General features: G+C 41.0%; 10 protein-coding genes across 15 annotated transcripts; 5 read left to right on the top strand and 5 right to left on the bottom strand.

Annotated features, from left to right (window-relative positions):
• The first annotated feature begins 4984 nt into the window (after window positions 1-4984).
• LOC124060927 (guanine nucleotide-binding protein subunit alpha-11-like) lies at window positions 4985-18983 on the top strand. Its single transcript, XM_046392334.1, has 8 exons — window positions 4985-5286; window positions 5609-5793; window positions 8003-8187; window positions 8571-8725; window positions 10810-10938; window positions 11950-12079; window positions 12505-12658; window positions 15787-18983. Exons 2-8 carry the CDS (start codon window positions 5643-5645, stop codon window positions 15990-15992), a joined length of 1110 nt encoding a protein of 369 aa, XP_046248290.1. The 5' UTR covers window positions 4985-5286; window positions 5609-5642; the 3' UTR covers window positions 15993-18983.
• A 35739-nt stretch (window positions 18984-54722) lies between these two features.
• LOC124061077 (C2 calcium-dependent domain-containing protein 4C) lies at window positions 54723-62256 on the bottom strand. Its single transcript, XM_046392608.1, has 2 exons — window positions 62145-62256; window positions 54723-61209 (listed from the first exon to the last, which is right to left on the bottom strand). The coding sequence occupies exon 2, from the start codon at window positions 61151-61153 to the stop codon at window positions 59903-59905; it is 1251 nt and encodes a 416-aa protein (XP_046248564.1). The 5' UTR covers window positions 61154-61209; window positions 62145-62256; the 3' UTR covers window positions 54723-59902.
• Window positions 62257-68340: 6084 nt separating this feature from the next.
• cdc34a (cell division cycle 34 homolog (S. cerevisiae) a) lies at window positions 68341-81093 on the bottom strand. The gene is made up of 5 exons (XM_046392152.1): window positions 80613-81093; window positions 72371-72457; window positions 72091-72188; window positions 71220-71354; window positions 68341-71099 (listed from the first exon to the last, which is right to left on the bottom strand). The coding sequence occupies exons 1-5, from the start codon at window positions 80793-80795 to the stop codon at window positions 70877-70879; spliced, it is 726 nt and encodes a 241-aa protein (XP_046248108.1). The 5' UTR covers window positions 80796-81093; the 3' UTR covers window positions 68341-70876.
• Window positions 81094-81945: 852 nt separating this feature from the next.
• On the bottom strand, window positions 81946-106000 carry ap3d1 (adaptor related protein complex 3 subunit delta 1). Of its 3 annotated transcripts, XM_046390631.1 has the most exons (34): window positions 105664-106000; window positions 102840-102935; window positions 101960-102040; window positions 101379-101459; window positions 101167-101274; window positions 100873-101002; window positions 100221-100360; window positions 99679-99752; window positions 99502-99551; window positions 99242-99291; window positions 98865-98913; window positions 96772-96917; window positions 96316-96464; window positions 95954-96184; window positions 95223-95454; window positions 94967-95112; window positions 94724-94865; window positions 94233-94304; window positions 94008-94083; window positions 93558-93757; window positions 93153-93226; window positions 91245-91407; window positions 90865-91008; window positions 90380-90433; window positions 88378-88491; window positions 87947-88102; window positions 87504-87551; window positions 87096-87116; window positions 86520-86709; window positions 86276-86364; window positions 85902-85987; window positions 85302-85423; window positions 84920-84999; window positions 81946-84783 (listed from the first exon to the last, which is right to left on the bottom strand). In XM_046390631.1, the coding sequence occupies exons 1-34, from the start codon at window positions 105757-105759 to the stop codon at window positions 84688-84690; spliced, it is 3786 nt and encodes a 1261-aa protein (XP_046246587.1). In that variant the 5' UTR covers window positions 105760-106000; the 3' UTR covers window positions 81946-84687. The 3 variants fall into 3 exon arrangements, with proteins under 3 accessions (XP_046246587.1, XP_046246590.1, XP_046246588.1); XM_046390634.1 differs by lacking the exon at window positions 90380-90433; XM_046390632.1 differs by lacking the exon at window positions 87096-87116 and having other exon boundaries at window positions 105664-105999.
• A 386-nt stretch (window positions 106001-106386) lies between these two features.
• hdgfl2 (HDGF like 2) lies at window positions 106387-113425 on the bottom strand. Its single transcript, XM_046390635.1, has 16 exons — window positions 113169-113425; window positions 112580-112656; window positions 111840-111981; window positions 111228-111407; window positions 110651-110770; window positions 110464-110532; window positions 110183-110363; window positions 109970-110054; window positions 109546-109843; window positions 109311-109444; window positions 109139-109206; window positions 108904-108974; window positions 108704-108805; window positions 108012-108165; window positions 107802-107919; window positions 106387-107528 (listed from the first exon to the last, which is right to left on the bottom strand). The coding sequence occupies exons 1-16, from the start codon at window positions 113238-113240 to the stop codon at window positions 107429-107431; spliced, it is 1971 nt and encodes a 656-aa protein (XP_046246591.1). The 5' UTR covers window positions 113241-113425; the 3' UTR covers window positions 106387-107428.
• Window positions 113426-114325: 900 nt separating this feature from the next.
• On the top strand, window positions 114326-116052 carry fh (fumarate hydratase). The gene has a single exon (XM_046390636.1). It carries the CDS (start codon window positions 114385-114387, stop codon window positions 115882-115884), a length of 1500 nt encoding a protein of 499 aa, XP_046246592.1. The 5' UTR covers window positions 114326-114384; the 3' UTR covers window positions 115885-116052.
• Window positions 116053-116607: 555 nt separating this feature from the next.
• fam32a (family with sequence similarity 32 member A) lies at window positions 116608-118935 on the bottom strand. Of its 2 annotated transcripts, none has more exons than XM_046390638.1 (4): window positions 118805-118920; window positions 117910-118060; window positions 117050-117103; window positions 116608-116845 (listed from the first exon to the last, which is right to left on the bottom strand). In XM_046390638.1, exons 1-4 carry the CDS (start codon window positions 118876-118878, stop codon window positions 116777-116779), a joined length of 348 nt encoding a protein of 115 aa, XP_046246594.1. In that variant the 5' UTR covers window positions 118879-118920; the 3' UTR covers window positions 116608-116776. The 2 variants fall into 2 exon arrangements, with proteins under 2 accessions (XP_046246594.1, XP_046246593.1); XM_046390637.1 differs by having other exon boundaries at window positions 116726-116922; window positions 116979-117103; window positions 118805-118935.
• A 138-nt stretch (window positions 118936-119073) lies between these two features.
• On the top strand, window positions 119074-120898 carry mrpl54 (mitochondrial ribosomal protein L54). The gene is made up of 3 exons (XM_046391579.1): window positions 119074-119293; window positions 119637-119793; window positions 120274-120898. The coding sequence occupies exons 1-3, from the start codon at window positions 119167-119169 to the stop codon at window positions 120404-120406; spliced, it is 417 nt and encodes a 138-aa protein (XP_046247535.1). The 5' UTR covers window positions 119074-119166; the 3' UTR covers window positions 120407-120898.
• Window positions 120899-121065: 167 nt separating this feature from the next.
• On the top strand, window positions 121066-128492 carry malt2 (MALT paracaspase 2). Of its 2 annotated transcripts, none has more exons than XM_046391575.1 (17): window positions 121066-121217; window positions 121830-121983; window positions 122222-122388; window positions 122620-122750; window positions 122863-123007; window positions 123095-123282; window positions 123859-123955; window positions 124104-124154; window positions 124532-124624; window positions 124714-124917; window positions 125233-125410; window positions 125558-125632; window positions 125821-125948; window positions 126856-127008; window positions 127142-127299; window positions 127388-127525; window positions 127760-128492. In XM_046391575.1, the coding sequence occupies exons 1-17, from the start codon at window positions 121163-121165 to the stop codon at window positions 128201-128203; spliced, it is 2559 nt and encodes an 852-aa protein (XP_046247531.1). In that variant the 5' UTR covers window positions 121066-121162; the 3' UTR covers window positions 128204-128492. The 2 variants fall into 2 exon arrangements, with proteins under 2 accessions (XP_046247531.1, XP_046247532.1); XM_046391576.1 differs by having other exon boundaries at window positions 121202-121340.
• Window positions 128493-128650: 158 nt separating this feature from the next.
• safb (scaffold attachment factor B) lies at window positions 128651-138261 on the top strand. 2 transcript variants are annotated; one of them, XM_046391577.1, is made up of 21 exons: window positions 128651-128942; window positions 129270-129360; window positions 130385-130449; window positions 130588-130800; window positions 130893-130952; window positions 131059-131098; window positions 131913-132339; window positions 132700-132743; window positions 132831-132940; window positions 133074-133223; window positions 134559-134647; window positions 134949-134998; window positions 135121-135200; window positions 135323-135465; window positions 135778-135883; window positions 136053-136249; window positions 136473-136650; window positions 136968-137050; window positions 137136-137194; window positions 137302-137356; window positions 137455-138261. In XM_046391577.1, exons 1-21 carry the CDS (start codon window positions 128790-128792, stop codon window positions 137570-137572), a joined length of 2511 nt encoding a protein of 836 aa, XP_046247533.1. In that variant the 5' UTR covers window positions 128651-128789; the 3' UTR covers window positions 137573-138261. The 2 variants fall into 2 exon arrangements, with proteins under 2 accessions (XP_046247533.1, XP_046247534.1); XM_046391578.1 differs by having other exon boundaries at window positions 128652-128942; window positions 130609-130800.
• Window positions 138262-141590: the final 3329 nt, after the last annotated feature.

The raw sequence follows: 141590 nt of genomic DNA, 5'->3' as shown, positions 1-141590 counted from the left end.
GCAATAGAGAGCTGGTGATCTTGAATGCAGAGGTTAAAATTCTTTTTAGCAATTGTACTTTCTATTGATAAATCCAGCCAAGCCCAAATGGAAACTCCTCTTTCAGGTTTTTCAGCGTCTGCATCAGTTAACCACTTATTATTCATCGTGGTAATATTTCGCCCTGTCTCTGTTGACTGTGACAGAAGCGCTCACCAATGTTGTCATCCCAGATGTGAAAAATGATTAGAACTACAGCTCTGTCATTCTGTATCACCCAGTGTGAATGAGCTGCCCGGCAATATCGTTGAGCCAAGTGACGCCTTGTGGACATGTGATGTAGTCGCAGGAGAGAGCTTCAGTAAAACTCATTATTTAGAAGAAAGGTTTTAATGCCTCACATAATATTAAGCATTGTCTGTGTTTTACTGCTACTTCTCTTACTTTACTTTATTGTCACTGTCAAAAAATAAAAATAAATAATGAGATACTATTCAAGCATCATCCAAACTGGCATAGCAATACAAATACATGAACAGTTTAAATGAAGGCAACAGGAGGAGGGAGGGAGAGGGACTGGAATTATGGAGGGAAGTGTGGTGTGGGATGAGTGCTGCTGCAATGTAAAGTCCAGTTCACAGTTCTTGTGGTTGTGTGGAAGATGTAGTGTGGGGGAGGGGATGGCTGGGGGGCAGAGACGGGGTAGCGTGCTCGTTAAGTACCCTGGGAGGACAGGCTGTGGCTCAGTCTGCTGGTCCTGGCCCAGATGGACCCGTGTCTTTTCCCTGTGGGTGGCAGGTGTATCACGTGATGTGCAGGGTGTTCTGGGTGCAGCAGGACGTTGTGCACTCTCCTCAGACAGCGGCTGATGTTGACTGAGGTGATCTCCAGGAGGCTTGTCTCAGTGATTCTCCCTGCCGTTTTCACCACTCTCACCACGTTCAGCCGCAGTCCATAACAGTCCACAGGTCAGCACGCTTCCTATTGCACCTTGATAGAAGTTCACCACGAGTGTCTGACGAAGATCAGCTCTACTCACTTTCCTCAGGTAGTAGCGCTGCTGGGCACTTCCTATGGCTGAGGCAGCGTTAGTGCCTCAGGTCAGATCGTCTGTCACAGTTACACCCAGTATCATAACCTCTTCTTTTCATGTTTGCAAGCCAGACATTTCAGACCGAAATGAGGGAGTCCAAATGACTCCAAATGCATCCAAATGAGTGCAAAGAGGCTTTAATCTAATTCAAATGTTTTATGAGGAAATTAAAATAGATGTCGATTAAAATAGGCTGAAGTGGCTGACAGTTTCTTGTGGTTTTAAACTCCTGAAGCTCAAATGGCAAAGCCTCATAACGCAGCTTCAAAGAATGAAGTACATCGCTGCCAACAAACACTTACTTGGTATGCTCGGTATGATCAGGAAAAATCTTCAGTCATGACTCATGAGATTACAGTGACCTGACCTGCTTCCAACTCAGTGGGATTTAACGCAGGCAGGAACTCATGCCACCAGCCCACACAGATGACTTGCAAATTCATTCACTCACGACGAACTGTCTGCCGCGTCATTCAACAAACCACCGTGTACCTTTTTTAGAGACAGCAATCATATCTTTTTGTTTGTTTTAATACATTTGTCTATGTGTTTAACATTGTTGTTGTGTGTGTGTTTTAAAGTCATCTGCATGAAGAAAACCCACATCATGTTTAAGTCTTAGTGTGATGTAGAATTAAAGGCACTAAAGAGTGATAATAAAACTACTGTTCAGCTATGCAATTATATACCAAAAAGTTGGCTAACAATGGGTATAGAGAACAATTAAAGAGGGATTTCTAAAATGAGACTTCAGCGTAGTTTTCTTTGTCTTTTTTGACCGCAGGGCTCCATTGTGTTCAGCTGTCACATTCATTCATCATCCCAAGCCTCCTTTCCTCATGCTCATCCTCCTGCTGGCCTCACTGCAGGCCAGGATGAGACAGGTACTTTCCTGTTCCCATCAGTCCACACCCACTTTCTCTTTCTCTCTTTCTTTTTTCTTTCAGTCTCCCACCAACTTTTGTTTTTTTCCCCTCAACATCAGTTTCATTTAACCACACTGACTTTTAACAAACTTTTGATCTCAGAGCATGAGAAGGATGAAATCCAGTAAAATAAATACTACAATGCAGTAATACTTTGATGTTTTTTCTCATGAAAAAAGTTTCATTTCTAAAACCGTTTTTTAAGGCATGTTTTCTTATTATGACAAGACAATGAACACTTTTATTTACTTTAATCCACATGAATATAATATAATATTTACATAAATATTATATATTATTCATATAAACTGACTTTCTAAAACCATATACAAACATATGCTCTCAACAAAGGTGTAGGGATGTTACCTGTCATTAAACTTATCACACACACAAAACACATTTCAGGTACTTCAACGGGCCTTTGTTTAAAACAGGAACTGCACCTTCTAAAATAAAGTTCATCCTATGTTATATACACGTAATAGGTTTGTATTAAACTTTTATTCGATTGCAATATAACACGAACAGGTTATCTTGCTCTTCCACCTCACCTTGTTCCCATGGCAATGCAGAAATCAGGTGATCTCAATATCTGAGACCACGAAAACCTGGACCAACCGGTTCTGCTGGTCGAGACAAAAGTTTGACATCCAAATAGCAGCCGAGAAGGAGTGACAAAATACCTGCGGTAAACTTTATCTCTGACAAGCCGATCCATAAAAATCACGTAGATAGTCGTGTAAGCACTGACAGATAAACTTCAACGCAGTCCACACACACACACACACACACACTGTATGATGTTCCTGTGTGTGTGTGTTGTCCTCAGAGATGAGTTTCTGCACACTTTGTCGTATTTACTCGTACGTTACTTATTGTCTTACTGTTTCACAGATAATTTAGCAGCTGGTATGTATATTCTTGTGATAAGCTGATGAAAGTTAGAAGTTTTAAAATCAACTACAGGAAGTTTCCAAATATACGCCGCGCTGAGGACAGACTTAAACTTCCGTGTGTCCGTGATTTCATTCGAGCTCAGCTGAAACATGAGGCAGGGCAGCCTCTGCTGCAGCCGCAACAAGCAGCCGAAACTTTATCCACCGCGCAGCGCACGCATTCAAGCTGCTGTCTATCCACACGGGATAAAAGATTACCAACTTCCGGTATTGGCTTTTCAAAATAATACTAACCACTAACCATAAGTAATAATAGACATCAAAGTGACACGCTTCCATAACAACAACAAAAGCAATAGTAACAAACAAACTGTTACTGTTTAATGTCATGAACACTTTTTAAATTTTAAGTTTCCTATTTTGACAGTTTTTATGTCTGTTTGTATTTTATATTCTTGTAATTGTTAACTTTTCGCTATTTGTCTAAAATGATTTTGTGCTTGTGATACTGGAATACCTGAATTTGCTCTGTGGGGATGTTCTTTTTACATTCTTTACTATACTTGCACAAAGACTTACAGAGTACCAAAAAAAGAAAAAATGGGAGAAATGAAAAAGAAAAAACATAACAGTAACAAAAATGAAACATCTGCCATCCACTTTCACTTACTCTTTGTATAATAAACTCTTTATCAAGGAGTCCATCATCTGTGCTGCTACTTAAGTCAGTAATAAAGCCATGACAAGACAAGACAAGACAACTTTATTTGTATAGCCCATTTTTACAAGCAGTTCGTCTCAAAGGGCTTAACATAACATCAGAAACATCCTCTGCCCTTCGATCCTCACATCAACTAAGGAAAAACTCCCAGAAAAACCTTTAACAGGAAAAAAATGGAAGAAACCTCAGGGTGAGCAACAGCCATGTCCCAAAAAACAAAATAAATGTATTGTTGAGAGTTTTACAAATACTGAATACCGCGTCATTGTCGCTGTCATCAAAGACAACATCAACCGGGCTTTAGGTGATACAACATCCTGTAACATTCGGCCACAGACTTGCAGTGAACCGCAGCAGTTTTATCTGCACTTACAGCACTGTGTGTTCTGTCATATCTGTTCATGTTGCGCATGAACTGTAAGACTCGTGACCAGCTTATTTACTTTGGTACAGTGAGCCAGAGGAGTGGTCATTATCAACAATCATTTAAATACTGTGGGGAAGTAACCTCCTGCTGCACTACCCTGTAGGGATTCAGCTACTTAAACAAGTCACACTTTTGGTCAAGAAACAGTCATTCAGATGTTCAGAGCTGAAGGGAAATTTAGCTTTAACTCCATTTGATTTTATCCAAAAGGCTAAACGATAGTTGTGATGCACAACAACAATAATAATAATGTTGTTTTTGTGCTTTAATGGAGAAGAGGAGTTCCACTTTCTTAAATAAATGTAGTAATAACACAATGAAAGAGTCATTTAAATGTTCCTTATCTACAAGTTTTAAGTATCTACAAATACCTGCAAGTACTTTTGCATCAAAATTGTGTGCAAAATTTTGCACTAATTGTGAAAAAAGCCCCCCTGAAATGATTTTATTCATGGCCCAGGCCTCGCTGGAGGGACTATGTCACTCGGCTGGCCTGGGAACGCCTTGGGATCCACCCGGAAGAGCTGGAGGACGTGTCTGGGGAGAGGGAAGTCTGGGCATCCCTTCTCAAGCTGCTGCCCCCGCAACCAGGTCCCAGATGAAGCGGAAGAAGATGGATGGATGTCTATATAAAGCATAGAAAGCATACTTAGATTTATATCTGACAATGATCTGTGCATGTTAAAAAACAGTGGGTGTTTAAACTACAACATATATCATCTAGAATTGTGTCATATTCTACCACCACTACACGACTGTAGCTCTGTCCGGTCCACTTTTCCACTTTTTACAATTAATAAGACCCAGCAGCAGAAATTTAAATGCTTTTTTTCTTTTATGTATGGTAACCCAAGAAATGCGTAAAATAGCAGCAACTTACTCTTATTTTCTAGACACAATGGTCTAACTTCCGGTAGAGCTGCGGTTGTTGTCCGCTGTCTTGCCGCGGCGCATTGGCCTGAGCGCGTTCCTGTTACAGAGTGGTTTCAGCGGACCACAGAGGCTTCACATTCCTCTGTAGGCGCGGTGGACTATCCAGAGACTATCCAGGTTGTTTCGTGTGGGCTGAAAAAAAAAGGCAGTTTTAACTTCATAGCAGTGGGCTCATGTATGTCCGCTTTAGCGACGGTAGCTACTAGAAGTTAGCCGCAGGTGGAGTGGACTGGGCGGAAAAAAATGGACCACGGACAGCAATCAGAGTGTGTACCTGCTCGTTTTCTGGGAGTGTGAGGGACTGATTGGAGGTAAGAGGCTGCACTATTTTCTGTTTATGACTTCTCTTGAACCAACTTGCATTGTCAGACTGACTGAAGAGAAAATTAAACAGGTGAATACTCCAAAGAGGCGTTATGCTGATAAGAGCGCTCCTGCCACAAGATAAAAGCTTTAAAAGCCGTTTAAAAGTTAGCCTCTGACCTATTGTAATGTCAAAGTACAGTTTCCAGGGGGATCAGTGACTCTTTAGTACAAATCCTGACTGGTAGAACGAGAAAAAAACAAAGTAAAGTAAAAACTAATTAGGGAACCTCACAAGGAGTTACATTACAGCTGATTATTCATTAACAGTTTCATTTCAGTGGGGGGTTTTTCTGGGGGGGCCATGGCGGGCTGCTGGCCGTGGTGCCGCCGCACCTGCATGTGCTGCCTGTCCGAGGAGGAGAAGAGGACCATCGCTGTGGACAAGGAGATCAAGAGGATCCTGAAGCAGCAGAAGAAGAAGGAGAGAAGGGAAATTAAAATCCTCCTGCTGGGTCAGTGACTGAGCACCTCACACACGCTTGTTCTTCTTTTACATGCATGATGGCAGCAGTGATGCCAAACATGTCTATCAAGCACAAAAAGTAGATCAAAACCAACAGCGGATAGCATTGAAATCCAAGAAGGCACTCAGTAACACCCTCCTTTAAAAACTGTACAAAACTGCTTGGCCTGTTTAGTAGCCTGCAGCCAAGAGAGAAAACTATGTAAAGCATGTGTCACCGTGTGAGTATGTAAAGAATGGTCCAGATTGGGATTGGCTGTGTACCTGGAAACAAAAGGGACTGGAGACAAACCCACAAGCCTACTTTACAGCTGCTTGATGATTTTAGATCTGATTGCTGTGCTTTGATGCTTCAGTGGAGACGGGCACAGCACAGGCTAACAGGCAGAGGAGGTTTAATAGCAGGGCTGAAACCTTTAAATGTCTTCACTATTGATTTATCTGTTGATTGTTTTTGTTATTAGCTGAAAAGACCAAAAGCCACAAATATATAATTTACAATGAAATAAAACACAGATATGTAACTAATTCTCAAAAATCTGAAACAAAAAAGGTAAATAATAGATTTTTTTATTGATTATTCTAAGTATTGTTGATTTGTTTTCTTTTTGACAGTATTTTGATCCACTTTCTCAATAAAACACTGCAGGTGCGCAACCTTGTTTAAAATAAAGACCGCATTGTACATCGTAAATCTAATGTGCATTCTCAAAGGAAAACATCGGTGAAAAAGAGCTGAGCTACTGTTTCACACGTTCACATTCATCTTTTGTTTAGTCTCTCTTCAGCAAGCTAACTGAATGAGAACAGGATCTTGGAGGTTTACCACTTCTGCTGAACAATTACCTGGGATAATCCCCGCCACGATATGAAGAAACAGTAAACAATAACACGCAGAGTTATTGCCCCTTCTTATTTCCTCTATTGCTGCAGTGTGACAGAAAAGTGAAAAAGGTTTATGTACGGGAACAGGACTGTCAGAAAAACTTCAACGCAGTCCATTTGGAGGATTATATGCCGTCCCTCCAAAGCAGTGTTGAGAAATTACAGGAAAGTTTTGGCAGAATAACAAGCTGAGAGTTTTAATTTCCTCCTGCAGACTTAATGACACTCGCCCAATCATCTAAATCACGTCTTGTCCTGAAATGGAGATAAAATAAATGAAGCTGAAAAATATCAAGTATGGTATTTATTGAAATGAGGCTATCAAAGAAAAGTTTCTTCTCTAATGCAGACATTTCTTCTAAATTTGACTTTAATCTCAGAGTCTGAACGTGAACTCGGAAGAGAAAATGTGCATCTTTAAGAGAAACATACGGTTCAAACTTACATCTGGCAGTCACTGTGTTCTTGTGTTTGCTGGCTTTACTTTAAGGGCTTTTAGCTGCACAACTAGCTTAGAAATGTCTGTAGCTTATGTTGGATTGACATGACAGCGTTTGGTCAGTCACTGACAAAACCCTGTTTCGCGGCATAAATTCAGATCTCATGATGGAGCTAACTAACAGTGCCTTGTTATTGTCATTAACTAACACTTTCCCTGTCATCTCTAAATGTTTCTTGCTAGTAAAAGTAAGCAGCACCAAGCGATTTTATATATACAACGACAGAACTCAGTGCCCTCTGCATCATATTATATTTCTTGTATCAGGAGTTATTTGTCTGCAATAACAAATGGGGGATGGACTGTAAACACAACGTTGTCCTTATAGACGTGTTATAATGAACATATTAAAAAGCAGCTGTTGTTCTTGTACCTTGCTGTTGTAACGCTGCAATTTCTTCTTTGTGGGACAAATAAGGGCCAAAGTCCAATATTCGTTCTCCTTTCAGCTCTGTTTTTGATCTACACTAACTCACACTTTAGCTGCCAGCTGCTGTAAAAATGGGGTAAAATGTTTAGAGCTCCTCTCACCTTTCATCATTCCAGATTTGCCACCAGATTCCACTGCGGAGAAACTTGCTGGTGAAACATCTGGCAAGTTTCACTGACCGTTTTTAAATCTCCTCTTGTAAAACAGTTATCCTCTTGAGGAACAAATACATTCATTAATGGATAAACAAAAGCCCAAACCAACACACAGTGTGGTTCAAACTGACACCCTAACAGTCTTCACCTCTTAGCTGCCCTCTTAATAGAATCTTACTTAATATAGTCATTTTTTGGTTTTTATTATTCCTCCAACTTGTTGCTTCAGGTACTGGAGAGAGTGGGAAAACCACCTTCATCCGACAGATGAGGATCATCCACGGGCGAGGCTTCTCGGAGGAGGAGAGGAAGGCCTTCTCCAAATGCATCTTCCAGAACATCTTCACGGCCATGAAGGCCATGACGGGAGCCATGACGCTTCTTAAAATCCCCTACTCCAACCCAGAGAACGAGGTAGACTCACGTGTTCACGTATGTCTGCCAGCGTGAATACACCCACACACAAACACGCGTTCGCAATCAAACACCGGTGTAGTTACATGTGCGACGTGTGATATGTGAGCATCAGGGCAGGTGCACTAAGTGTATTTGAGGGATTATGTGCACATTAAACAAGAGTCCTCAAACACAGTGGGACTCAAGCACACATACAGCATGTCGTAGTTATAAATAGAAGCTGGCAGCGTCGCCATGAACTCACACTATCCTTGAGTAAGGCTAATCACACAGAAAACCTCTAACAGGATGTCTTGCAAGTGTAAGTTTAAGTTTAAAATTTTGTTAAATGTCACAAACACAAAACCTCCTCATATGCTGAGTGTCTTGCTGTCTTTCAGATCTACGCCAAGTGGCTGCAGGAAGTAAATACAGTGCAGGTCACGCAGCTAGAGCGGGGCTACGTTGACGCAGTCCGCCGCCTCTGGGCAGACTGGGGCATCCGGGTCTGTTACAGCCGTCGCTGCGAGTACCAGCTCCTGGACTCCACAGAGTAGTGAGTATCCGGAGATACTCCCTGACTTATAGCCGGGAATCAAAGGGTATCACATGATAAAACACTGTCACACAGCCTGGACTGGTGGGCAGTCACACTCGCTTGTACACTCCCATCTAGGAACAATGTAGAGTAGCCAGTTAACCTAATGTGCATGAAGCTGGAATACCCAGAGAAAACCCACGCAGGCACAGGGAGAACTTACAAACTCCACAAGTTAAATGCTATATGTCAGGGGTCAATATTAAGGACTGTCCGCTTGCCTAGGCCAAGTTAATCTAGCAACTCACTTTCCCCGATCTCAACACGTTGTTTTTCTGGAACTGATGGTGGAAGTACCTAAAGAGTGAGCCATCTCGCTTTGTTCTCATCTCTGTTGGATGCTGCTTTTATGCAGAACTGATCAGGCACTTGTGAGAAATGAGGTGAGGTGGAAGGCAAATTAACCTTTAAATGATCATGGGAACAAAGGTTTGACTGGGTGCCAAAACTCCAGCTGGGTGTTGCACAGTTTGCTGCAAGTTTGAGAGTTGAACTTCCACTAACAATGATTTTCATTATGGATGAATCAGTTTTCATGATTAATTGTTTAGTCTACAAAATGATAAATAAGTGTCAGAAGAGACCTCAGGCCAAAGTGATGTCTTCAGGTTGCTTTTTTTGTCACACCAACAGTCCAAAAACCTACAGACTCTTCATTTACTATCATGAATGGCAAAGAAAAGCAGCAAATCCTTACTGACGCTGGACCAAGAAAATGTTTGACATTAACTTTCGCTTGAAAAATGACTGAAATGATGAATCCATTATCAAAACAGGTGGCAACAAATTTTCTTTCTTCTCTCTTCAACTAATCCGTTGACCGACTAATCGTGGCAGCTCTAATTGAGATTAAGGGGGACAGGATTCAACCCGACAGGTTACTTCAGTCTTTGTTGCTATTTGATGGCCTCTAATAACAATTTGTAGAGGGACAAGTAAATACTGACTTTGACAAGTAGCTTTCTGACCCTCTGGCTCGACCGTTGAACCCTGTATGTGTAGTAAGGGTAACAGATGGGAACATGTGGCGACATACTGTTGTATTGTTTGTTTATGCCACATCTGACCTTTGTACCAAAATTCAGAAGGAGGGCACAGCAAGAAACGGCCACCGAGACAAGTTGGCTTAAGCTTCTCTTACTGTAGAGTTGTTTTATTTTTTTAAATGAAGTGTGGAGTGGAGGCTGCACATTTGATTGATTGTTTTTGTTTGTTTTTATATTTTCGTTATATGAAAATGCTCAAAAATGATTATTTTACTAAAATAATAGATAGTTTTTTCTCGACATATCGGGTTTACTTACTTATTTTCAAGATACTTTTGGCCTTTGTTTCAGCCTCACGCCCTTTTTCATCATGTAGAATAACTTTTGTGGTTTTATTTAATCCTGAGACCACTGGAGGGGGCTAGTTCTTTACAGCCTCCACTTTATCCAGGTGTTTTTCAGCCGTGTTGAAACCACCCGTTAATCAAAGTGTATTTGAGGAAACAGTCCTGTGAGAAGTCGGGAACCTTTAAAAGCCTTGTCTCAAGCCTCATCATACAGGGCGCCACAGAGATTTTTTAATCACCGTGAAACAATTTAATATACAGTAAGTGTGAGCCTCACTCTCCAAATATGTGATGTGTCACAGAACAAAGCCTCAGCTCAGCCTGTCCCTGTTCTCTATCTTCTATTGCTGCCCTGTTCTCTGTTTGCCCAGCAGCTCAATCATGGCGGTGTGTGCACGATAAGAGACAGGCAGTCAACATTAGCTAACGACAGCTTGTATCAACACGGCCATAAAGCCGTCATCTGTACACAGGCTGATACGGACTCACTCCACTCCCTCTTTGTGTTTTTAATCACTGTATTTTTTTAATCATCACTAGTTCATCATATATCTTGTGTCACTTGAGTTTGTTTTACACGGTCGAGGCTGGGTGTGATGTAAACACAGGCAATATGTTTTTACTGCAGCTCAGAAACAGACTTGTTGTAAAACTGCTTTTTCTTCTTCTTCTTCTTCTTCTTCTTCTTCTTCTTCTCTCTCTCTCTCAGCTACATGAGCAACCTGGACCGCATTGCAGCCCCAGACTACATACCCACAGAACAGGACGTGCTGCGAGTTCGATTCCCCACCACGGGCATCCACGATTACTCCTTCACAATCAAAACCATCACACTCAGGTGACCAGTGTTCAGGTTACCAGCCTGTGAAAGGGATGAACCTAATACCAACACTATTCACTGCACCGTGAAAAAAAAAATCTATTGACTCTTGTTGAAGCTTTGTCTGCTTAAACCTTTGTGTGTGTGTGTGTGCGCACGCGCGCATAGGGTCACATTTCCAATTGCACAAAGCTCTCGCAAGCTGGGAAGTGACGTGTTTCTCTCTGGGGTTATTTTGAACATGTGTTGGTTTATTGTTGTCTGACCGGAGGGGGGCTCTGACAACAGCTTAGCAGACATCACCGTTCTCTTTAAAGGAACACCATGTTCTCAAATTAAATCACACATGTGCTTAAATCATGGGGAATAACTCAGCATGCAAACAGACTAAACTAAATAAAGGATTTATCTCAGTTTTTTGATCACAAAATAAAATACTGGCTATTTCTTGGTAATAGGACCTCCTCCAGATGCATTTATTATGGTTTTAAAGAGGACTTCTTTTTTTTTTATTTCACAGTCAGTGCTGTCGTGAGCATGCTTGCTACAGTTTTTTCAGGATTCACTGTGAGCTGTGAAAAATGAGGAAAAAGAGTTTTCTTCCTGCGTGAAAACCTGTCACATTAAAGAGGGGTGACATGCTGGAAGCGTTTGGGGAAGTCTACTTCACGAACAGGAAGACTCGGCTTATTAGCTGCTGTGTGAGAGCCGCCCGTGGCTGCAAGAGATCAGTCCATAAGCTTTTTGGACGGTTGCAGTTGCTTTGCTGTATTGGCTCTGTAGTCCAGCGCGTTGGATCTGACAAATTAATGCATGGGTTTTTATATTTGTGTTATGCATGCAACTACTCCCAGCCCTCACTGACACGTGATTTTCAGACCCCGATTGTCTACAACAGAATGAACAAATCACTGAAAAAAACATTTTAGTAAATGCTAATGTAAGAATCCATCTTGCTCCATCAGTCAAGACTGATATAAAGATTTGAAAAGTGTTCCCCAGAAGATTTTAACTCTTCCTTCCCGGCAGGATTGTGGACGTGGGCGGACAGAAGTCGGAGCGTCGGAAGTGGATTCACTGTTTCGAAAACGTGACGTCCCTCATCTTCCTGGCCTCCCTCAGCGAGTACGATCAGGTCTTGGAGGAGAGAGAAACCATTGTAAGAGCTCAGTGTGTGTCATTTCAGCCCTCCACCGGCAGGCTTCGCTGTCGCACAAGAAAACGTCTCTGTCTCAGCCTCTCCCCCTCTCTGTTGCCTTCTGTCCCTTCCTCCCTCCGTTCCTGTCGCTAAGCCGTTTATCTCTTTCAGCCACTTTTTAGTCTGCCAGCACTTTCATTAACCTCCACTGTGGCCTGTGGGCTCCAGCCTCCTCGCCCACCCCCCCACACCCCCCCCACCAAACCCCCCCTCTTCTCACTTTGAAGGACTGCTTTATTCACAGCCACCACCATCTTTCTTGCTATCCATGAGGAACTCATGTTTTTCTCTCTTCAAGTCAAAATAATCTCTGGAGAGCTCATGGGGTTAACCACCAGTGTACTGAGCTGCAGCCTGTATGATACTGACTCCATCTCTTTCTTCAGAACCGTATGCATGAGAGTCTGGCTCTGTTCTACACCACCATCCATTCTCCATGGTTCCTCAACACGTCCATCATCCTCTTCCTCAATAAGACTGACATCCTGGCTGACAAAGTCCAGACCTCTGACCTGCAGAAGTACTTTCCCGGCTTCACAGGTGAGCTGTGGATACATGTGTTTGTTTGCCTTAATATATAGTGAGGTTATAGCTGGATACGTGGTCAAATAATTAGTCAATTAAATGAATGAATGGCTTTCGTTGGTTTAGTTGTTTGTCAAGCTCCAGACAGCATTCCTACGGTAACTTTGTAACTTGGTGATTTCATTTTTCTTCTAGCTCAAAAATACTGTGTATATGTGATTTTTTACGTGCAGAACTAATTCCCATCGGCCTCCGCTTTGTTTTGTGTTTAGTGCTAGTTGGCAGATGTTAGCATGCTAACATGCTAAATTAATGCACCTGATAAGCATTAACATGTAGCATTGTGACTGTGAGCATATTGCAATGCTAGCATTAGTATTTAGCCTAAAGCACCATTGTCCCTAAGTACTAGAGACACTACAGACATTTGACATTTCATATGCTGGACAAGTCACCTATTATTCAAATAAGATCAGAGATTAATCCATGAGAAACATGACCAAAAATCTTTCTGCCAATTACTAGCTGAACTACAAACTTCTTGTAAGACTGATCATACAAGTTTGTGCATAGCCATGCTTGTGTTTAAGCATGTGTTTGTGTATGGACGCGTTTGTCTGTGAAGGAACACTGACACAATAAACCAGTCTTGGAATTTCAAACCCAAAGCTTTGTTGCAGACCAAGGTAGGGGTTCAGTCATTTAAAACAAGAAATTACAACAGTACATGAGGGAAAGCCTGGGAGGGCGGAGCTTGGTCAGCAGCCAGTTTGTCTGCAGGTGTGTGTTCTCATCACAGTGTGGTCAGAGTCGTGTACGAGACCAAATGAGAGGGCTGTGATGTTGTTTTCCTCCCCCAAATTTGCTTTGGGCTTGCAGCCATCTCACAGCATCTTACTGCACCAGGTGGAAATAAGGTATCATTTCAAAAAATATTTATTTGCACAGTGATTTCAGCCCTGACTCGGAGTTGGAAAGGTTGCCCCTCCATCGCTTGTCTTGGTGTCAGCAAAGCCAGCATTCATTCCAGCTTTTTCTTTTTTTTAGCTGATTTTCTTTCCTTCTCTCTCTCTCTCTATCTCTCTCTCCCAATCTTTCACTCTCTCCCTACACACACACACACACACTCACACACACACACACACTCACACACATAGAGGTAGAGAGAGAGAGAGTTGCAAATGAGTCACTTCCAGGTACTTGGTGTGCTTAATGATGTGGCTACAGCTTGTAGTTCTGCTGGTGTGAAAGGCTGTAGAGCGCTGCCCTAACAGTCCCCATGACCCTCCACCACCACCACCACCACCACCACCCTCTCTCCCTCTGTTACCCATGGCAACTACAGACAGATGCTGTGCTTCCCACAAGCCCTGCACCCCCTGCAAACCTCTAGGTGTGCATGTATGAGGTGTGTGTGTGTGTGTGTGTGTAGGGCGGGAATTGGTGACGTCGAGCAATGTGTGTGTGTGTGTATCTGCAGTGTGCCCACTGTGTTTTACTATCAGCATTAGTGGAGTAGAATAATGACTCATGCAGGGTCAAACTCCTTGATGTCAATTTAACCTTAACGACAACTCTGAGCTGTTCCCAACGCCAGCTGCTTTTTGCTGCTAATGTTGCCATGTTCCTGTGCGGAGAGTGTGTGGAAAAAAATTCCTACGTGCCAACAGAGTGAGAAACTTGATTGGTCACTTAATTTATGATTCTGTTGACAAAAAACGGAGCTGTTTATCAAGCATAAATTGAAACGAAATCAACCTCCGCAGCTTCTTTCTGTTTAATTTAGGGCTGCTACTAACAGTGGTGTTCATTTGATTAATCAGCCTCTCTGTCTCAGTTAATTGTTTTGTCTATGAAATGTCAGAAAACAGAGAAAAACGCTTTTATCTGACCACCAGTCCAAAATGTTGCTTTGCTAACTTAAATGACAAAGAAAATTGTCTGAAAGACTGAAATTTGAAGAGCTGGAAGCAGCAAATGTTTGCTAGAAATACGACTAAAATGATTCTTTTAATTATGAAAATGTATTAATGAATCATTACAGCTCTCGTTTGATTTCATTGTTATCCTTCGGTCGTGGCCTATTTTAAATTCATCAGTGTGGGCCCTGTGAAGTTTTGATGGCCATTAATTTCAACATTACATACCGTATATTAAACACTCAATTTAAAAAATGATGGGTTTAATTGATAATGGAAATGATTCTGAGTTGTAGTCCTCATAAACTGGACCCACCTATTCTAGTTCCTGTTGTCTTTGTGTAATGGTGTTGAGTTGACAAGTTTTTGTCATGCAAATCATAGTGGTAATTTTTCAGCTTTTTCTTTAACAGCATCACAACATGCTGAAGACATGACAGATGTAGTTATCTAGTAATGACCAGGGCAATAGTCACTGAAATAATAAGCCAGAAACCTTACTAAAATAAAACGACCAGCTGCTATCATCTTTTATCCAACAAAGTTACATCAGCTGGATTTTATAAAGCAGAACTTCTTCTCAAATGACAAGATCAGTGAGAATTACTGTAGAGCGACCAACTGTTTTCCTTCTTCCAGCCTGATACTGTTGCAGGACCAATACTGTGTTTCATGAGACAGTCATGCAGGCTCACTGAAATAAGAGATGCTCAAATATCCTGAATATTGGCTGGAATTTCATTCCTCAGAGCGTATCGCCTTATTGAAAATATGGTAGTTTTATCCTAATCTAATCTGGTCTGCATACATGGTTAAATAAAAAATAATATTTCCTCATGTCTTCATTCTCGTCTCTGTCAGCCTGAACTCGGGGTTTTCAATATTGATTAATCAATTATTGACTCATTTAGTAGTTCAGTCCGTAAAATCTGAACCACACATGCAAGTTCACATCTTCAGACAGCTTATTTTGATTACCAACACTCCAGAAATACCCTGAATTATTTGAATTATTCATTTACTGTCACAAGAAACAAAGTACAGAACACGTGATCATTTGGTATTTTTGTTTGAAAAATTTCTTTTTTAAAACAATCAGTTGCTTTTCAGAATTGTTACAGATTATTTTTGATTAATTGAATATGTTTTTCATCTTTAGTCCCAACCCAAATTCATCTTTTGCCTTTCTGTTGTCCCATTCATCTCCTCCCACCTGTGTGACAGGCAAGAGACGAGACCCCGAAGACGCCAAGAACTACATCTGCAAGTTGTATGAGCAGCAGGCCATCAACCGCAACAAGAGGGAAGAGCGGAAGACTCTCTACCCGCACTTCACCTGCGCCACAGACACCAACAACATCCGCAGAGTCTTCAGCGACGTCAAGGACACGGTGTTGCTCAAGTCTCTCAGGGACTATGGAGTCATCTGAACTTTGGCTCAGCGGTGAAAAACAAGAAGATAGCACTGGCTCTGGTCTCTGTCTGGACTGTTTACTTGTATGAGTGAAGGACCTGATGAAGGCCGAAATGCTGTTTATTTTTCCATGTAAAAAAAAAAAAAAATAAGCCTGGACAATCACGGCCATCCTTTATACTTCTGAGCAGGTGGAGGAAGAATGAAGATCGTCATCGTCACGCACCCGCTCGCTCCTCCTCTCAAGATATTCAGTGGATGTTGGGGGGGTCATGTGACCTCTGATCAGAGAGCAAAGAACCAGTAAGCATCCCAGTTTCTCTCAGCTAACAGCCTCTGGCCAGTTTTATTCTTTTTTTTCTTTTTAAAAGATGAATAAGTGTTTGGGTCATGCAGCTACTGAATTGATCCATAATTGAAGCAGGAGTAGAGATGCTATGAAGTGCTCTACTGCCATTAACCGAGTAATGACTTCTACAAGTGGAGATGGGGGTCCCGCTTGGTTACACCAACCTGGCACATTCACTTTAAACGCTTTATTTGGATCCACCGGGTTTATTCAGGTGTAACAAATGCACACACAGAGACATTGTAAACATACTGAGCTGTTTCCAGTTACAATCCGCTGTGTCTTGTCTCTGTGATTAATGTCCCCACAGAGTCTTTGATTGTTTCACAAACACAGTGTGCCAGAATCCTTATTGATTACAGTTATCATCTCACACTGGCAATATTTCTCACGTTATCTTATTCAGCACATCTGTTCAGCACAGCCTCTATCAGTTATCAAGCAAAGAAGGATTGTCTGTATTGAGTCCTTCACATGGTGCCATTATAGCAGTATGTGCTAGCATCTTTACGTTAATATCTGGTCTGTTTTTCACCGGGCTCCACAGCCAGCAGCCTGCAGTTAGTCATAAAAAACAGAATCACAGGGTGGATGAAAGAAAAGTTTATGCAGTTTAACAATACGGAGACCAAACACTTGAAAAAAAATGGATGCTTCTAGCTTCTGGTCAAGAGTTTTGCAAAAGCTAAAGCACAATTTCTTGCATTTTTTTTTTTTTTTTTTTTACATTTGTTTTTGTCTGTAAATAATGAATTGGTCAGCAGCAGAAGTTGACGTGTACTGTAAGAACTGGGCCCTGTGTGAAGAGGCAGGCATCATGTTGTTTATTCACCCGTTGTTGACACCCGTCTGTTTTACAGAAGCATTTTTATGCAAGACGCTGGATCCTGACCTGCTCCACTTTTATGTTTTACCCCAAGTTTAAAAAAAAATATATGTTGATGGATGAAAAGGACAAGGCAAAGTCCTGTCCTTTGAATCTGTTAATCGTATCCAAGACAATCATCACTGATGCCTTACTGTTTGGAAAAGATAAGCACACAAGGAAGAAGAATCGATGGTTTAGGTCCAAAACTCTGGGGAAAAAAAGTTCTTTAAAGCAGCTATTATCACCATTGTTAGATGAACAATGGATCACATGAAGACTTTATGCAATGTATGCCGAGGGCTTTCTCATTGATATGAATTTCCGTTCTGCAATGTCAGTGTTTTTGTTGACTCTCATAGTGTCATTTCCAGGTGCAACAGGATGCTGATTTTTGCAAAAAAGAAAGAAAAAGTTATTAAAAACCACTGTATGCTACCTGCTCAGCCTGAACAGCAGACAGATAAAATTTGTTTGTAGCTGGTGAACACAGTGCAGCATTTAGCAGCTTAAAGAGCAAGATCCTTTCCCTCAGGAGTTGGTAGAGACCAAAAACAGCCAAAAAAAGAAAGAGTGAATATGTTCATCTTGTCTCCAGAATCACAACTAAATGAATGCTAATGTTGCTCCATAACTGCTGAATGTATTAACTGCTCGCCAACACTCTGCCACATCAGATGGATTAAGAATAAACTTTATTCAGAGATCTCTTATCAAGGAAAGTACTAAGTGCTTCACAGAAAGTACTGTCATGTCTAGAGCTCCTTTCCGCTTCCTGCAAGTGCCTAAAAAACAGTTAAAGCCGTTTTAAGTGCCTACATGTCTTTTTTTTCGGTGTAATCTGCAAAATGTACTCTAATGTTCGATTTCCACAAAAGCAAAGAGCAACTTCCTGATAACTTGAAGTTTTCATATTGCCATGTCTTCCTTGAACCCCTGAGTGGTTTGTAGACGATTCTGAACTGCCGTCGTCTCAGTTCAGTTTTCCTGTCAGCGCAGTTAACACACTTCATTAAAATCAATACCATAAATAGGAGCACAAATCACAGTCGGGGGGGAGGGGCTGACAAGTTTTAAAAGGTCGCGGCTGTAGGAGCTGAGACTTGGTTGACGTTTGAGAAAACAGCTCGATTCAGACTGTTCAAATCAACAATGGTAAAGAATATTAATAGGAGGCGGCCGCGTGCAGTCTCTGAGAGTCCTGCAGCATTTGTATCAGTTTGTTGGGAGGGAAAATCTTAAAATATTAATTAGAAGTGTGAGCCCTACCCCTGTGTGTTTGTCTTGGAGTGTTTGTTAAGTGGAAAATTACATTGAAGTGCATTAAATTAACTGACCTTAATGAGAAGTTAACGTTAGCTCACAATGTGTCTGTTTTGTGATTCTGGCTGCTGTGGTTTTTTTTGTTTGTTTTGTTTGTTTTTTAATTGCACATAAAGTTTTTTGATCTTTACACACTGCTACACTTTGCATTCAGATGTGGGAGCCATATTGATGAATCTTATTGATGCCTTCAAACACAGATGTTTAGTTTTACTGTACATTCACTGATGACGACTACTGTATCTTTGATTGACTTTCAACTGTCGTAATTTTTTTTATTATTATTGTTTACCAACAACACATGAACTGTGACTAGAGAGAGTGTTTGCTAGTGAACTACTTTCCGAGCAGTGGGAGACCTCCTCTCATATGGTGACAGCAAATTATTTTGTGTAGACTTGGGTGGAGGAAGTTGGGCAAATATATCTATTTTTTCTAGTTAATATTAAAAACAAACTATTGAACACACAGCCCTCTGCTGGCTCTCGTTTGTCTTTGCTGGCAGAGAGAGTTTTCTTGTCTGCGTTTGTGATGTGTTTTCTCTTCACTGCACCATGAGGCTCCCTCGCCGAGACTAATATGGTCTTCCAGGATGCTCGCTGTGACTTGCAGTTTGCAGATGAAACACTGCAGGATTTACATAGGATTGACACATGGGAGTATTTTTTCATGCAGCAGTCCTCTCCATAAACAGGCGTGTGTGTGTTCCTTCATACAAACGACTGTCACATCTATTAAGGAGAAAACTTTTGCCACATTCAGAGTCTGAAAACGTAGATTTACCAGTTCGGGCTTTACACAGTCAGATGATAGCTGGTTAAGCTGTCTCATTCTTCCATCCTGCCGGCAGAAACAAAGTAGTTCCACATTAGCAAATGACAAATCGCTTCTTCAGACGAAATTCAGCCACAGTTTCGTCAGAGCGGGAATCGCTGTGACGATTCACCGTACGCTTCACATGACATTCGTTTACATACAGCAATATTATGCAGATAGACGAGAGTAGTTTCACTGTATTACACACATATACATACACACACCCTCACTGTGGCTGCTAGTGGGTGTCAGAGCTGTGCACCATGACAGTGTGAGAGTGTGATCCTGATGACTTTCAGTCTCGGCCAGACGACTTGACATTCTCAAGTGTGAGTGTGTGTGTGCGTGTGTGAGACAGAGAGAGAGAGAGAAAGCAAGAGTGAGTGTGTGTGTGTGTGAGAGACAAAGTGGTTAGGCTGTGTCTGAGTGTACTTGTGTTTGTGCATGCAACAATGTATGTCAGTACGTCTGCAGCTCAGTGCCTCTATGTGTGCGTGTGTGTGTGTGTGTTTGTGAACCTCCCAGACAGTGACAGCAGTGTTGCAGTCTCCTCTGTTTCAGTCTCACGGTTCCGTCTGTCGTGAAGGTGCCTTGTTACTGTGGTACCATCACTCCAACTCCCGAAGCCCCTTCCTCCTTCAGCCAGCATCTCTGCATTCAGTTAACCATGAAATTGCATTAAAATAAACCCTGATGGAAACAAATGACTTCTATTTAAAAGTAAAGTAGGAAGAGACACTGAAAACAATGTTTAAATTCAAGACCCGTCGTCCATCCTGCAGTGGACACTGATGCTGCAGTGTTAGCAGATGACAGGCAATCCTGCAGTTATTCTGGCTTGTGAGTGTTCATGCTTTATTCTAAGTTTGTACCACTTGTCTACACACCTGATAAACGGGCTAAACTCAGTCCTTTTGTTTGGTTGTATCTCATTAGCGGTTTATTAACCACATAAGAGCAGACATTAACCAGAAGTGTGTAGTAAAAATGAAATGAAATTGCGTCTCACATGATGTTACTGTCTGCAAGCGAGTAAATGAAAAGCAGTGAAAGTGGGGGCTTAAAGCAAAGTTTGTTTTGTTGTGTGCAGCCTGCTGTTCTTTATTAATCTTTGAAAAAAGAATGTATTAGTTAATGTTTCTATCTAGAAGAAGCCACCTCACTGACTTGAATCCTTTGCATAAGCTCACAGATTGGGCTCCAACTTGGGACAGACCCAATTTTGCAAGGCTGACATTTAAATTGATTGATTTCTCTGGGACTGCGTGTGTGAGCCTCCCAAAAAATTGGCTGTGCTGGAGAAGACGAAGGGGATTTGACAACAGGTGGGAAGCCGGGCCTCGGTGGCCTTTACTGATAATGAGGGATTTGTTTATGTAAATCTCAAACGATATACCCACATACGGCTGCTCCATCAGATGCTGCTCTGATCAACCCTCCTGCATCTCGGCTGAACACAAGCCTGCCTGTGCTCAGCTCCCCTGGGCGCCGAGCGAGGGGTGAGAAGTCGAGCGGCTCGTGTGATCTTCTGTGCAGAACCAGAGCTGAGCTGTGTAGCACAGGTTAGCCGCTGGGCTTTTTAAAACCTATTTTGCTGCCTGGCCTGTTGCTATGAACTGCCTGTTGCTGATAAGAGACGGTCAAAGCTTTTTTTTTTTTTTGCTTTTTTTTTTTCCCATTTCCACCAGTGTTCCTCAAAGCAGATACACACCCGCTGTGCACTTATCAAACGTACGCTCCACATATACAGATATACACAGCGGCAGCAATCATAACAATGACCTGTCGAGATTAGGGTGTAAAAATAGCTGCAGTAATGTAAACACCAGGAAAACATGGAAAACAAATACAAAGTGGAAGCTAGGCTGTAGGCCTGTCATGTTGAATTGGATTGCATCACTATATGTCGTAAGATGTTGCTGTCGTTGTGTGTCCATCCTGTATCTTTTTACTGTGGCAAGGGAGACATGTTTTTCAATGGGTCTTTCAAAGCCATTGCAGCATATGGGCACAAAGAAAAAAAACGGTGCTTATCAGCCCAAGAAATGAATCAATTTGCCAGCATGAATCACCACTCGGTTTCCCAAAACAGCTCCAGCAATTGCAGTGGCAGCTGGCCCTTTGTAGCTCGAATCTCCCTCGCTGTGTGCTGTCTCACACACATTGCTCAACTCAGAGGGGGCAAGAGTCTGCCCGAATACTGTGCATCGATAAACCCTAGAAGATCTTGACCTGGTTTAATAGGCAACAGTCTCTGAGTGTATTTCAGGACCTTAATCTAACCTATCTAAAAAAACAGATAAAACAAAACAAAACATGACAATAACAAGAGTTTATTCCTGCATAAAAAAAGTAATGTTGCTGTCTGTGTTGTTGTTGGAGATATCATCGCAGTTTATAAATCAGCTGCAGAAATTGATTTCATAGCTGGAAAAAACAAAAGGACAAATGGATGACAAAGAAGAAGATGAAGAGGAAGGAAAGTAACTTTTCAGATGTGTTCTCTGCTCAGCAGCACCTGGCTTGGACTGCATCTTGTGCATTAATGAGTCTTTGAGAAGCTGCTGTAGGGCTTTGGTTTATTAATGTGGAGGAGGGAGCAACACAAAATGTTCCCAATTAAAATGAAGATGAATTGCAGCAGCAGGTCCCCTGTTGTGGTTCTACTTTGGTCTCTAAATCTCTGCCATACAGACAGGTCATTAAGCACTAAAGGCTGTTCTGGTCCCACGGCATCGCAGCCCCGACACATCACATCTTCTGCACCCGAGCCACAAAACCGTGCAGGGTGGAGGAGGAGGAGGAGGCTCAGATGGACTGAACTTATCAGGACAGTCTGATGAAATGAAATTACTGTGAAATTACTCAACATGCATAATTCAAGTTTGAGCCTCTTTAAGATGCGCAGCTCTCTGAAAACAAGTAAAGATTCTACTAAATTAAACTAAATATCTTTTGTGGTAATGTTCCTTAGTTAGCAAATAATTTCCAAGACGTTTCCAGGACAGAGCTATGTCATTTGGTATGAATTAGAAGAAAAACAAAGACATTCTTCAACTGGTACTCTTCTACTTACTGTACTTCTTTCCAAGTAGTTGCCAAGAGAGAATTTTTCAGCACCCAGATGATCTGAGCGTGTAAAAATGTTTACAGGCAAGTGAACAATTCAACGTACACGGAGATAAAATTGTCTGCTAATAAGTTCATAGTAAATACTTAAAGTATTAACTTGGATTTTAACTTGGTTACTATTTCAAGATTTTTCTTTTTTCTTTTTTTAAAAATAGTATCAAATTGCAAAGTTCTTTACAGACTTAAAGTTTGCTATGTGAGGCCTGAGGAACTTTGTGTCTCGCAAAACAAAGTCATTTTGAAGTAAGGAAATTTTATTTAAATAGCACCTTTATGAAAGTGCTTCACAATAAGAGATAAAAGAGAGACACAACAGAAACACAATAAAACTGACTTTATTCAATGTGACAACATAAAAAATAATCATTCAGCTGGCAATAATAACACTGATGTTTATTTGCATTGCATTTTTCACAGCAACATTGCAAAGTGCTTCACAGAGGGAAAAGGGAGCAATATAAATTACAGAAGTAATCCAGACTATCAAAGGAAAAGTGTTTTGATCCATACAAAATATCCCAAATTTATCAAATGAATGAAAAACAGACAAGGCAGAGATAGAAAATCTAATGCACAAAGGTGAGGTCATTTAAAGAATAAATAGGTAGAAATTTAGAGGAAACCACTGAGGCAGTGAGGCGAATTTACACACATAACCTGGTTTTACTTCCATGTCTAGATGCAGAGACATCAAGTTTTCTGAGGCTTTCTGATCTGAGGTCGATTATGGGTCAGCATGGGCACATAAGTGTATGCTGAGGACAGACCATGAACTACTTTACAAGCAAAATCTTGAAATCTATGCAGCTGATGCCAAGAGGATCAAACCCTATGAGCATGAGACAGTGAGTTCTAGTCACCCGTCTGCACCAGGTTACAACCAGGTCAAGCACTGACTTGTTTAATTTGAATATTTTTGGTGGACTGAAGACATTTTATTCCATAATTCTCAAGAATTAAAAAGAAAATAAAACCAGAGGAAAAATAATCTTAAAAACAATTTTGAGCAGTATGAATGTGTTTTTTCTTTTCTCTGAGTCTGTTAATTGTCTTGTGATGCCTCAGATTAGTCTTGTCAGCCACACTGCGGCACTCAATTTAATACTGGAAAGTCTGACATGATAATCTGATTTGTGAAGCGACTTGATCGCCGTCTGTCAGCCGTCAGTTGTTCCTAAAAAGCTCAAACGTGTCCGATGTATTTTAATATAATGGACAGCTAAGTTCTGTTCTGCCGCTGTGAGCCTTTTGTGTCTTCTTCCTCCTCTTTCCTTTGTCACTGCGTGGTGCCACTCTGATCAGTTCATCTAATGGAGCACAAAGCAAAGCCCTTATCTCCCTTGGGGTTGATGTCAGAACATGACACACACAGACACACTGTTATCCATTCTGTACACACAGACGTCTCCCTCACCTCCCCCTCCTCTCACGCAAATACTTAACAGCAAAGTTTCAAGAAAGTTCTTTTTTCCAGTTGGGCAGACACTCAGTGAGCTATACGCTGTTTACCCCATTATCGTCCCTGACCGCTGACACCAAATCAAATGGAAAAGTACACACACATGTTTTTGCAGCCGAGGGAGACGCTGGCGAGATATGAGAGCCACATCAGGTCAGCAGCTTGGCGCTTTCTAACTGGAGAGGTTTTGTCTCTGTGGCCCACTCCTCTCCCTGAGGGAATACATTGTCTGGTCTGGTCTGGTTTTGAGCAGCAGTTCAGTCTGTAAAATTGCTTTAAAAGCTCCTTGTTGTAGTAATCTGCGGGGAGTAACGTGGTTTGGCTGGAATTATAGTTGGGGGAGAGTGTGTGTGTGTGTAGAAACTTTTCTGCTTAACAGCTAAATCAGCTATAATCTCCATATGACACAAAAGATGCTCATCTCAAATATCAAGTCGAGCTGCGGTTATTGATCATTTGGGGATTTTAGTGAAGTATTGTACAGATTATTCCACTGATCAGAATTTTTGCTTTATGAAAGAACAGTGTGAACAGTGAACAGAAAATTAGGCATGCTTTTTTTAAAAAATTAACTACTAATTGGTCTTTGGCAGTGAGTCGGGCACATATGAATCCATTTATTATGTTGAAGGGTTGCTTTTGTGCCCCACCCCTAAACTAAATTGACACCCTCTGTATTAAATCATGTATTTTAGGCTCAAACTCAGACTCAGACTCAAACCTGAAAGTTTACTTTCTGGAAGATTTTACAGATCACTGTAAGGAGAGCAGGTGTTTTTGGGTGCATGTGTGTGTTTTACGCTTGTGTTTTTCATCCAGTTAAGTTGCAGTTGCAGTCATGTATGCAAAGAGGCTACAAAATCTAAAATGTGGATCCTTCACACACATTGTCAACGAGGCAGCACAGAAGATCTAGAAGATCTCTGCTCAGTTTAAAGTTGGACACCCAAGACTGGTGTCACCAATTCAGTATCCGACCAAATGTGAAATATGGTCACAATTTGCCCTTCTGTTCCCGGAGTTATGAAGTTGAATAATAGACAGAAATCATGATGTCACAGTGAAGTTGACCTTTGACCTATTAGATATAAAATGTTACTATGTAACTTCATCATTTTATCCGATTAGACATTTGTGTCAGAAGTGATGCATGAATTCCTGAGTTATGGCCAAAAATGTGTTTTGTAATGTAACAGTGTCCTTTGACTCCAAAAATTCTAATCAGTTCAACCTTGAGTCTTCTAGGTCATCCAAGAAGATGTTTATGCCAATTTAGAAGAAACTGGGGGACAGACAGACAGACAGACAGACAGACAGACAGACAGATGGACACCCCAAAAACAATCCCTCCCACCACGGTTGCCTTCAGCGTGTAGGCAGACTAAAAAGAAACCTCCAGATCTCTTTACTGACCAAGTCTTCCTTCAACTCCATCCACACCCCATCACAGGCCTTGAAATCCAAAGATTTACAGGCGTGCTGTTACGACTGCTAAGCAAGTGGTCAGTAATTTGTCACTGGTGATCAGGAAACTTTCTTTTTGCTCTGCAGCAAGCTTATGCATTACATTTCAGCTGCTGTGCATTACTTGGATTAACAGTGTCAGGCAGCCACTGCTAATTAAGTATCATAGCAAATTGCCATGAAGTGAAACCAGTGGCTGCATGGGATACTTTGGAACATGGTGATGATGATAACATGCAATTACACGAGTTTTGTTGGGAAAAGTAGTCATAGAAAAAGAAACATGCCAGTGAATGGAGTTTACAATCGCACCAGGAATTGTACTCACGTAGTCTTGTAAAGTATGTGTGTATTTTTTGCCTGTGTGACGAGTGTGTGTGATTGACCGGCAAAGCTGTTGAGGAGAAGTGAAACCTCTCCACATGTGAGTGCTTCACATGCTCCTGAAATGTGATAGAAGTAATTATGGCATTCAGCGGTGCATGTAGGAAAATGCAGATAACACCGGATCCCTGAGAGAACCCTTCAACGGTGGCTTTGCCTGTCTTTCCTGCATAATTACGGGTTGAGGAGAACATGACACTTCTTCAGCGAACCACTTTAATGTAAGTAACTACTTCTGGCTTTCCACCGACACGTATTGTAGCTTGGTACTTATCCTTCATTTACATCAAAAGAACAGATGATCAATTCTAAGTGGACACATGCGCAAAGTTCTTGTGCAGCCAGAGACAACATTTTCACATTTTACTTTCACTGTAATATTTTTCCCAGTATTTTCATAATCTAATTACTTCTCAAAGCTTTAAAAGTCTCTAATTACTCATAATTTTGCAGTCACACAGACAATTTGTAGATACGTGGCATCATATTAATTTGCAGTAATTCGTGCAATTAAGCTACTGCCATTGGGCTTTTAGCTGATGTTCTTTTCCAACGGTTCATTAGGCTTACATCCCCTAAAGCACCCAGTACTTTAACTTTATGCTTTTTATGCTTTGGGATTTTGGTCCAATGGTCACAACATTCCTGATTCAGGCGAAACTTGCTGCTCTCTGTATCTGCAGTAGATTTGTGTTGTTCATATGCACCACTTACTATAAGGTATTCTGTATCCACTGTAAAAGTAACTAACACTGCGTGAAGCTAGGCTGATTTATCCCTTATCAAATGCAAGCACAAACCTGGTTTGAGATCTTGGTTGGTCCCAATGCTTGGCCCAGAAAGGTCCCTGAGGTGACCCCTAAAAACATGAAAGAAACATTGTTTGGTTTGTCCATTCTGGGCTACTGTAGAAACATGGTGGGGCAATGTGGCAGACTCCATGAAAGAAGACCTGCACTGATCCGCTATGTAGATCATCTAAGTTAATGAAAACACAAGGATTCTTGGTTTCAGGTGATTGCATACTAATTAAAACATAATTATGAATATCACATCCCAATTCTGCCCCTTACATATACAATTTCTACCCTAAATCCTCTGAGTCCTACACACCCGACCTTTATGATCTCACCCCACAACCTATGCCAACCACGTCTCCACACCCAGACTAATTTAGCCTTGTGCTTCTGTTTTTATGCCTGCGCGACAGCAACCGCAGACGCCGCAGACATCATGTTTTTGAGCTGTCCATTTGATCGCCTCATTCTCGTGAACGTGGATTTCTCAGGAACGCCTCGAGGGAACTTCTTCAAAGTTCACATTTCTCATTTGATCAGAAACTGAATTGCTGATGCTAACCTTGGGCGTGGTGATTGTATGGATCTTCTGTGCAGAAGATGTGTGTGAAGCATCCGCATTTTAAATTTTGTAGCTTCTCATGTTCTGTCAGAATCAGCTTTAGTGAGCAAGCAAGCAAACACATACAATGAATATGACTCTGTTTCTCTCATACAGACATACAGCAGTAGTCAACCACATCTCATTGGTTTTGTTGACTTTGGTCCTCAGGTGATTGTCACTGCACCATAGGATAAGATATGATAAACCTTTATTAGCCCTGAATACTCCTCTGTGAAAACAGTTTCTAAGCGAAGACAATATGCTTCTCAGTGCAAACTGTTCACTGGAATCATGGAAGTGCTTATTTTTTCTCAAAGCTGCAGGGGGGTTGGAAGAGTGTTTTTCTGTTTTTGTCCAGAGGGGAGTAATGAGAATTAAAGAGACAGACGGAGTGTATGTGGTGGCCGATGTTTTTTCCAGCATGTTCTACCATCTGGGAGCCAGAAAGAGTGCAAGCACCACAAACTTTGGATCCCTGGGCAACAATTTTCGTGAGCATCACATTATTGCACTGTGTCAAGGCACAACAATGGGCTCATGTAGCATAAATTTAAGATGATTCAAATCACCAAAATATACACCACATCAATAATATATGCAGAGCTGTGTGGGTTTGTGAGTGTGTAAAATCTTGTTATTACGTTTAGCACTACACTAGAAAGCAGTTGAACCGAAAGACAGATTGTTTTTGCTTTCTGGATTGTTTAAAGGGTTTTAGAAAACCTGATGAGGTGAAAGAGTCCAGTATTTCATGAGAAAAAAGTCAGTGTTTGTGTTTTCTTCTTTATTATTTCTCTAAAAATCTTGGAGTTTTGCTCAGGAAGCACGGAGACTCTTAACTCCTAAAGTTATGAATTAAAATGAACACTCCAGTCATAAAATAATTCCTGACGGACAGAGGAGAGCAGCAACATTAATTTTGATTTTATAACTGACTCCAAAATAATAATAATAATAAAAAAGGAAGAAAACAACTCCTGTCTATTGTGCTTTTTTTGGTTTTAAAAAATATCTGTGATGGGCTGGCAGACACACGCAGTCAATATCCCTCCATGACACATAAAAAAATAAATTAAGGGTTGTATTTTGTGCTACATGATTTTGGCACATAAAGTATGAAGATCAAATTGTCCTCATGACTTACAAAACAAATTACGGTATCAAACCAAAAAGCATAAGTCGTAGAAACTGTAAAGATCTCTGCGTAAAAGAAGTGCAGGAGAGCAACAACAGCTCTGCGTCACCTGGTCTCTCCGGCCCTGAGGGTGGGCTCCTAATCTTATAGCTGCACACCAGCCTTCAGAATAATAAGTTTCACCCACACACAGCCTTTGTTCTTGTCCTTTGTCTGGGTCCACAGCTGAAGGTGGAAGTGGGAAAGGCGTGCGGAGAGCCAGACTGGTGCGGCTTCACCAGTCAGAGCTGGAGTACAGCGCGCTAAATGATGCGTCATTACAGCGATTCCATAATGGTGGTCTAATTGGGCCCATGCAGCACGGCAGCTGCATTTCATGTCAATCATTTCTTTTTCCGGTGCTCTCTTTCTCTGGCTGTCCTTCCTGCCCTACCTCCACTAGCTTTCCTTTCAGTCCATCCACACCTGTCTATCTCCGTCTGAGTTTTCATGTCTGTTTTTGACTTGCCTGTCTTCCTCTGTTCCTTTGTCTTTTTTATCTTTTTGGCTTTGTCCTCTTTCTCAGTCTTTATGCTTCTGTGAGAGACAAAGAGATACATGAGAGGCAGATACAAGGAAGGACAGCAAACGTGTTTCTCAGTGTAGAAGACAGGTGAACCAGTACAGAAGCTCTTCTGGTAGTCCCCCGGGCCATGTAGGGAAGGCGTTGGCAGGGGGCTGGAATATGTGAACAATGACAATAACAAAGCATCATTCATACTGGCCTCCCACACAGCGTGATGCATACACACACTCAGACAGAGGTGAGTCAAAGGCTAGAAAGCCACGCTGGGTTACACAAAAGCCTCTTAGCACTTTTTTTCCATTGTGTGTGAGTGAAGAGAAGAGCATCGACTACAATAAAACCATCATGGCATTGAGTTGAGCATATTATGCACAGTGCAGTACCAGATTAAGTGTTTAAATGACATTAATGGAGATTGAGACAAAATAATACGAATTGATAGGACTTGGGGTCAAAAAGCCCATGCATTGCACTAGTGTACAGAGAAATGTTTCATTTACATTGTGCTAAAATAATAAAAAAAAAGTTTAATAGATGATGATGACTGCATATTTTAACTGATAAAAGATACAGTTACAAGCCAACTCAAACTGACCTGCAAAACCTGTCTATCTTGTGAATGGCAGCTATTGTCTGAGCACAGACAATTTAAAGTCTTCACTGCCACTGTGTCCTGTTGCTGCACCTCATTAAAAAGCTCTAACTGCGAGATTTCAAACCTCATCACCCCCGATTCCTGTCTTCATCCCGTACGTTGGGTTGTTTCCTCATCCTCAGGTCAAGGCAGATCAGATAGTAACTCACGCATCCATAACAGTTTATCAGATTTTGTGACATTAGGAAATCTGGTTATGAAGAGAAGAGAAAGATCTTATCGTTCACATTCAAACTTTTTTGCTGTGAACAAGTTCTCATGCAACCTTATTCAAACACAATCCGGGTTCTTTCTTGCTGTTCTCAACAAAAAAAAAAAGATATTTGGGATCTCTGCTCCACGGGGGACTGGAAAACTTTGATTCACTGATTCAGTGGCTCACTGTCACATGGTGTCTGCTCAGGGTATAATTACACCGATAGATGAATATAGGGGTGTAATTACCTCTAGAGAAGGTTCACTGCAATTGTGCCCCATAAAAAAGTGGCTGAATTTAGAGGTTGTGACAGAGGGGTTGTAACCTGTGTACATCAGTGTAGGTGCAGGGCTGGGTTGCCTATTTACATAATGTACACTAATGGATGTTTGATTAGACGAGGTGGATGGGCCTGACCTTTTCTTTTTATATGAGAGCTGTGATGAGGACGCTGCCATGCTGTGGAGAGGCTGTGACACACGATCACATGCAGACATTTTCAAATAAAGCAACAGTTTGAAATGAGAGTTAGATAAGAGAGTCGATGATACCCTCATGTCTGTTAGTTAAATATGAAAGTAAACTCAGCTGGTTTGTTTAGCTTAAAGTAAAGCATAAAAATTACACATTTCATCCTTTTGCTGGTAGTAGGGGGTTGTAGGCATTCTAAAGTGTAAATTAATGACTTTTGGTGGTGATTGTAGGCTAGCTGTTTGGACATTTCCAGTCTTTTTGCTAAGCTAATGTGAGAGTGGTAGCAATCAAATGTGTATTTTCCAAATTGTTGAACTATTCCTTTAGTTGTGGACCTAAATAAAATAACGTGAGGAGGAAAAAAAAGTCAGGCTAAGCTAAGCTAAGCTAAGGGCTCTTGACTCAATCACCACACTGAACACGCACAGACAGTGGGATTAGTCTAACTCACTAAAAGAAGTGCAAACCAGATAAAGCAAATCCAGCTTTGTCGTCGCAGAACCAAGAAAGAAAGGTGACAACACCAAGTGCTTCGGTATTTTATCTAATTCCAGCTAAAACCAGCTAGACAGAAGTATTAAAAGACAAAAGACAGACAGAGATGGAGTCAAGACAGTGAAGTGGGGAGGAAAATTGTGAGATTTCAGACGAGTGGGGAGCAGAGAGGAGGATTGGCTGGGTATTTAAATGCACTCTCAACCCTCACAGCAAAACATTATGAAGCACTTACCCGTGCCAAACAACACTGTAATAACATTTTCCAGGCAGCTCTGGGTGACCTGCAGGGATGTGCTCTCTGCTTCATTGTGTATCTGTGTGTGCACTTTGTGTAACTAATATTCATGCATTACACAATATGTCTACTTTGTAGTGTTTGTCATATTGTATCATCATTATACATATTACATATTAAAGCTTTATTCCGTCATTAAACTAAGTATAAAGGTGTTATTAAAATCATCCTTATCTCCAAAACAGCATGTTTTATTTATATACTGTATGTAAGTGCAATAATGCAGGTATCTGAATGCACCTGCACATTAAGGCACATCTATTTCATTAGACATCTCATTATTATTCTCAAAAAACTACTCACAGCTGTCTCCACTTTCTCACCATCCACTGCAATGTCCAAGCTAACAGTGGTACATTTTAATTAAGGACAGAGAGTAACCTGAGTCCTTGGTTGATAAATTATGACACAGTGGATGCTCTTTATTTTACAAATGTTGAGTAATGAGCTTCGGGTCATGTTTTTGCTGCCACTCAATATCTGGTGTTTTGAGGGGTTGCAGCTGTCATCTTGGCTGTGGTGTCGAGTCCCTCTGCAGCAAAGGGAGAAATCCCAGCCTACAGCACTGCGCAAATGAACCCAGGTATGTAGAGGGAGGCATGGGGAACAAAATGTAGACCGAAAGCCCAAGTGCAGAGATACTTGAGGCTGAAATGTAATCCCTAAAAATCCACGAGTGACCTCTCATATGGTCGAAGCATCGCTCTCCCTCTAACTCTGCCTGAGGCGAAGGGCTTAGTGTGTTTACCTGGCAGAAGAGCATCAGATGGGCTCCTCTGTCTCTCCTGCTGCCTATCAGTAATATAATATAAAACAGACCTCTGTGGTCCCAATTAAAGAAGCGATCATGACTGTGATTGGATCACTGAGTTTTGACGTGACAAGAAAAAGCACATGCCAATGTCAGTAGTGTATTTCTGTATCTGGTGTTATATGATAAAATCTTGTTATTTAGAAACTGCTTTGCTCCATTTAAACTGTAACTACTTGGATCTCAAAAATGTTCATGTTTTGTTGCCGTCTTTTAAAAAGAATTACCGCTCTGTCCTGGGGGGGGGGGTGATTTTTAAGGCGTTTTTCACCGCTGATTATCATGGGGAATTTGCAATTTTAGCTGAACAGCTGATTCCATCACTTGATGAGCTTTTCTGTCAATAAAAAAACAACAACACTGCAATCACTGCAGCTGTTGGGTGAAAGCTGTGGATCAGTCAAATCAGTCGAGAGGAGACTTCCACCACACAAGAAAGCGTTCATTATTTATCTGAACAAATTTTCCCTTGGCTTACTCGATGCAGCCTATTTTACTGTAAAAATATGTTTTATGAGACTTTTATTTAGATTTTAAAGGGTTTATTATCTGTACAGCATTTAAAGGCCTGTACAGATGTTGTGCGTTCATTGGGGTATCTTCATGAAACTTGCTGTACTGGAATCAGCAGTGATTATTTGGGGGTCAGTCAGTAGCTCATAATCACTTGTTTCATGTGTGGCAAAATGGACAAAATGAGGAAAGTGCTGTTGGCTCCAGACAACAACTAATCTGTTTCCCAGACTGGAACTGAACCAGTTGTAGTTTTGTTGGCAGGATTACAAATGGAGACATGATCTTCTATATGCTGTAGCTGTACATGTTGTTTTTTTACAGGTTGTTAGAGCTTAGAATGAATTGATCTTAAAGTGGCAAATTTCTTTAAAGAGCGTGAATAAAGCCAAGTGCTCCCCAGCAACTGCTCCTGCTGTCTCTGAGGGTTACATAAAAATTGAAAGTGTGACAGCCAATATGATGAGGAGCTTCCTACATTTATGACTTTCTTCTTTGTGTTCCTTGAAGAACAGCACTTTCAGGACAGTTTGTAACGGATCAACAGTGTGCCAGTTTGACATTTTGAGAAATGTGCTCATTTTTGGTTGACATGTTAACAGGCTTCATATTCACCTTAAATATACTGATCTTCTCATCTAACCTTTCACAAGGAAGCTAACGAGCAGATTTCCCAACATGTCAAACTGTTGCGTAAAGCTTAAAGCTTTCACACCAACACTTTAATTAGGGGTATGCAAGAAGACAAAATTTGGTGAGGAACATGTGAGCTACAAAGGTCAGAACCACTAATTTCAGTACTGATAAAATAAGTGTTATTACTTAAAGCAGCTAATTCGTGTTTCATGTGTGGTTTAAGGCATCAGATGAATGCATCATCAACAGGCTGCTACATATTTTGAACACCAAATGACTGGTCAGATAATCTTTTCACAGCTCTCATTATAGTGTTTTAAAACAAGTGAATATTTAACATCAGTTCTAATAGTTTATTGTGTCTTCATGTATGCATCAACATAATGCATTCTGCCACCATTTTCTTCTCTGAGCTAACGAGAAGACTGCGTGCGCACAAACTGCAGCAGATGAACAAAACTTTTTAATTCTGGTGTTGACACTCAAGCTCTTCAGGTAGCCTTTTGACTCACTTACACCTGAATTTGATCAAAAGAAAAAAAAAAATAAAACCCAAGCATGAAAATACAGCCTCTCAAGTGGAAATACACTGCCCTTTTACTGCTACGGTTCAGCTTTTACAGGTCAGTTCGATGATACAAGAGTCTGACTGAAAACTCACACTTTCCCGGTGTAAACCTCACAGTCTGCTGCTGGTGCTGCTCCAAACCAGAATGACATTAGGCTTTTAGAGATAACAGGATTACCCCTGCTCTCCTTCATCATCTGAGGTGTAATTAGACAGGTAATGGAGAGGAGAACAGCTCGGGGCCCATCCTTCTTAATCAAAAGAGTCATAACAATGCAAATACTGACCCTCTGTTGACTCAGATGCCTAGAAGACTGATATTATTTTGTTTCTTAAAGCAGGGGAGAGACACCAGAGCCCAGCAGTGAATTCAGATGATGATACGCACGTCTTAATTCCGGGGAGAAGGAACGTTATGAATCGCCTCGGATGAATAAAATGGGTAATAAAATTGGGAATGAGTGAGCGATGAGGGTTTTTGGCCTGCTTCCCCCTCACCTTCCCGCCCACTGCTGCCCACCTCCTTCAAAGCCCATCCGCCCACTTACACAAAATGGCACCAATTGTCTGCCTTTCTCTGTCTAGTCCAGTGTTTTTACTTTTCCTTGTCTTTCTCTGTCATTTTTCTTCACCTGGTCTCTCTCTTCTAACCTCTTCGTTTTCACTCTCTCTGGTCCACCCTCCCCCCTCACTCTGTCAGTCTCACTCTTTCTCCCTCTTATCAGACAGGCAGTGAAGCATGGAGGGGGGGGGCTGTATGATGCAGTGAAGACAACAGCACAGGGCCATGAAATGCAGGGAACAGAGACTTAAGAGACTTCAGGGCTGAGACTGAGTGACTGAATTAAGGGATTTAGACTGTAATAAAAGAGAATATTTAGACTTAAAGTCTAAGCAAGGGCATTACAAGATGAGCACTAGCTGAAATAGCTACAGCAGAAACAGTAAAGCTCCTCATTTCTGTTTTGAGATTGAAAGTTCAGTTTTAAAAGCTATTGCTGCAAAGCAAGCGTGAATGAATAAATAAAGTCAGCTGGACGATATCAAGATCATTATAACTGAGTTTTCGTGTAAAAGCTGAAGCTAATTTGCCCGATAAAGGAAAATAATCGTCGCCGTTGTTGGATCAACATCATTCAGAGGGAGAGCACTTTGCATAATTAACAACAGTGTGTTCATGTGAAAGATAACATTTGAAAGACATTAATTAAACCTGTACAATCAGCGCAAATGAACAATCAACACAGTTCATAAAGGGTGGCAATTAGGGGCTATCCATCTGAAGGACAGAGACCACACAGCCACCACTACGCTCTAAATGTATATAATAAAGAAGGTTCAGTCACAAACCCCAGGGCTCTGTCCCCTAAATCAAAGAACCAAGAACAAAACCTTTTATTTATTACAGTATTTTGATTTTAATTCATCAGAGCTTTTACAAGCTGTCATGACAAATCAGTAATCGAGGTGACTCCTCGTGCTTTACAACCCCAGGAGTACATCTAATTTTATTGAGAAAGTCAGATGAAAGAAAGGCTAAAGGACAGACTGCACTGAGTTACAGAAGCTAATGGAGCAGATGCTAACAGAGAGATGACACAGGCTCCCTATGGTGATTCCTCCTTATTTTCACAGGCACAGGTGGGCGTTTTGGGTGTCCAAGGTTATAGGAGTAAAAGTCTGGTTTATTTTCTGCAGAGCTGATGTTAGACGACGGGGAGCTGGTGTACCTGAATGGGTGCTATGAACTGCAGTGGAAAAAATTCTAATAACATTTAAAGGCACAAGCCAGTGTAGAAAAATTTCAATTACGGCAAAGAGCTTAAAATACTCTTTGATAAGCCAAAAGCTAAAGCTGAGTTTTACAGATGGCTGAAAATAAATTCAACAGATTAAATCGCCTCAGTTTAAGGATTCTGGATAAATTCTGGATTCACTCAGAGAATGTGGTGAAATGTTTTATCCCCAGCTGCAACAATGAAGTGTTCTGCTGCAGCACTGATGCACGTCACTGAACGGCTTCTTTTCCATAGCAACAGTGGAGGATGCTCATGGGTACTTATAGAGACACTGGCCACGGTCAATCTATATAATTATCCAGGAGACTCCTGTGTTTTTAGATCATTTGGCATTTGCTACATTGTTAAAATAATACTTTGAAAATTTCAATTTAAATAAAACACTGCTGCTTTGCAACCCTATTTATTAACATGAAATTATAGAAGCTGAGAATAGATGTTCCGTTAGTCCTAAGTGGATTTTGAAAACAGTGCATCAGAGTGTAAATGGCATGCAATTTAATATTATTTAGAATAATTATAAACCACAATGCTAGCGCAGCCACTCGTGATGATAGCAAAGTTGTGTCAACATGAGCAGCACCTGTGGCTCCTTTCTTCCCATCAACAAATAATTTTTTCTTTGATTCCCATATTTTGTTAAACAACTTTGGCTCTGGCTAATTGCAGTGTTTTTATGTTCAGCTATAAGTTTAACTCAGTGTTATTACAGCAGTGCTCAGCGGTGAGCAAATGAGAGTACGATGTCATTTCAGCACAATACAGATACCCTACAGCCATGACGCAGTGTGGAGAAAGGAGATATCTGTGTGTGTGTGTGTGTGTGTGTGTGTGTGTTGGCAGACTTGAGGTGAAATTAAAGCAGGGATTGGAAGAAGATTGAGCAAAAAAGGAAGGATGAGCTTGAGAAAGCAGAGAGATAATGCTCCCCGTGGGGGAAAGAGGCTGGGGGGAGAGGAGGACTGTGAAAATCAGAGTGGGGACCTGCAGAGAGACGAGTATTAAATTCTAATGAAAAATCTGCCTGCAGGTATTCATCCTACAGTGTCTGCTGGTGTATCATTTCACACACGACAAAGGAACACTGAAGCATTCGCGGCTTTTGTTCTTGAAACAGAAGCTATACCTGTTGCTGTTTCAAAACAGTTTAAACTGACTGACTTAAAGAGAAATTCCAGTATGTTCCAGCCTGGATTCTTGTGGCCTTTGTGACTATGGCTCATGTTCACTTTGCACTCACATCCTCTGCTGTAGAGATGGCAGACTTCTCCAAACCCCTGCACAGATGAGACTGAGCCCATCTGTGTTATGGCAACAAGTTTGTGACCCAGATCCTCTATGTGTAAAATCACCTGGTCCAGCTGGTCACAAGACCAGCTGGACCAAACAATGTGAGTTCTCCATATGTTAAGAAAGTGCTATTCCCTATAATCCCTATAAAGCAATCCAAGACAGTTTTGTCATGTTTGTTTACGTCTGTTACAACCAGCCAGCCTGAAATGAGTGTGTTTGTATTGTGTTAAAAAGTAGAAAAGGACATTAGACCACATTACTGATTGAAAACCAGTTACTTTTCTGTCTTCGCTAAAACGGTTTTGCTGAGGTTGGGTTAGGGGCTTGAACAACTCCTGACCTTTGAACTGGGTCCTATTGTTAAAGACAATGGCAGCACCAGTTCTCATTGAGATCATGTCTTGGTTCTCTCCTAGTTGATGTCTACATCAATTCACTGAAAAGAAAAGCACAAGCTGGATTTCATCCTGTGGTCACATGGGATAACACACCTGCCTGGATCTCACAAAAGCTGCAACACCCTGAAATGAAGAACCAAGCCACTGCATGCTCTCATTTTCCTTGCACTGAGGAGGAGGTTATAAGGTCAGATAGGATCCACATAGCAAACTGTGTGGAAAGTTTCTCATGACTCCATGACATGCTGACCAAAACATTCCCTCTAAGTTTGGGCGCACAATGTGAAACAGTAACGAAGAGATTCAAGAGTGACAAGATTCTTCTGTGATATTTCATGTTCTGCATGTAAGTTCACACAAGTCTATTATTTGTTCTTGTTCCTGAGGGTTTTTGCTTTGGTGCTCCAGCTGCAGTTATTACGTCAAACATGCCACGAAGGTCAGAAATATATTGAGTATGACCTCCTTCAGCGGACTCCACAGGGCCTCTCACAGACAATAAACAGAGCCTGAAGTATGTTGTGTGTCCTGTCTTTGTCTATCACTTACCTGCGTATTTATAACCGAGAGCAGGATGGTTTAATGAAAAGTAACCTGCGTCCAGTTCTTTCTTGGTTTAGAGACTGAGAAGAATGAACAACACAGATAATTCACTGCGTTTACATATCACACAGTTTTAAATATCTGAGACCGTCAGAGGGAGAACAGTATGTTTTCATCAAGCTGATTGCCTTCATTTGGGTTTGGGTGAAAACATCTTGGTGCAGTGGACTGTGTCTAATGTTGAAATTATATTCATGAAATAAAAATTCATTTTAGCTAACTTAATGTGAAAAATCTGGTGAGTGTTGTGTGGACTCAAACGAGAATATTTTAATGTAATTAAGAGCAGTCAAGGTAAATTAAAATATAAAGTTAACCTAAGTTAGAAATCGAAACGTTTGCATTATTTATGCACACCATTTGGTGATCATTTAATGAACTGTCAAACAAATGTGGATCTGAAGAGCATTTTTTATTTATCTGAAGAATAACTGAATGAGACATATTTGGCGGCACTGCAAACAGCAAGCGGTCATCCTGGTGTTGCTGGGTGGTTTTGATTCACTGGTGAACTGGTTCTTAAAAATTCACCTGCCATTGTATATTTTAAAAAGTTCATTACTGTTTAATTTTTCCACAAAACTGTCATTTATTGATTTCCGGACTAACTTCTCTCAGACCTGACGGGGAGGGAATGACAGGAGGTGTCTAAACAGGCAGATTTAGCAACTGATACAAGTGGGCTTTATGGAGATGATGGGGATCTGATGAAAGTATCTGAAATATCAAGCAACTGAATAGATAATACTGACAATGAATCCTCCAAATACAGATTAATATTAAAGCAACCTGAGGGAATGCTCAAGCTTTTTTCATTTAACAACACATTTTAGTAGCGAGTAAAGATTTTCACAGTAATTAGATATTTCTTCATTTTGGAATTTCATGACACACAGGAGGAAACAATGGGTCAACAAAATAATGTGAAAAAATCAAGTAGTTTTCATGAAAATTTAAGATGACAGTTTAAAGAGCAGGCTTGTTGATCCAGCAGAGTTTCTGAAGAGCATCTGAAATGCTGAGACACAATTATGCCCTTCATCTAATTTCGAAGACTTTAATCAGCTTTGAAAGGATGCCACAAAGAGTGACCTTTTAAAAATGGTTATTGCACACCATGAAAACACATTTGAAGGGCTGCTTCAAAAAAGAAAAAAAAAGAAGAAGGAGAAATTAAAAATTAAAAACCGAATGAAGTGCAGCTCATTATCCATGTTGCTCAGCTGCTGTGGTCTTGTGGACTCATCTTTATCAGTGCTGCTTGTAACTGTGGAAGGTATTTTACACATTACTAACTCGGACATAATGCATCACATTTTAACAGTGGCTTCTAAAGAGCTGCTGCAGTGTAAGCTGAAACTAAGGCAGAGTGACAGACTTATTAAGCTGGGTTGCAAGGGAAATCCATACTCCCTTGTCCGTCTGCTGTTCAGCAGCACACAGCCCTCAGCTCTGCTGAGAAAAAAGCAAACCAAATCCAAAGCTAATCCCCTCATCGCTCTCTTAAATCTGCAGGCAGAAACCATGTGACGATGAGGTTGGAGGAGGAAGGTGGAGAACGACGAAGAAAAGATGGGAGGAGGTGAGACAAACCACAGACGCAGCAGGTGAACATATGACAGTGGAAGTATTAGTGTCTGCAAAGGTTATAAATCTCATACTGCAGGTTTTAAAAGAATAGATTGACATTTTTGAGAAATGGGGGACAGTTAGATGAGAAGATCGATACCATTCTTATCTGTTCCTGACATATGAAGCCACTCAGCACAAAGACTGGAAGTAACTGGAACTGTTTTTAGCAATCAACGCCAAAATGTATCAGACATACATAAGAATATGTACGTGAACATTTATACAGAGGATAGGACCCAAAAGCACAACTCGGGAGATGGATGTCTAATAAACTCACAGTCTTTAATTCAAAGTAAAAGGTTCAGCACACAGGTGAGCAGTCAGAGAGCTCAAACAAATCCAGGGGGTGAAACCAAACCAGGTCAAGCAGGCAAGCAGAGGATCAAAATAACCCCAAAAGACAAACACAGGAGAACACTAGAACAAATTGACTCAAAAGAACACTACAAACTGGAACAGAAAACAAACAGAGCAGGGTTTATATGGGGGAGTCAACAAGACGCAGGTGTGGCTAATTAGGCGAGGAGGACACAATCAAAACTGGAGGAAAAAGAGTGAAAGACAAAAGTGGGACACATGGAAAACAGCACAACAGACAGAAAATAAAACAGGAAATGGCAAAACAAAAGCATGCTTATGAAACACGTACTGTATCACTTATGATACAAAAGTGACTTTGCTAACTGTTGCTTTAAGCATATAAGGCTTACTGCACATATGAAGCTGCACAACATACAACATTTTACCATCAAATACAATCAGGACCATGCGTGGCCTTCTCCAGGCACATGGAGAGACCGTCAATCGACTCACCCGTCATGTTCTGAGTAAACAGATGAGCGCAGAATGTGCAGCCATTTGTCTCGGCATGTGCTGATGATTTCAGTGAACATGTTGCGCCGGCCTGACGTAGTCTACCACCACTACATGCCTTTCGGCTACTCCTCATCTCTCCCTGCTCCCATTCTCATTCAGGTTAATTTCATGCTGACGAGTGTGATGAGGGTTCGCGACGGACTAACTGTAAAAGACTATTACACCATCTCAGAATAACCCCTCACGCCTGGAGTAAATATGCAAACTCGAAATAGCAGCGCTGATTAATTCATGGCTCAATTCGCTGATCAGAAGACAGGGAAACACCTTGAGCAGAAATAGAAGCAGCATATCAAAATGCATGACTCGCAGTGTAGGGGACTTGTCATCAAAAAGGAAAAATTAGACACGGAGAGATGAGACCATCATAGTCATAACAATCGCATTCAGTCCCCAAATACATCTGGAGGTCTGGTCCCTATCTGTGTCTCTAATGGCTCTGTGACCAATCAATACATCTAAGCCCCTCTGTCCGAATGAGTGAATGTACTCAGAGCAAAGTGAGGGCTCGATTTCCTCCTGCGAGTCATGAAGAAGAGACATCTGGAAGTTAACAGGTTGGAGGTTTCTTTCTGTCTCTGTCAGGATTCAGCACTTTGAGGAGTCGAGTGAGTGATTTAAATGTTTGACTTTGAATACAGAATATCCCAAAAGTTTGGATCCTAAACTTTTTTTATTTTTTGGCCACCTCTGGGTGGCGTTACAAGCTGTAAATTCAGCACTGACACATTATCACAGTATAAAGTTGTTCCAGCAGGTCCAGCAGACACAAAGCAGTTTGTCCACTCTCCATGTCCTCCTCGTTCACCCTCCTTTTTTTCTTTTAAACCCTGTTTCTGTCCACTAACTCCTGAGTGAAATATTTGGCTCTTGAGCAGCTAGATGCTCCATTACATCACCAGCTAGCTGCTATCTGTCTGATGTTTGCTGTGTAGCAGGTTCATAATTTTTTATGAAAACACCTGCCTGCTGCAGTTGGAAATGAGGTTGAGGAGAACAATGAAGAGACTGAAGTTGTGCTGAAATATGATCAAGCTTCATCGAGCTGGGGAATAATTCTCTGTGGGTATATCACCCTTCTCCCATTACGGGTATTCATTCGCTCCATTGCTAATATAAAAATATTGATTAGTGAGGCTGTAAGTCCTTTATAAAGCCCTGAATGCCACATATTCACTGCTCCAGCTTCAAATGTGAGCAAATATGAGCATTCGCTCCTTTTCTCTGTTTTATTTAATTGTAAATTGATCTTTTCCACTGGTTGGACCTTGCAAGCAAAATGAACACATCATCTTGGGCTCTGGACAAGTGTGCAGTTTTCTTGATATTTCATTATCAAAATGAATAAACTGAATAAATGTCACACTTGAAGCAGTTCAGCATATTTGATGAGGTTGACTTACATTATTCATGCAGTTTTTGTGGTTGTATTCTCATGGTTGAATGCACTTTTTTGTCACTCAGGATAGTTTAGACTTGCTTTTATTTAACATTTTGTATTCTTGTTTAGCATTTTGTTTTTTAGCTGGTGATTAAAATTCTACGTACAATTACTACTACTACTTACTCTGAGCCAATGAGCAACATCTCCAGCCTCACCAACGAGACACCAGTTCACCAGTTTCTGTACTGTCTAGTAAAAATAACTGAAAACTACTGCAACATTTGAGAGAATCTCACCAATAACCATAAACAGTACACTAGTTAGAACTGAATATAAAATGAAAGTTGCACAGGAAATTGGTGGAAAATTTAAATGTTTGGTTTATTCTCTCTGTTGTGGTAGCCGGCCTGAAATAGAAGAAACACACAGCTGAACCAGACATGGAAACTTCCAACTCAATTAAAGCAATTTGGGAAAATATGTCCATTTACTCTTAGTGGTAACAAACAGTGGTAATGAAAAGGAATTGCTTGGCTAGACATAATTTGTGTAACGTAGTAAAATTCTAACTTAAGTTTACTTAACTTAAGTCATCCTCCTGGATGTTAAAATGTTGAATTGAAGTAGTAATAATGGAAAAATTTAATCCCCACACAAAACTGCCACCTCAACACTGTAACTGATGCATATAGCAAACACCAGTGTTAGAAGTTACATTATCAGCTGAGCAAAGCATGCTCGAATCAAAGATTGTCCTTGTTCATTTAAAGCGGTCTGTTCACACACTGGGCATGATAGGCGGGTATGATGGGTTAGACAAAAGAACAATTCACCTGTTATACATTCAAAAGCTACATAGGTTTGCTCTGAAGTTTGGGTGAGAAACAGGAGAGTTTATTTGGACTGTTCAGGTTAAGTGAAAGGCTGGGTTGTGGAGCAGGCTGGTGGAGTGAAGGTGAATGGTGTGATAAAATCAAACAAAAATTTCTAGTGCAGGTGACGGGAGCAGGGGCAGGCAGGTGGAGCCGTGTGGTGCTGAGCTCAGGTGCAGAGAAACTGCCACCAGGAACAATGACTCAGAATAACTTAGAAAACTAAGTGGCTAACCGCTACTGTTAAATAGCACTAGTAGAGTGGAACAGTCTGCTGAAGGGTGACAAGAGATAACGAGCTGAAATAGTGGAGGTGATGGATTGATTAATCCCAGGTGTGGTTAATAGCTGCAACGACAAGTGAAGGCGACAACGCTCGCCCACACATACGCAGAAAGAGAAACACAAGGAAGAAGGAGACACAGGGGAAGACAAGGAATAACAGTAAAAGAAGAAAAAAGGGTCATGTTGGAGCCGTCACACAATCTTTGCATGAGCACCATAAGAAACATAACGCTGAATCTTATTTTTTGCTCTAAAAAAACTGAAAAATAAGAGAACAACACTAATCAGCAACCATCGCTCAGTACATTTATCTTTGAGACAGATTATTGTTATACAAATGAATGTCACTTTATTCCAGCAATTTCAAAAGATCATTTATGATAAGGAAAAACTGTTCTCTGTATCCTTATCTCGTGCTGAAATGAAATTCAGTTCAGTTTACTGACATATAATTAAAATGTTTTAGAAATATATTAGAGTTTCATCTAAGCACCTGTTCCTTTGTAAGCTATTGTATAAACTCTTGATACAGATAATTTAATATGGAAGGAACTCCCATCTGTCAACAGACCTGTGTTTGTACCCTGATGATAACCAATGATATGTGTCCTTCTCATAACAACCAAGAGGGCAACATGAAACCAGGAAGGTAACTGGAAACACATAACAGTTGTCGACAGTCTCAACTGGTTTGTTATGTTCTCTCTTCACCCTTCATCTCCACGTCACAGTGAGCCAAAACAAAACAAACACGCACAGTTACATTTGCAAACGATTTATTTCTGTCCTCTTGAATGCCTGTCTGGACTTAATTTAGAAGCAAAAACATGTTTTTTGGGGCCTGATGTGTGTTTATGTGTCTGTACATGTGAATAGGTCATACATCATGTGTTTCAATTGTAGATGATGGAGGTATAGCAGATTTTCTGAAGGATCTATTCACCATTGCTTCCACAATTACAGTCTTTGTTGTGGTAATCACGTTCCTGGCGTCTGGGCCTCGTATTATTATCACTGGCCCTCATTTAGCTGCAACACCTCATCATTTTTTTTCTTCAGCTCGGCTCAGACAGTACGCACATCAACACTCGAGGTGGAAGGTGCTGCCGTTTTGAACATTCATGTCAAATGTTACTCCTCACAAATCAGGCTGTTGTTGTATGCTGCAATTTCTCTGTCAGTCACAGTTTATCTCAAAATATAGACCACATTTGTGTTTTCTTTAAACGAACGTTGATGACGTTCGTATTTGACTGATTTTTCTTCATCAGTCCTTCAGTTCAGCTACATGCTAGCTATAGCTAGCTGTGGTTAAAAAAGAGCAAATATTTATCTGCATTTGTGTCATAAAGTGGTATACCTTTGCACCATGAATCAGTAAACTGAATGATGATGGACATCAGAGACAATGAGCAGACAATGGGTTCATGTAAAATCAAAAAGAATGATAGAATAAGATCCTTCACTGCCCTACTAACAACAAAGCAAGTGCAGAGAAGAGCCTTTGCCGTTTGATTTTGTTTCAGATTTACAACTGTTTCAACATTTTTTTTCATACAGATGTGAAAAAGAGCAGGGCTTTAGCAGGGCCAGCAACTGATCTTGCACTCCAACATAGCAACTGCAGTTAGTACAGTTTATCAGCTGTAGCTAGCTAGCTAATTAACATGCACTCCATGAATTGGCTGAAAAATTTGTCTCCAACAAACATTTTAATGTTTCCTGCCAGCTCATTTTTCAAGCCACAATTGAGAAAGTCTTAAATTTGCACATCATGTCTACACTCATGATGAGGAAGTGATGAGGACCTGCTTGAATGAAATCTTCCACAAATACAGGAGAAGAACTCCACCCTCCAAATTCTTGATAAAGCGAACATCACTCCTGTAGCCCTATGCAGTCCTGTGCAGTCTTCTTTGTTCCTATCCCTGTGTGAACCTTGCAAACATCACTAAACTACACTGCCACACCAAACCACACAGAACAGTGAGAGCACACATTGTAAGTCAACAGTTAATAATACTTCCTCTACGTGGACAGTGTAGGCAACTGTGGAATAGGAAAACAGGTTGTACTTGGCTTCCCCTAAAGAATGAATGTCTTTGACATAAAAGTAGGTGTTGCATTCAGTAGGAGATTGATGACATTTTTTTTGTTGTTGTTAGAAAGTCCAGTTACTTTTGTAATAAACAATGACTTTAGCCCCTTTGCAACTGTCTGTCTCCCTGTTCTGTGTGAAATGTACGAACACAACATTTCAGCTGGCTGCAAAACCAAATTATTGCTGCAAAGATGCCCGCTCACTGTATTTGTTTGTTTCAAATAAAGCTCTCTTGTTTCACCTGTTCACTTAGAGTCTACTTATGCAAAGCAAGGTATTAATCTATGAGATAAAGCAAAGAACAAAGAAAGAACAAAGAACAAAAATAATAATGTTTATTGTAGGAGCACAAACAATAAAGCTACTTGGCACTGATGAAATATATGATTTGAAATCATAAGCTGTACATAAGATAGTTGTATAGCTTATGGTGCCTTGAATTCTTGAGGCATCTTCATACTTACGTCGCTACGATCACATCAAGTTGCTATTCAAACATAATGGCAACATTTCAATTGAATGAAACATCAGTTTTACGAAATGTACTGTTGAATTCAAAACCACCAGTGTAAGAATTCTGGAAAAGCACTTAAGCTTTAAAAAAAAAAAAAAATCCACATTTTTCCAACAGCTAATATTAAGAGATAAAGCTTCATACTTTCTCACACACATGCAAAAATATTCTGTTTTTTTTTTTAATAAAATTACAAACAAGAAAAATTTGTTGTTCATGCTTTTGTCTGAAACATTAGCTTCCATAAAACCCTCCTATGCAAGATCTTTAATGTCGACTTAAAAAGCCTGTTTTACTTGCCCATTAAAAGAGATGACAGGCATGGTAAGGGGAACGAATCTGACATTTCCTACAACACAACACATGTAATTAATATGGCAATAATGGAAAAATCTAGGACAAGTTATTGTTTACTCATACAGTATATAAAGTCAAGCACTCACTTAATTCTCTCTGCCTTTAATCAATCTCAAGGAGAGGCCAACTAAACTTGTGACCTGTAAGTGACTGGAAACATCTGCTCATCTGTTGTTGCTTTGGATCTCAATAAACTTAACTGAATGTTGGGTCATGTTCTGGCAAATCAACCTGGGGACCAAACCATGAAGGTCTTTAAACGGTAGCAATAACAACGATGAATAATTTAGCAGGGGAAGACGACCCCACAGACACCTGTGAATGTGTTTGAATACCCAGGTGACAGTCACAGCACTCTCTCCAGGTACTCTGAACAATTCAGAGCTTTTACGCTGTAAGAGAGCTGAGAGAAATTTATAAAGCCCTGGGATCAATAAATGGATCAGCAGGGCTGTGAAGTAAATGAATAAATCAGCAATCCATGACATGAGTCACAAGTGAAAAGAAGAGAAAGAAACTGAAGGAGATTCCACAGAATGGCACTGAGAAATAACTCATCAGCAGGGATGAAACTGATTTCACCTGAATGAGATAGATATAAAGGACACATCCTCAGGGTTTTAACATCGTCACTGTCGCCTCTTTTCAACAGGCTGAGTTAAGTCACATTGTCTTCATTGGAGACAAGATAGTTAGATTTCAGGATTGGCTCCAGGAAGGGCACTGGAGTTATGCCTTTTTTTATTTATTTGCATCCAAATTATAGATGTTCAATAAGACAGTTACTTTCAATTTAGGATAATATTAGACAGTGACTTAACAGATATGTTATTGCAGACCTCCAGTGGTTCCACTTCTCACTTTGTTGTAGTGTGTCAAGTTGACGGTTCAATGGGCAACTTGTTGTACAGCCAACAGTAACCACACAAGAAATGCACTATATAGGTATACATGTACATATACATGTGTGTGGCTGGATACAATTAAAACCAGATGAGAAGTCACCAAAAACCAGACGCACTAAGGCCTTCCCAGCCTCTAGGTGTGACAGGACCGTACTTGGATAGGTCAATATCTGTAAGCAAATTGGAGCAGGCGATTTCATAAGGTCATTAATTACCTTGGAGCTTTATTTTTGGGCACAGGAACAATGATGAACTATTACGACCTATGGCAAGTATAGTTATAGTATAGTTATATGTATCTACAGGTATATCTCGACTTGTGTATGCTAACTAACTGTGCATGCAAAAAGAAGAAGAAGAAGAAGATGATGATGATGAAGAAGAGCAGACCCCTCTGAGCTATTCCTGTTGAAGGTACCTATATTGAATAAATATTCCATCAGGCACAAAGACCTACCTCCAAGGGCTTCACTCAGCTGTGTGTCATCTATAGAGATTTTTTTTTTAAAAAAATCTCTTTTTCTTTTGAGAGGTTTGGCAATAAATGACTGGGATGGATTGAACATAGCAGCTGCTTCCAGTGAAAAAGTGACAGATTGGATACAAGGGTTCAAAAGGGCTGAGAAGAGTCAGACCAATTCCTCTGAAGTCTCTAAATCCCAAAAATTGCTGACAAAGCTAGTCATATGCATTTACTTAGATATTATGATGTGTATAAATGTTATGTTTTAGACTAAAGGTGGACTATAAATGAGCAGGTGAATGAAGCAGAATAAAGGTTAAGAATCTTTTACTGAACAAAGGGATATATAACAGAAACAGTTTGCTGGAAGAGTTCCAAAAGTCAGGGGGGCAAGTCAGTCCAAAGCTCAGCAGAAGAGACTGAAATCCAAGAGTTCAAGTGGTGTTCAAAAAATCCAAGACAAATCGTAAAACCAGCACTAGAGTGAAGTGGGCAGAGACAGGCAGGTGAACCTGAAAAGAGAGAAAAAAAAGTCAGAAAAAAAATTGGTGTGCAGATAAGTGGATGATTGCAGGAATGCCCGCTCTGCCCTACTCCACTCTGGTAGGCCAGGTAAACTCAAACAGCTGGGAAAGGAATGAATAGCTGGAGAGAGCAACCAGACAGCCGTGGCCTAGAGGTTGGAGAAGCAGCTTGTGACCGGTTGTCGGTTCGATTCCCCCCCAAGGTGGGATGTTGTTTGGGCTCAAAGTTCATTTTGCATTTCAGGCCAGCAAACAACTTTTAAGGATTTGTGCAAGAATTAAACATGAAAAAATATTAATACCGTTCCATGTATCTTGTTTTTTTTTTTTTTTGTCTGTAATGATTACATTTCTATCATTTTCTTTGAGAGTCAGCATAGTACTGGGCTGTGAGAGCACAGAGATGCTAATGTTCGCCATTCGTGTCATTTAATTTCACCAGAGACATGAATAAAGAAGATGTGTTATAGCCTGAAATGAACAGTCATGGGAAATATCCAGGACCCTCTGTTTTGCAAGCTCTTTAACCTCCCCCCCCAACACACACACTCATACACACACTCACACTCATCCACCGTCTCCGCCTCCCTCTCTCATAGCATCTCTGTACGACACCTGTTCATTTGAAAGCTAATTTTCTTTGATTTTATGGAAGCGGTGTGTTGATAAAGGCAGGATAAGGCACTGAATCAAGCGGCCATCCTGCTCTTTCCCTGCATGTCTAATTAAGATCCTAGTGCTGCAGCACTAATGTTAATTCACAGGTGTCTGCTGCCTGCCAGTCACCATGGCAACCTCTAGGTATGCCGTCTAATCCGTAACAGACACACATAGTATTTTTTTTTTTACCTTCTCTTATCAGGAGTGATTAATCTGAGCAACAAACAATGCTCTCTATGGCACGGGAAACCTGCTGTTGATTTCTGCTGAACAGGAAATTGAGGCTGTCTCATAAAAGTCAGAACTGAAAGTGCATTCTGGGTTGTCAACAAACCGTAAAGACTTGTTCATGAAAGAGCACTAAAGCCCCTCAGCTGCCTAAATTCCTTGAATGTTTACTCAGTCCGTACAGAACGGATCGCCATAAATGTGAACGTTAATGCTCAGGCTTAGGACAGGAAGTTATATACATTGCTTAACAACCGGCTCTAGCTGGCAGAAATATTCACGAGGAAAAAAGAGATTTTGTGACTCACTTTTTGTTGTATGGTGCACATGCTTTGATGATTTTTCATGAAGCAGCAGAACCAAACTTTAAAATGCTGTTGCACAGATGATCAAATTTGAATGGCGGTTTAATGCTAATGTGTAACAGAGCAGGTTGACATTTAAGTAAATATTGAGTTTTTTTGCTGAGAGCTGGATGGGAAGATTGCTTCCATTCTCACGTCTGTCTGGTAATTATAAAGCTAATAGCAGCAGTCTGTTAACTTAGCTCAGCTCAGAGAATAGCGGCAAGGGGAAACAGCTACACCTCCAATCTACAGTCTACAATCACCTGTAAAGCTCAATAATTATTTCTTGTTTGTTGTATATGTACAAAAGCCAAATCTTCAAGCAGATTTTGTTCCCTTCAGGCAGAGCTTGTCTTTATAATAAGCTACGCTAACTGGCTGCTAGTTGTAGCATTATATTTGCTTCTCTAATTCACAGCAAGAAAGTGAATAAGTGTTAATGTTAACGTTTTTGTTTATTTTGTTTTTATTTTGCTTCATAAGCCTGGGAAAGAGGGAAAAATTAATTAGTAGGCTATTTATTTCAATTTCTTCGATATTATACATGTTATGCTATTTATTAATTAATTTGGGTGTTTCCATAAAGGGCTAAAATTGATCAAATTAGTGTTCTTAGAGTTTCTTGAGGTTTGTGTAAAATGAATATATAGCTCTATAAATGGGATAAATGCACACAAGTGTCGAGACTCAAAGTGCCAGTCACAAAGCCATACGTGATTTTGTTTTTACCTATGAATCTCTGACAAGCACAGATGGAGGTTTGAAGAGAGACATGCACCAAGAGGCTGAGGCGAAGAGCACGAGTTTCAGAGATGAAAACATGTCATGTGCATTTGTTGATAAGGACATCGTGTCAGGACGCCATTCTGTTGGAAGAGATGAATAATTCACAGCTTTGTGAGAGAACAAACATTACAGTACTTCCCTCAATATCGTCCTAATATGACAAGAGATTGGGGAGGAAAATAGCCTTCGCCCTTGTCTACAGGGTGTTGATGACTAGTTAATGAAACTCCTTTCATTTCCTTTCATCCAGTTTATTGTTTTTTTTCCCCTTTCCAATGGAAAGGGGAAGTTGTGGCAATTCGATTTCCATAATAAAAATCAATATTGATGTCACAGAGGTGGGCCTTTTCCTGTTCATTATTCTCCATTGAGATATCAGGGAAGATAAGTGCATACAATGTTTTCCATCATCGCACCTCCTCCATCACTACAGCAATGTTTTGGCAAAAAAAACGAAAAAAAAAAACAGACAGATGAAGACAATGAATATTGATTTTTCTGTTTGAACCTACAGCAAATGCTTTATCTTTACTAGTCAGTATTTCAGTGATTATCTTCTATAACGATGCAGTTATATTAGAAAACATCTCCACATGAAAAATGACATCAATAATCTTCTCTCATGAGCTTTACATTCTTTCCATCAGTTATTTTTCTTATTTTTAAATTAACTGTTAATTCAATCCACAGTTGCAACATTTTGTGGAGAGTAAAGAGTAAACAAAATAATTTTGGGACATTAGCCCAAAGTCATCATGGTTTTTGGGAACTTGTCATTTTTAGAATCAATTTTTTTTAATATCTATTCATCAAGATAAACATAATTCCAGCCATAATCTATATTCATGTGTACAGATATGATAGCATAGTCAAACTTATATATAAAATAATAAGTTGCTTTTTCTGTTTTATGAGAAACCTGTTTCTACATCAGCTGACCTCTAGACACTAATTACACACACTCCCTTTCCCGTTTGCTTCACTGGACTCCAAATGATTGAAAAAAGTATTTTCTGCAACACTGACCACCTGAGCTGAGGTGCCTCCTGTGATCACAGTGGTCGAGCCGCTGGTGGCTGAGTGCCGGCCCATCTTACTGGCTGGGGCCACTGGGAGCTGAGGTTGACAGGATCACTGGAGGCCAGGCCAGCAGAGGAGCAGCCACAGATCATTAACGGTGCTGGCTGCCAGGTGATAAATACAACAAGGCACAACTCTCATGGATACCCTGCCATTGTTTTTAAATTTTTAAGTTAAGTTACTGTAGGCCCATTTAGTGTTTCACTTTTAAAAGAGAACAGGTTTTGAGGATAAGAGGTGGTTTCAAAACATATCCCTACAAAAGGACCATATTTGCAGCACATATTTTGATGTAGGAAAATGTAGGAAGTAACACTAATGATGGCTCGATTCCATGAAGTGTCCCAGCAAGGGGACAATTTTACAAAGCAATACGACAGAGGATTCAAGTGTTTATAATTACTGTTGAAGGTCTGGTCAGTTCCTCTGAAAGTAGACTAACATACTGAAATGTATGACTGGACACACACATTGCAAACACTGTGAGGGCCCATAATTAAACATCATACAAAATGTCATCTCTTGTTTGAGGGTTAACGCCGAAAGGAAAAACACAGTGTACCACAATTATACTGGATGGCAATTTAAACTGCAATACTCAACCCCTAGTAGACACACACGCACACCCACACACACACACACACACACACACAGAATTGTCTCATTCCTTCACTCAGTGAACACTCTGCTCTGCGGTTGCCATAGTAATCCCAAAGCCAATAACAGCCCTAAACCTTTTCTCCCTGAAGTCGAGGAAGCCAAGGATGAAAATTGCCCCAATCAAATTTGCCCTACAGTGTAAGGTTCTCATTGCTGCTGCCACGTCACACCCAGATCCTGCACCTATTCCCAGACAACCAGCCTACATTGTTTTCCCCCATCCTCCATCCAGCTCAGGAGAAGACAGCATAATAAATCAATTTACAAGCTGTGAGAGGCATCCGGCATAGAATGGAAATGAACAATGGCATATGAAGGATATCGGAAAACATTTTCTTTCTGCCACAGTGAGCAGCTGTAGGCAGCAGCATCATCTCATGTGCAGCTGGCACAAGAGACCTAATAGCATTTTTGCGTGTGCACATGCGTGTGGATGATGAATTAAGGGTGGCGGGGATGAGGAGAGAGGAAGAGGATCTGCACTGTACGAGTCTGTTGCTTGTGTGGGATCCTGAATAATGAATGGTGGAAATGTTCAGTCATAGCAGGCAAAGCTGTTTGAGGTAACTCAATTGTTGAATGGAGCGAAGGTGGAGGGGACATAAAAGTTCTTACACTGATGATAAACCATCAGTCAGGTCTATATAAGCTGTCATGAGTGCATATGTGTATGTGAGTTTTCTTGAATCTATTGAGGTGTCTATCTATTGGAAATCATCACCTCATTTAGCCAGTAGAAACTGAAAAGCTGAATGTATTCTTGAATGAGGTCAAAGTGTAGCGTTTCACGGTTCCAACCATGTGTCTGTCTCACAGGATCAGCCCTATAACCATCAGGACATCCTGCCAGCTTTCCAACCTTATGAGTTACACAAAAGGGGCTAAAACTGGAGAAACCTGAGAGCGGCCCGAGACATTTTTTCTCATTTCTTCTTCAGTGACTATGTTATATGCTTGCTTTGAAAAGGCTTCTCACAAATAACAGCTGACTTGAGACTGAAATGAAGGGTATAAAATTTTAATTTTACCAACATTGTTTTATGACTAAATACCAAATCCAATTATATTCCAATCAGATTCAGCTGCATGCTAACAGGCTACACTAATAAAGTGAACAAGGTGAACAGTACACCTGCTTCATGTTAGCTGAAATTAGCCTTTGATGAGCTGAAAAACACCAAAACTCTGTAGAGCTGAATGGAACTGATACATTTTAGCTATTGTTAAGATAAAAATATATATTAATGAAGTTTGAAATGATTCTTTAAAAAGACAAATAAGCATGCAGTGGAAAAGAAATGTGACATTGGCAGAAGTTATTAGCCTGCCGGGTTTCCCCTAGCATGTAACTGCTCCTGTCTCCTCCTGCCTCCCACACACTTCCTCTCTAAACAGGCAGCTCCAAGACGTCTCCTGCCTGAGGCTAATAGTCTTGTTGCAGTATTTTTACCCTGCCTATTAATGACAGCGTGGTAGAGATGAGATGTTTAATATCTCTATTTGTGTATGCTGTTAATGCTAATTAAGGGCGGAAGAGCTGGGACTAACTGCGGTTGAGAGGGACTGCAGGCTTGAAAACTCTGCTGGATATGGGATATTAAGTGAAAGACGGTCATTAACAAGACTTGGTGCTAGTCTGAGGGAGCACAAGTGTCACATAGCTGTGGTAAAATCAAGTAATTAGAAAGACAGAAATGACAGAGGCAGAGCAGCCAGATATGAGGGAAGGAGGGCGAAAGAGAAAGTGATGCTCTCCTGACCAAAAGTGTTTGGTTGAACTCAAACTCAGAGGAGAGTCTTGAGCTGGAATAAAAGTGTTTTCATCCTCTTATTCTTCATGTTCTTCCTGATTCTTGAAGATTAACTGGCTGTCAAGTTGCCTCAAGTTCAAACACCGAGATGCCAACCTGCTGTGCACAACAGGATGTAATCAAAATGTATACATTTTTAACTTCATGATGATGTTCAGTAGCTTCTACAGAAATTTTTTAATATGAATATAAATCCGATGGCAATATTTCTATATCATATTATACTCCCCATTTATTCAGTCTGTTTTAGTCTTTGTTCCAGTATGGAAACCTATTTGAGTTGATCCAACAACCTTATGTGAGTAGCAGTTTGAAATATTGCCAGTGATACTCAAAAAGAGTTTAAACTGATTCCTTTAAGAAAGGAATTGAAAGAATTCAATCCCAGGATGAAATTGACTTTAACATATTTTTTTTAGCAGGTGCAATAAAATCACTTCATTTGCTCTCCATTAATTAACTTGCAGCAGCAAGACAGTCCCTGTTTGTGTTTGTCTAATAGTTTCTTTCTGCCTGTTGTAATTTGTTTGTGCTTATTGCTATTGTGTTTTTTTTATGTTTGTTTTTTCTTGTTTTTAACCTTTGTTCCATGTTATGATGAATGTTTGAACATTTATGCTAAAACCATTTTTTTTTAATTTACTTAGACCTCCTAACTGATTCAGACATCCAAAAAGATCACTGTCTCATTGTATAGAAAACTGAATATAAATACCCAACATCTGAAGAAAAGTGACATACTACAGACACAAAAATATTATTTGATTACCTGCTTATATTTACCCCAAAACTGTATTACACAGTATTTTGTGCACAGTTTATCCAAAAAGAAGAACATATCATAATCAATAAGGTCACTATATTTCATACTAGATTTGATTTCATAACTGTACTTTGAGAATGGATTATGCTATATATTTATTTCAGCGGCTCTATTTGCAACTGTACAAAAGTCTATAAATGCTTTAAAAAGCAAAGATTTTCAAAAATAACCCCCTTTTAAAATGTATTTATGAAACCTTTATACATTGTTAGACAGTTTTGATTGGAAGAGAGAGAGCTGTACCAAGAAATGTGTGTACAGCTGGACAATATGGCAACTAAATAACATAACAGTATAGTCAATATATTTAACCAGTATTGACTCATCACACTGTATACGCACACAATGTGTATGTTGGCAGATGAAGAAATGCCACTGCAGTAGGTGTTCTAGCAATGAATACTTTTTGTGCTTGACCTTCAGTTTTCTCAATCATAGTTTAACATGTATTGTTTTTATACAGTTATTTATGTTTATGCATTTCTCGTAAAGTTTACTGTCATGTCTTGTAGTTGTTGTTATAAACATATTTAATGATGAAATTTCTACATTTTGCCCATATATGGGCCAAATTTTAGGAGCCCTTCTCAAGAAATGTTATTTTTATTTTTGTGACAATGCATTTTCCAACTAATCCAATGGGATTTTAGAGAATTTTAGAAGCCCATGATAAAACTATCCCTCAGTTTATCTGAAAAAATACAAAATAGCGATAATAATGTTATAATTATTATTAATTCTGCTCATCACGACATCTTAAATAAGTGCACTGATGAAATGCAAATCAATAACAACATAAGCACAGATGCTGTGGAACCTTTACTTTAATTTAAGTATTTCACACCCATCAACACAGTAAGTAACAAGAGAACAGTGCTTGTAGGATCACAGTTAAAAAAAACAAACAAAAAAAAAAGTATTGTCCTGCAAAAGCCAAACACACAACAGGAACAGCAATAGCACATGGAAACCAGCTTCCATCATTAATCTAAGTCTGGAAAGAAACAAAAGATTTCAGTGTCAAGTAACGGATTGGCACTTTTCAGTTTCATTTTTCAGAGAGAACCTGTCAAGACAGGAAGACTTGAATCACACGTCAGCATATATACACTATATTAAAAAAGATAAAGGAATTTAAAGTGACCATCAGTGAAACACAACATCCAGCTGACCATCACCACTCTGAGTCTCTCACACTCACAGGCACTTATGCTTTTCTCAATTCTCATTTTAAATGTTAGCAGTCAAGCCTCCTTGCCTAGTAGGCTACCTAATTAAAGAGCTATTGAGTGCAGAGGTATAAAGACCACCACAACAACAGGCAGGATAAGGGCAAAGTTAATTCTAGTAATTCCTTTGTGGGTCAGATAAAGGCTAAAGTTTTAAAAAAAACACTTCATCAGTGTGACTGATGGATGGTGATTTCTGTTCAGCGTTTCACCAGAGTGAAATATCTTGACAGCTGAACGAACTGTCATTATATGTGGAACATACATTTGCAGCCCTCAGAGAGTAAATCCGAGAGTGAACCTACTCAGCCGCCATTTTACCCGGCGCGAAGAGCTTACACTTCACCGCTAGACTAGTCGCAGCACCAAACTCCCCAAAAAATGACAACTTTTTTACGTTTAGGTTTATGTGTTGATTAAACAAAGTTTAACGTTTTAATTAGTCAGTTTTTGGTGTGCTGGTAAACATATTATCTTCTCTAACGCTTAGTTAAACCAGATTAGCTGTTTCTCCGTTTTCCATCCTTACACTAAACTAAGCTAAAAATGTATAAGGGAACTACCTCTCAGCAAGAAACCTGAAATGTGTAATCTTCAAAATGTCAAACTGAATGAGCAAATTCCCACCAGCTTCAGCTACACTTTGAGATTAACAAGCTAATGTGGGAATGGTGACCAGAAACTGCACTTGAAGAAGCTCAGACTTTTAAAGGAGGCTAATGTTGAACCTGAGAAGTCGCTGCTGTACTGAGGATGAACATTTTTTTTTTGTACGAATTAGTTAGCAACATGTTCTTTGCAACAGCGGCTCCCACTTTTCATCTAAGTTATCCATGTTTAATTCGTCCAACAGTTTTGAGAGCATTAGTTTGCTAGCAGTGCTCTTGAATGGTTAAACATTTAACATTTAATCGTACAAAAAACAATCAAATATTTTGTGACTATCTCAGAAACATATTCATGCAGACATCCTTAGGTTTTATATTTTCAAAATTAACAAACCGCAGGGAAAAAAAAGACTGGACTGTCTTTTTTTTTTTTTTTTTTTAAATTGAGCTTATCAGGACTTCTCTTACTCACACCCTCGTCCAGCGTATGTCTGTATGAGACATGCGTTAAGCCTCCAGCTCAGTTCAAAAGCTGCTACAAGAGCAATATAAAGTGCCTAAACCTGATGCAATTTTACGCTGTTATGTTGTCCGCTGTCAGATGTCAGACAATTTGGAAACACAACCATGACTCTGAGGTTCCACAATAAGCCGAGAATAAATTTCCTACTGCTACTTCTTTACTGATAATGTTGTTCAGCCATGAAGCCAAGCTTGAGTCCATGACGAAGCCACAGTTGACTGAGGACAGCACGACTTGGCCAGGCAACAGCAGTCAGATTACTGTTTATTGTTGTTTTTTTCTCCCTACAATCCAATTCTATTAAATGATAAGCTACATTTAAAACAGTCAAAGCAATTAGTAATAAAAATAGGACTCATTTGGACAATTTCCAGAACACATCACCCATGTTTCAGGGGTATCGCAAACATTCGTGTTGGCGGTAAATCATCATCTAGAACCAGAGCACAAGGTGGCCCACCACTAGACAATAAGAATCCACTGAAATTTAGTACTGACAATACTGAAGGATATTAGTCATGCGAGAAGAAACCCCAAAAAGGATTTAGTAATAACAAGGCTGAGTACCATTTGGGAGGTTGGAGTAGAAAATACAACAACTCTACGAGCAGGCACTGTATGTTTCCACACAAGTATTCAACAGGGATTACAACAGATCACCGACTTTCACACCATAACAACCAACAGAGTCACTGTATATAAAGTATATAGAGCATATCAATAGCAGTGCTACAAGTGAGCTACAAACACCAGATGAGAGTAATCCTCACATAATTAAGCTGAAGCTTTGGGGCAGTGCATGAGAAACCTCAGCAATTTGCATCACTCCGATGTTTCTGACTTCTTTTCTGTCTTTAATCACTCTCCTCCGCCAAGCGCTCGAGGCTGCAATCACATGCAATTTCTTTTAATTCTTCAGATGGACAGCAGAGTACAAAGACAGAGAAAAGGGCTTCTGCTCACGTCAAAACACACAACATCATTTTTCTCATTGTCTTCTTTTTCTTATTCCTTTCTTGAAATTTCTTCTGCTTCTTCTTCTTCCCCGGGCTTCATTAACGATGAAAAGGAGATAATCAAGAGGCCTAGTCTCATCAGCACTTCTCATTCGCTGGTGCATAATTTGCATTTCACTGACAATTGTAGAAACTAGTACGTATGTAGATATATACAATACAAAGCAACACACGTTTAAAGTCATTTCAAACAATTCAAAAAGCATTTTACAAAATGCTAAATATCATACTTAGAAAATTAACAACTTTGGACAAAATGTCATGCTCAACAAAACACACTCTTTTCCTCTCTCACACACACATACATAGTAAGGCTTTAGGGTTTCATGAAATTTTGAGCATGTCGTGTAAACACCAGTCTGTCAATGACATATTGATGCCATACAACTGGTACTCTGCGCAGTGACACCAGTGCTCTGTTTCTCATGTGAGACATTTAATACATTTACATGCACAAGTAGGTTATTGTTTTTGTCCACTGCAGTTGCATCAACTACTATTAAATTCCTTTTGTTTTGTTTTTTTCCAATGACAGGAATGATGACTTTTTAAAATCTTATTTCTTGTCTCACTGCTATCAAAATTGACCAGCAGATAAAGCATTTTGCTCACTCTCATCTGTATTAAAATAACTTGTAAAATGCTACTTCAGAAAGGCATGTTAAATGGACGAATTTGACATGTTTGACTACGGCATGTTGGTTACTGGACATTTTTGAAAGTGGTAAATACAGTGGAAAGAAATTTTAAATTTCTACAAAATCTTTCAACTGGCCATGTAACCCAAAGAAGCTAATTGTCACTGCCGCTGTGTTCCTTGTGTTGAGAATCTGTTCAGAATCACAGTGAGGTATCACCAGCCAGTTTGAATGCAGAGAGAAAAGGTTGGTGTACCTATTTGGCAAGAGCCCGTTGCCTGGTTGCACAAGATTTAATCAAGGTGCCCACACTGGATGAAGCATGTGTGTTGCTGTAACATCCACACAGGTCTCTCATAAGTCTGAAGAGATTTCATCATCCAGTCAGAAATAAAATACATGTCAAATAATATATGAAGGAATTTTCTCATGTATCCTGCAAACATTTTTTCCTTGTAACCCCAGATCCACTAATTCAATGAGCTGGGTTTCATGCAGCCAAAAAGTCATAACTGGTGGGTTTAAAGACACTAAAATCCAAGTACCCAACTCTGCACAAAATAATGTCTGTAACTGAGTTTTAAAACCTAATTTTTATAGAAAATGAGAACCCAAGCAAAAGAATCTTAAAGGGCAGTCCGAATATTTCATTGCTTCCAATAGATATCAACTTGTGTCGAGGTTGTCTGAATTTTGCAATAGAATCAAGCTTTCTTTTACTTTTATTGACATCATTTTACTTACGGTAAACAATAAGCTATAAAGTAAACCATAAATGTTCCCTGTGGAGTTTTTTGACTACTACTTGTGCTGTGGAGCAGTGTTTGTAAGCGTGGGTCCCCGTTTTGTTTGTGTAAAGCACACATGCTGCCATTCACATCTTGCCACTGGATTCATACTATTCTGCCGCTTGACAGGTGGTTGTTGTAATGCGCAAACAAAAGTAGAAATGCTATCAAGTTCATCTAATTATTAAAAAGGTTGTTGTATGAAATGCATTGTCAGCCCTCACGACCTCAAGTTGTTTGGTAAATAATGCTGAATGTAAACACAACCTTTGTTTGTTTGCTATTAAACTTCACAGGGCACCTTTTAGTTTAATATTAACTTGATAAAATGTAGCAGATTTCCGTAGCACATATATGTTACACAGGTTTCACTTTCTAAGAACAAACAATCAGATTACGCAATCATAGTACTTAGTCTTACTTGCATTACTAATTGCATTATAATTTAATCTCTGATGTGCATGTAAATGTGTTTATTGTGGCTGCTCTGTTTGTCCCTCACCCTGTCCTGTAGGAGGCGGGCCATAGCAACTGGGATCAAAGGGTCATTTGCACATCAGGATGTAGTGCCTCTTCAAAGCTCGCACTGATTTACAAAAGCATCTTTGTGCTGAACACACGGCGTACCTACTGTAGAATCACATCCTGGTCTACTGTGGATTTATGTCACATTACAATAATAAAACCATGCCACACATGACGAACACAGTGCAGGCAAAGACACCAGGACAGCTTGGTGCACAGGTGTCCTCCAACCTTTGAACCAGACCTGGCTGAGGAAGTTGGCTGGGAGAGAGGTCCAGAAGAAAAACCCTTTCATCTGTCATATTCATCTGTTGCTGCTGAGTCCGGCTTGGTTTAATGAGCATTCTGGCATTACTGGCAAAAGGAACCAGGGAGGCCTCAACCGCCATAAATCCTTCATCCATCCATCCATGTACATAAAGAGATTCTGTATTGTTATCTTCTGAAACTTGGCTCCTTTTTTCAGATGTTTTTTTCATTTTAGGAATATATTTCACATTCTAGAAACCCTTTCTTTTCCTCTCTCTTCATCATACTGTTGGAATAAAAACATGTTTGTATAGAAACCAGTGCAAACATCTAATTTAAATTTCAATTGATGATTTTTTTTTTTTTTTTTTTTTTTTTTTGCCTTATTTGACCTCCAGGTCCTTTTGGCTTTAAAGCCCTGAGAGCAGCTTTGTTAGAGGCACCTCTCGTTCCCCCAGCAGCGTGTCCCTCTTCAGGCTGGTGCCTTTGTTCACCACCTTGAACTTCACTGACAGGTTCTTGGCCTGAACCGAGGATATAGAGTCAAAGAAGAAGTCCTCATTGAAGACTGGGTTGCGGCTGTTCTTGATGATGTTGCTCCTTTGCTTCTGCAGCTTGCCGGGGTTTAGGTAGATGGACACGCAGCAGTTGATGCTTTTGATGTCAAAGTGCTTGTCGTAAAGACTCTCTGCCGCCAGGACACGGATGAGCAGGCGGGAGGTGCTGGAGTCGTAGTTGGCGCTGATCCTCACCGACCCGCCTTTGTGCAGATTGATGGTGTGCTCCCGGTGGAGGCCGTGGTCTGATGATCCGGCAGCACCGTGAAAGGAGGGCACATGGAGTCGTCGCTGGATGTTGGGGCTGGGCTCAGCCGAGCTGCACTCATCGGTGGAGAGGGAGCTGTGGCGGGCGAACGTCCGCTTGGCTTTCACGACTTTAGCCTGCGTCTCATGGGTGAAGATCTTGAGCAGGGAGGCAGAGCGGGAGAGCAGAGGGGAGCTGAAAGGAGAGGATTCAGCTGAGGAGCAGGTGTCACTTTCCCCACCGCTGAAGTATCGATAAGGATTCATGTGAGAAGTGTTGAAGTCAGCTGGATTCAGATGGTTTCCCCCTTCGCTGGCTTTTCCCTTCCTCTGTGTGTTTGGAGAGGTGATGGGACTGGTGTGCTCGCAGTGGAACAGTGACTCTTTACGGCGAGTGTGGGGGCTCTCCTTCAAGGTTGCAAAGCCATAAGGTGTGTTAGTCTTGGGGACGTAAGGCAGGGACATTGCTGTTTGCGACTGGGGGTCTGCATTGGTGTCTCCAGCCACAACATCATCAGCACTCTCAATCTGTATGATGTGACGGTTTGCTGCTCTCAGCAGGTTCTTGGTGTCTCCTGCGATCTTGGCCACCAGGCCTGGACTTCTTGGGCTGCTGATCTTCTTCCCACTGCTGATGGTTTGCTCTGAAGTTGAAGGTTGCAATCCTTCTTTGGGCTTTGCAGGAATTTCAGATTCTGGAGGGCTGCTGACCAGCTTCGGAGGAATGAAAAAGTCTGGGATCTTGTCAGGGGTGAGCACGTTGCTGTAGGACGGGGTGACGCCTTTCTTGTCTCCGTTCTCCCCCTGTCGCAGCACGCCAGTCTCAACCGAACCGCGGATTTTATCCAGAACCCACATGGTCCCACCAGACAGTGGGATGTGTGGGCGTGTGGAGTAGGTGCAGTCAGGTGTATCTGCAATTAATAACACACAGGGGAGGTGTGGGGATGGGTGTAAATGATCAGAGTATGGTTACTTCACTGGGAACAGAGAGATAAAAATAACACCAATGTGTTGGGGCTCTGATGAGCAGTCATGATGAAACTCCATTTCAGACTGAATAAAGCAGCATACTGAATCTGAATGTAACTTTTGGATCTACTGACTACAGATGTTATGGAGAGAGAAAGAGAGCTTTATATTACGGCTTCAGAAAGTCTTGTTTTGTTTCAGAATAGAAGAACTAACATCCAACATGCCTCAGCAGACAGCAATGTCAAGTCTTTGAGCAGACAAATGTCACAAAAGCAACCAGAATTGTACTACTATCTCACAGTATTTACAACAAACAAAACAGAGTTAAAATCGTTTTCAGACAACAGAGTGGCTTCACAAATAGATTACTTTTTCTTTTAAATCTTGATGTTTCTGAAAGGACTGAATTTAAAGTCGCATCCTGTGATTAATGGATCCTGTATTAACACGAAATATGTACGCTCCCTTTCTCCTGCTTTTACTTGACAACCTTTTAAGTGTATTTAGTTCTTTGAACTAAGAAAATTCAGATTTGATTCTGCCTTTCAGATTTATTTAAAAATAGTATAACGTCACATGGTGAAAATTATTTTGCAGTTGATTCTTGCCAAAGTGAATATTAGTGCTTCCACGATACGAACATTAGATTATCTTTCTTCTCCTTTAGATCACATGGAGCTTTGGGCAAAAAAAGTTGATGAAAAGGTTCTATAAAAGTTACGCACCGCACGGATATTCTGTTCAACAGGTGCGAGAGGGCTTCCTCCAGTTGCGCACCAGTCCGCTTTCCAAACCACTAACATCCACTGTCACCGTGAGGTCTGGAGCCAACACACTGCTCCTATGTGCAGAAATGTATAAATAACATACTTACAGCTCTATAGCAAAGGACAAGGTCCTCTTTGTCCACTTGCTTCGTCACTAACAGGTGTTTTCTCCTCGGGTAAGTCTGTGCGTTCCGCGGCGCTGCTCTGCGCCTTCAGACGGTCTCCGCTCCGGAGCTCCTGTCATGCGCTTTATATTCTGCACAGGGCTGCGGCTGACCAATAAGATCATACAGTGTGTTTCCCAGCAGGGCCAACTAGAAAACACACTGGTTACATATCACAGGCAGAGGACTCTTACAGGAGGGTTTAACATTTTGGTACTAAGACAGTCAGTGGTGCTGCTCCACACTGAACAAATCGTTTCATGGGAACACTTGTGCTGTTTTCAAGTCTGCTGCCAATGTTCTTTGTCTCATAACCTGAACTTAAGAATATTACAGTTACTCTGCCACAAACATCCTGTTTTTCTTTCCCCAGGAATAAAAAGTAGTTCTCCCTCTGGTACATTTAAAACATTCAGCACAGAGCTTTGTGCGTCAGTAAATCACTATATATTCTAAAATTTAAGAACTATTTGAGCAGGAAAGACACATGAATCTGAGAAAGACAAAGCTCTGCGTGGACCACATGCACCTGTGTGCTGTGGAGTCTGATTCAATTTACAGCAGTTTTTTTTTTTCGTCTTCTCTCTTTTGGTCTGTCTGTCTTTGGGTTTAAACCGGCTGATCGGTTTCCCTGGAAACTTTGCTATGGCAACAAATACATTTGTCTGTCTAAAATAGGAAGGACCCCACTGACTTCATTGATCTGCAGGACAGAGAGCACTTTATTTGTCCAGATTGCTTGGTTTTGAGTCAAGTGCCACATAAACAGTGGACTGAGAGGGTTGAAGTCACTGCTTTATCACAGCTCAGCTGCATAGAGCCAACAGCAGCGCTGCGTGGACTTTAGGAGAAGGTATTAAGAAATGTAAAGATATCAGCTATGAGTCTCAATACCTGGAATTATAGAGTACGGTCAGCAACAGCTTTACAAACAGCTGATTATGAGTCATTTAATATAACCCTGGAATAGGTGTCAGCTCAGCCCATCTCTGCCTCACGCAGATGGAAGATGAGACGAGTTTGATTGTTCTGGATTGAGTTGCCCTTCTTGTCGCAGCTAATTTGGAGCTTGCCAAGTAAAACAAGCAGTACACAGTAAATGAAAAAGCTGTGTTTAACTTCCATTTGAATCAAAGTGTTTCTCTGTCTTTTATGCATTAAATGTTCTCAGCTTTACAAGCAAAAATAAAAGCCCAAATACAGAAATCTGTCATGAAGAAATCTGCCACACGTCACACCCAAGACAACAAGAGGAAATGTGTTTTCAGGGACTTAAAGTCAGGATATTTCACACACAGAAAGATCAACCTACACCCAAATGTATGGATATATGCTCTCAGACACATAATGCATATGCATAACAGTAATAAATTATTTTAAATTACTTTTTTATTAAACAATTGTCTTGACATTCAAAGACAATCCAACAAAGGTGCCGATGCACGTAACATTTACCAGCCCACATGCAAACATAAGTATTGTCTGCTTACACATGCATATGTGCAAATATGCACACACATGGAAATCCGGATCCACAGAGGAGGATAAACCTGCAACATAACTTTCTCCACCAGGTTGAGAAAGTGAACCCGGATGTCACGGTTCAACCTACAGAGACAAAGGCACATATCAGTGCAGCCTCAGAATGGCATGTAAACCATGTCAGCTATTCAAGGTCTGAGTGGAGATAATTACACATCTTGCCTCCTGAGGTCCTCTCAGAGGTCATTGTCTGATGTAATCAACCTCTGAAAGAGCTACTTACCATATAGATTGTAGAGGCACATTTGAACATTCGCCCACCGTCTGTCATCTAACGCCAACAGAGAGGCAGGACGCGCTCACTCAGCACCCTGCAGACACTCAACCTGTTGCACTTGTCAAGCAAAACATGTTTTGAAAGCTGTAAGTGCTGAAAAAAATCTGAACCAGTTGTAGATATGTACTTCATGTCCACCAGGACTGGTCAGTTTGTTCAGGGTGACGCTGAAGGTCACTTTGGTTATTATATTTTTAACAAATTTATTCAGAAATTATTGACAGAAAACAGAGACAAATCACAAGCCCAAGGTGACTTTTTCAAGTCGTTTGTGTGTTTAACAGTCTGAAACTCCAAAAATCTGAAAAACAAAGTGATACAGAACAGAAATGTATGGACATGTACTGACATTTTGTATCATTTTAATGAGAATTCCTGTAGATATTTAAGTGCAGGTTCTCTGCATCTGTGCTTTAGAAAAACTGTAGAAAAGACACTGTAAAGTGTGCATGTTTGAGCTTTCTTATTCAAAAATGTCTCAAACAATAAGTTGATCAAAAGTGTTTATTAGTTTTTGGCCCATCAACTAATCAGTGTTTTAACACCACAGCTCCATTACAGAACTTAAACTTACAGGGAAAACATGAATTATTTTATACAATAAAAAATGAACGTTTGTTAAAATGGAAACGATATCCATAGAACAATATCTGTAAGTCCTACCACTCCATACTCAGACTGCTAACAGCTTCCTTTACGAAATAATGAGATCGGTATACAAGGATCTTCAGTGTTGAGACGAGGACAGACTACAGCCTGAGAAAAGGTTAATGTGTCTGTTCTGCTCTCATTAAAGGGCTGGACCCTACATCTCTGTCTGTCTAACACTGAAGCTGTTACAAACCCCCCAAGTACAGTGAACAAACCAGAACTGCTTCACTGTAGCTGAACCTACCTTTTCTCTCAGTGGACAGACAGATGTACCAACACATAGACAGTGAATGTAAATATATGTGTCATGTTTGGAGGGGTGGGAGCAGCTGAAGGAGTCAGTCCAGAGAGTGTTTCACTGCTTCTGACCTGCAACTTCCCTGCTGACGTCCACTTGACTTCTCGGAAGGACAGGAAGGAGGAGTTGTGAAGGTGTACGCAGAAACGAGGCCGTAAGACTGAGCGGGAGCTGCACAAAAGCTCAACAGGAGGTGTGGTGTACCTCCAGGTTTGTTCATGTCTTTTTTTTAACGGTCTGTCTGCATCGACTCTTAGCACATATGAAGCCAGTTTGCTAAACAAAAGAAAGTGAAAAACAAACAACAAAAAACATCTTTTCACTTTCACCTTTAACTTTAACTCAGCTCCTTTGCCTCACTGCCTTTAACATGATGTATTTCATTTGATCCTATCTTTATTTTTCACTTCATTATGATTATTCAGTAGGTTTTATTACATCACCATCCTTCTTATTACTATTATAAACAGGTGGAATCTTATTTTACATTAATTATGGTGTTCTGTTTTTATGTTCATCCTGTCTGCTTTTTAAGTGAATTTATATTGAATTATTATATTCTCATCTCACCCTATTTTACTTGTATTATCAAGTGGGTTTTATTTTTAATTAATTATGGTGCTCAATGTCTTTTTATGTTCATCTTATGTCTTCTTTAATGTGAAGCACTTTTTGCATGTCATTTCTTTGTTGGAAAGCAGTCTGAGAGGCATTTCTTCTATGAAAGGCACCGTACAAATAAAGGTATTATACGGACAGTCATTATGGTTGACACGTCATTGAATCCATTTTTTACAGCTCTCTTTATTATTGACATCAATTTTTGTCCTTCCTGTTAACCCGCTTCCACACAACTTCTGTTGCCTTGGAGACATCTGCTATCCAGACATATGAACCCGCCCCCAATCTCACGTCTTCACCTCTCCAGTCTGTTGCAGTTCATTCCTCGGGACATCCAGCTATCTGCAGGTCACTGAGGGCTCTGACTCTGGCTCTGGCTCTGAGTCCAGTCATCGGGACCTGCAGGAGCCAAACTGCCAGCTGGAATAATCCCTGTGACTCACATTCACAGTGAGGGTTGTAATAGCTGCCTCTGCTCCGGGGTTTAAACTCTACAGTTTAAACAGAGTGTTAGCCTTTCCAGACCAAAAAAAAAAACACCATATGAAAGAAACCACAAAGAAAGAGAGAGAGAGAGAGAGAGAGAGAGAGAAGCAATTCTGCAAATGCCAGGACCACTTGAGTGTCTTGCTTGTTCTGGTCCGCTGAACTGGCATTTGGATTGGACACACGCAGGGCAAAAGGTCAGAACTGTCGCCACAGGAAACAAATTTGATAGACTGCAGCAAAGATGGCACATCTCTGCTGGGGGAGACTGATGGGATGGCCTAGGAGCTAAGGGGAGAGTTGGTAAAAGGACTGCAGGAAGATCACACACAGAGCTGACCCGAAGCACCAGCATACAATATATTGATCTACATTTTTGCCAGGTGAGACTTCACTCAGTGGCTTTTCACAGATTGATGATTTTCATTTTCAAGGACCAGAAGATATGCAGCTGAAAGTGGGTCAATTTTCACCAGGAAGTTCATTTAATAAACCTTATAACTCATGTGAGTTATACTGGCAGTCCAGTAACAGAGTCGCAGTGGGTGATGAGAAACGTGGAAATGAACAGAAGATACTTTGGCACTGTGATACGAGTGAAATATATGGCCCATATTGCAGTCTATTTCTGTATATTTAAGGTAATAGCAGTGCGGCCGTCCAAGGAATGAAGGCTGGAAATCCTTGTGGCGACAATTGCAGAATCACTCTAGTTTGAGAAAACAAGGAAAAAACACACAATTTAATAGGTATTTTTTTTTAAAAGAAACAAAACAAAACTGAAAATCATTCTCAGGTCAGAGACAGTTCTGACTCTTAAATCAATTGCATTTATGGTCATTCAGGGTTTTTTTTTTTACTTTTTTACAGACCCCAGACAAGCTGCTCCAAGGTAACAAGAAGCAATCTGTTGCTGCCCCCTAGAGGCATGAAGCAGCCACACAGTAAATCCTTAAGAAAGAAGTTTTTTAGAGCATATTCAGCATCCGAAAGTCTCCACTACCCAGATCACAAAGGTGACTGCTGGGCTGCCCAACTATCTGCAAGTCCAACAAAACACATCTCTCTGTCTCCAGTAAAGCTGCACAGACACAGAAAACATTTCAGAGAGCAGGCTTGTGCCTTTAGTGTCACAGCAATTTTGTGCTGACTAATTTCTCCACATTTCTCTCTGTATGACAGAAATGTCAGTTTATATTACAATTTGCCATGAGGGGAAAAAATTTTGTTTTTTACAAAAATCAAATTGCATGATAATCCATCCAATAGTAGTTGAGTCATTTCACCCAAAACAACTTGCCAATCAGCCTGGTTCACCGGAGTGAATGGGATTCACCATGACAGCTCACCCAGTAGGTGCTGAGGTATTTCAGTGGTGGACCAACCAACATTCAACATTCATTCAACAAAGCCAGCATGGCTGTTCGGGTAATGGTGTGCTCAGTGGATAAATCACTGGGTGAAAAACATATACAGAAGAGCAAATTTCAGGTATTCAGATGTAGAGGAGCAGAGTCACTTTTAATACTCAGATAACACCTGCGTGTTTTCCCCTGATTTGAACATGATGAAGATCTGCTCATGGTCAAATATATATATATATATATATTTTAAATAATGGTTTCAGGACAAGCAGTCATCAAAGGTCCACATAACCCTTGATGCTGTATGTGTGAGTTTTGTCCTTTTGTAGGTGAGGGCATTCTTGAGACTTTTCACTGCCAGCTTCATGTCAAAAAAGAAATGGCACAAAACTGATTAGATTTCATGCAAAGCAATGCTTAAGTTCATAGTTAAACAGGGAGCATTGGTCATACCTCACAAGACATGTCTCAGAAATGTCTCACCATCCCAGACTTTATCTTCCCTGGAGAGACAAGGGAAAAAAAGAAACCACGTCCATTAAGAAAAGCAGTTTCCTAAATTCCCACTTGCAAGAGTCGACAGCAAGGAAAGCATCAGGAAATCCTTTAACGTCACCACCACCCTGAGTCTAGCAGGGTGACTACTGGGTACACATCTCATCATGAACTTTCCCCACACTGTAGGACTTTTGTTCTTAAATAAAACCATTAAGTGACAGTGAAAAAGGAAGTGAGTGGGTCTTACCTCTCAGAGCTAGTTCTGAGTTTCATTCATATTTCATTTATTCATGCCATTTCAGTGTCTATAAGAGAACACAGAAAAGAGAGAAACCAATGAGAGCTTTAAAAACCTCTCAAAATCAACTGCTTATCTCAAACTAAAAAGAAAACAAATCTCAATACTAATAAAGATCTTTATTTCAGATTTTAAATAGATTTACAAACCATAAGAAAAAAAAGAAAATAAAAACAAGAAAAAAAAAAAACATCAAGTGATCGTCAAATAGACACATGTGCATATCAAGGTAGAGATTGTAAACAGTCCTTTGAAGCCAAAAAGTGAGACTGCTCAGGGTCAGGTTCACTCAGTTGGAAAAGAATGTTTCTTGGTTGTTGTTGTTTTGTTTTTTTTTCCTGAGGTTCTTGTAGTTTTCTGCAATTAACCTGCTGGGTTTTTCCCCTCAGTGATGCTGCCACCAATCAGAGCTCAGAGAACTGGGGGAGGTCAAACAAAAAACATTCACCCTAAAACACCAAAACAGATGAAGTGTGGGGGGGGGGGGTCATTCATGGCTGTGTAATGGACATCAGAGACATCTGAGAACTCATTTCTGATCCTTCAGGGCTTGATTAAAGGCTAGAAAAACAACTTATTGTATGGTGTGTTGTGTCAATTTGGTTGTGCAGAACTTTTCTGCTGTTTCATAATTGAGCCGGTACATTTATTCATCCTTCCATGAACAATCCTGGGTTTTTAACAATCAGGTCGATATTCATAGCACTTAATACACATAAGATAGAAAGCATAGCAGCTCACACCACAAATTTGGAAATAAAAGATTACATCAAAACAATGAAAGAAAAAAAAAAAAACCAACAACCCTCAGCCCATTCACAATGCAACACGTTTAGATAAAACGGAGCAGAGAACCTTTGCCCCTGGACATGATCCCAACCCTTATAGGAGATTTAAAACCACAAAGACATCATAACAGCATGCTAGTGAAGAACCACATTCTCCTGTTCATGCTCAAAAGGTCAACCCTATCCCCATGCCTTCCCATTTCCGTGCTTCTTCTCAATGCTTCTCAGCACATCTTACGAACAGATCAGAGAATATTCACACATAACAAAATCATGGTATATTGAGAATTTTATTGAAAATACTGCTGGATGGTGGTAATGTGTCTCGTGTGTGCAGCAGAGCACTCCTGGCAGTAAGAAGAAACCATTGGGGTGTCTTGACAGTACAGACAGAAAAGCCACCACTAGGGGGGGATATCTGGTGGAGGCTCGTGTACAACCTCCCTCCTTGTTTCTTCTGCTCTGGAGACAAGTCTGAGTTAGAATAACAAACCAGCAATAAACACAAAGGCAGATACAACCACACATAACCATCTCCAACCAAGGACACAGTCAGTCCAAAGCCCTCACGGCTATACAGCTGGATTGTAAAACTCGAGCTGAAATTCTAATCAGAACTGTTGAAAAGGTTCAGCTTAACTGCCACGTGTAAAGCACTGCATATTAAGTACGTTCAAGCACTGACTGCATAGGTGGTTTTTAAATACAGTACCTTGGATTTCATGAGCAGCAGCACGCTCAGCTGTTTTTCTTAACGCATTCAGGCCACTTGTAGCACGTGCTTGTGTGATGAAGGCTGCGTGGCAGTCAGTTGAGGATGTTTGAGTTTGATCTACATGCCATTCTAGTTCAGCTGTTGGGACCTTACCTTTCTCACTCACACCCTGGACAAATCTGACAGGTGCTGCTATAAATAAGTTGAAACTTGTTCCATCAGGAGGGGCACTGTTTGCGTGACATCCCCACCGGGGACCTTGCAGGCCTGAATATCTCCCCTCTGCCACATTTGTTTGCCTTGGATTGTATACACGATCTGTCGTACAAGTCATTCAGACCTGTGACATTGGGGAGTGAGGGAAGGCACGAGGGAGTGCGAACGGCTTTCTCAAATGGATAACTTCCCTGTTTGGAGCAGCATAAGCCCTGGGGCTCAAAAAAGGTCAGAGGTGAAGCATGGCAGGGCTTCAAAACAGCCTGCTAACCCAGAGGTCACACACACACAAGTACACACATACACACACAGCCCAGAGACAAAAGTGACTCAGCTTTTCAAAAACAAAAAGCTGCCAATTGCTTATTTCGCTCGTTTTACTCTGATCCAACCTGTGACGTTACATTCCACCTTGGTGATGAAGTCGAGAAGAGGCGTGACTGTTTCTCAGCCAAACTGTCTACAAAAAACTTCGCCATCAGGAAGTTTTGTTATGCTTAAAACTTCCTGAGGAAATTTAAATCAGTTCTCAGTACAATTACCCCGTAAATTGTGCTGCTGCTGTGTGTGTGTGTGTGTGTGTAACTTCTACTGAGACGACAGATTAAAAAAAAAAACAAAAAAAACATGAAAGAAACCAGAAAAACAAAACAATTCTCTAGCTTTCTTTTCTTCGATGCATCAGGTTTTAGTGTGCATACTGTTACTGCACATGTGACAGATGGTGGAGGACAAGGGGCCTGTGCTAAGTGAGGATGACAAGGAGTTTGGTGGGATTCAGGAAAGAGGGCCTGGTAGGAAATTAAAGTTCAGTCCATGACAAGAGAAGAGGTGTGGGGGGTGGTGATGGCGTGGGGAAGGACTGGTCAAGGGGTGAGAAGAAGGGGTGGGGTTCGGGTTTGACATCAGAAGGAGGTGAGGTCAGGAGTCCTCGGTGCCCGAGTCATCCTCGTCATAGCAACAGTCCTCGTTGTCATCCTCGTCATCGTCCTCCAGTTCCTCGTCGTCGTAGTAGTCGTCGTATAAGAGGTTGGAGCCGTCGTCTGTGGGTGGGACTTGGGTGCGGACACAGTACTCGTCCAATGTGACGGGTACCTTGACGCCGTCCCGCTCTGCGTCAGCTTTGGTAGCCACCACCTGCTTCCTGTGAGATGGAAAGAGTTGAAGATAAGAGGGGAGAAACATTTAGATGAGCCCACACGGGGTCGTGCTGGTACGTTATAGTGTGGAGATTGCTGTGCGTGTGTGGTTTTCCTCTTAGTACCTGATGATCTCAATGTATTCTCTGTCCTTGCCCTTGCTGTCCCTCCACTTTCGGTACATGACGGATGCGTCAACATTGGCTGGGGAGAAAGTGTTGGGCTCGTTCAGCAGAGAGATCACACTGAGCAGGATGGTCCTGAGAGAGAGACATCAACAGGAGTGGTGAGAGATTAAAACACAGGACGAGGAGGACAGGCGGGGAAACAGAGGAACACGGCGGTATGGATGGAAAGATGAAGGTAAGACGAGACAAGAGTCATCGAGAAAGCAGGACAAAGAGGTGTACAGAGATGGAAAGGAAGAAAGGAGGAAACAAAGAGAAAGAGAGGAGGAGGGGGAAGAGAAGAACGTTTGGGTCAGACAGCGAGCCTGCTACACCCCAGAACATCCATCTGTCTCTGCTGTCTTTTTTCCCTGAGAAAAAAAGGGGAACTGCTGTTGTTGTAGTGATCATGAGCTTAGGGACTACACGGGACCAATTACACGGTTATATTCAGCTATGAGAGTTTGTGCCTGTACAAAATGCATAAAAGAAAAAAGCTAAGGAGAGGGAGAACCTGAAAGCAGCAGGGGAAAAATAAATAATTATGTGTCATTTAAATATATAAAATACATAACACTTGCATATTATATTAAGACTGTACTGACTGCTGGACAATGAGACAATGGGGGACATGTGGACAGTAGCACAGAGAGCAGTTATGTGAAATCCATCAAGATGTACTGGAAATTAGCATCAATAAAGAATAAAACTGGCACAGGCTGCAAATAAGACAAAGTAACAAAAAGACTGATGGCTAGATTAGCTCTTTGACAAATGATTCAAAATACTGAATTTGAAGGAGGCATAGTCCTGTTTGGGCATTATATACCTGACGTTCTGTGTGGGGTTCCACCTCTCTGAAGGCAACTCCCCGCTCTGTGGGTCGTCCACTGGTGGATGGAGGATTGAGATGCATACATCTCCATTCTAGAGACGGGAGAATTTATAGTCATTACCAATTACAGCTTTGGTTTCATCACTTCACAAAAATGTAGTGTTTCTCATATATTTTCCCACTCTATTTTACAGACATATAGTCCCTATTTACATAACACCAGCTCACTGGTGTATGAGGAAAAGCCTATATGTTTTGTACAGGTCAGAGTTACCTCATAAATGTTGGGGTGCCACATTTTGGTGAGGAAGCGGAAAGCAGGTGGAGAGTACGGGTAGTCGACGGGGAACTTGATCCTAGCCTGAGGGCGGGAGGAGACACATGAGCAACATGAGAGGCAAGCAGTTTATTGAAACTTCTCCCTTGCCAACAGACAAGTCGAAACTACTTCCCTCCAAGCTTTTACTGTTTGGGAGATCCTTAACCACCGATTAGGTAAAAGAGCTTGTTGTCCTAAATGTAAAGTAGAGGGTGACTCCTTCTGTCACATAACTGATGAGCACTAGTGGTGTCGTTGGCTTACAGAAAACCTACTGACACATACTTTTATTAAAAAGTAGTCTGCTGGTGGACACCACTGAATCCATCATACAAGTCTGCACAATGCTGCAGATGCAACACACACAAAGGCCCCGTGACTGCAGCACTGCTGTTGACATGCGGCCGCATGAATGAAGATCTGATCTCAAGCCGACTGGATTCAATAGTGATCGAAAGAAACCTATAAATAGTAGCTGTGGAGTCATGGCAAACCTAACTGAAGTGGCTGAGCACAGAGGAGCTAATGACGGTGTAATGTAATATCATGTGGAGGGAGGGAAGCTTGCAGTGCATTCAGCTGTCGAGTATGTGGAGCTTAGAGAAGTACTGGTGGGGGGGTGGCAAAAAGACACTTTGTTTGTGTGTGTGTGTGTGTGTGTGTGTGTGTGTTGGCTGGGGGTTTGTCTTCTCCAGCTGTCACTGCAACCCAACACAATCCACTACTCACACACTGTGATCTGCTATTATATATCTTCACACTGAAGCCACACCCACACACACACACTGTATAAATTCATCTATGTGTGGACGACCCCCCGTGTCATGGGAAGAACAGAGAGGAGGACACCAGCTACACTGATCACTCACACACACACACACAAACACACACACACACACGCACACGTCACTCACAGCATGAAAGCTTCTGCTGCACCCCCACCTAGCATATATACACACACACATGCACACACACACTTGCTGATTTGGCATGGTCAGCTGGTCCTCGCCACAGTGAACCGATGAGCGGGAGGCAGAGGGCTGAAAAGGAGGTGGGGGAGATAAAAGGGGGTTGTGCTCTATATAATACTATCGTTCGACATTAAAGGTATAATCCCTCTTTACCAGCAACGTAGTATTTTAACCAGAGTGTATGTAGCAGACACAACGGACATGTCATAGCTCTGTTTGCTTTCTGGAGTACGTTTAGAGGACGCACTCCATGCATGTGCAAAACATATTCTGCAGCTTGTTGATACATCCTGGCCTTATGGACAAATAAGAGTGGTGACAAAAAATAACAGGTATGCAGATGCCCACACACTGACATACACCCTCAATTTATGTCATGTGGACCCTCATAGGCTCTCGCAGAAAGTATAATTCCAGCTTCAAAGTGTGACCATTAATAAGTCACTGAATCTGCTGTTGTCCACTGCTGAAGCTGTATTCATCTGTTGTCTCTAAAGTGTTCGTCAGTACACTGAAATGCTGTACAAGAGTAACATTTGCAAACATGATCCTAAAACAAACAGAACAAAACTGCTCTCACCATATAAAATCAGCATAGAGAGGAAACACTGACATGGTCCTGAGAGAATGACACTTGTAGGAAAAAAAACCAAATCCCAGGATCTGACTGACCCTGCCAGAAAGCTGGCAGTCCTTCAGATTGCAGGGTTCAAGCCAGCATTGTACACATTACAGGCTGGGGGCGGGGTGGAGGCAGCAACTGTGACAGTTTAGTTTGTCTTAAAAAAAAAAACCCAAAAAGCATCAAGATCATAACTGTCCACTGGCAGAAAACTAGGGAAAGAAAATCCAACCTTGTATATTTGGGTAAACCCTCCCTCACTGATCCTGCATCGAGTCCAGCTGACTGTCAGATGTTTTAGTTTACAATGCAAGAAAGACCCTAATAAGATGAGTCGACAGTTACAGTATCTGCCAGTGAGGATGTTTCAAATAAACTATTCCAGCTCTTATCAGATTATTCGGAACTAGTTTCAGAAAATATTTTGTCAAATTCAAAAGGAGGTGGAAATGGTGTCAAACAACAGGAGGCCATTCAGCTGAACATTGAGGTCATGCCAACACTTCTAGCAGGCAAAATGGTTCATGTCTGTTTGTCTTTCAGGTTTGATTTTTCACCAAAACAGTATGTGAATGAAAAGCTCTTGAATTCAGCAGCTTGAATTCTGAAAGGCCCAGGTGTATTTAGCTCACCGGCAGCACCATCCTATCCCAGCCGACTACAGGTGAGAGGTGGGGTACAGCCTGGACTGGTACTGGCAACACCAACAAAATTAAATTGCTTTGGCAAAAACACACTCTACTTTTTATGATGGCAGCTTGAAAACAAAAAGACAAAAGAAAAAAATACTTTCTCCAGCTCTGGGAAGCATTGCTACTTTGATCAAAAAGGGTCTTCATGACTGTACATACTTAGAAAAAAAAAGAAAAGAAAAAAAGACCCAAAATTTCACTTTGAAGCCTGTTCCTGGGAGACCTATGCATCAACACGTCCCGTAAAACAGCTTCATTTATCATAACCCTGCACGTCTGAATGCAGTCCTCAAGTAAAGCACGCAGATGGGGATACGCTTTAAAGATAAGCATGAGCACTGGTCCCCGGGAAGAAGGTAAGAGCATAATTTTGCAATGCAGCTTACCATGAGGAATTAAACCTACAGTATATTCCTTGTAACACAATGCCCCAGACTGTATATAAACACAAGTCATGCATACAGTTACCATTTACACTGATAAGCCACAATGTTTAACTGACTGCCTAATGCTGCGTGAGCTCCCCTCTTGCTGCCAAGGCAGCTCTGACGCGTCGAGACACGATCACAGGCCCTCCAGGGGTGGACTGTAGTGCCTGGTGACCAGATGATGGGGGTGGAATTCTGGATCCTGTGGGTTGTGAGGTGGGTCTTCATGGATCGGACCTGTTTTAGCCAATCCTACACTTGCTTGGCTGGATTGTGATCTGTGCAGTTTGGAGGCCAGGTCTGCACTGTGAGGTCTGTCATGTTTCTCAAGCTATTGCTAAATGGTTATTGTAGTGTGGTGGCGGTGGTGGTGGGGTGTGCACCTGGACTGTGTTTAAGTTGGTGCAACATGTTATAGTGACATTCACATAAAATGCCAGGGCCCAACAAGATGAACGAAGGTTTTTACTTCACCTATCAGTGGCTCTAATGTTGTTGCTGATTGGTTTAGGGCTAAATGATGGTATCATACACCAAAAAAAAAAAAAAAAAAAGAGTCAGGAGAGTAGTAAAAAAGAGAAACCTGCTGGCAGTATCCTTTGGAAGAGATCTATATCTGTGTTTTGTGGCTTTCATTGTACAACACACTCATAGTTTCCACTACTAGGAAGGATTTTTTATTATCTGCTTCAGATACGGTCGCTCAAATGAGATCTGCCCATCACAAAGTACTAGCCTCAGTACAGTTGCTGCAACATGTCACCACTGACTTGCATGTCATGCCTTACAATTGGATTGAGCACAGAATTAACAGTATCCACGGTCAAAAGGTGATTCACTCTGAGCCGCTCATTTGAGAGGTGGACATGAAGTGCAGCCAATATTCTGCCAAGAACACACACACAAAAAAAAACAAAAACGGGAGAGCCATGAACAGCTTGTTAGTGAGAGTGCAGAACACAAGGACAATTTTCTCTTTCTATGAAAATCTTTCTGGGTAGGAATAAGAAAGAACACCGCTTTGGAAAAAGACAGGCAATGTAAACCAGGTCAATGCAAAGACCCTGAAATCATTCTGTACACCCTGTGCTCTCTTTAAGGTCTCTACAGACCTTATCCACACACATCCTCCACCCACCCCGCACTCACACTGAATGATGAGGAAAAAGGTCATTCAATAGAGCAAATTCCCACTGATAAAACACACACGTCCCAGAGCTTATCATGTTCATACCCAGCAGACCCCTGCCTCATTAACTGAACTCAAGAGGAGGGCGTCAAGGAGAAGGGAAAGGATCCAACGCTGAAGTTATGTTATAAACTGTGCCTTAGGTGATCGCAACAACCAGAACAGCTATGTTTCAGGGGTTTACCTCTCTGGTGGTCCGTACAGGAAGAGAAAAGGAACACAAGGCCAGTCAAAAGGGGCACCACTGCAAGGAAGGCCTCTGTCTGCTCTTGATCTGGCTGTTTCTGTGTTCTTTGCTCTCTCCTGCTCTTGTTTCTCTTTGACACAGCCAGAGGGAGAAACTTGACTCCGGCAGCTCAGCCAGACTCAGCCCAGCCAAACCCTCTACAGTTGGGATGGGTCCTCTTGTATGTACCCTCCCCTCCATGGCTACGGCGAAACTAACATGGACGAGGTACAAACTATGTAGCATGTGCCCCGAGACATGAGGAATAAAGGAAGGAAGGAAGGAAGGAAGGAACAAAGAGTCAACTGCCCAACAGCAATGGGTGTCTGTCATCTGATTGTCAGACAGACAGGGCCAGGCCAAAATCAAAAGGGCAACACCCATCTGTTTGTTGTGAAGCAGTGGTATGTCAGTGTTCAGTGAGCCACTTGAGACAACCACTGACTGTGACAGAAAAGATGTTGTACTGTTTCACAGTATATTCTGAGCTGCAGAGACCGCATTCACATCATAATTACGTGCAGTACAAAAAAAAATAAATAAATCACAATTTAAAGTTGCCGAGCGCTGACCCAGCAGCACTTCCAACACTGTCATCCATCCATTTTTGCAGATGCAAGATCCTCTACCACAGCGATGCTGTGCTGTCACGACACTATACACTGTTGTACATCACTGTGAAACACGACCAGATGACCTCATAGTTGCAGACAGAGAGCATGTTACTTTTTCTGCTGTTCTGGCACATGACACAAAATGGAGCAAGAAAAGGTCAAATCTACTAGATGTAAACTGAGACTTTCTGGTGTCACAGAAAAAAAACAACCAACATGGAGAGCACAGAAGTAGAATAAGTATGTTTGATATGTTTAAAAAAACATTTTAAAAAGTACTGATTCCGATAAATTGAGAGTTGAATAATTACCAAAAGCTGAATTATCTAATTAAATGCAGTGAAGTATATTTTTTGAACTTTCTGAGTATTTTTTTTGCCTTGTGTAGATATGAAACTAACCCGTGACACAATAAAGAGCAAAAATAAATCAGCACTTCATATATGCCGTGGTTGCCTTGTAAGGTAAAAGCATATTGGCTGAGCCGGAGCCTTCCTAGGGGCCCCTTAGGCTTGCTGAGAATGGAGTTCATTGGACCACAGATCAAAATAACTGTTATGGATTATATATTATAAGCAGAAATGTGCTGCTGCGTTTTCAAATGTTCTTCTATTTTTATATTTTAATTCAGATATACTGTAGGTATCAGACAAAACCACAAACACTCACAGACTGTGAGAATGCAACTCCAAATGTTTAGAGAAGACCAGGCATCTAAAAAAACCCAAAAAAACAAAGAATAAGTGTAGCAAATGGTTATGCTGAGATGTCAACAGGAGTGCGAGTAAAAAACACTGAAGTCTCACTTCTTGATTTTTATAAGACCTCCCGGGGGGTGAAGAAAATAAAAGTTCATGAACCAGAGACACACTCCAAAATACACAAGATTGAAAATGACTAGCACAGACTTTTTGTTTTGATCATGATTATATGACTCAATCGACATGCAGTTTAAGCTGATCATGAACTTGAGAGTCTTTCTATTAATATTAATCCAAATATTTAAAGACGTCTCATCCCAAAGCTCTCACATGTAAGCCTGAGATTAAGTGTATTTGACTAAATAGCCAGTTTAAAGCTCACAGTCACTGTATCGTCTGGTCATTGAAACGGGTTGTGGACAGTAACAACACACACAGTGAGTCACTGTCCAAACACTCCTTCAAGCGTCTACTCACAGGGTAGGCAACCTAATTTCTCTGCTTCATATATGACCCAGGATCACTGCTGGCTATGTTATGGACTGGCCTTCTGCCAGTAATCATCAGACACTGTGAGCCTGGAGTGACACTTCACATGACAAAGCAGAAGGCATATGCACAAAGGACTTTAACCTAGGAAATATCCCAGGAGCATAGAAAAAAAACATCAGCATCAGGACCTCCTGTGATACCTGAGGGTCACATATGATAAGGCTTTGTGTTTATGTACGCACTGAGGATCAAGAGTGGATATCCAATGTTGTTCGAATGACATTTCAATATGTCTCATTCCACTGTGTGCCTGCGGTCATAATGTATTTGTCATGGTGTGACTCTTTGAGAGCAACACCCATGTGAAATAAATACCTGACTCAGCCAGGTTTCATGTGACATCATTACCTGCCTCGATTCAGGTGAACGCACAGTTGCAGCATGTCGTAACTCCTTGTTGGTATGGGTAACCCAGGCCAGAACAGGGCTGGTTTTTGATGTCTTTTTGTTAGAATACAGTAAACAGGTTGGATGGAAACCCAGCACAGAACAATGACTCACAACCATGCGGTGGATTTCACAGCCAGGCTGTGCATTCCTGGCCCGACAAAGGAATCCTGTACACAGCACCCACACCATACACACAACACCGTCTACAGTAGCCTAGCTGGGGCCCTCCACTTCTGTTCACAGGCTTGAACACCACCAAAGGAAAAACGAAGAAGCACAAAGCACTGTATGTTTTAAGAGACAGTTTACAAAAAAGGAGTAGTTATAATATGCTGGATAATAAGAACACAATGGGAGCATTCACAGACATATTATGGTTTAGCTGTAATATGGAAACAACTATGGCTAATGTGGCATTAAGCATTAAGAGTCCATGACAAAATACTTATGCACAAATTGAGTATGTTGTTTTTGCCTGCTTCTCTATTTTAAATCTCCTTTCAAGGCCCTGACCTATATAACCCCCCTCCAGGCAAACGGGACTATTATACCACCTTCATGAAATAAAAGCTTCTTATTTTTTATTTGATGCCCAATAAAATAAGTATGTAGGGCAGGTCTGAAGCAGCACTAACAGGGGTTTAATTTTCCAGACAGCAAAGAAAATTTGGTGGGGAACAACCCCCTCAGTGTTTTGCAATATCTTCAGTTTATTTTCACGCACACACACACGCACACACACGCACACACACAGAGTTAGGTTTGAGACAAACCAGTAGGCTCTCGCTATGGAAATGCTAGTCTAGATTTACAGTTTATGTGTGTATCTTAGTGTGAGTCTAAAAATCAAATACTGTAGCTTTAACTTTTAGGAAAAAGCATATATATATATATATAAGCATAAATAATAGGCAATACTTAACAGGTCATAGCCAAGAGTTGACATTCTCTCACTCTGAAGAGATCTTCTAATCAAGCATTATGTGCAAGATAAGATTTTTTTTAAACTATACAATTAATTTAATACGTGGTGGAGGCTTTGCCTGTGCAGACCCTCTTTGTCACACAAATACTCAAAAACAGGAAGCCCATCTGTGAAACCAACACATCTTCACTCTCAAGGGAGGAAGCATGCTGAAAAAGAAACGTAAGTTTAAACAAATTAGGTTAGACAAATTAAGACTGTCTACATTTCAAGCAAGGTCACCACGCACCACGGACTGGCTCCTCAGAGTTAATTTGAGTATAAAAACAAAAAGCGGACTCAACTTAGGGCTGTTGATTTGTCAAGACAAACACAAAGGAAATGATAGAATTAGCACTATTTAGATAACAAGTTTGGCTAATCACAGTAATGTTAAAGCTTGAAGCTGTTATGGTAACAAGCTTTTGTTTGAGGTTAACACAAAAGTAACGTTAACGCTCACCGTCGAACACGATCATGAGCAGGCTGTCACTATAAAGGGCCCCAATTAATCTCTATTTTAAGCAGAAATAAGCCACAGGATAACAAAGTTTTGATGTCTATAGGCTGGCATGACTAAAAGGTAATAATCCGTACTGAGTGGAGTTGGTTTAAAGTTGAACAAAGACGGGGAGGATGTTTTATCACAGTACAGTAGTGCTGAACGGGGAACAACTGCCAGTTAGCTAGTTAACATAATTTACTGTTACCTGCTGTTGCTGAATACGGTAACTTAGATGCTGTGGTTAACCACTGGGCTGTCCTCGATCAGTAAATTACATAAATATAGGCTAAATCGACCAGCTGAGGAACAATAGAGCGACTGCTAGCTAACATTAGCTACTCACCTTAAAATAACCACCTTCGTAATGTGTATTTGGGGGTCCGAATATCGCTACTTCCCAGTTGTACATGTCCGACTCGTCCACCAAAGTTATTTTGAACCCTTCGACTGGCTCATCTTGGAGGCTCTTCATCTCCAGCATTAGTGCTTTTTGGGAACTGGCTACATGATGTCCATGCTGAGCCATATTCCACAACGATTTGATATAACGTAAATATTCAGCAACCCACCACAGCTGTGACTGCGAAGGACAAAGCTAGCTCGGTAAAAACAACAGCTATCAGTAGAACAACGAAGCCGTTTCGCACAGAATTGCGTTAACGTTAGTTTCCGTTGGTGTAGTTCAGAAAAAGGCTCTAAAAATCCCAATTGGGCTTTATTTGCTCAGGACTTGTGCGGCTTCCTCTGTTGTTGTGAACAATCCCGGGGAGCCCCAGGTATTAACGACCATCTAGAGCTGCTGTTACTGTTAACTCAAGCAACATTATGCACTCGACTTCCGGTTGCCACTTTCAAAATAGTCCAATATTTATGTTTTTTTGAACGTACGTTTGGAACGTACGTTTTTATTTAGTGACATTTAAAAGTTCGTATTTTTTTCCTGTGTTTATGTCACTTTTTTATTTTTACAGAAAATAAAAAATAAATATTATTGAGGTATTTTTTCTTTTATGTTTTTTTGTTTTTTGTCTTATGTGAATCCATCTTCCGTTGTTTCTCAGGCACTTTAGCTTTAAACGCTGTACCTGAAAAATACCACTGACACCTAATAATTAGCCTATTGTCAAAATGTATAATAAAGATAAATATCTGCTCTTTAATTTGGCAGCTCACAAAGAATACGCCCGATGGACATTTCTCTTACCCTTTGAAAACTGGGCTGCGGGTTGCGAGTGACTTTTATTTTGAAAATCAACACGGAACGTCTTGTCCCGGTTAGTTAACTTGACGGTGATGCTAACCAAAGCTAGCCCCTCTCCTCTTTCGGGTGTTTCTGTCATACGGAAACGATGATCTGCTGAGCGATCTTTAGCTCCCAAGAGATAAGTTATAGTTAGATAAAATAATAAAACTAAAACCTGCCACATTCTCAGCTGAACTTTACTCAACTGAGTTGGTCGCTGTAAGTACAGCGGTCTCGACTACTCCTGCTGTCGTGCAAGGATTTCTGGGAACTGAAGTTCTGGCGATACAGATTCATGAAATGATTAAACAAATGTGTATGTAAAAATACAAATAAAAATACTAGTCACCTGTTGTCTCCTCATAAGCAAAAAAAATATTTTGGCATACGTGGGTGTTTATTGGTTGACTGTAACACACAAAAAAGACTGCAGCAGCTTCTTATAGCATTTATTTTTAATTTGGGTGGGCTTTCTTTAAAGGGAATGTAGATAATTTACGTTGTCCCCTTTAAAACATTTTACATTGTACAGCTTAATAATCAAATATGGAGAAATAAAAAGACAGGACTTTAAGAAAACAGAGTCATATGAGAGTATATTTCAATGTCACAAGCCAAACGTGATAAAATAACTCACTAGAACTGAAACAAAAGAGAATTAAGACAAAAGTGTGTTGCCTCTCAGTACACTGCTTCACGTGGCCTGTTCTACTCAAATTATTACTTGGTGCACCATGCCCTCAGTGACATTACACCAAATAGAACCCCCTTTCTTCCCCTGTGTTTAATAATTTAAAACATTCAATGATATCTTTTTTTTAATAGCCTGAACTTAGATAAAAACACAATACCATCAAAAATAGAGAAGTAAACTTCATTTAAAAAAAAAAAAAAAAGAAAGAAAAAGAAAAAGGACAACCTGGAATGACAAGTTTTCGCTTGTGTACGCATGTCAGTGGAACAGAAAGGTAAATAAAATTGTACATTCCTAATCATGCAATATACAAATTTTAATGAAATAGTATGCACAGGAAAAATGATGAGAATTAGAACAATGTATGATTGGTGGGGTTGTTTTAAGTTTTACTTAACATCAGTCATTTTCAGGGACAGGGAATACGTACATACTTATCTTCTATTGACATTCTTGAAATACAGCTGATCACCTCTGTATTCAGACTCAACTACTGGACAGAAGATCTCATGGAATGATCGACCTGATCTTCAGGTCACAGACATCATTATCATAGTTGTTATCTACAATAGCAGACAGATGTGAAGAGGGCCTTAACCATTATATAGTAAATATGATCAGAGACGCTACCAAGTCAGTTATTATCTTGCTACTACTATGTTAAGTCGTGCTGGACTGGGTAGTGACCTCAGACATGGATGACACAAACTAAAGCATCAAGTACCTCTGTGAGAGCTCTAAGAGGAGGCCATTTCTTTTACAAAATGGCTATTTATGTTCATCATAACATGTCAATAAACAAAAAATGGCAAGGCAGTTTATGAAGGGAAAAGGAACACAGGGGTTCATCTGGGTACATTCCAGCTGGGTCTCAGTCAGCCCGGGTGCAGCTACTGTAATGCAAATGTCAAAGTGGCACAGGCGTAAAGGTTTCACAGGATTTCAAATGAAGAAGGACAGAGTTGCATCCTGCTCTTGACAGAGTGGAGATGCTTTCTTACAGTGGAAGCCATGTTGCCTAATACTGATTGAAAGGGAACCTAAAACCACTCGACTGTCTCTGCTTACAGAGAGAACAACTTCAGCAACCTGATATGCTGCCCGTTTTAAAAATAAAGACAGGTTGATAAGTGTTACTTTGTCGTCCCTTTGCCAATGTTCTGACTTTTTCAGACAAAGGAGGCAGAGCAGTGGTGTAACATGGGCAGTTATGAGGCAAATGAGCACCACAGCCGTTTCATAGAAATAACAGTATCCTTCTTTGTATTACAATATAACATCTTCTATACAACCAATCCATCTCCGAGTTTAAGAGGACACCGATGAAGATGTTACTGGCCTGACAGCAACTGTCCTGTGTTCACTTGTACTCTGGCGCCAGAGTATGACTGAACAGTTTTCGAATACTCCCGTCTTCAAATTGTTCTTTGATTTGTGTGAGGAATGATATGCTGGATGTACTTATTAAACTCATGATGTGCTGGAGTAGGTCAGATTGCACAGCTAAGGCACAGAGTAAAACCATTCATCTACAAATGACTCGTAGTGCTACACAGGGTTTCTGTTGAGCCAAAACTATCAGATCTGCTCTGAGCCTTGCCAAAAGGCAAGTAGGGCAGTGGCTCCGACAGATGTCTAAAACCCATGCCTTATTTGTAGCTTTGGTTTAATCTCTGTACTATTCTCACTACAGTTGACCAGTATCTGGTCTTCTCCAGGCAGCAAGTCAGTGGTGAACGAGCAGGTTCAAATCCCCATTGTTTTCTAGTTGGGACCAGTCAGATCACGTTTTTTTTCCAGGCCTACATCAGACGAGCAGCACACACACTGATGTGTAGTGAGCAGAAAGAAGACGGGTGAGACAAAAGGCGCAGACGGGTTTCAGACAAAAGAAAAGAAAAAAATAACATGACAAAACAATAAACAAGAACAAACCAAAGACAAAAAACCCTTCAACACAGTAAAAACACAATTCAACCATCAACAGCAAAAGTCCAGTTGTCAACATTACATTACATGACTGTCACAGACTGAATTGCCGACAGAGTGGAGGGTGGAGAAGTACACAGGGAAGAGAAAAGGGTGCTGAGCATCCAGAAACAGGAGCTCATTACAGAGTCAGAGTCAGAGGAACAGGGTGAGCTGTTCGGGTTCAAAAACCAGGAAGTAAAAATGAAACTGCGTTGCAGAGTAGACAGCGCATGTAGTCTGTAAAACAAACATCAAGTGTCGGGGAGTGACCACAGAGCTTGGAGTGCAGAGGAACATCAGAGTGTGGGACACTGAAGAAGAAGAAGAAGAAGCAGAAGAAGAAGAAGCAACAGGTACGGGGAAAGAAATCTTGCAAATATGAGGACTAATAAATAGGGCGATACTAGAAGTGCCAGCCGCAGTGTTTTCGTAACATGATTATGCTGTGTTTCAGCAAGACAGTGGGGTGGCATGGAGGGGTCACTGGCACCCTGGGGCTGTCGGGCACAATCAGCACTGAGAGAAGGTCTGCTTGATCTCATCCAGCACATTCCCAAGCAGCGTCGGCTCATCACATTTAGCGTCAATGGACACTGTCTGACCAGACTGGGAGGAGGAGGGAAAGAGACAGAGAGAGACAATATCAAGGTGACAATTTAGAAGTTTTAAAAGTAATAATAATTAGTGGTTATGAAAAACCTAATCACGGAAGATAAGGGCGGAGTTTCACTGGTTCACTCACAGTTTTGACCAGCAGACAGACATGGTGACCCTGGATAGACCTGCTGTACATGGAGGCACAGGAGTCGATCCTCTCCACAACTAATCCAAATAATAAAAAAAAAAAAAACACAACAGTGTCAGCAACACTCTGAATGATTAGCATGTGTTGCAGTTGTTACTCTTAGTTCTTAGTGTTAAGTACGTGGTTTATCACACGATGGCTTATGCAAGTCAATTTCAGCAAAATCTAAACATACTAGATTGACTTTCAAAAACTTAGGGTGGTCATAAATCTTTACTGCATTGCTGAATTCTGTATGTGAAAGCCCTTTATCATCTGGTATCATTTTAGGACAAAAGTCTATCATTGACCAATGGTGTGTGGCCAGGTGTGTATGTACCAGAGAAATGGTGGTGGAAGCAGATCCTAGCCAGCAGGTGGTGAAAGGGCATGTTGACTCCCTCCAGTCTGACAGAGCTGCCCTTCAGGTCGCCCGACTCCAGCAGCTTTGCAAACGCATCACTGGCCAAACAAAACAACAAAAACTTGACTAAAAAATGACAAATCAAAGACAACTCAACAGCCAAATTTAATTAAATTTAATTAAATTTACTGCAGATATTTATAGCCCTCAGATGGTAAAATTTTTAAGGTTTTGGTGACTGATCCTCTGGTGCATTCAATCATAAATTTCTAATTTTACCCAGAGAATATAAAAAAATCTAATGGGTAAACTGACATGAAATATACTGAACCTACTCATGCTGCCTAGTGGACGGGACATTTTGTAGTACCATCCTTAGGCTAAACTGTCAATACTCCCACTTTACATAAAACAAATTCTAATAAGCATTTCTATGAGAAATTCTTGGTCCTAAGGGGAAAAACCAGTGAGACTGTAATGTCTATTTGAAGAGTATAATGATTGTCAGTATGCAGTTTTTCCCAGTTTTATAGTGTGGGGCGGAGGCTGTTTCAGATGGAAACTTAACACACCAACCTGTAACAAGGAGTAGTGATCAGGTAGGAGGTGCAGGTAAAGTGCAGTTTGAAGTCCAGTTTCTCATGAGTGGATGAGTCCTCATTCTGTGAGAACACAACAAAAGATATAAATAATCAGTCACGTATCCTGGTGCTTGACTGACTGTCTTTTGGCCTGCAGACATGTAGAGAGATTTAGGTAAAGGTTTAGTTACCAAAAAAGAACCTGGTAAGTCATTTTCAGTTCATAAATGAAGTCAACAAAATGGGAACAAATAATCCAAATAAAAACCAGCCATTCTGGTTTATGTTTGATAAATCGAAGATGGACAGCAGATAAATAGCAGATACAAAAAAGAAAATTAGTTAATATGTGCATATTTCAATACAGACCTTTACTATGAAGGTGAGGGTTCCTTTCAGCTTCTGGGGCATTACGATGCTCTGCACAGTGAAGACAAATCGCGCCTCATTGGACACCCCTGAAGGAAAAAAGTGAGGTTAGAAAAAGATCTGTAAATCTCAGTGTCTTCAAAACAAAAGCTACTTTGCTGATGTATGTATGACACAACACATAATACAAAAAGCCGTATGCTGTATGTGTGTACTGTTTAAGGAAATTAACTTCACCACTGACCAGGTGGAAGTTGGAAAGGAACGGTGAGGCCGTCGTGTGGACCCGATCCCTCTGGCCTGTGCAGCTTGGAGTTGAGAGAGTCCAGGACGTTGAACTCCATGGATTTGAGGAAGCTGTCACACTTATTTTCAAATATAACAGACACCACCACCTGACTGCCATCCTGCAGGTTTCCCTGGATGTCATACACCTTAGTGGGAAGGGAAAAGAAAATTATTTTTTATTATTAAATACATTTATTTGCACCCAGAAATACTGTTGAGAAGGGATGTCTACATCTCCTTTACAAAACTGAGCTAAGATTAGAGAGGGCGTACACAGTAAACCAAACAAATCTGATTCACAAATCCAACACCAAAGCACACATCAGTGTTTCCAAGAAAGCAGGCTGAGCACAAGGAGAAAGTCACAAGGACAGAATCATTCTTAGAAACTGATGCCACACTGCTGTGCTGCAGAAACATTAACGCAGTCTGCCTCAGAGGCCAGTCTGTGAAGAGCAACAAGAACAGAGAGAAACACATCGAGAAAAGAGATTTAATAATGTTCTGTCACTGACAGAACTTTAACCAGTACCTCATCAGCATCCTCCATCATCTTTAAAGAGAGGGAGAGAAAAGGAGAGAGCTGCACACATTGTTTTGTACTGCTACTGCTGTCTCATAACTTTTGCATTACTGTCTCCCATATTTAATGGCCAAAACATAAACATTAGCAAGGTCTTTGCCATATTTGTGTACATAGAAGTGTAAAAGTGAAAGAATCTGCTCACTGTTAAGGGAAAATTCTGTTTGATCCATCTAATTTTTGGTTATAACATCTTGCTTATTCATTTTATTGCAAAGACATGGCAACATATGTCGTCAATCAGATGATCGGACATGCTTGTCTTTTTCATTAACCAGACAAGAGCGTGCGTTGTAATAAAAAGAATTTTCAGAACACTGTAGTTAAAGAAGAAGCATTTCAACTGCCATCACTCACCATCTTGATATAAGAGTTCTCAGCCAGCAGGCAGTAATTGGACATGGGCTGAAAGGAGAGAAGAGCTCAGGTCAGATGAGGCATTCTCTGTCACTCAGTATGCTAACTAGGCAACAGGAGCTGGCTCTACCTAGTTGATGCATTACAAGTAAGGGTGGATGTGTATGTGTGAGTCTGCAGCAGTCAGGAGATTTAAACAGTGGAGCTTAAAAGGCACAGATCAGAATGATAACATATGTTGCCTACATTCAGCATCGAATTATTTCTGAACTTAAGATCAGTGACTTGTGTGTTGCCGTAAAACGGCGAGATTAAGTCAAGATAAATATACTAAATGATACAATGATGCTACTTTATCAGTACATAAAATAAAGACATGCGTAATCTATGCTCTGTGCGTGTGCTTCACACTTCTGGCTGAGGTCGGGCTGTTAAACACTGACCGGCAGAGGCTCTTCCTCTTCCACAGTGCCATTCTGCACAGACTCCTCTCCACCTACATCACCGTGGTGATGATGGTGATGATGCTTCTTCTTCTTTTTCTTCTCCTTCTCTTCCTTCTCTTTTTTCTGCTTCTTCTTCTTGTGTTTGGAGGACTTCTTATCATTGAAAACCCACAAGGAAGATGGAGACAATTTATTAGACATTCAAGGAGGGTGAAAACTGAATTGGTAATGAAACATGACTACTGGTAGAAATGTTCCTCCAGAGACCACATAAGAACTGGCAGGTCTCTGGTACATCATTTACACAAACTTGTGGAAATACGAGCTGCCAATGTGCTGTATCCTGTCAGGTCACTGCGAACTGGAATCTCAAGCACTGCAGCCAGACTTTCTACTTGGTAATTATCGCATCATCAGTGGTGACTCACAGTCTCCTCCATCTCAGTGTCTTTGGGCTCGTCAGGCTCGGAGTCTGGCTCTGCGCCAGAGGCTGCCTCAGGCACGGGGGCTGCTTCTGCTGCTGCTGCTACTGTTGTTGCTTCCTGTTCACACAGACACACCACCAAAAAAAACACACAGAGGTATTAGCAGTAAGCAGCCATAGCATGCAACAAACAGAGAAGTGTTTGCCATTTCTGTGTCTATAGAGATAAGTGAAGTTATTGAGTTCACTCAGTCATTCATTAAAGGTTATTCATGATCAGCTCCAAACTACTGAACTCTGTGATGTCACTTTTCATATAACTGATTTCTTAGACCATGAAGAGCTGTACACGTAACAAAACCAGCCAAGTGAGCCGGAACGAAATAAGAGCCTGTCTGAAAAACCAGCAAGTTTGTCTTTTTTTGCTCCAAGGTTCACTGTACTAACCAGTCACACTAACTGCTGCTAACAGAATAAAAGAGCCTGATTTACAGAAACCTACTGACCGACTACATATGCTATTGCAGAATCCCAATAAGTCAAATTCTGACCTGCTATTCCAGTGTGACAGCCAATACAAAAACAAGTGCACCACATAGACATGTCAAGGAATGTCTTTGAGAAGTCATGTTTATTGGTCAGAAGTGTCTTTAATTTGGGGCTGAAAGTAGGCATTTAAAAAGCAATTTCCTCAGAATCAAAGGTAGAATGGTTTGCAGACGTGTTTTGGCTAAACAAAGTCTGTGCTAAATGTCAAATGTGAAAAGTTATCTTGTATGGTTAAAGGAACAGTGTGACATTTTGAGAAAATATGCTAATTCATGTTAATAGCCAGTTCAATATGGAGCTGAAGTTATCACTTCATGAGCTTAGCTTAGCATAAAGACTGCAAACGGGGCAACAGCTTGCGCAGCTCTGTCCAAAGGCGACATACTACATTTAATGGCAAACTTCTTTGATAAAAATGTCTTTTTGTGTCATTACTAAAAGGTAAATAAAGGCATTTTTTGTAATTTTGGGAATAACTAGGTGAAAGCAGGTCACAGGTGTCCAGTGAAGTTTTCATCTAAACACAAAAATTATGTTTACATTCAGTTTTTGCCACCATGAGGTCAAATTTGAGGTCTAACAAACACTGAATTTCTCTTCTAAAAAATATATCTGCAAAGCGGATTTTTAAAAAATATTTTAAAAACTGAATTCTTCACATCAGCGTTTAGGAGCTGGCAGCCTTCTTCACGGTTTTCACCAGGGCTTTCCTAAGTTACCATAGCCAACTTTTTATTAACAGAATAGCTTGAAATTTGGGTACTGTGCTGCCCCACGGACTCACTGATTAAAAACACTGCTGCATATCGGCAAAAATTCCATGGTTTGCTTTTATTCTGCCCTCCTTCTAGGCTTTTTTGTAAATCATGTCTGTTTGTCTGTGTACAGTTGTGACACTCAAAAGGTCAAACTCAAACAAAGACAAGCACAACCCCACATGTGACCATGGAGGAGGCAGTCAGAGAACACATGTGGTGATGACAGGAACAAAAGGGAATCTCAGACAGCCTCAGCTCACTTGTCACCAACACCACCACAACAACTCTGACCCCAAGACCGACACAACATCCAGTGAGCAAAACAAATGCTAAGGAAGAGAACCATTAGCAACCAACACAACCGTAGCACTGTGAGACATATATGCACATTCTCTGTACACAGACATACGTACACACATGCTAGAAAACATAGGAAGGCTGGTGAATGCAAGAGGAAAGTGTTATGTGACCTGTGAAAGAGAGGAAGCCGTGTCAAGAAGGTGTGAGAAATGTTAAAAAAAAAAACAAGTGATCCAAATCAGGAAGGAACAGGTTGAGAACATACGGTGAAAACCAACATGTGAGGCAGATCAATAAAATATGGGAGTTTTCAAAGAAAGATGCATAAACTGGAGAAATGAAGGAAGGAAAGAGGGAGAAAGAGAGAGAGAGAGAGATGGGGAGAGGGGACAACTCAACCTGGGTGTTAGAGGGCACTGGAGCGTTTGAGAGCCAGAAATCCAGATCCGAAACCTAGAAGAGGGAGGGAGGGAGAGCAGTGCGAGGAGGTGAGAGGGGTGAGGGCCAAACAGGTTCTGTATCTTTCTACTATTCATGAAAATGGATACAGAGATTACACTGTTCTATTTCATGAATAAATCAAGTATTTGGCAAGAGACCGCACAGTCAGCTACTAGGAAACTGATACTTGATCACTAAAGCTGATTGAAAGACAGGCTGGGAAAAAGCAATGGGAGCGCTGAGTCAGTGAAAATGATTAAAGGTATTTGTTTCCATGTAAACCTCTTAGCAGAAATTGTAGACTACATATAACGATATTTTAAAAACATTTTTCATCAGGAATATTACATCAGGTTATTTCAACCGGATCAAATCAGATCTCGGATATAAACTCTGTTGCCAGGTAGGAAACAGTCTCGCTCCACCCTTTTGTAAGGACATACCTCAGCACTGGTGGAGGTGGGCGGTGCAGCCACCTCATTGGTTTCTTCTGACTGGACCACAGGCTCGTCTTCTGGAACCCCAAGAAGATCCTCCCCTTTTTCCTCGTGTTTGTGTTTCTTCTTTTTCTTCTCATCTTTGCTCTTCTGCAAAAACAAGAAGATAAATTCAGCTGTGTGTCACAAATTACCCTTTAGCCTCATCATGTCATAATGGCTGACTTGACCTTGTTGTTTTCCCCTCGCTCACACCACTCCTTACATCTGATTTACTGCTTTTTTTTCCTGCTATTTTCACCAACTTGACAGAATGCGGTGATTGTGGTTTTCAGGCAGAAAAGGATCATAATCCCGCTGTGAAAAGGACATGTTATCCTCCTCACCTTTCTATCCCTGTCTTTATCCTTCTTCTTCTTGTCACTCTTTTCTTTGCTGCTCTTCTTCTTGGGCTCCTGAGAGGCGCCGTCTCCATCTTCTGTTGGGCTTTTTGAAGCCTCTGCTGAACGGTGTGACCTGACTGGTAGCTTCTCACTGTCTGCAAGTGGTCTGCACAAAACAAAAATGCACAAATACACATTTGATTCTGTTTAGAGGAGAATTGCTGACGTGATTATGGTCCACCTCGAGATGGTGCCATCATCTGAAAAATATTTTAGAGCTTTTTTCCCATAGTAAGTACCAATCCATCAGAAAAGGCAGACCAGAGTGCAGCAAACCACTGTATTCAGGCACATGTTCTGCACTGTGCAGCAGCCAAGTCTCATTCAAAGCAGTGAGGTAAGCCATTCCTTCAACTGAGCTAGAACAACAGGGAATTTGCATAGTTTGATAAATAGCACCAATAAATTCCTACATATTTTACTGATAAAACTTGTCAAGTTTGTTTTCCTAGGCCTGACCCTTCAAAGCAATAATGACATGCACTGCAGCCCCCTGCTGGTTATTCTCGATAAGGACACAATATCTATTGTTAGCCCTGTTCGGGGAAATTATGCTCATACAGTTTAATCTGTCTTTACTATCAGATAAGCTTTACTTTGTTTTCAAGATGCAATGGAAATGCATTATTTTACACTTGTACTGCAGACGCCTTGTGATTATAAACTGTAGAAAACAAAACCTTGTATGTATATGTAACTATGTCTAAACTAAAACAAACTTTTAAATTGCTAGAGTTGTTGCCTTTGTTTTCAGTGAAAGAAAGCTATGACATACAACTGCATGCTGTGCAGACTCTTTCCTCCACACGTTTACAATACATCCTGTATAATCTCTGCACTTCAATTATTTAGTCTAAATCCTAAAATGTATACAATTCAAATGATTTAATGATTTGAATGATAGCACTAGTCTAAAAGGCACAAGTGCTTGTTACTCCACGAGGGCAGACAAGGACTTAAAAAACACATAAGAACTGGAAGGTAATGTGAGTCTACCAAATACAACTGAGGAGAATCTGGGAAATATGGGCAAAAACTTGTGCTATCTAACCCCCGGGGTTTCCTGAGAGCATATTGATGCTGATGATCTCTTCCATCAGACACTAATGTCAAAATGCTTTAAGGAACCTATTCCAGGAAGACAGATGGTAAAGGATTAAGTCCTGAGAAAATCAGCAGCAGCCAGTTCGAAATCTTATTTCTATCAAACTGTATAACTCTGAACACAGATCTCTCTTTTAAAAGAGAAACTGTCCTCCGAACAGAGAAATCACAGAACAGTTTGTTCAGAAACGGGGTGATATGCTGCTGATATTGTCAAGATTATGGAAACAGGGTAAGAGAAAAGAGATACTGGATATTATACTAAGCTACAATTAACCATGAATACTGAAAATACAGGGAAAGAAGAGCAAAAAGAGGAAGCAGGTACTGCAAACTCTGAACGAGGAAAGAAAGGAAAGCTATGTTAGTGAAAGGAGCAAGCCAGCTATTCAGAGAGACAGAAAGAGAAAGAGGCAATCCATGTACATTCGGAGCACAGGCCCGGTGGTTGGGGTGCTACTCACCTTCGCCCAGCTGTTTCCACCAAACTGCCCACACAAAGAGGCAGTAAATGGGTGTGTGTAAGCATAGAAAAAGGGAAGCAGAAAGCAGAACGCCATGAGAAGGAGTGAGAGGGGGGGAAAGGGCCGAATCACATCAGCTGTGACACTACTGCTTGCAAGAAAGAAATCATCCAGATTTAAACAAATGGTTGATTAGCTCAGTCAGATATATATAATGATGGGTTTCAGAAATTAACATCATGTGTTCAAATCAAGAGTTAAGTTTACTCAAGAGCAGACTCACTTGTCCAGATCGATGTCCAGGGCTTTATGAGGGTCATTGGGGTCTTTGTCATCATCGTCACTGGGTAAGGCATTCTGAAGTAAAAAGAAAGTGACATCAGTACAACACAGTGAATAACTTTCTAAATAAATCCATATACAAAACACACAAAATGTTAAGGGATCTGTTGAGATATTGACTTCCAGTCTCAGTCTTCTCAGAGCTGAGAATCCAATAAGTAATATGAGCAATGTATTAGTAATAAGAAGTAATATGTAAACTGCATTATAATTCAGAGAGGAAAATGGCTCTTCTCTTTCACCTTTTTAAAAGATGTATCAAAGCTAATCCACCCTGTGTCTGTTTTGGCATATATTCCCTATCCCTTTGTTCCCTTTCAAACTCATTGTGATAGCTCTAGCATACCTCTGGCATCTCCTCGGTAACAATGTCAACCATGTGCGCAGGCGTGATGTCCTCCTCGCTCTCTGGGCCTGAATCATGTTTCTTCCCTCGTCCGCTGCGTTTTTCTTTCCTCTTCTTCTTCTCCTTCTTCTTCTTCTCTGCTCTCTCTTTCTGCCGACGCTCCTCCTCCAGTTTAACGTACTGGTCAGACATGGGCAGTCCTATGGGATAGTGGAAAAGCAACAAGTTTATTGTCAAAGGTTAATAATTGGACAAACAAGGTAAGAACAGAGGAAGAGAAATGAGGAAAAAATATTACATTATTTTAAACCTGAACCATGACTGTGTCTAAATTATATTATACCATGATCTCTATTATGGCAGGCAGTGTAGTGATGTGAGTTAATTTGATCTCAGCATAAAATGAGTAAAAGGAGCGTTTTGTGGTCGTGTTAAAACTGTGCGTCTCACCTGGGACTTTAAGAGGCACGCTGAGGTCAATCTGCACGACTGGGATGTGCTCCACTCCTGTGGTTTCCTGGTACACCTACAGAAAGGAGACGTTCATTTAAAAGGATATGTACTTAATACACAAGTTCAACTACGTGTATTCTATACACTGTAATGATTACATCAGGTTTTAAACAGGATCAACCAGAGACATGTTCTCTGTTCATTATGACTGATTCAACAGACCTTCTGAGAGGATGGTGAGGCCTTGATGTAGAATGGGTTGTTGGCTTGCTCCTGCTTTCTGGCTTCTCTTCTCTGGGAGTTTTGGGGGGAGGGGGGAAACAATTGCACAAATTAATCAATAAGAGTGGAGCTTACCTGAGTTATAGCATGAAACAGGAATCAAATTGGAGGACAGATTTACATTAGAGCTCAAAAGTCAATATTGTTTTGAAGGGCTGCATGACTATTTTTTGACTGAAATCACCTTTATGTCCAATTTGTGCATCTTATATGAATTTCTTGTAAAATGTCAGTGGCAAGCAGTGAATTAAGATGACACTACAACACACAATTTCACGCATAAAAACTATTAATAAGCTTCTTCTCCAAACATTTTATTTTTATGATATGATAAAAAAGGGATACATGTTTTATTTACTATACCTGTAGAGCATATTTAAATCTATACTGCTTGTTAAATTCAGTAATGTTTCAATCAACAACCAGCTCACCCTGGCCAGCTCCTTCTCGTCCACCTCTGTGTGACGGGGGCGAGAGTGTTTGGGCTCCTCCTTGGCAAATATAGCCTTGGGCTGCTCATCCTCAGACTCGCTCTCAGATGGAGGCTCATTGATCCAGGCATCCAAGTCCAGACTACACAAACAAACTCAGTTAAACTTCAGTGGTGAACAAATGCTGTGGGTTTACAGTCTCGTCAAACTTTCTGAGAATTTCATTTTAATGAGCCGACTCACCCTTCGGGAACAGGCACTTTCTTCTGTGCCTTGGGGGCTACAGGGTTCAGTTCTCCAGCAAACAGAGCACTGACCTCCTCTGCTACCTCTATATCCTTCTGTTGGAGTTTCTGGATATACTTGACCAGCTGCAGAATGCAAGATGCCTGAGAACATGACAGAAAGCGAGGCAGAGAAGAAGATTATCAGTTACTTGTCAGATCTGTATGTAGCAGGTAACTTTGTGGGGTATATAATGCCCAGCGTAATGTTTTACCCTCTCCTGCACTTCCAGGTTGGCGCTCTGGACAAACAGCGGCAGCCGGTCTATCATTAGCTGGCTGGTTTCCTGTGCTGCTGTGCTGTCTGTGTTCCCCTCCTGGCTCTTCAGCACTGTGGCAAAAAGCTTAGCTGCGTTCTGCACATACACTGCCTGGATGTGGCCTGGTAGGGTGGCCACCTTAGGTCGCAGCATGGCCTCTAGTGTCTGCATCGGGTTCTCCAGGTGTCTAAGAGGAGAAGGAGAATTCCAGACAATTCTTTATAAAAGGGAACCCAATGAAAGCAACCTGTTTTTTACTTCTCACATGCAAAAGATAACAGAAGTGTCACTGAGTCCAATTGGAGAACCAGATTAGCACTGCTCTGTGTGTAAAGAAAACAAAAGTGTCAATCATAAGTCAGGTTAGGCTGCCAAGGCTAAGAGTACTTTGTACATGGATGACGAAAGAGAAAGAAAACACAGAAGTGCCGGCGGAAGTATTTCAAACAAGCTGTCAGTCATTTCCCTATGGCTGCATCCCATAACCCCAGGGAACAAGGGTTATGGGATATCTTGTTACTGACAGAGTACATGAAACTGTTAGACTGGACTGCTGAATTACTTCACGTTTAACTTTTAAAAAATTGTTGAAAAGTGGTGTCACTCTCTTATGCTCATGTATTAAACTTCTATCAGCTTATGCCAGTGTTTGGAAATGCAACTCCAGATGAAATAAATCAACGCACTCTGAGAATTCACCACAGATCCAAGCTGCAGCATACAACACTTCACAGATGCCCATTCGCTGCATGTTGCCTGTCAACAGGTGGGCGTTGTCCAGCAGAGTTGCCATCTGGGCAACAGCAAAGCCCCGGATGGCTTTGACCCGAATAGCCACATCGAGCATCTGGGAGGCAATGAGGTGGCCATGTCGAGTGCCCTCTAATCGGGTCAGCTCCACAAGGATACTGATGTACCTGTCAGGCAGATATGAAGAGGCACAAGTGAAATGTGTTCATACAGTGAAAAATAACCTCAAACAAAGTTTAAGATTATGGAGTGAAGTAGAGGACGATGCTGATGCGGACTAACTGGCTGTGAGACTAACCATTCAAAGTTGGTGATGTACTGGTAGTTGCTCTGGCTGCAGATGTCGATGATCTTGGTGAGCAGTTCATCTCTGTAGGTGGTTCCTTCTGCTTTGTCCACATGCAGCATCAGTTTCTTTACAATCTCCATCAAGTTCTTTTTGGATACCTGGGAGAGCAGACATCAGGTCAACAACTGGCAAATTAGATGCATGAAAATAAAAAAAATATTTTTCCTCTGAGGCAGGAGGAGAGAGAGAACATCTTTAAAGAGAAATATGAACTATGTAACAGAATAACAGAATATCACACAACCATTTGTTACAAAGAATGGTGGTAATTTTTCTAAAAATCTGAGTAATCAACAATACTTAAACTGAAAATTAACTGAAAAATGACAAAACAAACAAACAAAACAACAATAACAACATAAAAAAAAACATTAACGTGTAAAAAGAAATGTCTTTGCTTCATACCATGCCATAGAGCAGGTCCAGAGCTCTCAGGCGGATGGACTCATCTTTGTCATCCAAACACTGGAGAATGAGGTCCTTGTGAGACTGCACCGACTTGGGATGAGTCTTCAGGATCTTTGACATAGCCAGCAAGCCCAGGTACTTCACTACAGAAACAAACACACACACATGGCCTCAGCACACAAAACATACATGCATCCGGAGCTCTCAGGATATTATCAAGTAAAGCTACATTTACATCCATTTTGAGTCGTTTGATATTATTCTCTGTGCTAACAACAGAGTTTGTCTTTATGATATTTTCTTATACTGGTTGCTAGTATTTAATAAGTTGACAATTCTTGTTTGATTGTGATACAATCATATTTGCGTGCAGAAAAAGTATATTCAGTTTATACTACACAACAACTAGTCACTCTGTAAGGTTTAGGTGAATTGATATAGAAAATACTTGTATTTACTTATATGTAAATACAATACAAACACACTTCTGGTGTTTTAATTTCTACAGAATTATCTATAAAAATATGAAAAAAATGTAGAAATGAAACAAACTAAACCTTACAAAGGAAAGAAACACAAAACATACAGAACAACGGAAAGGACACACAAACACTTACACAATACAACACACAAACACTGGACACAGTAGTTTTGTTTTGCTTTATCCTCATATCCCCAGCAGACTTTCCTACACACCAAAAAGATTTTTAAAGGGTCTGGAATCTGCTGAGTCATGACAATCAGTCAATCATCTAAGGAGACAAATGCCTCTCAGGTTCTTGGATCAATTAGCGTGTACATGTGTGTGCTAGTGACCTTGATGTAAGGCAGCACTGGTCACTGCAGTAAGTGAATACATTGCAGAAATGACCGTGCACATGGCCTTGATGCAGCTGTAGGAGACTCAGCCTCTGCATCAACCTCTACTACAGAAAGGTGACAGCAGCCGCTTAAATGCAACTTTCTCTCAGTGACAAAGGCATAAGTGAAGATTTCCATCAATCTCTTTCAGGGATTATTCCTAGTCATTAGAAACATGGGGGCAGCCGTGGCCTAGAGGTTGGAGAAGCGGCTTGTGATCGGAGGGTCACCGGTTCGATTCCCCCACTGGACGGGCAGGAAAAATTTGGGTGTGGTGGAGTGATTAATGCGAAAAATACTCCCCCCCTCTATTAGCCGGCTGATGTGCCCTTGAGCAAGGCACTTAACCCCCCAATATGCTCCCCGGGCGCCTGATGCTGCCCACTGCTCCTGTGTGTGTTTCACTGCATGTAATTTGCCGGGTGTTGCATGTGTGTGTTCAACTAAGGATGGGTCAAATGCAGAAGACGAATTCAGTGTGTGTATGTAAAAATATATATACTGCCAATAAAGTTGATTCTTCTTCTTCTTCTTCTTCTTCTTCTTAAAAAAACATGTTAAAAATTGAGTTCAAGCGTAGACAATCAGTGCAAGAGTGGAACAAAATCTGTTGCATCTGGTGTTTGAGAACACACAGTTATCTAAAAACAGTGAGCTAATGGTAATCGATTTTCCTGTTATAGCAGACCGCAATAGATCTGATGCAGTTAGAATTATACTGCATGCTTGTCATTCAATCCATTTCATTTGAACTTCAATGTATTACATATTTTGCTTCTATAAAATATTTGATAGAATTCCAACATGGCCTCTTAATTCTTCATTCAGAGATTTTAATGGACTTTACTTATATGTCTATCTCTGACTGAGGACCAATAAGAGATATGGAGAAAGGATAAACAAAACCTAAAACCACAGGTTCACAGTCTGCTCTATGACCATCAGAGGTCTGAAGTCTACTCTACACAGAAACACTATCTATGTATGGATGCCCAGATAACTCGAATGGCAGACTGAAGCCACAATTCCAGGATAAGTCCACCGTAAATTGTTCACTTCCTGTGCCTGGTATTCTAAGCAGGCCACCTAATTGAGAGTGGGAAAGTCATAATGTTCGAGTTATCCAGAGTCAGGGGGTCTACGTTGTTGTCGTCTAAAAGGGAGGACTGTTCCAGAAACACGCAGACAATGAGAAAATGACACACTGCAGGCATTGACAGAGGGCTCACAGTTCTGGTCCGAGTCTTCTATCAGGATTCGCAGTTTCTGCACACAGAGCTGAGAAAGAGAGAAAGAGTGTAAGGAGAGAGAGAGGGGGAGAAAGGGGACAAGTGCGAGAGCTATCAACATCACTGCAAACTCTCACCAGCTTCAGTTAAGTCATAATGGAAGACAAGAAGAAGCAAGAGTGGGGGAAATGAGTCCTATATTTGATGGTACAAAATGATTTTCCATGCATTTTTTTGACATTCACAAGGACTGATGGAAAGGAAATAAAATTTTTATGAGTGTTGCTGGCCTGTCTGATAGTTGCTGTGTCTCTGGTGAAAGCATGCAGTGTGGTTCAACTGGAGTGCAGATGGAAGAGTGGACCTCAGAGGCTTACCTGGATACTAGCACTGTGGTTCGGCATCCCAGAGGACAAAGAAATCAACACTGCAGAGCAGGACAAAGAATCGATTAGATCTCACTGTGAACTAAACATTCTGTGACAAGAAAAAAAAACCTTTTGAGATGTGGACTGACTATATATATATACTTATATAACTTCACATTTGAAAGTCTAGTGATAGTGTTAACTCCTATACCAAATGCACATTAAGAAGAATGAGACCGCTACATGGCACACAGGGTTCCAGCACTGACCTGCAATCACAGTGTTGACACATTCATACAGCAGAGACATGGCAGAGGTACTGTGAGAGAGGAGAACAGGGTGAGAAACAGAGAGAAAGTGCTTCATGATTATTATTGACCTCCCTGTCAGATCGAACCACTTGCATAGTCTGTGGAAAAGTTTAGAAAGGTAAGATTTCATCTCACCTGTGGATAAGGTTTGTCAGAGGTTCAATCAGCTTTTTCCCCAGCCGTGGCTCCAGTGGTGTGAGTGCACCAAACTGGAAAACAAACACAAAGATTACCAAAATTTAAATATCTCCCCCCATCAGAATTTACACTTTTCTAAAACTGAAACTATTCTTGATCCTCGACTCTCCTATTTGTTCACAATCACCGATGGATTCAATGTGTTATATTGTGAAACTGTGGCCCAAATGCAAGAGAAGGAATGTGAAATTCTGTTCACATAAATATAACTGCTGAGTGCAACCAGTCATGTGACTTCAGTGCATGTTGGTCAACTGAGGTTGGAGCCGGTAGAGGAACAAGTATCAATTCCTCTTTCTTGATGGATTTATCCCTGTATGATCGGTGCAGTGCTGGGAGTGTCAAACGTGTCTAGTTGGTGCACTGAATACATTATGTTTCCATGGGAAGTGGAGGATGGTACATAATGCTATGTAAAACCAAATGTAAATTTTCTACAGCAATTCCACAACTCTTAATGGCAGCTCCTCTACACTTACCAGCTTTATGATCTTAATGAGAACCCAGTTATTAGTAGAAGAAGTCATAAGTTTAAAGAAGAGTGGGGCCAGAGACAGGTAGTTCTTGGGATTTCTCCGAGCCAGCTCACAGATGACATTTACTGCTGCAGACTGGACACCTTAAGAAGGGAAAACAGATCAGACAGGAAGAAAAAGATAAAAAAAACAAAAAAAAACTAATCAGAATAAATGGGCAAAACATAGTTCTTTAGACGTGACCAAAACTTTAAAGCTGTGGTTTGTGTTTATTGGGTTAGGTTGAATCAAGTATGGCTTAAAAAAACAATGATGTGCAATAATAAATCAGTATAACACAGGCTTTCATTAATGGATCTTAGTGAGACTCAGACTAGTAAATAGACTCATGGACATACAGTAAGTAAAAGGGATACTACTGGGCAGTCCTAGTTACATGCCATAAGGTCAGATAAAATGTCCTAAGAGATGCTTATACTCGTGCAACAAAAATATTCCTGTGAGCTGTTGAATATTCCCAAACAAAAGGCGGCAGTATCACAAATACGCCTTCCTTAATCTCATATTCTTGGTTGCTGAATAATTCACAGGGTTCAGGTGACGCCTGCTTCCAGGAATGCCAGCTGAGAGTACCATGCGGTGTCTCTCCTAATACCTGGATCTGGGTCCTCCAGTTTCTCCTTGAGCCTGGGGAAAGCGGGCCGCAGGGACTCTGGGTACTTCAGGAACACCTTGTACATGATCAATACCGCTTTCTTTCTGATGTAGGGCTTAGTGTGGGACATCTATGGTGGAAAAATGAAAGAGAACAGACACACTTGGAATATCAGATCTTCTTGACAGCAATGATCTGAGGTAAAGATCCAAGAGATGGGAAAACAGTGTTGCAAAAAATAACTAAAGAGTGGTCCTTGTTGGTAAACCTCTTGACATTTTCTCTACAACTCACCAGTGTCATAATGTCATTGGCGAGGTCCCGAGCCAAGTCAGGGGTCACGAAACAAGAGAGGCCTGTGAGGGCAACGCCTGTGTCATACTGGTTGGGACTGCTTAGATCCTGGGAAAGAAAAAGGTAAAAGTGCGAACAGTCCGTAAGACAGAAAAGGTTGGCTGTGGGATAAATAACAGTCATGGACAGCACAGAGCAAGAAGATCTCTGACCTTTCGGATCTGATTGGTTGTCAGCATGATGACATCAGTGCTCTCGTGAAAGCACTGCGAGGCCGCCAGGTAGCCAATCCTCTGTAGGAAGAGGAGCAAGCAGAAAGAATAAAATGCTGTGTACATGCTTCAAGATGCAAGCTTAATTTAACTGCCATTATAAAACACAAAACTTTATAACAAAACTCCAGTTGCAGTTCCCTAAGCGACACACAAAAACATTATAAACCAATGAATAAATAATCAAGTTATAAAAATACAGTTCATCTTTCAGTACAACGCCATTATTACAAACATTCATCAAACTACAGCAGTTCCATGGAAATTTTATCGATGCAACACAGAGGATCTGCTGTGACAATTACTTGTGCTATTTTTGTGTGAGTATCTAAGTGGAGAGATTACCCTTAATTCTACAAAAAAAGGACAGTTTGTGAGCCTGATTGCACCTGAAGAGTAATTTCCTGGTAAGTCTACACCTTGGTGTACACCTCAGTCATAACCTCATACCCCTTAACCCAGAGAGTGACCTGGCTGAATGTTTTGCATTTCTAAGAATTCTCACTGTGTTTCATTTGTACCTTGTATGTGAACTTTGAGGAGCTCATGACTTCAACGATGTTGAACGCGGCCCAGCTGACATCATAGCCCAGCATCTGAAGCTGTAATGCAGAAAACCAAAGAGACAGAGAGAGAGGTGGGTGAATTAAACGAGCAAAGTAGCTTTAAGCTGTCCCCATGGTACACAAAGAGGCCAGATGATTTGAGCTGAAAGCTCTCAAACTGAGCACGGATGCCAATTGCATCAAACCGTCTGAACCTAAATGTCTGTATGTATGCCCAGGCTATAAATAGAAAGAGTGCTTTCATCTAAACAGAAATTGTAAACTGTTCTCAATAAGTCTCAGCTGCTGGCTATCATGCTATGTAGTGTCATCAGCTGTAAAATAAAACATGTATGTGCAGCCTTGTTATTGTTTTGAAGAAGGAAAAAAAAACATAAATGTCTTCTGATAACTTCTATTTGGCCCTGATGAAGCCTTGAGCAGAGAGACAATAGGCTTTGATTCAGCTTGATGCTCTTTGAATAGAAAAGATAATATACAAAGAGCAAGGTCTGTGTGCAGTTCTCTTCTACAGTTATCGGCCAGCTAGAATTTGCCACTGTGTACAAGTCAACAACAATATGCCACACTTGCTGAGTATAAAACTGTTCTGAGCATATTGGAAAACACTAAATTCAATGCTATTTTAAAAGAAAAGACACTCAATAGCTTACTGAGTTTACAACACAATATATAAGAACATATTTCTTATCTATTATCCTGCTCATGCTTATAGGAATAAAGAGACTCACTAGTCGTTTACACCAGGAGCCATACAATGATGGTGTCTGAATGTGTATTGGTTCCTCTGCATCAAGCAGAAGTGACAGACAGAGTCAGTGCTGAGATATCTTACATAGGTGAGCTTGCAGACGGCATTGGCTTTGACGGCGATGTTGTCCTGCTTGAGCTCCTGTTTGATCTCATCGATGCATGTGGAGATGTACTTGGCCTGAGGGCAGACAAAGGAGAGGACAAACAACAGAAAGCAGATCAGATTAGGTGGAGTGATATTCAGAGTGGAAGCCTGCTACCAAGCACAAGGAACAAGCTGGTCTGTCAGTTGTTTCTATTCAAGACATCAGCCAGCAGAGCTGCAGCCTTAATGCTTGCTTTACAAGTCCCAAGTCAAGACAAGCCAGACAAGTCTTCAGCCTTATCAAGTGATAATACCAGGCTTCATCTCTTAATATTCTTCTGACATCAGGCTTCAACTCTGAGCTTTAAATTACACAAAATGGTGTGAAAGTTCAAAGATTCCAGGTCAGAACACGAACTGTCCACGCTTACAGAGCAAAAACATGAGCAAATCTTTAACAATATCACTCTAATTATTAATTCAGTTGCTAAACACAGGTTATTTTATGCAAGTCATAATGTAATGGGTGACTCTAAAGCTCTCCCATCCTGTAAATCAAATTAACAAATGGGCATTTCCAGGAACCTCATGCCTGAATGAATGAGTGGAAAAAAGTAGCTGCTCTTCTGACCCCTGCTATATTCCACTAGATCTGCTCAAATACAGATAGCAGGAGGTACATTTCATTCAACAGAGGAGGACAAGCTCAGTTGGACCTCTAGACAGAGTAATCTGCCAAATACTTTTCAGAGGAGCAATCCTGCAAAACAAACACATGCACATATAGCTTTGCAGGGCATGAGAGTGTGCTGGTCATGTGTGTGCAGTCATGAGACAGCACAGTGACAGGAGGAGGTGGGGGGGCTGAGTTCTGCTGCTGCTCCTGTGGCTAGCAGGGCTGGAGGGCAAGCAGGGAGGGATTCAAGACACGATCACTAGACACACACATAGCGCCTCTCCATCCCATTTGTTTTCAGTGACCAATTCATAACCCATCGAAATAACTAAAACAGTTGTCAAAGAGCCAACAAAGACAATCTTTCAGCCACTAACGCAGACTGAGCTACAGATAAACTCAAACGGTCTGTATTTTCTGAACAACAATTGAGTAAGCTGAAGCTAGCTAGCTCCAACATCAAACAGTTGTCAGTTATAAATAGGCCTTAATTGTTACTGGTAATCTCACAAAATTACACTTTGGACATCTTCACACCTCTCTTCAATATGAATGCTTTAGAAAAGGTGTGGGTGGGAGAGAGAATGAATGAACTGTGCAAAGACTCAACACACAGGCGAAAAATAAATATAGAGTGCATGGGAAACTGTGGGCTGGCCAGGAAAAAGTCAACACACACTCAGGTGCGCACGCTCACTTGAGCACAAAAGTACACACACACACACACAGGGCGTGCGTATTAATATTTCAGCAAACTGTCCACTGTTGACTGGGCAACCACCATCTTATCTAGGCTGGCCAGGTTGGGTTACCACTGGTGAAAAACCTAGCCCATACATTGAAACAAGAGATCAAGGATTGATAGTCTCAAACAATACAGCTGGTCTTCATTTCCAAAAACTTTAAGAAACAAATACAGATGACATAAAATACAAGTAAAAAGTGAATATAGCTGATTAGATCTACTAGTTTAGCTCCAGTTGGGAAACTGGTTTTCTGATGTGATAGTGAGCAGGACAAATCTGTCACGGTGGGAAAGAATCCAAATCTAAAAGCTGCCCTCTGCTCCCACACGTCACCCCTACATTTCACACCTGCCCTACAGCTCTGGACAGGTGTGCACAGCACTGCAGCTCAGGAACCCTGCCTCACACCCACCACATCTTACTACAGAGCATTTTTACAGCATTTACAACAACATTTTTACAGAAAAAAGGCTGGACACAGAGAAGAACAGACTGATGAAGACGGAAACGTGGCTGCCCCCCATCCCACCCTTCTCCCACTTCAGATCTGGTGCTGTGATGATCTTGTCATCACCCACAGACCTGTGACAGGAATGACATCACCTTCAATCACTGAGGGGACGTACAAAACGAGCTACTGGCTGACTCATTTCACATGATTTGCAAGTTTATATAAGATGTTATGTTGCTATGAAGACCCAGAAGGGTCATATCTGCATGCAATGAACCAAACAGACAAGCTAGGCCTTTTTCAGGCACTGTCCATGCCATGAGAGCAACACAGCATCCCTTCAGCAGTCGACTGACTCTGGTGTCCTCAACTCAAATAAATGACAAATATCACTGAAGACTTCTTGATACTCTCCCCAAATTAATCGGTAAGTAACGGCCAGTACCTGATAGGTGGCTGCCGAATGATAAGGGTGTTCATATTATCAGTTGTGAGCCTTTGATATGATCTCTGACATGCTTTTAATCCCCTGGGTAAAATGTGCTAATCTATCGAGCTGCTTCCTCTAAATGGTCAGTTAGCAGGTTAGCTAGCTGTCAGTAACACACACTAAGCCTCTTTTCTTAAAAACATGACATATAACGTGAATACAAAGTTAGCACCAGTGTACATTCCCTAGAGCGTTATTGTGCAAACGCTAAATGAGCAGTCGGCTACCCTGGCCGCTGAAAACGACTGTTTTTGTGTAACTGTTAGCTAGCGGGTGAGATGACTGAGCTTGACGGTAACATTAGCTGTCCGGTCTATCTAACGTTAATTCACCTAGCGCTAGCTATTAACGTTAGCTAGCTAGTCTACGATGACGGTAATGGCAATATGTATTGACTTAAAAACATCAATGAATGTGAGGTTAAAAATGTTCCAGGTGACAGTGTTTGCTCGCTTTACCTCATCTTCCTTGTGATTCCTAATGCCACGTACTAAATCCTGTAGATTTTTATCGAACATCCGATCGATGCTCCCTTTGACAATCTTCAAAGCCATGTCTGTCTGTGACTTGTACCGCTTCTGTCCTGCGGGACCAAGCGCCTTCCAGAGGTCTAGTGGGTGCTAACCGACCCTCTAGACTGTGTCTCATCCACCCGGGACCGAGTGTGCAGGATCCGCTGCTGTTTACCAAGCCCGGGCAGATGAAGTTGAGGCCAGACGGGGCGTCCTATGCTGTGCAGAGACGCTGGCAATGGATCACTGTAGGAAATGGCTGACAAAATGGCGTCTAAAGTCAGCTGACTTGAATATTATGCGAGATTCTCATATGGGAATCAGTGGAATTAAAGGTCTAGTCCCCAGTTAAAAGCAGTACACTGTTTTATGACACTGCCATTTTGCAAATACAACAAACTTTCTTAAATTGTAAAAGACAATGTCAGTGTGAAGGTTCGTGCTATAATTCCTTATAATATCGATAACTTATGTGAAGCCCAATCAGATTTCTGCCAGTCACAACCCTATAGTGATGTCAGAGGAACATAGAAGGTTGACTATCAATTTGGTACTAGAAACCCACAAATAGGTTTTAGGGAAATAAACCTAAGCCTAAAACATTTTCACATGTGCAGCAAATGAAATAAAAGCAATCTTTGCACACCAAAGAAGTGAGATAGAAACAAATCCATGCTGAGATTTTTATTCAAGTCTCAACTTTGTGATAGAAATGTTTTACCAATTTACATACCACTAAAAACACCTGTTGTATGCATGAGAGGAAAATGGCAAAAAAAGAGGCTGCAGCTACATGAGATCTCAATAGCTTTTAAGGGCAGTTTTGAATCTGTAGCTATTCCATTTATTATGCAAGTTACCGAAAGCAGACATCATGAGGAGCAAGTGTAAGGTGTTAAACTCCACGGCAATTATTATTTTCAACAAAACTGTAGATGAAAATATTTGAAAACAAGGCAATAAAAAAGTAGGTGGACCTCAGTTGGAACAGTTTAAGTGACTCAATTAATGGCTTTACTTTACATTTCATACTGGATTAACTGGATCAAAACCAGAATAATTGAAAAAATACTTAACATAAAAAACTCACAAATAGTACTTACTTACTTAATACCACTCTCACAATGCCATACACACAGACAAGAGGCCTTCGTGATGTTTTGTATTCTTTATAAAAAAAAAAAAAAAAAAATGAAGCAAACAGATGCAAGCAAGGGTTGCACAGAATTATCGAAAGGTGAATGTCATGGCTCCATTTCCCCACCAGAATCATCAAAGTCACATGTCATACTAACCCAGCCTAAATTCCATTTAGAAGTGCTAAAAATGTAATAATTCAATATTCATGTGGTAGAAAGAACAAAGTAGCCAGGAGCAGGGGTACAGGGTGAGGATCCAGGACGGGCAGAATGTCGTATAAAAGTAAAAGTACATTTCAGAAAAACAAAAAGGGGTGTCACATGGCGCCACGAAATATCACACGAATAAGCTTTCCTTTTTGCTGTGATAAATAATGGACCGAACTGTTTGAGCAACGGGGTCTTCTCGTTTGATATCACCATAGTACGACATGCCCGAAACATCAAAAGATAGTGTAGGAAACGCTGGGTGTGTGCTGCGATGTCATTGGGCCAGGAGCACTCTATGACGTCAAACAAAGAGGCCACCTTCTTCAGCACTTGGTCCAGTGCAGTGGTGGTTTTAGCGTCTTTCAGCTTTCTACAGCAGGTGGTTCTGTCTCTGCGGCGACGGAGTTGTCTGCTTCTTCATATGTGCAAGTCTGTTGTTCACCGGGGCTGTCGGGACTCGGCCTAAAAAGAAGTCACATCATCAGTCACAACCACTGCTGTGTGTAAAATATGATAGATTAAACAGGGAGGATGCTCACATAAGCTTAATTGTTGTTAGAAAATTGTTGCCAAGTGAAAATGTACAAGAGTGATGTTTAAAGCTAAATTTGGTACTCCCCGTTTAATTTGTTGTCCATGAGCCAAGAGCAGCATTCACATTCTGTCAGCTGCTATTGCAAATAGAGGAAACACGCTGAACTGTATAATGTTTGTAATGTATAATGTGATGTTTACCTGTTTGGACTAGAGGCAGTATCGTCATTATTGTCCTCCTGGGCAGGTGATTTGGGTTTTTCCTTTCCCTCCATATCATTTGTTTTCTGTTCCGAGTCCCCGTTCACTGGTGAGGAGTCTACAACATGCAAATTTACATTTTCATTAAAAAAAAAAATGGACAAAATGAGGATCCCAAATGGAGGCATGATTCAAGATGAGGCTTTTTACCTGCGTTTTGTGTCGCCTCATTATCTTCCGATTCCTTGTTCTCTGTTTTAGGTTTAGCTACCACCTCCGTCTTGCCCACAAAGCGAAGTTTTAACTTGTTGTAGACATCACTAGCTTTTTCCATGACTGCAGTGCTGGCTTTATACCGCCGAATCTATAGTGTCCATAATGAAGGAGAAAACAAAAAGCAACACATTAAGCTAACAATAGAGAAGCTAATTTAAATGAGGATAATACAGTACTGCCCTGACAACCTCCTCCCCCAGTTTGTAACTCTTTTTGAAAGAGAACAAACAAGATAATGCTGATATACCTTATTTAACATCTTGTAAATGCACATTTCAGTGAACAATTAAGTTAATCAAATAACATAGAGAAGTGAGTAACCGCATTTTCCTATGAGTCACTGTAACATATACTAGACCTGGCTACCTAAACTACCAATTTATCACCTGAAAGAGAAGCAGAATTAGTGCACCATCCAACCAGTCACGCAGGAATGCATCCCTTGTCATCCAAGGACACCATTTTTTTCAAGCGCAATTAAAAACACATGATCTTGACTGGGACATCATGTCTGTTTTATTCCTACAAACATTTGAACTATGTGGGTTGTCCTGTACAAATGCAAGAGGAGTTTGCAAGCATTAAAAAACATTAAAGACAGTCAAATAACAGACAATAAAATGCACCTTTTTCAGTGTGGCAATAACTTCAGCGTTCTTGTGGAGGATTTGGCTGGTGACAGGCACGGCCTCAAGTTCTTCCAGGGCTTGTAGACATCGCTCTATGTCCTATGAGCACACAGACAGAAACACATACACACAAAGAGTTTACATGCTGGCATTAAAACTAGACACATGTGAAAGTGTATTTAAATCATGTAACTTACTGGGTTGTCCACTTTGAGTGCAAACTTTATATCTGTGTGGAGCTTCTGTAGCTTTTCTTCTGGTGATGGCTCTACATATGGACACACACAATAACAATCAATTTGTTGCAGTGACTTCACTACTTTCACTCTCACAGAAACTATAAACATAATGGATATTTGTGTGAAACAGCTAGTTCTGCTTGATCCACAGTTTCAGTGCATGCAAATACTGGTGACTGTAAAAGAGACTGACCCTTCTTCTTTTCCACTTTCTTCTCTGGCGGCCTCTCTGGTTTGCGTTTGGGTTTTTCAGGCTTAGACCTTAGAGAGAGGGAAGGAACTCTGTGATGCGACTACATTAAATTTTAATGAAGTTCTTCTGATGAGGACTGCATACCTTATTCTGTTACCTGTTGTGCACTCACCTCGCTCTGGACTTCTCTTCTGACCGTCTGGCTTTCTTCTCTTTTAGCTCTTTCTCCTTCCTCTCTTTTCTCTCCTTCTCTTTCTTTATTCTCGCCTTCTTCTGGTTGTCAGGCTTCTTGGATGGTTTCTTTACCTGTGACAGGAAAAATACATTGCTTGTGTCAGTAGTACCCAGCTGCCACCTTAGAAGATAAAATTCTTTTTTTTTTTTTTTTTTTTAGTAAGTGACAGTACCTCAGATGGCGGTGGAGAATCAGAGTCAGAGGGTGCTGGGATCGGCGGTGGAGGGGGTTTCTTGGACTTCTTCAGTGGGTGATCATCTACACCTTCGTCTGAGCTACTGCTGCTATCACTGTCACTCCCTTTTTTCCCCTTATCTTTGTCTTTTTTCTTTTTCTCTTCTTCCTCCTTCTCCCTCTCGCGTAGCCTGCGGAGCTCCTCTGCCTCCTCCTTTTTCCGGCGCTCCTCCAACTCTCGTCTGCGTTCCTCATCTCGTTTCTTCCATTCACTGATGCAGTCGGTTTCACTGTCACTGTGAAAAACCAGAGCAAACGTTTATTCTCCCTCTTACAACAAGTTGGAGTGTATCTCAGAATTCACATTCAAGAATTTAATACATGGTGCATAAACAAGAAGAAAGTTCTTAGAGCTGCCTGACCTGTCGCTGTCGGAGGATGATGAAGGCGCTCGTTTTGCCGGGGCAGGTTTTGGTTTCCGTGCACGAGGCTTTGGCGCTGGTTTTTCTGTGGACGGGAAAAAACAAGCACTGAGTGTATTTACATCAGTAAAAATACGGGTATGAAATCTTCCCTTTAACATTAAAAGATATTCATCTCTGAACCTGAATCTTAAACAAGACTGAAACTTGCACCTTTCTTGCGTCCCTGTGGGCCCTTTCGAGGAGGTGGGTCTGAGTCTGATTCAGACTTTGAGCCGGACTGGGACTCAGAGCCTGACAAAGCTGGCCGAGGCTTCTCATCCTCTGAGTCGCTGTCCACAACTTTCTTCTCTGACCCTGACCCCGAGTCTGAATCTGAGTCAGATGACGCCTTCTGCAACATCCCACAGATTTTGGGATCAGAAACTGACATGACAAAAAAAATAACAAAAATACTCAAATAATACGAATGCTCAAGAAAGCCGATAGTTCACCTTTTTCTTCCCTCTGCCTCCTGCTTTCTTTCCACCACGTCCACCAGATTTCTTCTCTGGAGTAAAATCCTGTTGGAAGAAAACAAATGTACAACATTTATACGCTTTGAAATCAACAATCAGTCATATCATGTTGTTTGTGTGTGTGTGTGTGTGCGTGTGTGTGTGTGTGTACAGGTGCAATTACCTGGTCACTGTTTTTGCCAGAGTCAGACTCTGAAGGTGTGGGTTCTGATTCAGAAGGGGACCCACTCTCTACATCCCGGTCACTGGATGAGCCTCGGGTCTTTTTTGCAGGAGGAGGCCGCTAAGATGAAAAACAAACAAACAAACAAAAAAACCCCACACATGAAATCTAATGTAACTGCAGCTCCCCACCCTCCACACACATCCAAATAATCATAATAACTGTGGCTCATTAGTGCATCTGTCATTACTGTGAAAATTCCTGAAATGAAAAAGGAAGCTAAAAGTAATTAGTGGTCTGTTTTTTCACCCTCTTGTTTCATTCTCACATGAGCAGACAAGTTCTCAGTTAATAATGAGGCAATTGTGATGATAACAGTGCTGCTGAAGACACATGGCTGTGTACTGTGCCAAGTGCAGCTCTTTTGTACCCGTAACCGTGACCAAGAACAGCATGTTCAATAACATAGTTACAGTGTGGTGTCAAGTGTTAATGGTTTATTTGCCAAATCACTGAATAAGTTGTTTAAGCAGTGATTTACTGATTCTCCCTAACAGTGAAATAATACAACTATCACCTTGGCAGGTGGTGGCTTTCGCTTCACTCCACCGCCTCTTCCTTGGTCTTCACTCCCAGAATCGGAGTCAACCTCACTTCCTGAGTCTGCTCGCTGAGGCACCGCGGCTTCTTCCTCATCGTCATCCTCATCACTTCGTCCTCCTGCATTGTTGCCCTCACTGTCAGATGAGCTGGCTGGCTGCAGACAAACCGTGATAAAAAAAGATTAACACACATAAACACACTGCCATTTACAAAGCCTGTCAAACGTCCTCCAAATCCAGTCTCTCTTTGGGAACTGCAGCATTTTTAAAGGAAGTTTTATGATATTTTGTCTTTCACTGAGAGTTCACTTTAAACAGAGAATGAAACGTGAGAACCGCTGGCACCAAGTAGCCCTAGTCCTTTGTAGTCCCAGTCTGCAGCATATCATCAAAAGATAAGGTAATTTATGCAGTAACTTTCAACATTCAAAGTACTTCAGAGTCTAGTGGGGACTTGCATGTGAGTTCTAAAACAATGGACATAGAAACCACAGAACATTAGCTTGTAAGTCTTTGATTACAGTATCTTTTAGGAAGTAATGTTGAAGTGTGGATGCTTTAGGATTCTCGATAACAGGAAAACTTACTACAGGTGGAGCGCTGTAGGAGGCATGTGGATTGTTCTGGATCTCCCATAAACCTTCATTGAATCCCTTCCTTTTGTTGGGTTTTCCATAGCGTTCACTGTACTTTTCATAGGCAAAAAGGTCCTTTGGCGCAAGGAATGCTCTGTCAAACAGACAAACAAAGAAAATGTTAACAATTAAACTAAAACCACCCCAAAGTTATCATTAAACAATAGCTTGTTTGTACTGAGATTACGATGCCTTACACTGCCTTGAGACTTCAGAACAGCACACTGTGCCACCTAGTGGTGGATTAATACATTGCAGGTGCCATCTTGTCAAACAGATAGTGCCTGATGCCAGATCAGACATATCAACACATCTCTCAAAAACAAACTGCATATTCAAATTGACATGAATCAATGGTTAGCAATGGACCTTCTTAAAAAAGGAAAGCCATTGGAAAGGAGACTGACAAGCGACAGTGTGAGATAAATGCAGGAGTTTGTGTTTCTGTCTGATACTTTGCTCTCAAAGAGGATATCAAGCTGACAAGCAGATGAGTCAATGGCCTAAATGTAAGTTTGCCACAGTCAATTCACCCATTCGTGACAAAAACTGTACTACAGTCAATAAATTTCTGACAATTTCATAATTAAATCCCCTTCTTCCACATAGCCATAAACGCAAAATGCCTCTGTCTGTGCACACCGGTAAACAGCTACTTTCTATAACAAGTGATAATACAGTACTATACTCACGTTTCATGTGTCCCAAAGAAAAAAATTGGGATTTTATTAGGAGGTGGTTTCACTGCACCATCAGCCACATCTTCAATCTGTAAACAAGCAAGAGTTCCAAATAAAGAAACAAGCGGCAAATAAAAAAAAAAATCGCGCAAGTTTTCTGGCACTCACACATGATGGTACAATGTATTGATGTAGGTTATCGCTGGAAAAGAAACACTGTATATTTATTTTAGAACTGACTGAAACTGTGTGGCTTTTTGATGCACGTTTCAATACTAAGAGGGGGGCTTCTTATTAGACGAAAAACTGAGCTGACCCAAACGTCATTTCAAAATAACAACGTTAGCTTCGATGCTGCACGTCTCCATGCAGACAGATTAACGTTAGGCCAAAAGCATCACATGCAAATTGGCGTTATGCTGCTCGAACACTGGCTGTGGGCCTAAAACGCAGTCTGTCAGCACCACACGAAAACAAGTTATGTGCGTAATTGGTATCCATGTTAGACATTGCCGAAGATACAGAGAACCTTCTACAGCGTCCCATGCAGAGCAGCTCATCCCCTCCGCCCCTCCGGCTGCTGCTAACGCTACTTGCTTACCCTGGCTGGCCAGTGGGGGTACCCCTTCATTTTAGCGAAGACCAGGTCTCCGGGCTGGAAGTTGTGTGGCATTGTCCCGCTCCTCTTTACAGCCTGGATTTTAAAAGTATTCAGCTGCGTAATCTTTCTGTGTCTCTCTTCGTTTGCTTTTTTTCAGGTCGACACGAAACCTGGAAACGATGGTGTTAGCTAGCAAGCTAACAGTATACTAACGTTACCGCGATAAGAGACCGCGGACTAAAGTTAGGTACAACACACAAAACCCTTCCGGCTACATATCTTACTAGTCCTTCAAAATAAAGGATCTTCCTCTTGACAAACAATTTGCAATTAAATGACAAGCTAATAAAAGTACCAATTTTAGGACACATTAAAATATCACAATAAAAGCCCAAACTACAGTAAAATATATATTTCAATGCAAACACCCCCCTGGAGACTAACAAAATAGAGTAATAACTACAATAATATCACTTGCAAGAACAAGTAACGTACTATTGTGGCATTACACTCTACAATGTACATTTAAATATTATTGAGTAATTTAGCTAGCTAGATTTGTTTCTGTGAAGTCTCTGTCTTAAAATATTTCTCTCTCTCTGGCATTACATTAACAACTAAAACAATTACAATGCAAATAAAAGTCAACCCAAAAAATAATAATTAGAATTTTAATCTTCATCTTAATTTACAAACACTACATAAAATAGATTAATTGCTCCACTCAAACGCAAACATTGTACACTTTGACCACTATGACATAAAGTCAGACAGAAGAAATGCTTTCAGGTGTTATTAATTTTTTATTATTTTTATTAGCCAAGAACATTATTTGGTTTGTACAATAGATACTAATTTTAAGATACTGCAGATGACTATGACTGTTATATTTCTTTGAAAATGTGATCTGTTTGATAAATTATACGTATGCATTTTTAAGTGACTAAATTATGTAAAGTTACTGCCTTTTATTCAACAAAATAAATTAGCCGTCGTAGTCATACCGGAAATATCACCTTGACATGTTGTGAGAAGCTTCACTTATCCGGATGAGGCAGCCACGGCCCTGCACTCGATACGGCAACCAGAGAGGAAGTCCCGCCTTCCTTGTCTCACCATTGGTTGGCGTGCGACCAGTTTCCTATTCACCCAATAACAGATTACAATGTGGAAGGCTGCCTTGACCTCCCCCCGAATTCACCTCTAATGAGAAGCCATGTTTCGGTCTCTGACAAGCGTCCGGCAGTTTAACTGCAACCTCCTGACTTTGCAAAGACTCAACGTCAACTCTAAACTCCTCATCTGCACGTCCAGAATGGCCAGTTCAGAGTACAGGCTGGAGCGGGACACGTTTGGTGAGCTCAAGGTCCCAGCGGACAAGTACTACGGTGCCCAGACTGTCAGATCCACCATGAACTTCAAGATAGGAGGACCGAGTGAGAGAATGCCAATCCAAGTGATCAGGGCCTTTGGGGTCCTGAAGAGAGCGGCCGCTGAAGTTAACAAGGAGTACGGCCTCGACCCAAAGATAGCAGACGCGATCGTTCAGGCTGCAGATGAGGTTTCAGTGGGTAAACTGGACGACCATTTCCCTCTTGTGGTGTGGCAGACTGGATCTGGGACTCAGAGCAACATGAACGTCAATGAAGTGATCAGCAACAGGGCTATTGAGATCATGGGTGGAAAACTGGGTTCCAAGGATCCCGTCCACCCTAACGATCACGTCAACAAGAGCCAGAGCTCCAATGACACCTTCCCCACCGCCATGCACATTGCTGCAGCCACAGAGGTCCACCACGTCCTACTGCCCGGCCTGCAGACTCTGCACGACGCTCTGGCTGCTAAATCTGAAGAGTTCAAAGACATCATCAAGATTGGACGCACGCACACTCAGGATGCTGTCCCTCTCTCGCTGGGGCAGGAGTTCAGCGGTTACGTGCAGCAGGTGAAGTACGGCATTGAGAGGGTGAAGGCCGCCATGCCCAGGGTGTACGAGCTGGCAGCTGGGGGCACAGCCGTAGGCACTGGACTCAACACCCGCATTGGTTTCGCTGAGAAAGTCGCTTCCACTGTCGCCTCTCTGACAGGCCTGCCATTTGTGACAGCTCCTAACAAGTTTGAAGCTCTGGCGGCCCACGACGCTCTGGTAGAGCTGAGCGGAGCGCTGAACACGTTGGCTGTCAGCTTGATGAAGATTGCCAACGACATACGCTTCTTGGGGTCAGGACCCCGTTCCGGCCTGGGAGAGCTCATCTTACCGGAGAACGAACCAGGAAGCAGCATCATGCCGGGCAAGGTGAACCCCACCCAGTGCGAGGCCATGACCATGGTCGCAGCCCAGGTGATGGGGAACCACGTCGCGGTCACCATCGGAGGCAGCAACGGCCACTTTGAGCTCAACGTCTTCAAACCAATGATGGTCAAGAACGTGCTGAACTCGGCTCGGCTCCTCGGCGATGCATCCGTCTCCTTCACCAATAACTGCGTAGTGGGCATCCAGGCCAACACGGCGAGGATCGACAAACTCATGAACGAGTCTCTCATGCTGGTCACGGCCCTCAACCCACACATCGGCTACGACAAAGCGGCCACCATTGCCAAGACGGCTCATAAGAAAGGCTCCACGCTGAAGGCCGTGGCCGTGGAGCTGGGCTACCTGACCGAGGAGCAGTTTGACCAGTGGGTGAAGCCAAGTGAGATGCTGGGGCCAAAGTGAACTGACAACACAAGAAACACTACAGAACAGTGAAAAAAAATATATCCGTTTTCTCTTGTGAGAAGAGTATTTCCAGTTATATCAAAGCGGTTGAACTGTATGGACAAAACGCTGTCTCAGTCCTGAACATCTCTTGTCTCTTAATAAACTATTTGAGAATCCTTTGCAGTTTTGATGCATCTCCTCACATTGTTTTGCACACCAAGAGTGCTGAAATTACACTGAAGCCAAACAGCAAATCCTCCCATCTGGTTGAAATAAGAGTATTTGCGAATATTACTTTGCCCGTGTGTGTCATGTATGGTGACCAGTTGCTCAACATTGCAAGTTTGTTTCACTGTCAGTACAGCCTTTGTCCAACTTGTTTATGTGTATACCAACTCAGTGCTTTTGGTGTGAAGTCTTAAATACTTTTTAAACCATTAGTCGGCACCTTCAGGGTGGTTCAGCATCCACTGCTGTACCTCCTGTGTTCTGGTTTACAGTATATGAGCCATTTGTGCAGCACCCGAATTCATTTAAATATGTTTTCATTGATTCAATTTCATTAAAAAAGGGGAAATACATTAAAAATCAAGTACATTATGTTTTTGACCGCTTTTTTTCTCTCATATTGCTTACTCACACACAATTTTAACTATACACAATATCAGCTGATGTGCTGCTCTGGTTAAATCACAGCAAGAATGAAAGCAATTTTAAGACACAGAAACACTGAATATATCTGTTTACTCAAAACCTTTTATTGTATACACAAGGAATTACAACAAATAAATGCATGCCAACTGAACAAATATCAATTCTACATGTATAAACAAGCAACTAAAAACTGATGGGCAAGAGTTTTGTACAAGCAGTAAAGAGAACCACAAAAAGAACGTTTGCTCCTCCTCTATTTGGTCCAGCTGACTTTGGGAATATCATAATGTTCTGTCAGGTTGTCCAGGTGGCGATTGAAATCCTGCAAATGCAACAAAAAAGATACGTTAATTTTTGCTCATACGGCTGCATTCATAAGTCTTAAATAATTTCAGCTGCGACATATATTCTACAGACATTTAATCTTTAAAACAACATTTGATTTATTTGAATACATGGGCTGCTTTACACGTCTGAAACAGCAAGTCTGACTGAATGGTGCTATGCCAAGCCTGGCATGACTTACCTCTACTCTGTGTTTGTGTGTCTTTGATGCTTTGTTCAAAATCCTTTCCATTTGCTGTATGAAAAAAAGAGAAACACACTGAATGCAAAACCAGCCATAATTTACATACACCATCACTGTCATTTTGGCACTGTAAACATCTCCCAAAGCACATTACGGGCTGTACTAAACAACAACTTTCAAATACCCCAAATTCCAACAAAATTCACATCATTATTTGTGAGTGTTAGTGATGACAACTCAGGTATTCAACAATACCACCTGTTAGCAATAAATTACATGATAAAATTGCCTTTATGACCTCAAATTGCAACAACTGCCTGCTGTAGCTGGACATATCTGTACACATCATGGTTATGTATTATTTTTCAACATCACACCGTGCTTTTTGGCAGAAGAAATGTTGAGTTTATACGTAAAGAGAAGACAGTATGTTTGTGTTATAATATTCATGTGTATGCTCTTCAATAAATTTTGTTGTTCAATTATGCAATATTTACAGAGCAAGTAATGAACTTTGTCCTTTGAGTAGAAAGGGCTGATAAATGTTGTCATTATACTGTATGATCTGAAGGCTGCTGTTATTTGGTTGTACCAATGTTCAGAAGCACACAGAGGTTCTGTGTGCTTCTGAACATTGGTACAAATGGACTGCTTATTGCTGAAAATATTAGTCCTCATATGGCATTATGGCTGACTGTGGTAAAGATTTGTGGCCACAAAAACAACAGCAGCCATAACTTTTCGGCAAATTTACCCAATAATTCACTCCTCCTAAAACTGACTTCCAACTGTCTATTACAACTTTTAACAATCATGCCTGTGTCTCGAATCCTTGAACACTACAGCTTTTAACTTACCCTCTTCTCTTGCATCTTGTCAAAAGCAATTTGCGCTGGTGTCCTTTTGTCAATATAAGCTTTCTTGGTTTTCACTCCCTCCTCCTCATCATTTTGGCTGGTCACGACCTGCTCCAAACGATGTTTACTCTCTTTATCCTTCTTCTTCTTCCTGAAAGAAAGGCATGTTATAGAGTCAGATGATCAGTGTCTCGTCAGGCAAACCATTTCCACCAACGTTCAAGAAAACAAATACAGATGCTCACAGACACATGATGAAATATAGCCAAGAAATTCTGGTCTGCGAGGTCCTTTCAGTGTCAAACTTTCGACTATCTAATCATGTGACCTGATATGTATCGTGTCCCAGACGATGGGAACAATTCTCGTTAAGCTGTGAGTGTCCGTGCTAGTACCCTTACTATGTACCCTACATGTGCTGTTGAGGTGTTCTGTACTGTACTAATTATTATCTAAATAACGTTCATTTGAAGGAATTCAAAGAATTCATAATATGTATTTCAAAGCGAGTATGATACGTTGAAAATACGTCTAAATCTCGTGTCCTACGCAGCTGTAGTTGTTTTAACGTAGCTAACAGTAAACTACTTAGCTATTGTTTTAGCCACATCTGTGATACTCCACCGTGTTTACAAATGTTTAAATCACAGACGAGGCCCGCTGTACATTACTATTTTCACAGTGAACTTACCCAAATATTACTTATTCAATTCACATAAATACAGTAACTCCAGCAATTGTAAAACTGACTTTCTATTAACGTTAGCAAACAAGCTAAACAAACCTAAAAAGGAGCCTTCCATGCAGGCCCTTTTCATCGGCTGAGACTGCATATTTCAGTCGATTTTAACGCGTAGTCTCATATATAAATATTACCAAATTCCACAAGACTCACTTTTTCCCAGCTGAAATGCTCCCTAAACCTTTTAACTTCAGCGAACTCCTCTGTGTCGTGGCGTACTCCGACATTTTCGAGAAACCCACTGTCGTCTTCTCTTTTTTTTTTTTTCTTCTTCTTCTTCTTCTTTTTCTAGTCTGTTTTGTTATTACGCCACCTGGAATAAAGGAATGCTGCCACCTGTCGGATTGAAGTGAAATTACCCCTCAGCTTTGGTGTAGTGTGCCCGACCGTACAGAGAGGGGCAGTAGATAATTTTCACAGAGCCAAAGACAAAGCCGAAAACGGAAGTTGAAGGAACTATGAATGTCAAACTGTAGCATGGTGGGCTGCGTAGTTAACTAACCCACAGTGTAAAAATGTCAATGTACAGTTTATTTAGGATAGTAAGGCTAACAAAATGCATCACAAGCAACGCTACAACGTCGCTGTGTAGAACTAACATATTGAACACAACACAGACTTGCGGGTATGCTAGGAAAGCTGGTGAGTAAAGAAGACATGTACTATCTTTGCTCAGCATATCTCAGTGTTCTTCAATTGTAAATTGGCCGAGGTTATGAAATACAAACGTGCCAAGTACGTTTGTATTTCATAACCACGTTCGGTTTACTCAACTCTATGTGACTGAGAATGAAAAACAAAGATATTTCCTGTTGTGGTGTAGCAACACACAAATGTAATTTGTTTGCATTTATATATCCTTTCACATTCAGCCCACCCCGAGTCTGTACATACCATTGAGTCATGATTATAATGTCAGTAGCTTATTTTCTGTTTTTAAACATCTTGTGTTGATATCAAATATCTCTCTCCCCTTTCTTTACAGTGGTCAAAGGGAAAGGCAAAGGTGTGGTAAAGGAAGAGCTGAAAGGTCCAGAAGTGTGTAAAGACCCTGTTAAACTTACCACTTATGCAGTAGGGGTCAACATCTTCAAGCAAGGGGAAGACCCCCAGCTGAAGCCTAAAGAGGAATATCCAGAATGGTGAGTGAACATATTTCTTTTATTTTTGCCCTCTTTTAATTGCTTCCTGCCATCAAGTTGGTGAAAACTTACATATATAGTTCTCTTTCACTCAAATAAATACTTCTACTTTATGTTCACATTTACTTAAGTAAATCCAAACTGTTTCAGCACCACATGTTTCCTCTTGCTATTACAATTCTCTTTACACACACACATACTAAGGGAACAACAAACACATCGGTGACACTAGAATGATGATATATTAGAGTGTAAGAATATAAACTTTTATATGGACAACATAACAGATGCATCTGTGTGTGATTTTTTTTATGGGTATTTGTCAAAGACATATTGACATAGCTCAAAGATAATTAAAGTCTGTAAAGTCACAGTTTGTGTTTTGTTTCACTGTGTTGTACTTGTATGTTAAACGTAAACATATTTGTCCAATAAAGTTGATTCTGCTCTGATTGCTCTCTTCATTTGTCACTCATTCAGGTTGTTCCAGTTGAACCTGGGAAACCCCCAAAAACTGCCCGAGCTGGAACCAGACACTTGGGAATACTGGAAGCGTCTGAGGAAGGAAAACATTTGGCGTTCCAACAAACTACATAAAGTGAAAAAGTTTTAGATCTTCATCTGGACTGACAGGGGGGTTCTTCCTGTACATTGAGTTGCTTCAAACTCTGTGGACTTAATTACCAGTCACGGTGCACTGTATGTACAGATCCAGAGTTCGGCTTCCTGCTGGAAATAAATTTGACCAACTCTTTGCCACTTCCTGTGTGTCATTTGAAAGCGTGGAGCATATTTTGTGGCCCTCTGGTTAGAATAAATGTGAAAACTGAACCACACAATCATGTTCAACAGGTTTCATTTGCCTAGCTGTCATGAAATTTTAGTTCAAGTTTCCATGATATACAGTTAAATCGTAGTTATTTAGGGATACTGCAGAGCATTTCAATACATGTACAATTAATTTGTACATGTATTGAATTTCTTCTTTTTTTTTTTGTCCATTATGAGAAAAAGTCTGGTGATGTGTACACAGATTGCTTTTTCACTATGTGGTGTTTTTTGCAGATTTATTATGAATAAAAATGAATAAATATCCTACAAATTATGGTCTTATTCTTACAGAATGACTCGTAGCTTTAATCGACATCATACTGTGAATCGGGTTTGAATAATTAGATTTATGCATAATTCCTAATACTTTTTAGATCTGCTATAAGCAATGAAGACCAAACAACTTCAGAACCGACAACCTCAGGTGTTTCCACTTTGTAAATCTGCTAAGATTTAATTCTTTTCCGTGAAAGTTGGCTTTAACAGAAGGAGGTTGCTATGACAACGCGCTTCATGCAAATGATCGTGCCTGCCGGGGATGGTGGAAATGAGGAACCGAAATGAGAAGCAATTTGGCTGGGGAACAAAATCACGTAAGATTGGAAGACTACTGGGCTGTAAAATGTATGAGACATCTTTTTCATAAAGGACGCTCGTTCCTCTTTCTCTAGAAGTGGAATTGTTCACCGGTCAGTAGGCTGCTTGCTCTAAAGTCGGTAAGTCCGAACTTTTCTTCCCGACTTTGATAAATGCTACTGTATGCCAATGGCGGAAGCGACAAGCGCTATCGCGTTTATCGTTATTAATCGACGTTGTATTGCTCGTTGTTTCATGTACTGGCGTCGATGTTACCTGGCTTATTTCCTCAGTGAAGTTAATATCCTCTGCCGTGTATATGTGTGTGGACAGTCATAGACCCCACGCAGTGTCATAAAGTTTACTACGGGAAAACCCAAGCTAATGTTTACAACTTGTAGTTTTTTCTTTTCTTTTTGGCGTTTCGGCCATTTAGGCGAACAAGTAGGAGATTCATTCAACAGTAAAACGGGCTGCTGTGGGTCACGCCATCGGTCTGAGACTCAGGACATCCTGAGGGAATCATCATGGGCTCACTGCTGCGAGCTGATGACTAATTAAAGGTGATTAAGGCTTTCGGGGACGGGTTTTAGAGCGTGAGGTTTCAGTTCAGTGTCGCTTTTTTTTAGTGGTGACACATACGAAGATGGAGGGATGGAAAAAGAGCATTGGTGCTCTGAGTGAAGACGTCCTGAACAAGCTGTCGAAGATGTTGGACAACTTAACCTGCGGATGGAGGCAGCTGGCGAGTGTCGCGTCCGAGCATCCGAAATTCCGATGCAGGTGAGACACTGAAGGCATCACACAAAGTTGGTAACAGTGCTTCGAACAGTTTTACGGAAATTTCCACACTTTTTTTCATGACCAGAACGATTCATTTTAAGATTTCATCGTGTAACAAGTTTTGTTTAATGTGTGACATAGTCGCAACACTGTACGCTACATTCCTGCAAGTTTTTTGGGCCCTCTACCTGTGACTGTCAGCACCCTGACATTTCTGCCCTGAACTCCCTCTCTGCAGTGAGAGTGAGCTGACCAGCTGCTCACTCCAGGTGCTGAGCGCTGCAGGCAGCCCAGGACGCGCTCTCCTGGATCGGCTGGCTGATCGGTCCTGCTCCCTGGACTTCCTGCTCCAGTGCCTGGTGAAGATGGACCACCAAGAAGCTGTGCAGTACCTCAACACCACAGGTGAAGTAGAAGTGACATAAGCAAATGTATAGAAATGTTTTTGAGACCTGAGATAAACTTGGGCCTGTTTTGTACAGGATATACTAGTTAATGTTTTAGAGATGTGTAGAAGCCCTTAATATGATTCATTTTTGTCTGTAGAAGTAACCACTTTCACAAGTTAGTGCCTGTCATTGATTATGCTATGTGCTTGTCTGTGCGTGTGTGTGCGTGTGTGTTTGTGTGTGGTAGTGTCTCAGATGATTCAGATCACAGAGCAGCCACAGTCCCAGCAGGCCACAGAGGGCGGTAGGGTGGTATTGACTTGCAGAGCCTCTGGTCCACCTGGACTCAGCTACCAGTGGTTCAGAGGCAAAGATGAGGTCAGTCCAACGTATTATCATTAATTGACAGTCAAGAGCAAAAGTTTTTTTTTTTTTTCACAATGATGGTCATGGTTTTAAATTGTTATTTTGCTGATTATGTACTCGTCAGATTTTGGATGCAACAGGGAGTACACCAGAGCTGGTTCTGTGTCCTTTGGCACCAGTGCACCAGGGTCACTATATCTGTAGGATTAACCATGGAGAAAACTACAGCTTCTCCCAATGGGCTCATGTTCTTTACGTCAATTCTGCAGGTATCGCTCCTCTCCTTGTTCCCCTTGTTTTATTTCATCTCATGGCATTTGATGATTTTAATGTTCTATTAACTCTTGCCATCTCAGGTTGCAGCAGCAGTCTGTTTCCAGGCTCGGTGAGTGGGCTGCTTATTACTCATCAGCCTCAGTCCCAAGCAGTGTCTGAGGGCGACACTCTGTACCTGGAGTGCAATGCAGAGGCCAACCCTCCTGCACAGTATGAGTGGTACCACAACTTGGTGCCCATGGAACAACACAAGACACAATCACTCAAGGTAGGTCTATTCAGACTATAACAGAAGTATAACAGAATCAGTAAACATTACTTTGGAATAAAACTTTAAATAAGAGAAAAAGCTTTATAGCCAAGGCAACAAACATATAACACACATACTGTGCTATCGTCAAAAGAGGTATGGTAAATAAAAATAAAAGTCTGCTTTACATTTTAAAGGGGGATTTGATTAGCATGGGCTCATCAAACTAACAAAGCCCTATTTATTGCTTGTTTGTAATCTGTATATTCTGTTCCATAGTTTAGTACCAAATCCATCCATGCGTTGGATTTCTACAGGTGAAATAACAAAGCAGATGCAATAAGACACAATAGATCAGATACCAAAATGTTGTTGTCTAAAAGCACACCTTGGTCAGTGTGTCGTGAAATGAAAAGTTTGTTTAAAATATTCCAACTGTCACGTCACCATAATAAAAGAGATATTGTTAGGCCAAACCAATTCCATTGTTAAGACTTCTTTTTCAAAATACAGTTGAAATCTAATTCTTGTATCTCGTATCATATCAGTACACATGTGTATAGTTGATGTTGTGTTATCTTGTGTTTGCTGTAGATCCCGTGTGTGACCACAGCACACAGAGGACAGTACAGATGCAGGGTGTTCAACTTGTATCACGAGGCGTGGACTGACACAGTGACAGTCACCATCGGTGAGAACCAGACACTTTTCCTGTTTCCGTATGCAATGAGAAAAGTGCGTTATGTCTGACATTGCACATTTATAGGTGCAACGTCACACTTGAGCTAAACTTCAGTGCTGTGCAGTGAATAACGTCCTGTTTGTGCATGTTCATGCAGGCCCCAGTTCCATCACTGATGCCTCCTGGGTAGAAGTTGACCGTGGCCCAGGTATGTTTTTCATTCTGATAGAATATTCAGAGGGAATAGAAGAACTAGAGTAGAATTTTAGTTCCTTAGTCCCTCTCTGCATCATACCATTGCTGTTATTCCTGTTTTCTGTGTACACCAGTGAGAAATAAAGAATATCTTTTAGGCTTATTTTGTGTGTTTCATAGCTGCTAATTTGACTGCTGGTATTTATAGGTCATGTGTGTGTTTTTGTTGAAATCTTCAAACTGTGGACTACGTAATGTACATACGGGTACATATGGTTACACTGTTACCAAGCACTGTTAACCAAGAAATGAAAGTGAGACATTAAACAGTCTAAGCACAGGATTTTTTTTTTTAATTGCACTTTAATCTTTTAATGTTGCCGATGACAGACTCACAGGAAGTCCACATATCAACATATGAACCAGGAAAACATCCACTAAAAAGGACAGTCAGTCCGTCTCTGTCAGCCAAGCTTTTCTATGGTGGGTTTTGTCCAAACGCATACTGTAGTCACAATAGTATGTGGGTCAAAATGCACTGTGTAACTTCATGCCTTATCTTCCCGCTACAGCAACAGACAAAGTTGCTCTCCTGATTGGCAACATGAACTATCTCTACCACACTCAGCTGTGTGCTCCCATCGCTGATGTCCACGAGTTGACCAACCTGCTCAGACAGATGGACTTCAAGGTGGTTTCTCTGCTCGACCTCAACTGGCAGGAGATGCACAGCGCCGTTACAGAATTCCTCTTGCTGTTGGACAAAGGAGTCTATGGTTGGCATCTTGTCCATGTGGACAATGTATTCAACTTGATCAAAACTTTTTTCATATCTGTCTATGTGTTTCTAAGGACCATGTATAATCTATACACTGCTCCAGCTTACATAATATTACATTGAAATGAATGTAATACTGCAAGAAGCTTTTTAACAAAATGAAATATAGCATAAAACTAACTAAATGCTTATTTAAAAGGCTAAGAATCGGTAGAAACATTTGTGGCATATTTCAGGGCTGTTTTATATGCTTTTTATACTACATTAGTGATATATTTCGTTTAATAGCGCCTCTCTGCCCTCCCCTCAACAGGGTTGCTGTACTTTGCTGGTCATGGTTATGAGAATTATGGCAACAGTTTCATGGTTCCCATTGATGCACCGGCCTCCTACACATCAGAGCACTGTTTGTGTGTACAGAATATACTGACCAGGATGCAGCAGAAAGAGACTGGACTTAACGTGTTTCTACTGGACATGTGTCGCAAAAGGTGTCGGTGTTCTTTTTTTCTTTAAATACTTGAACTGATGTGGCAACTTGTTTTTTTTTTGTTTGTTTGTTTTTTTGAGGTGAGGTCTCACAGCAAATTTAGATCATCTACTGTTCATATTTATGCTTTTAATGATTTCATTTTTAGAAACCTGAATGATGATATCATTGTGCAACCAGGACTGATCAAGGTGACAGCAAATATAGTGTTTGGATATGCCACGTGAGTTTCTGATTCTCCCACATGTTCGTTTTCAAACTGTGTTGATGTCTTAATTCATTCATTCATCTGGTCTGTGTTTTTCCTTGAAGTGAATCTTGTGTTGCAGTTTACAGAATGAACAGACATTTACTCTCCCTGCTTTGGGCGGTTAAAAGGTATCGCTCACATGTGCGGCTTGTTGATGTTAGGTGCGTAGACGCAGAGGCCTATGAAGTGAAGAGGGAGGATGTGTCCAATGGAATCTTCATAAGCTTCCTCAAGCAGCGAGTTTGTGACGATGAGAAGGTCACAGTCATGCTAGACAGAGTGGCTGAAGGTATGGAGAGCACACGATAATTATGAGATCTGTCATCTATGGTTATGATAGATTTGTCCTAACCGTATCCAGATCATTGCATATGTAACCTAATCACTTCTGCATCTGCTCTTCTTTTAGTGATCCTATCAGATAATTAAAATTCACTGAAATGACAGGCATCTGAAATGTTTCACTCTTGATGTTCCAGGCTCTCTGGTACTGTGCACGTGGGCTCAGTGTTAGGAGTTACCGACATATGCTTTGTTGTTGTTAGTTTCACCTACGGGCTTTTCCTGCTGTGACTGTCAAAATGTCAGAAAGTATTATTAAACTTAGTGTTGCAAAGTGTTGTGCTGTGCTATTGCTACTGTGGCAGCAAATAAGTACAGTTTCACACTTCATCTGGTGCACAACACGTTTTATTTAACCCGAGAAATTCTACCCATGTTAACCCGTTTGAGAGATTGTGATTCAAGATTCAAAGTTTTTATTGTCACATGCACAGTAATGAAACAAGTTTCCCTGTACGATTAAATTCTTACTTTGCTGTCCACATTGAATGCCATGAAAGGTTTAAGGTATATTAAAAAATAGAATAACTGAACAAAATAGGCAATTTGAGAAGAGCATGCAAACAGTAAATATAAACTATGAATAAGTAAGGTAAAGTAGAGCTATATACATAAATGTGCATGTGTGCTACATCAGCTGTTCTGCAAAATACCCCACACTACATATAGGTTCACAAAGGGCAGGAAAAAATGGTTCTTTCATGCTTTGGGCGGGTTGAACATTTTGAGTATGTTGCAGTTCCTGCTACTCAGAGATATTTCAGCATTGACAGGTGATGGGACACACCTAGCCAGATGTGTAACTCTAATTAAAAATAATTAATGCATACTTAAAACCTGTTTATTTTTCCCAGACATGGGTCGCTGTGAGATCACACGAGGAAGGCAGGCTCTGGAGCTACGCAGTAATCTGTCTGAAAGACGTTCCCTCACCGACCGCATACAGACCTCTGACCACTGTTCAGCGTCCTATTCAGCACGAAACCTGCAGTGGGCTGTCGCTCACGGTACCCTTTTCACAATTATTAGTTTAAATTTTGAAATATTTTAACACTTACTGTCATATTTGTAGATTACTTTATGTAAAGTTGGCATGAAATGAAAACATTCTTGTCTTAATTCAAATGTCTGTCTTCACAGTTCTACCAGAGAGCCTTTATCTGCAGTTTGACTGTGGAGTGAAGGTTCAACTTGGGTTTGCCGCGGAGTTCTCCAACGTCATGGTCATCTACACTCGGATACTTGAGAAGCCCAAAGAAATTGTCTCCTGCTCTGCTCAGCTTACTGACTTCCCTGAGGTTTGTTAGCCGATATCACATTTTACAATTTGAGATTTTAAAGACAAACATTTTATTGGATGCTGTATTACCGTGTTACTGTTGGTAGGATGTGGACATTGATCTGAAGAAGAGTAACCAGGAGACTCTGCTTGAAGCTGGCAGTTTATTATTGATCAAGGAAACTCTTCCTTCACCGGAGGTCCCTTGTCTCTACACGCGCATCCAAAGCCTGCAGAGACTCAGGGTCAGACTCTTGTCATTGTTTTCATTATTATTTCTCCTATTATCTGTCCAAGTTGAAACCTGATAAATGTTTATGTGCCCTTTTGAGACAAATTAGTAGTACTTAGCACAGTCAAGAATAAGGTTTACGCAACTATCTTCTAAGTTGAATAGATATAATTATGTCATCAATTATATGTCAGTATTTTTTTTTCTCTAAAATTAAAACACATTTTGATCTTCATTGTCTTTATAGAGTGAGCTCACGTTCACTGCGTGCCTTCATTACACTTATACCAACATGGATGAAGAAGTACAGGAGAGGAAACCAGTGACGGTTGGTAAACCACTCGTCTCTAAACTCAACCTGTATGAGCCACGACTATCACCCTCCTGCTCTGCCTCCTCCTCCTCCAGCCTCGACTATTTCAACATTGCAGAGTGCTCTTCCTTTCCCGAGGCCTCTGCTGCTGCTGATACAGCCTCAAATACATTGTCACATTATGCACAAACTGGCGGAGAATCTGCCACCACTGACTTTCCAGCTGCATCTAAAAGTACCAATATACCAGAGGAGACTGAGAGTCCTGGACTATTTGATCCCCTGCAACCTGTTGTGGCAAGCAAAAGCTTACCCCACAGCAAAGTAAATGACACAAACTACAAATTTAGTGACATGTGCAATTTTAAATCTTACTAAGAATTATGAAAGCTTTGATTTGACCATTACATAGATAAAATCAGAAGTATAAACAAAGAAGTGCAAAGATGAGGGGGGAAAAGGCCTGTGATAGTGAATCATTCCACTATACCCAGGATTCATGTGACTGTGGTCCACTCACCTGTTATCTTTATCTTGACTATACGTTAAGCTTTTGTAATGTTTTGTAAAAAATTTGATATGTGATATGCATTGAAAAACTAACACTGCAAATCATGTTCAATGTGTTCTGAGTAAGAAGGAAGAAATAAAACAACCATTTAGACTACTTGTGTGACTGTTGTATGCCTTTAGCTCTTTCTAACTTTTATTGCATCTCAAGTTCGTTTCTGTTGTTTTTTGCAATATATTTGATTAATACACATAAATGGTGGCTGCTTTCTCCTGCACTCGACTCTGCACTGCAACAGTACGGCGCATGCGCATACATGTCAGCTGGCTCGCTGCGGCCTCCATTTTGCAGTAGTTTTGCTAGCCAGCTGCGTCCGTTCGCGGTGCGGCATTAGTAAATAAAGCGCTTAAAAGGACTATTTCAAGCTGAAAGTGGCATTTTCACGTTCAAACGATGTCTGAACCATCGGCAGGCACGGAGGCTCCGGAAGGCGCAGAGGTCCGCAAACTGTCGGAGCTGAGAGTTATAGATCTAAAGGCAGAGCTAAAGAAACGAAATCTGGACACCACAGGCGTCAAGAGTGTGCTGTCGGAACGTCTGAAAAAGGTCCGAGTACATTGCTAACTCGTTAAGCAACTTCTGGGCACTCACTTTAACCACTACAAGTACTACAGATGCCCGTAGTTTCTATCTCGGGGAAGGTATCCTGCCAAGTAAACAAAAAATCCTGATGCTACGTTAGCTTACCAGGCTCATTGACCAGGGCCGTGTGCTAGCGGCAAACGTTGACTAACTTTTGCGCCAATGTTAGCGTCATTTACTTTCACTTTCGTGGTTTATTACACAGTTGACGTTGGGCTTTAATTTAAATTCATGATTTGTACAGCTAATTTACTAAAGCGTCCGCTTGTGGTTTGGCTCATATTTCCATAGGCAATCGAGGAAGAGGGAGGAAATCCTGATGAGATAATTGTCGCCCCGGAGACAGCCCCTAAGAAATCTACTCCTAAACGGACTGCCAAAGGTAAAGTCTGTATAAGATGTTGAGTGGAAATCACGCAACCTACATTGTAAACGACAGTGAGTCTGTCACATGGCCTGCACCATACGCTTCTCTTCTAAATGATACAGGAGGGTCCTCTGCTTTCCCAGTGACACATGGGACTCCTCTCATTTCTCTGTTCAGTGCCTCACCGTCTCTTCCGTGCTCCTGCCGGTGACCCGGAAACCGATCTTAGCATGCCATCTTGAAGGATGCTTCAATTTTTAACATGCTTATCGAGGAGAGAGTAGCGACAGCGTATGCTTGTCAGATAAATCATAAGCGAGGATGCGCAAGTATGTCATTTAGTATAAGTCTTTTCAGCACCCATAGTTGAGACAAACAGCTGAAATGACCAAACCGTGACTAATTATTTAAGATGATCAACTGAGTAACCAAACTTTGCGCCCTAACTGAATTCCTTCATGTTAGTTCACCTTGATATTTCTTATATTACGCGACGCATTTAAAGTATGCATGTAACTTGTCATGAGCAACGTTCATGGCAATGCTCATCATGACAAAGATCATGAAATACTGCAACAGGCTACAACAAATCAATGGACAGATGATGCAGCTGTGCCACACATATTTAATTGATTTCGCTCTGAAACGGTGGCTCTGAAGTGCATTGGTATTAATTTATCAAATGCCTATTGCCTTGACTCCTCTCTTCGCCTCCTTTGCTCGCATCTTAGATGGAGGGGAACTGAGACAGGAGGGGAGGAAAGGAATCAGGGATGTACAAACTGAGACAGTAGAGGAGCAGATTGTACTTCATGCCTGTGCCAAATTACTACTTAATAATCTATACTGTACAGTAATAGTTGTACATGAATGTAGGTTCAGTTATCATTTTTTACGTACATCTTGCATTGGTGCGTGAATGTCTGACCTGACGCTGATGTGTTGGGATTGTAAAATCTGGCACAGCAGCTTTACTTGCTGTTTCAAAGACACCCAAATCATGACTTTGTCTAAACTAATGCATTGCATTTTTCTGTAGATACAAGGCAAGAGAATGACGAACCAGAGGACACTGCTATCGAGGAGGATTCCCGTGATGGTCATGTGAGTTTGCAGAACTTTATTTCACGTTTAATTGTCGTTGTAACATGATGCTTTTGGATAACTGGAAGTTATCCTGAACGACTGTAGAGCTGTTGGTCTCTGAATATTGCAGTTGATTTTTTTTGTTTGTGTTTTTAGAAATTATGCCCTTTTTTTCAGGAGGAGCTGCAGGATGATCATGAGAACATGCAGGAAATGGACATCCTTGACATGAACATTCTGGACGAGACAGATAATGACAATGGTATACCAGCCGATGAGGATGAAATAGAATATTATCGCTCTGACGAGGACGATGAAGAGCGTGATGACGGGGCCTTTGAGCCAGAAGTAGAAGCAAGAGGTCCTGAGGTGAGTAACTAGACTATAAAGCTGTCAACTAATTTTGATAGTTTTATATGTCTAATTGGATTTTAAGTGACTGTTTTTATCTATTTTAACAGGTGGATGAGTCAGAGATGTTGGATAAGGATGAATTTATGACATTCTCATCAGTCAATATGGTATGTACCCTATTTTTGTATGTGTGTAAAACATGTGAAACTATGGTAAAAATAAATGTCACAAATGGTCGCATTTTTTGAGACGTCCTTTTATTTTGTCTTTTAGTCTCAGGATCCCGAAGCAGACGACGTGAGAGAAGAAACAGGTACTGTAAGAAGTGGTTTTAAAAAAGGTGGAGGCGTCTTTTTACAGTGTTGAGCTTGGAATGCAAAACACTTTGTGTAGTTTCAACCAGGAAGAGAGACTGGAAGCCCAAAGGGAATTGCTGACTTTGTGTTGAAATTTAGTTAACCATAATTTACAATATCACTGGTAAATATTTATTACGTTGCCAGTTATGTTCTTGAAGTACAATAGCAGTGGTTAACAATTTGATGCACACTGACAGCAATTAAATATCGAGGTCAGGAAGGTGTGAGGTGTTGTAGGTGATTGTAGTGTTTCTAGGTTGCCACATGAAGATCAAGACAAAGAAGATCCTTCACGACTCATCAACTGTCGCGACTTTTTAAGGACACTGACTCAAATCAGCTGGATATGAAATTGCTGGACTTTCGGAAGTTGTAGTCATCATGAAATGGACACCGGGAAAGTCAATGGCTGAAGAAGATGGGACTGTAGTGGGAATGTACTGCTGCTCTGCAGATCTTGTGGCTCTCTTCAGCTCTGAACTCTTTGTCTGCTTTGGATCAGGTGAACAGAGTGAAGTGGTGCAACTTGTGCAACTTGAGAAATGAGCCAAAGTGTTAGTCGCACTAGTTGTTTGGTTGTCCTCCAGCCTTTGGGCTCTTTTCCAGTCTCTCATTAGGGTCAGCTTCATCGTTTTAATACATAGTTCTAAGATCAGAGGCCAGTGGTCATGACGTTCCTAATCCAGGCCTTGCCAGTTCCTCGTTAACCATTGCTGTGTTTCAGAAGTGATTAAACTCTGTGCCATTTTATTCCTGTTAAATCCGTAGAAAATGACAAAGTAGCCGGGTCTTGTTTATCTGAGCCGCTTATCGAAGATCACCACCAGAGCCACGAGACGAGCCCTGAAGAAGAGCAAGCTGCCACCATGGGAGGGGAAGAAATTGTGTCCGACACTGGTGCCAAGTCCGACATGGCCACCTCTGGAGATGTGGAGGACAACAAAGATCTTGTGGAGACTGACACCAGAGAGGTTGGGGACACGCAGAATGTCCCCGAAGAGACATTTGACGCTGAAAACAAAAGTTCGCAGGCTGTTAGTGTAAGCAAACAGGGCGCTGGGGGTGAAACTGTTGATTCAGAAATGGGTTCTAACAAGGGTGAGGAGGATGAGAAGACAGAAGAGAAAGCTGCTACGGATTCAGCCTCGACAGTGAAAGAGTCCTCTTCTGTAGAGGGCGATGATCAGAAAAAAAGGTTTGTTGCTTTCTGTCTACTAGAAACCAAAATGGCTATCTCTGTTGCATTGGCTCCTTTGTGCTAGCAAAATTTGGATGCTCTTTTGGAGGTAAAAACGTTCTGTGCATTTGTCTGTTTTCATTTGTCATCGGTTACACACACCTATCCCACTTGATTGCCCATTAATGAGTAATGCATTGGGATTGCTATAGGGTATAGTTCCATTTATTCACTGTTAAATCACTTCACTATGGTACATGATGGGATACTCAGTGTCAGTTATGTATGAAACCATCAAACACAAAAGCATCTGTATGAGGAGAGACCCCCAGGTATCCTCACTGTTGTATGCTCATGGCTGTTTTTCTTTGTCTCTAGCTCTGAGGAAAAAGATGGCGAGACTGAGACAAAAGACGAAAAGGGTGAGTGAATGAGATGGGTTTTTTTTACCTGTTCTGCTTCTTTGGGTTCAATGGATATACACTCCCTAATTTTTTATTTGTTTATAGCGGCTGGAGGTGGTGTTGCAGCAAGCAGTAGCAGGAATCTGTGGGTCAGCGGTCTCTCTTCCACTACCAGAGCGACAGATCTGAAGACTCTCTTTAGCAAATATGGCAAGGTAAGTCTTCGCGAACTGTCCCTCACCATTGTCACCAGGCCTACAATTTAAAAATCATTTGTATTTGATCTAAAATTGAGGATTTGTATGTATTTTGTCCTGGCATCCCCTTCCGTCTTTCCTTTTCCCTCAGGTTGTTGGAGCTAAGGTTGTGACCAACGCCAAGAGCCCTGGTGCTCGTTGCTATGGTTTTGTCACCATGTCTTCCACAGAGGAGGCCACCAAGTGCATCAGCCACCTTCACAGGACCGAGCTGCATGGCAGGATGATCTCTGTGGAGCGGGTGAGTGTCAGAGGAAGATTACTGCTTCGATGTAGTTCCCAGTAGTTGTGGTCCTGCCCAGATAAAGAACCCATGGATCAGAGCTAATGCAGTACAGAAAAGAAAGTCATTAGGTAAGCCAGATGAGTGTGCCTTTTAAAATCTTGATGGAGGCTTGTGCATTGTTGTAAGCAGTACATGCACTGAGATCATTAATATAAGGCCAGGTGAAGCTTTCATGAAACATATGGCCATTTGTAAATGTCACACATGAGGAGCCTGTTTGATAAGGCAGATTTAACAAACTTGAGTTAGATCCTGAATTCTGCGGGGGACTATTCCTGAGATGGGGAAGATTGATCAAAAGTTTAGTAAAGTCACAGTATGTTCAGTTAGGCCCATGTGTCGGCAGTTTCCTTTTGTTTGTTTTGTTTTTAAGGCCATCATCAATAGAGCTGTGATATGAAGATACACTATGGCAACAGATTAATAAAGAGCAGAAGCGTCGCCTGACTTCGATCACCAAAATGTTTTTTTGTTGTTGCTTTACTGTAATCTGTAGTTGTTCATTATTAGTGACATAACAAAAACACCATTAAAACACCTTTTAAGTGGTTGAGGAAATATTTCCTTTGTTTGATTCATAGAAATAGGTTTAAAAGAATGAACAGAATTAAGAAAAAAAATAAATGGGGCACTGAATTTATTAACTGAATCAGGTTTATTTAAACCAAACGACTCGTTTTCAGTTGTCTCAGTTTTTGTGGCAGGACTCCCACTTGATCACTGCTGGTGTCTCATCATTTTCATCTCTGACAAGTTTTTGTAAAATGTACACTGTTGTAAAGTATCTGAAACTCCAAACTGAACTACTACTACTACTACTTTTAAATCCAAATTGTGCTTGGCTGAAGTACAGCAGTACATTTATTTACTGTTGTGTTCACACCTTAAAGTGCAGTTCTCTGTTTAATGTTTCTTGCTCAGCCTTAATAGAGCCCATCATACAAATAGGTTAGGTTCCTAATGTATGTTACCGCAGTGAATGAGCCTGAGCTTAAGTCGCCTCTCTTTTTGGAACAGAAAAACCGGAACTCAAAGTCATTAAACCTGCTTCTCTGAAACAGGCTGCAAGTCTGTTGTAAAGTCAGCCCTTGTCAGAACAAGTACTGCCAAGAAGAGTGTGAGTGGGAAATAGTAGGCACAGAAATAACTTCAGTTGAAAAGCAATTATCACTACTAGTCTGATTCTACAAAAAAGGTGTCATTGTTCGTTTTCTTTGCACAGTACGGTCAGCGTGAAATTTCACAAATTTAACATTTGTGAATTAACATCTTCCCTTTGAAATATTGTAGGCTAAAAATGAGCCTGCGGGGAAAAAGCCAGCAGACAAGAATGACACCAAGAAGTCTGGCAGTGACAGGAGACACTCCTCCGATTCCAAGTAAGAGCGCTTGTAAGCTTCCGTGTATTTGAGTAAAACCTCTTACTAAAAATCCCCCACCAGTTTGATGTTTTGGTCCAGTATTCTTTTCATGCTTAAATACATTTTAGCCTAGTTTGCCCCGTTCGTAACCTCCAACCACAGCAGTTAGGGCCCTTATACCATGTAATTTATTAAGCTCTTTAAAGAGTAGTTAAACTCTTGACTGTAATTGAGAAAATTAAACTAGTAATTCAACTGTTGTCTATAACGTTTGTTGATATAGTTCTGATTGAGCTCACACTGATAATATTTTCTGTAGATCTGATGGAAAGGATGAGAAGTCTGAGGGAGAAGGGAAGGATGGCAAAGGTGAGAAACTGGGGTTCAGTCATTACCTGCATGTACATATTAAGCTGTCTAAACTAAAACTGTCACTTCTCTGAAATGTTTTCTTATATTACTGACGATATCAACGATGCTTGTTTCAACAGGGCGAAATGAGAGAACTGTAGTTATGGACAAGTCCAAAGGAGAGCCTGTCATCAGTGTCAAAACCAAAAGCAAAGAACGAGTAAGTAAAGACTGACCCTAAAATAACTTATACCCCTTAACACATTTTGGGTTCAAATCATCATAAAACCAAATTTTATTTTAATCCCCTTTTCTTGTGCGTTTTTCTTTCCTTTTCTCCAGAGCACAAAGAGTCGAGACCGCAAGTCATCCAGCAAGGAGAAGAAAGACATCCTGTCATTTGACCAGATAAAAGAGCAGAGAGAGAGGGAGAGGCAGAGACAGCGAGAGCGGGAGATCAGAGAGGTGGAGAGACGCAGATTCACGTAAGGATTATGCACGGAGGCTAGAAACAGCAATCTGAAACCCACCATAGGGTTTAACAAAACATTAACATTGAGTTAGTATAGATCATTATGGATTAATAACCTGTAAAAGCCCTGAGGAAAATTGTTTTTTTTTCTTTCTGTAGACTAAAATGATTCTCTGTCGTTCATTTGACAAAGTCTGAAGAAGCTCTTTGTAACAGTTTGCACAAGAGGATTTCACACTGGACACTCTTGACCTATACATACACTCACTTGTGGCCCTAAATAGCATTTTTTGCTGAGAGATTAATCTTTGCCATCTTCTCTCAGTGACCGAGATCGTGACAACCGTCCTGACCGTGAGCGCGAGCGAATCCGTCTGTTCCGGGAGAGAGAGGAGAGAAAGCACTTGATGCGGAAGAGACACTGGCTGGAGGTACTGTCAGGTTACTCTCAATGAAAGTAAAAAAAGTAGTAGAAATGTGTAAACATCATTAACTTTCCTCCCAATCGATTTGTCAAATTTCTCATCGTTTGCTTTACTTTTTTCTTTAAGTTTTGTGCTGATAATCTTGCTGGTACCAATGAAATGGTTCGATTTCCAGGCTGAGAAGCAGCGTCTCGATGCAGACCGTATGGAGCGTCAGTTCTTGGAGCGAGAAAGGCTACGTATAGAGTACGAGAGGCGGCGCGAGCAGGAAAGAATCCTCAGGGAGCGCGATGAGCTGCGACGGCAGCAGGAGCAGTTGCGTTATGAACAGGAGCGACGCTCCCTCAAGAGGCCTTATGACATGGATGGCAGGTAAACAATAATGGAAATAGTGATGCTGAACAGGATGATTGATAAATGCATTTATTGCTTAGCAGTTTTAGCAATTTATTCTGACTTCTATCAGTATTAGAGTGTCACCAATAGTAAAAGTGAGAGCTGTGTTACTTCTGTATGTACTGTGCATATGAACTGAACACAGAGCAGCTCAGTGGATGAACCTCATTCTGGATCTTGTCGCTTCCTTCTGCTGTAGGAAAGATGACTGGCCTGATAAGCGCATGACCATGGACGACCGTTATGGCCGCTCAGATTTTGGTCGACAGGAACGTTATCAGGACTTTGACCACAGGGACAGGGGCCGTTACCAAGACGACATGATGATGGACAGGCGTGACAACACTCGTGGGATTGGTGCAGACAGAGATGGTCAAGTAAGAGATGTGAACACGCTTCCCACAGCTTACGCTCCTTTGAAAACAAAATAGAAACTTGTTGAGGTATTAAGTTACCACATTTGGGGTGTGATTTATATTTTCCTGAGGCAGGTCCAACTGTATAATCCCAGGTATAAAATTACAGGTATTCTGAAACTTAAATCTTACTACAGCCTACTTTTGTCACATGTACTTTTTAACAGGAAACTCAGTAAAGCGATTTTAGCTAAAATACAAACACACAAGGAATCAAATAAAAAATTCGTATATTTTGTGTGTGTGAGGATCGAACTGACTTGCGTCTCTCCTTGCAGCACTTCTCAGACAGGTCAGACAGACATGGCAGAGATGGCAGAGACTCTTGGAGTGGAGGCTATGACAAACGCATCAACCCCAGGTGAGCACCAAAGTGAGCCGGCACTGGATGCACTGGATAAAAACCTAAAAGGAGTCCAGTATTGACAATTTTTCCTGTCATTTAGGGAAGGAGGTCGAGACTGGGACTCCAGCCGGAAGATGGATGGAGACAGAGCATGGCAAAGTAGGCATACTTGTACTTAGTCTTGTGTGTGATCATAATAGGAATGTAGATCTGTAAGTACTGTGGTCCTGGACTGTGTGTCTGATGTTTTGCTGGTTTTGTTCCAGGTAGAGACGGTGCCATCCCAGGCCAGAGCCACATGGCCCGTGGAGGAATGGCAGGGTGAGTATCCGTGAGCTTACCAGTCAGCTTCAGCTCCAGCACTGTTTTTAAAAACAGTATTGATGACCGTGTTTTGTTTTTTTGTTTTTGGTTACCAGCCGTGGAGGTTACATGAACACAGGAACATCTCAGTCCCTCTCTGGAGCTCTGAACAGACAGAACCAGCTGATGCAGGGCAGCGGGCTGCAGGGTGGTGCTTTTGGTCGCCGCTACTGACCTAAATATCTGAATTAAATAGTGGGACCGTTTCAGGAGGTCACATCACAGAGGATGTGACCATCTCGGTTTTGTACATGTTTTTAAATTTTGAGTTCTTTTTTGACAAAAATTACAGTCCATTTTTGTGGGAGAACCTGTATTCTTCTGGGTGCTTCCATTTTTGTTTTTTTTGTTTGTTTGTTTGTTTGTTTGTTGTTGTTTTTTTTTGCTTTTTTGTTTTCTTTTTCATTCAGTGTGTGATGTAGGAATCTCCTGCCTTGTGTGCATCATTCAGTCAAACCTTTGTATAACATAGCTGTCTGCTCACAAGAATATGTTGTCCTGTGGAGTCACGTCGGAGCTCTGGGCTGTAAATTCAGATGTTTTATAGACACCTGGGCTGATGGATCTAAGCTCTGGAGTGTACTCTGTATCCCAGTTTGGGTCTGAAGCATTTTGGAGGTTTTACCTTGTTAAATGAGCCTTGTTGTTCAGAGCTTCATGCTCTTATTTTGACATCATTCTCTTTATAAGACAGATGGTTGAAGTTGTGCTGCTGACAAAAAGGTTTTTAAACTGTGTCACATTGTGGTTATTCAAACACGTTAGACTTTTTTTTAATATTTCAGTTGTTATTTTTTTGTATATAATATTTGATTTGTGTGATGTTGAATAATGGTAATAAAAGCCCCCTGAAGTGTCGTGTATTCAGTCTACTGATTGATGAAATCTAAAATTTAATGTGTGGTGTTTAAACATGACTTTTCTGTTACCAAAATTCATTCGGAGTCCCCCCCCGACAAAAAATTTGATATATTTTGTTTTCTTGTTCTTTTGTTAAATGTTGTTTAGCTGCCATGCTCATTTGAATGGAGCGCGTTTGTAAAATGCACAGGCAGGATGCCTCCCGTAATAAAATATTTTTCATCTTTTTTCTGTGGTATCAATCACACAAAATGCTAACTCTTATTTTAAATTCTCATTTATAACTTTTTAAAAGTCAATTTCAAGATTTTCACATTCAGCACTCAAACTCAAAAGATGCATTTAAGCAACTATTTAAATTCCAGCTGTTTTATTATTAGTAATACAGTTTCCTTAGTCTACGTTGCACACTTTTGGGACACTGAGTTTGGCCCCTTCGGCTCAGCACTGAAGTCAGTCATCAATGAAACTACCTGAACATTTCAGCCGGTGCCCACATCAGTCTGTTCTTACTGTAGAATCTTTGTGTTCACTTTGTGTGAGTCCAAGTCCTGTACAGAACCTGGTTCTAGTGGGATATGAGAACTCTCTGCAAACCGTTTTGAGTAAAATGCTGCTGCGTCAAGTATGTGATTCTGATCGAGGAAAAGCCCTCATCGCCAGCCTCAATGCAACACCAGAGAACTCACAGGGAGTGTATAGAGCTTGCAGTGTGATTGCTGTTCTGGTGGCCTGGATCATTTCCAGACAGCAGAGTGAGTGTTACTCAACTTGAAGTCCAGTGATATGAAGGATGCATATATTTTACTTGGCTTGTAGGCCTCCAGTGAAGACTGAAGAAATGAGGTGAGAAGCGCTGCAATCATAAACCCAGCAGGTGGCCTGGGAGAAGCGGCTGTAGTCCAGTTTCGCTCCCTGACCTCCGTAAGAGATGGTGTTGAAACTGAGCAGTTACATATGATGTGTTTGATTGCAACAGGAAATGATCATGTCAGATGGATTTTGACCTCCATACTTAACACTCATAAGTCATGAGTACACCAGCTGTCAGTACTGTCTTAGATATGATTTCCAGATATAGCTCTTTCTCCACTTAAACTTCCTCGGTTCTTATGTATCACTGGCCCCCAAATGATGACTCTTATGTGTATCACTGGGGAAGTGCTCATCATCGGATTATAATTCAAGTTTCAGATTGACTGTGAATTTTATTAACACGAAGTATCAACGGGTTTAAACCAGAAGAACGAGTCCACATCTCTGTACAAACTGTAGCTGTGTTATTCCTGTGGTTTCAAAGTCTAACTTTGAGCTTTAGTTTTGATGAGTCAGGTTTTGTTATTTTGTAAGCTTTGAGGAAGAACTTGTTGGTATTGAAAGCGACTGAAGATAGCATGTGAGTGTGCGGCATCATAAATCCTACATCATTTCTGTGATTAATATCAACAGTTTCCTTGTTGTTAGCTTGTGTTCTTGGGTGCATTTGATCCTGTATTCTTTGCCACATATGTTTAATAAATACATTTTTGCATACATCTTGAATATTTTATACAATTATTACTTATCTTATGATTGCACTCAAACAAACACTTGGCCAGTGCAATGTTATTAATTTACAGCAGTATATTTAACTTCCATCATATCAGATCTGCAGGTCATGTATTATTGCCAGCATCACTGGCAGCTTTCACACCCATCTGTTTTTCTGTTCCATATGGAGACAATAAACCAGCACCTTTGAGCTTTTGAGTCTATTTTATTTCCTCTGCTGTTTTTGTCTTTTTGGCCACTAGATGGCGTCATATAATCACAAATAGATGCCAGAACCGGTCATTTCGGTTCCATTTTTAGAAGCAGACACATCGACAGTTTGTAGAAGAATCAGCAGTAGAGTCGACTGACATACATTTACATTTTAAATAGATGTGTGTGATGGTTGCAGCCACTGTGTTCATACACAAGATATGAAAAAAAAATTGTGTAGACTGTGGATGACAGCAGTGCAACAAAGCAGACGTGAGAAAAACAGGGGACAGGAGGACATGCGGGTGTGCAGCTGGTTCACATCTTTTCTCCTCTTCCACTGACTGAGTGCTAAGTAGGCCAAAACACACACATACGACACACACACACAGAGACACACACACACCACAGGGTCAACTCCGTGCTGTGCAGCCTCATTTACTCAGATTCCTGACCTTTGGACGGTAACCGTGTTTATTATCTCTGATGTCTGTCCTGATGAATTGCTAACTGAAGTGGCCCCCATTTTTCTCTGTATGTTGTGTCTCTCTCATCTTATGTGGTCATTTTGGTTTATGACCTTTTGAGTGCCTGTCAATCATAAGATGGATCTGATATTTGGGTCTTGTGTAGGTTTTACAAACTGTAATACATTTAGCCGTACTCTGCATCTTCTCATCTCATAAAGAAGGTTTCTCTGTCCTTCGATGACAATATGTGGATGTATAGCTGCAACGACTGCAGCAGGTGTCAGATCCCCACCTACGTCATGTATGTGAGAAACAGACTATCACATCATATCACACAGCAGGTTTTCAGTAAGATCTTTGATCGGTTCACGTCTCTGAACCAGTGGCAGGGCATGTGAATGTGAGACAATGCAGCAGGGGAGCCTGAGGTTCGGTCCAAGAGTTTGTGTTGCATGTTTGCTTTTGATGGTATTTTCATGTGCACGAGCTCTTCTGTGTGTTACACTGCGAGGCACCAGACCTGAGACCACCCCATGCAGATCCACCAAGAGCTTCCTTGAACAACCGAGGGAAAGCAAAGCTGAGACAACATCTTTATTATGTTTTCGCAGAACCGAAGCTCAAAGCAACATCTTGACCTGCAGGGTGGAGAAAGAGGCCTGCAGAGATTCAGTGTTGTGGCCCACAGAAGAAGAAGATAGGAACATATCTAGATTTATGTATGCTTTTTCTTTTCTTAAATCTGACTTTCCCTGTTTCTATCAGCAAGTGGTTTATGAGAATGTTTTACAATTTCTGGTGGAAATTGTAAAACATCCAGTCTGCTTTTAGGTGTAATGTCAGTCAATTTTCAAGTACAGCAAGAAAAGAAAAAAGTCAAAGTCAATGCAGCAATCTTCTTCCCTGTCAAAAATAATTGCCTACATTGCTCATAAAGCAGCTTGATGACTGAGAGACACTGAGACATCTCGGTGTGTTGAGATGAACTACAGAAACCAAGAGAAATCAACAGAAGTTCCCATTTTTTTCTAAATCTTACTTTCTAACTTCATTTTTGTGTTAAAACTTGAAGTCTTCAGGTCTTCAACATCAACTGATGCTGACTCAGGTGACATCAT

The sequence above is a fragment of the Scatophagus argus genome, chromosome 6, assembly GCF_020382885.2.
Source record: "Scatophagus argus isolate fScaArg1 chromosome 6, fScaArg1.pri, whole genome shotgun sequence".
NCBI classification, from domain to species: Eukaryota; Metazoa; Chordata; class Actinopteri; family Scatophagidae; genus Scatophagus; species Scatophagus argus.
The sequence above is the reverse complement of the archived record's forward strand: the minus strand, read 5'-3'. Positions and strand labels throughout refer to the sequence as shown.

Bases quoted from the DNA above. Each gene is read 5' to 3' on its own strand.
- LOC124060927 (XM_046392334.1), top strand. From the start codon at position 5,643: ATGGCGGGCTGCTGGCCGTGGTGCCGCCGCACCTGCATGTGCTGCCTG. The intron at 5,794-8,002 runs GTCAGTGACTGA...TTGTTGCTTCAG, and splicing joins AATTAAAATCCTCCTGCTGG to GTACTGGAGAGAGTGGGAAA. The intron at 8,726-10,809 runs GTGAGTATCCGG...TCTCTCTCTCAG, and splicing joins CTCCTGGACTCCACAGAGTA to CTACATGAGCAACCTGGACC.
- LOC124061077 (XM_046392608.1), bottom strand. From the start codon at position 61,153: ATGTGGGTTCTGGATAAAATCCGCGGTTCGGTTGAGACTGGCGTGCTG.
- cdc34a (XM_046392152.1), bottom strand. From the start codon at position 80,795: ATGGCTCAGCATGGACATCATGTAGCCAGTTCCCAAAAAGCACTAATG. The intron at 72,458-80,612 runs GTGAGTAGCTAA...TCCCGCCCTCAG, and splicing joins ACGAAGGTGGTTATTTTAAG to GCTAGGATCAAGTTCCCCGT. The intron at 71,100-71,219 runs GTACTAAGAGGA...TCCATCTCACAG, and splicing joins GAATACATTGAGATCATCAG to GAAGCAGGTGGTGGCTACCA.
- ap3d1 (XM_046390631.1), bottom strand. From the start codon at position 105,759: ATGGCTTTGAAGATTGTCAAAGGGAGCATCGATCGGATGTTCGATAAA. The intron at 96,185-96,315 runs GTTAGTCTCACA...TCTGCCTGACAG, and splicing joins TACATCACCAACTTTGAATG to GTACATCAGTATCCTTGTGG. The intron at 88,103-88,377 runs GTGAGTCACCAC...TTCAATGATAAG, and splicing joins ACACTGAGATGGAGGAGACT to AAGTCCTCCAAACACAAGAA.
- hdgfl2 (XM_046390635.1), bottom strand. From the start codon at position 113,240: ATGCCACACAACTTCCAGCCCGGAGACCTGGTCTTCGCTAAAATGAAG. The intron at 111,982-112,579 runs GTGAGTATAGTA...TCTGTTTGACAG, and splicing joins TTCTTTGGGACACATGAAAC to AGCATTCCTTGCGCCAAAGG. The intron at 109,844-109,969 runs GTCAGGCAGCTC...GGTTTTTCACAG, and splicing joins TCATCCTCCGACAGCGACAG to TGACAGTGAAACCGACTGCA.
- fh (XM_046390636.1), top strand. From the start codon at position 114,385: ATGTTTCGGTCTCTGACAAGCGTCCGGCAGTTTAACTGCAACCTCCTG.
- fam32a (XM_046390637.1), bottom strand. From the start codon at position 118,878: ATGTCGGAGTACGCCACGACACAGAGGAGTTCGCTGAAGTTAAAAGGT. The intron at 117,104-117,909 runs GTAAGTTAAAAG...TTTTTCATACAG, and splicing joins ACAAGATGCAAGAGAAGAGG to CAAATGGAAAGGATTTTGAA. The intron at 116,923-116,978 runs GTATTCAAATAA...AGAATATATGTC, and splicing joins AGACGTGTAAAGCAGCCCAT to GCAGCTGAAATTATTTAAGA.
- mrpl54 (XM_046391579.1), top strand. From the start codon at position 119,167: ATGTCAATGTACAGTTTATTTAGGATAGTAAGGCTAACAAAATGCATC. The intron at 119,294-119,636 runs GTGAGTAAAGAA...CTTTCTTTACAG, and splicing joins CGGGTATGCTAGGAAAGCTG to TGGTCAAAGGGAAAGGCAAA. The intron at 119,794-120,273 runs GTGAGTGAACAT...TCACTCATTCAG, and splicing joins AAAGAGGAATATCCAGAATG to GTTGTTCCAGTTGAACCTGG.
- malt2 (XM_046391575.1), top strand. From the start codon at position 121,163: ATGGTGGAAATGAGGAACCGAAATGAGAAGCAATTTGGCTGGGGAACA. The intron at 123,008-123,094 runs GTATCGCTCCTC...TTGCCATCTCAG, and splicing joins TCTTTACGTCAATTCTGCAG to GTTGCAGCAGCAGTCTGTTT. The intron at 123,283-123,858 runs GTAGGTCTATTC...TGTTTGCTGTAG, and splicing joins ACAAGACACAATCACTCAAG to ATCCCGTGTGTGACCACAGC.
- safb (XM_046391577.1), top strand. From the start codon at position 128,790: ATGTCTGAACCATCGGCAGGCACGGAGGCTCCGGAAGGCGCAGAGGTC. The intron at 133,224-134,558 runs GTGAGTGTCAGA...GAAATATTGTAG, and splicing joins GGATGATCTCTGTGGAGCGG to GCTAAAAATGAGCCTGCGGG. The intron at 137,051-137,135 runs GTGAGCACCAAA...CCTGTCATTTAG, and splicing joins GACAAACGCATCAACCCCAG to GGAAGGAGGTCGAGACTGGG.